Source organism: Tursiops truncatus, chromosome 11 (genome assembly GCF_011762595.2).
Source record: "Tursiops truncatus isolate mTurTru1 chromosome 11, mTurTru1.mat.Y, whole genome shotgun sequence".
Classification (NCBI taxonomy): Eukaryota; Metazoa; Chordata; class Mammalia; order Artiodactyla; family Delphinidae; genus Tursiops; species Tursiops truncatus.
This window is the reverse complement of record NC_047044.1, coordinates 94428559-94572737: the sequence shown is the minus strand read 5'-3', so window position 1 is coordinate 94572737 and position 144179 is coordinate 94428559. Positions and strand designations below refer to the sequence as shown.

Sequence of the window (144179 nt, the reverse complement as noted above, 5' to 3'; positions counted from 1 at the left end):
ATTCACCCTTATTCTTGCATTCAGTAACTTTTGCTTTGAATCCAGTCTCCTAATTCCGGTAAGACAAGTACAGACACAGGACAGAAATAAGGGAGATTAAAAACAAAACTTTAATTTTAATAAGAGGTCTAAATCCAACTTACCAGATCTCTGACGTGAAGATGAATGTTCTGAAGATGAATGTTTGATATCAGCATAGATTATATCTCCAGCCATTGCATATATTAAAAAGAGAGAAAAGTCACAAGTAGTAGTCTGCTGAAGGAGTTCCGTATTTTTGCAAACTTCCTGTAAGTGAGATAAATTGAGATGGATGATTTCCTTCCCCTCTCCAGAGTTTGGTGGGTTTCCCCTGTGAATAAAAGATAAGAGCAATGTGTTCAGCCTTATCAATCAAGGCAATAGATTTTTGAACACGTGCATGATATGGAAGAAAACTACTATCCATGCAGTATTTTCTTGCTCTTCAGTTAGTTTTCTGCCTACATTTGGAATAATTTTAACTTTTAGTAATACTACAGAAGATATTGCCTCACTTTCCTCTATAAACCACTTGCTCTTTTAGCTAAGAAATATTCTCTGGCAGAAGCTCTTTGACCTCCAGCATTTTCTCCAAAGTGGAATAGCAATTTAGAAGGGAGGACAAGAAAAAAAGAGGGTTTTTAATATGAATGTAATAGAAAGAATTGATAGACTCCTCATCTTGAAATGCACTGTAATTAATTAGGTAATACTTTAAAAATACCCTTAAAGCTATTCCTTCTCATCTATGCTTTATAATATTAACATCAAAGTAAGTTGAGGCATAGATTATGCAGTGGATTTCCAAACTGCAAAATAATCTATATGAGACAGAAATAACCCTATGTCAAAATAATTCAAGGTTCTGTCATAAAAGAAAATGAATCTCATTTTTAAATGAGGTTCACAGAAATTTAGCACTGAATGCAATGTATTAAGCATAGATTTTAATCTCCCATTTCTTCTAAAACTCCACTAAATTTATATTAAAGGAATAAAAATGTATAAGTTCAAAACAATTTAAAAAGTGAATGGGTTCTAACAGATGAAAAAATTCAGTGAATTCCTGGAAAATGGAGAGTAGATGGAGATGTGATATTTGATGGAACAAAGCAAAAGAAAGTGAAGCCTAGAATATTTAAAGGTAAATAACTGAGGAGATAGCCCAGCTACCCATGAAACCCTCATAACACTCAGAGCTCAGAAATGGCAGGTGTGAAAAATGACAGGAGACCTTAGCTGATAGCCAATAGGGTTGATTTCCTCAAGCTCCACCCAAATGCACTGCATACAATTATTTAAACTGTAGTCATCTCTCCCAGACCCCAGTCCAAGTAATTTAACCTACATTCATCAAATAGCTAGAGAACATATCTTGGCTTCTTGACATGTAGGGGTCTCTCAGTATAAAGACTAACCCCACAAGGCTTCTGACCTTGAAGGTCAGCCTTGAACACCAACCTCTGTCTCCTAACACCACTTTGACACTCCCTCTTTTCTGGGCTGTTATAACACTTTATATGTTGTTCTGCATTTTATGTATGAAAAACTGACTTTGAGAAGTTACATGCAGATGGTTTACGTAACCATTTTCAGAGTGAGGATTTGAACTCATCACAAACTGAATCCAAAGCCTAGGCCATAATACAATAATGCTTTCTAGATTTTGAGGGTAAGAATCATGTTTTATTATTCTTGCTATTTCCATCGTTCAATCTATGCCTGAAACATAACAGACACTTAGTAATTACATGTTGGATTATCAAATCAGTTAATGCTACACTGAATTTTATTACTGGACTATAACATTCCATAATGAGAGCAATTACCTTTCACTAAAAAGTAGACTTCTAATCCTATGAAAAGTAATATTGATGATCTAGCCATGTACAACTAAAACAAATACTAGTATGTGGAGAACCTATTATAAGTTATATAATAAATCCTTGGAATATACAAATTTAATATTAATGATCCCTGTCTCCTCTCTCTGCTCCCAAGTAACAAAGGGTATGCATTCTGTAGTAATCTATAAATTCGATGAGATATGGCTTTTAATTGAGTGTCATAATCCCTATAGGTAGGGCTCGCTTAGCCAGAAAGACCGTTTATATAAAGTCAACTTGTGGATGAATTACATAATGGTATGTTAAAAGTAGCAGTGCCTTGGAAAGCATGTTATTAAGTAATCCAAATAAAACACATCTGGAAACAAAATAAATCTGTTTAGTTAAATAGTCTAAACTCATCAAATGCTCATCAGCAAAGATGTGAAAGGGTAACAGATATTTAGTTAAGCTGCTGTATTTTAGGTATTATGTGTCCATAGTGATATTCTCAAATTTGGTGACACAACTTTCATGGGTATAACTTTTTTCAATGTCAAGTTTAAGCATTAGTGTGGTGTTATCATTATTGATAGATACTACTTCTAAATAATGGAGTAATATGTACTTGAAATAATCTTTATCACTGCCCTAACATTAATAATAATTTTGTCAATCACTTTTCTGTGCATGGATTCCAAATCGAATTCTCAATCCCAGCCTATTTCCTGGAGTACAAGTCCTCATTTCCAACTGCTTTTCGGTATGTCAAACTCGAAACAATCAAAAGTAACCCAGACTTTACTGCTCTTTCCACAGTGTCACCTCTTTCTTTTGTTGGCTCCCTTCCTTTGGAGAAACTCGGGCTTAATATCTTTCCTTTGATTCCCGCTTCTCTCACTTTCCGAAGTAATGTGTGGGTGAGTGATGTAGGGTGGCACGTAATAAGTCATTCATTTGAGTTGAAGGAGTCTTTTTCAACTTAGATGAACTTGTGACAAAGAACATGCTCAGAGAAGATACTGCCATCTGGAATCAGGAAGAACTTAGTGAACGATTGAAAGTTTACCAATCAGAAAAGTAATTCCTCCTGTGCTTGCTGGCAAGAGAGGAAGGCAGAAAGTGTTTTCTCTGAATACTTCTGAGGGGAGAGAAAATTTTATTTTTCAGATAAATATCTACTTTGGAATACGAAGACAGGAAAAGAATTATGTGTCCTATGCTATATTTGTATTCGTGTGTATGTATGTGTATACATTTTTAAGGTCAACAATATGATATATATTTTTTAAAAAGCATATGCTTGTATGCATGCATGAAACGATTTAATTTTATATAGAAATGACATACCTTTTGCCTTTTTCAGTAATCTACAACACTGTCAAATATTCTAGGCTAGTGGTTCTCAACCTTGACTGCACATTGAAATTTCCTGGACAGTTTTTTTTGTTTGTTTTTTTAAATACAGATATCTGGACTTCACATGAGACTTTAAAAACTTTTTTCATTTGTCTGCATCAGAATTTTAAAAATCTCTCCTATATGTGATTCTCTATATAGCCAGAGTTGAACACTGTTGAGCTACCACACATGAGTTTAGAGTGATGTACATGTTCAGCAATGAGGAGAAGAAAAACTCAGGCAGCTGTAACAGGAGCAGAAATAGCAGCAGCACTGATGAATAAGAGACCACGTTTCCTATATGCCAAACCAACAACAATGACAAGGTCCATCATTTTTCCCACACCAGGGGAACTCCTTAGTAGTAGAGACCAGATCTGAGGGAAAAACCTGACTCAAAAGTTGGCCTTGATTTCTTTTTCAAAACAGGATCCACAACTCAATGTGAACTAAAGGAAATGCATCCACGGATTGGTTTTGGTCCATGGGTGCCCAGGTGTCTCCATGATCTAGAGACTGTGTCTTGGAAATTCAATCTATAGAAATAAAACAACAGAGGCAGTGTGTATAGCAATAACACTTACCTTATACTGGAGGAAAAGTAGATAGATGTTTGAGAATTTTCATTGGTTATTACAGCACATTAATTAATTTGAGAAGTATGATGTTACATGTTACAGGTCCTAAATCTGCAGATCCTAAATTTAGTAGGAGTACAGGATAGTCAGTATTTTCTTATTTCAACCACCAATTTGTACTCTGCTGTGGCACAGCAATATTTTTGGAAGTAACTGACTATGTTAACTTAGATGGGCCTTAAGGATCTGTTTACTTAACGTTTACTTAGGGACTTTTAAAGAAAAGATCAAGATGTTTTAGTGTGTTGCTTACTTCTGGAGGAGTTCACTCTATCCCTAAAATAATGGAGGTGCTGAAATCTAAGTTAGCATCCTTGAAAGAAAAGAAGGTACAGAAGCCACCTAAGAGATGTGGCTACTAACCCCAGACAGGAAATACTTACCAATGGTGATTTAGAGCAGTGAACAAAGAAGTTCTTCCGAGAGGAAAAATAATAGTACAGCCAGTTGCATTATATTTAAGTAACATTTTCATACTGATGTAATTCTCATGGTGTGTGTATTCTGGACAATTCATATAAATGGAATCATATAATATGTAGCCTTTTGTGTCTGGCTGTTTCATTTAATGTTTTCAAGGTTCATCCAGATTGTAATATGTATCAGTACTTCATTCTTTTTTAGAGCAGAATACTATTCCATTGTATGGGTATACCACATTTTGTTTATACATTCATCAGTTAATAGACATGTGATTTATTTCCACTTTTGGCTTTCATTAATAATGCTGCTATGCGTTTTTGTGTGAACATGTCTTCAATTCTTTTAGGTATATACATAGAAGTGGAATTGTTGGGTCATTTGTTAACTCTATGTTTAAACTTTTGAAAAATTGCCAAATAGTTTTCTCCTGAGGCTGCACCATTATACATTGTCATCATCAATGTATGAGTATTTCATTTCCTTCACATCCTCATCAACGCTTGTTATTTTTTCACCTTTTCAATTATAGCTGTCCTACTGGGTGTGAAGTGGTTTTGATTTACATTCCCCTGATCCTTTGGAGCATCTTTTCAGGTACTTATTGGCCCTTTGCATATATATCTTCTTGAGAGAAATGTCTTTTCAAATTTTTGTCCACTTTTTTTTGTTTTGTTTTGCGGTACGCGGGCCTCTCACTGTTGTGGCCTCTCCCGTTGCGGAGCACAGGCTCCGGACGCGCAGGCTCAGCGGCCATGGCTCACGGGCCCAGCCGCTCCGCGGCATGTGGGATCTTCCCGGACCGGGGCACAAACCCGCGTCCCCTGCATCGGCAGGCGGACTTTCAACCACTGCGCCACCAGGGAAGCCCCCCCTAAACAAGTGTTTTTTAAAAGTGTATATTATATGGCTAAATTGTTTTGGTTTCAATTTTTCTATATTATTTGGTTACAAGTTTCCATCACAGTCCATTGCAAGCATGCTGGATTAGGAATTTTAAAAGCCTGGGCTTGAGTCTTGACTTCAAAATGTAGTAGCTAAACAACTTTGGACAAATTTATCTCTTTAATGCCAAAGTTCTAATCTACAACAGATATAATAATATGAAAGTACTATTGTATGATATAGAACATTATAACATGTAATAAACTATATAAATATTGCTATTTTTTTCTTATACACCACTGGCTTCCTTTGACATTTACCTTACTATTTCTCTAACTTCTTCCTTACCCTTTTATGGTGCTTTATTTTACTTTTCCCCTTCCATTAATCTCGTGCTCTAAAATAGGCATTTTTGTGTTTAGAAAAAGAGACTAAAAATAATAATGCTTAAGGAAGAATGGTTATTTAATAATAACTTGTATGCATTTTTAAGAATTTGGAAAAGTCCCTTTTTCTACCAGTTATTAAAGTACAATGAAGAAAAATAGGATACAACAGCACAGTAAAGATGAATGTCAATAATGGTAAATGTCAAAGACACAGAACAGATAATATAATGTGTTAAGTAATTAACCACATTTCGGGGAATATCTAAGAAAAGGAAGTTGTGCAAATCAGGAATGTCAGACAGTCACAAAAAGAAGAAATATGTTCTAAAATAAAGAGCAAAATTTTACCTTAAAAGAAACCATTAAATCATCAATTTGAAGTACACACAGAGAGACTGAGTTCTAAGCAGAAGTGGAGGGACAACCAATAGTCTCAACTAGTAACTAATGTCAAAAATACCTGAGACTGGGCTTCCCTGGTGGCGCAGTGGTTGAGAGTCCGCCTACCGATGCAGGGGACACGGGTTCGTGCCCCGGGCTGGGAAGATCCCACATGCCGCGGAGCCTGCGCGTCCGGAGCCTGTGCTCCGCAATGGGAGAGGCCACAACAGTGAGAGGCCCGCGTAAAAAAATACCTGAGACATTTATTTAGTTATCAGCGCAGAAAATCGATCAAAATAAGGTCAAGAGATTTTTGTCAACAAAGAAAACATATGAATCAGAGAGAGAGAAATTACAGTTCTCAGTAATTTGTCTGAATGTGTTTTTACACATATGAACTTGAAATATAGTTTGACTGAATATAATTAGATTGGTATCACATTTCCTCTGAATTTTAGTGGTACTTTCTGTCAGATGACATATTGTTATTAAAAAGTACAATATCTTTCCAATTTCTGATCCTATTCCTGGATTTATATGTATGTTGTAAGGTACATATCTATTTGCAGATAGATAGATAGATATCTCCAAATATTTTCTGCTCAGGGAAACATTGGGTGTATTTCTATTAGTAGATTAATTTTCATGAAATGTTATGTAAAGTTTTTAAAATTTTAACAAATTTATTGTAAAGATAGTTACATAAATAAAGTAGCCTCCATTTACATTAAATCTGTAAATATATTCTGGTAATTGTATTAGCTAAAAGCTAACATTTATTAAGATCAGTTTGTGTTTCAGACATTAGCTCATTTAAACCTCATAGCATTACAACAAATATAAAAGCTAGGTGATTTTATTATCCCTATTTATTGCCGAGAAAGCAAAGTAACTTACCTAACGTCACACAGAAGGATAGGAGCTGAGCAGAAATTTGAAACATTATTTGACACCAGTGCATGTAAACTCAATGACTAAACTCATGGGCTTCTCCTAGAACTGGAAGCTGAGATTCAAAACAGTGTCCTCGCCCCAGGGAGCTGAGTTTTTAGTGAATTAGACACACCATTTACTAACATTTAATATATGAAACAAAAAATTATCCAACAGAGCATGCACAAGGTTCTATTGCAGCCTGGAAGTGAGTCAGAGAGAAAGTGAAACTTGAAATGAGATGTAAACATTGAAGAAAAAAGAGCACTTAGTTTTGTTTTTTTTTTTTTTTTGCGGTACGCGGGCCTCTCACTGCTGTGGCCTCTCCCGCTGCGGAGCACAGGCTCTGGACGCTCAGGCTCAGCAGCCATGGCTCACGGGCCCAGCCGCTCTGCGGCATGTGGGATCTTCCCGGACCGGGGCACGAACCTGCGTCCCCTGCATCGGCAGGCGGACTCTCAACCACTGCGCCACCAGGGAAGCCCGAGCACTTAGTTTTATTAAGAAATAAACCTGATGAATAAGTGGACAAACCACATGGAAATGTGCAATAAAGAAGTGCTTTCAGGATATGCAACAATTTGTGTTAGGCTGGTTTCCCTTGTCATTCCAAGCTTTCAAAAAGTTTCAAAAAAATAGAATCGTACAGTTTGTAGTCTTTTATGTCTAGCTTCTCCCCTCATCAGATTTTCGATACTTATTTGTGCTGTCACAGCCCTGTGATGAGTTCAGAGCTTCATAATGCAGTTGCACCACGATTTATCTGTTTTACAGTGGATGGACATCTGCGTTGTTTCCAGTTCGGGGCTGTGATGAATAAAACTGCTGTGAATTTTTTGCACCTTTCTTTGGACGCGTATCACATTTATTTTTGTTAGCAAAGAAGTGGAATTTCTGGATGAGTCATCTGTATGTTCAATTTTAGTAGAGACTACCAAACCAAGGAAGTAGTCACCAATTTACACTCCTTCCAGAAGTTTTTTTTCCAACTGATGTAAATTCTCACCGGCATTTAGTATTCTCAGTTTTTGTTCATTTCTTTTTATTAAAAAAAATTTGATGTTGCAGTAGGTGTGCAATCACTCCTTTTAGCTTTGATTTCCATTCCTCTGATGACAGATTTGAGGGTTTTGAAAAGCTGATGTCCCGTTCTGATGTCCTTTTTTATGCAATTCCCTTTCAAGTTTATTGCCCCTTTAAAATTTTGTGTTGTCTGTCTTTTTCTTATTGATTTCTCAGTTTTTTAAGGTCTATATCTCACAGTCTTTGCTAAGGGAATCTGGGTGGCTATTGAAACACAGCTTCAGCACTCAGGCACACAGTTAAAACTTTTCCTTAGCCTTCACTTCCTATTGCTACAATCTCAAGGTCAGTCAGAGGTGAGACCTTTGGACCTTTTCAAATCATTCCTGGACACGCACACGTTACATGTGTATGACATTCCAGATTCCCAGGAATAGGTTCAAAGCCCGCTTTTCAAAATCCACATGCAACAACACAAATAAGTATCAAAAATCTACTGATGAGGAAAGTTTTTCCTTTTAAATTTTGGTCAGCTTTTTGTCTCCACTGTTACTATTGCTGCTTTAGAAAGTGAAGCAATAGTCACTGATGTTTTTGACAAACACTTATAGGAATTAGGGAAAGAGTAGTTGGTTTTCAAAGCATCTCATCTGAAGATGAACAGGCAAGCTTTAGCAACAGGGTGGAAGCTGAAGGAAAAAAATGTCATGTCGGTAGGGGGCGCTGTGTGATTGTGGTTGGCATAAACAGTAGCGGCAATGAAATCTGATATATTCGGTTTTAAATATTCTATATTTTTATGTGCCTATATAAGCCATATTTTCTCAGTGTCAAATTGTCTGGGTATGAGTCCTAGATCTGAAATGTAAAGGCTTTGGGCAAAATACTTAGTTTCCTTATGACTTGGTTTCCTTGCATATAAAATGAGATCTCAATTAACACCTAAATTCTAGGGTTGTTGTCAGGATTAAGTAAATGGATCATATGCAAAGTAGTCCCTGACATATAGAAGCACCAAATAATGTTGCTTAGAACCATAGCTATATTTTTATTATGTTTATTGGAACAATATCATCATTCAATGCAAACTTTTGTTACTTTTATATTTTTGGTGCTTTGTATAAGACAGGAAGCAAATGTCCTCAAACTTATCAAAGTAGTGTGAGCTGAAGACTGCACCACATGGAATCAGGTATAATTCAGCAAAATGTAACTAATGGAAAGCCTGGAACAACAGTTAAGGGTGAGAGATATTAAGCAACAAGATTTTAAGCACTCCCCAAGAACTTTGGGAATTATTCAGAAGAGATTTCTTAAAGGCAGCAGGAGACCTCACGTAGTCTTATTTGGCTATTCCTAAAAAGCATGGATAATCATTCACTAGGTGATACCAACCCTGTCCCCACTGAGAGCAACCTGTAAAGTAGGTAAAATATTTTAAACCATATTAAAGGTATCAGTGAGATAGAAAGTAGTGAAGAATAACATAATGCAAGTCCAAGAGAAAGTTGAAACCTGAAAAGAAGAGCTGCTTTTCCTATAGAAGATTTTCAAAGACAGAAAAAGAAGCTGAGTTCCCGAACAGGGCTTTGGTGTCTTAGAAGCGAGGGTAACTCTGGTCTTCAAGCAGGGGTAAGGGACTGAAAAATCAGTATATCTCACCGAGTTGGTTCACCAAAATCTATACCCAAGGACAAGATTTTCCAACCTTGGAACTATTGACAATTTGAGTCAGATTATTCTTTCCTGTTGGGGGGTGTCGTGTGTGTTGTATGATGTTTGGAAGCATCACTTCATCTCTTACTTCTACCTTCTAGATGCCAGTAGCAACTTCCCTCCACCTTTACTCCATACCATGTTGAAGAACCAAAAATATCTCTAGACGTTGCTAAATATCCTTTGAGGGACAAAATCCTCCCAGGTTGAAAAACACCACCCTAGGAGTAAGGTTGATTTGAGAGTAGACTGGTCTTTGAAGGAGGAAGAGCTGAACTTCAAATTCCTTCAGTCTCTAAAGAGTTAAAGGAAGTGATCCCAGATTGTTAGTGACTGTGATGATTTGCTGGAAGCAAATTTAACTTCTGCAAGATGTCAAAGAAAAATTATACTGAGTTGAACAGGAGAGGAAGACTTTATTCAAGACTATTGCAATAAGTGAAGAAATCGAGGTCAATTCTGCTGAAACAAACGGCAAGAAGATTTTCAAGTGCTGGGGTCAGAAGGTGCTGGAGGATGTTAGGGGAGCTGGTCAATGTGCTTAGACCATTTGTATTTACTAATTGGTGCTCATATGTTCATTGGTATTTTGCTCCTAGTTTAGGTCCCTACCCTCCTGCAGAGACTGGGAGGTAGGGGTGCTCTCTCCTTGGTGATCACATTTCCAAGGGATGGCTCACAGGTCCTTCAGAAAAACATTTCTGGGCTGTCAAACCGGCAAAAGGCTGGAAGAAGATTTACATCTCAAAGGGACAGGGAAAGAATTTTCAATTACAAGTTTTTTCAAGTAAGTGCTCTAAGAAAAGAGAGGTCAGGAGCCTGTAGTCAGGAAGAAACCTAAGATTTAGTTACAGTGAGAGGAATATTCAGTCCAACTTGGTCAAATAATATAACCTTATTTCAGTTCTCAGACAGTTAATACCATGCTTCACAGACAAAATCTAGCCCTCAACAACAATGACAAAAAAAATGGGTATTTAAGTAAATAAGGCAACATGAAAAATAACAAATAGAAATAATAGACATAATAGACAGCTGTTAAAGACCTTCAAGGGCTCCAGAAATTGCAAAGTGAGACACAGACTTTGACATAAGAATGTTCAAATATAATTTAAAGAAAATTAGATTTACATATATATAATTTCTAAAATATAGATATTTCATATTTTAAAAGTAAATATAAATATTTTGAAATAATAAGTTATTTAAAATGAGCTCAAGGAAACAAAATACATCTATTAGAATTTAGGCTGAAACTTGGAAATTATTAAAAAAAGATGAAAGTGGAAATTCTAGAACTAAAGACTATAACAATTAAAATTAAGATCTCAGAAGAAATAGAAGAGATTTTTCTTAATATGATAATATGTATCCCCACCACCACCAAAAGAAAAAAGAACAAAACAAGCAAAGAAAACTATAGTAAACATCATGTTAAAGGTTAAATGTTGAAAACTTTCCCTCTGAGATCGAGAACCAGACAAAATGTTCATGATCATCACGTCTATTTAACATCATTACTGGTGGCCTTAGCAAATACAAAGTTATAAAGATTTGAAAGGAAAAATCATAGCACACATCAGCCATAGACACAATTCTGCTTATAGAAGACCCAAGGGAATCTACTGATAAATTATTAGAATTAATAAGTGACTTGAGAAGATCCCTGGATGCAAAATCAATATAAAAAATCAATTGTACTTTTCTTCAGCAGAAACTAGCTGAAAATGAAAATTTAAAAATACTTTGTATTCGTTTTCTGTTGGTGCTTTAACAAATTACTACAAATCCGTCATCTTAAAACAACACGTATTTCTTTTCTGGCTGTTTCTGTAGCTCAGAAGTTCAGGCTCAGTGTGACTCGGTTAGTTCTTTGCTTAGGGTCTATGAGGGCAAAATCAAGGTTTCAGCAGGGCCTCCTTTCCCTGTGGAGGACCTCGGAAAGAATCACTTCTAAGTTTGTGCAGGTCGTTGGAAATGCCATTGTCTTTGGCTGAAGTGTTTGAGTCCTCACTTACTTGCTGACTGTCAGCCTCTCTCATCTTCTTAAGGCCAACAACCTTCTTTATGCTGCTGCCTGCTCCGTCTTCAAGTCAGCAAAAATGCTTCTAATTTCTTTGACCTCTTTTTCGGTAACTCCAGCTAGAGAAATCTCTCTGCTTTTAAAGGCTCATATATAGGCAAACCTCAGAGATATTGTAGGTTCTTATCCCGGTTGCCTCGGCCTGCAGCGGCTTGAAGCAGGGTTTCTGTTCCCAGCCAGAGATTGACGTCAGTCCTCGGCAGTGAGAGTGCTGAACCCTAGCCACAAGATCACCAGGGACCAGTGGCCAATGCCAAGGCCCTGTACTGTCTGCTGTGTAGAAATGAATTTCCACATAGAGATGCAAAGTAGTGAAACAAGTAAAGTGTTTATTAGGAGGATAGACACATGGGTGGCCTCAGAGATTCGCACCGTCGTGGTGGTTTGAATCACTTTTATGGGGCATTTCTTCTTGGGTTTCCTTTGGCCAATCGTCTTGCTTCACCTGGTTCTGGGCCCGTATTTGGTTTATCTCAGGGTCCTCCCATATGTGTGCACACATCTCTTAGCCAAGATGGATTCTAGTGAAGAGGCCTATGGGTAGCTGGCATCACTTATTAGGAGGTGGCGCCCCCTCCCTTTTTGATCTTCAAGGGGCCTTTCTGCGCATGTGTAGTCAGGAAGGTCTCCTTGACTTCGAGAATGAGGAATATGTGGTCTTTTATCTCTCATCTGGGAGGACTCAGCTTCTCCTCTCTCCTGCTATTTTGGAGTATCTGTCGACAGGGGACGGACTCCGGCTGTTCAGCCTGGGGTCCATCTACCTCCTGCCTCAGTTTGGTTCCAGACCACCACAATAAAGGGAATATCACAATAAAGTGAGTCACACAGATTTTTTTGTTTCCTAGTGCATATAAAAGGTACGTTTGGACTATACTGTAGTCTATTACGTGAGCAATAGCAATTATGTCTAAGAAATCAACAAACATACCTAAATTTAAAAATACTTTCTTGCTAAAAAATGCTAGCCATCATCTTGTTGCAGCAGGCAGATAGCTAGATGTGAGCAGAGAAATGGGGGCAGGGGGCAGGAAATCACGCGTCTTGTAAACAGCGGGGGTCCATGGGTAGACAAAGAAAAGCAACGACCTCCGGACTGAAAGGAAGCCAGACATTTTGGGTGGTAAGTATCCTGGAAGCAGACAAAGAAAGGTGACGAAAGTTGGAATCTCCTGCATCCGAATGTAACGTGTTGCTCATTTTATTCTCATTGCAGTAGAATTAGCCTTGCAGATGAGAAGTATCTATCATGCACTGACGCCATGACACTTCTGGTCTAAGCTAAATAAGGACAAAAATCCCTCCTTCCCTCAGGAAGAAGGAGCTGGGATGAAAATCAGGGAATACGACCCCCAAACTCCTCCCTCCCCACTGAATATTCCGCTCCTTCATGTGTAAGCCTCTCATAACTGGCTTGCCAAAGAAACCCAGGGTAGCAGTTCCTCACCTGTCTGCTCTCTCCCTCTGAGAACGTATTCTTGCATAAGTAAATAATCACTTTACTTTCTTAACCTCCCCGCTTTGTCTCCGAATTCTTTCACGACAAGGCAAGAATCTTAAATCCACCGGGAACCATCTGAGCCATCAATGAGTCATAATCTTTTTGCAGTAGTAGCACCAGAGATCACCGATCCCAGGTCACCATAATATAACGAAATATTTCGAGAATTACCAAAGGGTGATAACAAAGATGTGAAGCAAGAAAATGCTGTTGGAAAAATGGCACCGATAGGTTTGTTTGATGCAGGGTTGCCACAAACCCTCAATTTGTGAAAAATGCCATAGAGCAAAGCACAGTAAAACTCCGAGGTATGTTTGTAATTAGTTTGGGACTACCTGGCCAATTCAGGAGAATCTATCTGAAAGTCGGCAACATTAATTCCATCTGAATTTCTTTCCATGTAATGTTACATATTTACACTTTCCAAGTCGTGAATCTTTTGGGGCGACTATCTTGTCTACGTGGGGGAGGGAAAATAATTTTCCCTCTACCCTTCTAGGTTCTTGGTTGAGACACCTCCTGTAATAAAAGGCAGATTAATGGGAGAAAAGCAAGCAGACGTTTAATAACATGCATACCTCCTGCGTATGTGGGAGAGAACCAGGAAAACCAAGTAACTCCTGAAAACGATCCAAACCATAACCTTAAATAATATTTCCAGGTAAAGACAAAAGAAGATGTTGGGGAGGGAGAGGGCGGCCAGGTATGGAGGCCACCAGGAAAAGCACAGTAAACAAGGGTAAGGTTGTTACACAGATTTAAGTTGTTGCCTTCTCCACTAAGATTTTCTAGAGTCCCTTCTCTTCCTGTACAGAAAGGGAGACACCCTTACAAATGGAGATTTCTCTTATAAATGTAAATGTCGCTTACAAAAGGGTAACTTCTATTCAGTTTTCAGAGCTTCACCTGTGAATGCTGTTTTTTAATTTTTTTTAAAATAATCGGCGTAACATGATCCTTAAGCCAAAGAGACATATTTTGAGGTGACAAATCCTGCCCCCCTTCACCTACCAGATACCATTTGCAATGGTAATATACACACGTAATATATACATGTATATATACACATGTAATATACCTAGGAATAAATTTAAAGAGACATATAGGAGTTCTATACAAAAATCTATAACGTATAGAAAGAAATTAAAGATAGAAATTAAAGAAGACTAAAATTAAAGAATTTAATGGAGAATTAAATCATGGCATGGAGTAAAAGACTTAATAAAGATGTCAATTTTTGCCAACTTTTTTTTTTTTTTTTTGCGGTACGCGGGCCTCTCACTGTTGTGGCCTCTCCTGTTGTGGAGCACAGGCTCCAGACGCGCAGGCTCAGCGGCCATGGCTCAAGAGCCCAGCCACTCTGCGGCATGTGGGATCTTCCCAGACCGGGGCATGAACCTGTGTCCCCTGCATCAGTAGGCGGACTCCCAACCACTGCGCCACCAGGGAAACCCAGCTTTTAACCTTTAAAAAATACTTTTAAACTTATTGAATCCCTATAATCATCTGAGATAAGCAGGTAAACTATTACTCCCCTTTCCAGAGGAAGAAATTGAAATTATGTTGGAAAAACCAAATAAGACACAGAAAAGTGATAGTTAAAAGTTTGAATACAGGACCAAATAAAGTAGGATATCTGTTATATATTTCCACAGCATCCTACATATTCCCTGCTATAAGACTCCATCACCACCATAATATAACACTTTACTTACTGTTTGTTTTACAAATAGACCATAAATTCCCCAAGACTAGTTTTCATGCCAAATTTGCTTAGTGTTTTAACTTTACTGTCCACCACAGTGTTGCTTAATAATCATTCACTGAATAAATTTTTTTTAAAAAAAACCCTCAAAAAATGCTATGTAGAAATAGACACATCATGTAGAAATGCTGCTTTTTGCTAAACTTACTTTGAGGGCATGGTGTTCCCATTTATAATGATCACCACTAAAGTTTAATACATCTTTGGGGTTCACTGTGAGCCAGGTGCTCTTCTACGTCCATTTTCATGTATTAACTAGCTTAACTTCTAGCTAATTTTAACAAAATTTCTACCTAATTCTAACTAAAACAGCCGGTCAACTAGAGAGAGGCAGAAATGAAACTTGGACAGTATTTCTCTTTCACTCCAGCTCTCAACATCTACACTTTCCCTTACACATTTCATAGTGCGTGGATCCAAGACGTTGCTTTCTAACATGACCCAGGAGTAGATTGTTGTTATTAATGATAGGATATCAGAGTTTGGAGCCTGTAGGAACTGAAGGACACTGAGATTAAGAAACTCTATATTATTTATCGCTAAGCAGTGTCTGGAATCCAGATTTCTTTTCAATATGCCATAGTAGTGACAACAGTTTAAAGATACTACATATAGCATACATTTCCAACTTTCAGAGAAGGAGAATACTGTGAAATACATTCATGAAACAATTTTGAAGGTAGTAGTATTTTTCCTTATTGAAAAATCTCATGAAGATTATGGAGTGCCTTATTTCTATTGAATGAATTATTTTATGTAAATAACTACGAGTATAGCATTTCAGAAATGAATAAGATGCTTTCAGAACATCAGTGATGAGGACAAATTATGCTCTCTTTTGGAGAGAGGACGAGCTTACAAATAAATCCTTGCAAAGTGACGTTAGCCGCCTCCAAATTTCTCTGTGCCTCTTCAGGGTGATAAACAATAAAAGAAAGAAAGTGATAGAGTCAAAAATTCTTAAATGACATAAATTCCTCTAAAGTCAATTAGAATATTTACTGAACTTTTGCTGTTTACAGAAAAGTAGATACAGCCCTTTGAAAACACACAGGAAAACAACTTACAAAGTACAAACCATATTATAAATCTAAGGTTTTACAATAGAAATGTCTTTTTAGAAACCATTTTGTTTATTCTACTTTCATTTTAACATACACAAAAGCAGGTTATGATTGTACTGGATACAAAAGACAAACAAATAAACACACGTTATTGCACTTAGAAAATACTTCTCATGAAGTATTGCACATGATAGAATAGATCAGGAAAGGAGAATAGATCAGGAAAGGCACAAGGTTATAAACAGATAGGACTAGTATTATTCCAGATTTGAACAATACAGACTTTTTCCTGATAGAGATTTGCCACATCACATATTGCACATTTTCCAACACTTTTATCTGTTTTACAAATATTCCTCATATTCTTTGTTTTTGTCCTTATCTCTGTAAAACATTGTGTATAAGGCAATAAATTATGTACCATTGAAAAAGACAAGTCTACGCTGAAGAAGTGAAAAAAAAAGACTGGCGTAAATATATGATCACCCCATTCTTTGGGGGGCAAATGACAAAGTAACTTGACAAACTTCTTTAAAAAGAGAGAAACATTACAAAGCTTCATTTCATAAGCATTTGCCCATTGATAAATGTCCTCTGAGTTCAAGAAAAATGCATTTAGACTAAATACCTCTGTTGCCAGTTAAAATTTCCTCTGTTTACATTCAGCTTTTAATACTACTATTTAATTCCTTCATCCAGTGCAAATGCATGAAGGGCACACGTTGTTCACAGTCATTCAACAATAAATAATAACTCTAAACTTAGTTACCTTATTATTTCTGAATTAAAAAAATATAAAGTGCATTCAAAAGCTTTGAAGTCATTTTTCTCATTCTTGGACAAAATTAGTCAACCTGTAACATTTTCAGCTCATGGCAGAAGTATTCCACAGTGCAGATATTCCTGGAATTTTTCTCCCTTTTTTCCACAGTCTTGTTTGGAAGAAAATTTCCAAAATAGTAAAAAGTTTTTTTCACAAAGTCTTTATGGGAAACTTCTGACCATAGAGCGCCATTCATCAACACACATTTCCTTGAGTTCCATGATAGAATAGTATATAAGCAAATATGATTCCTCTTTATTTGGAGGGTTTGCTACATATCCAGTGTAAATTCTTTTCACATTCTGTGCTGCTGACCTCTGTGCTGTTCAGAAATGCACAGTTCTCAGATCCTGTAAGGTTGAACCTGTCAACAATAAAGAAACCAGAATTATTGTCAGTTTATCATTTCCGTTCAGTTACATGAGAATCAACTTTGTGGTGGTGGAGGTGGTGGTTTCTGCTTTTTTTTTTTTCTTAGTAGGAATGCATGAGGCCAGTGTGCCAATCAAATGATCACAGAGTAATCTGCAGAGACAGGAGACAAAGACCCAAAAGAATAGTATGTGGTGAGAAGATACAAAATTAAGAGTAGACGTCTCCATTTGTTTGCTTCTCCATTTGTTTGCTTGGTGTGTCACCACAGGAGTGACTCGTTCATTTTTTTTTTTTTTTTTCAGTCCCCCACTACCACAAATTATGCAGTCGAGTTTCCCACATTTGGGGAAATCGCAGGGGTCAGCACATCCGGAGTGCAATGGATAAGCCTCGCCCTGGGAAAACCACCTTCGTGATCATGGTATCTCCCCTGCCAGGTAAGTATAACTCGTTCATTTTTGAATTCACAAACCATTCCCAGAAAGTATAAACATTCAACAGTCATGTGTACTAGCGCATAGAGTTTTAGAGGGTAACAGTCCCTGGTGCCCATTTGTGGGTGTGAAACATACCAAGGATTCCTTTTCTAGAGATTTAAAGTAATTTTCTGTATCTGTAATTTTCATAAAACTATTTAGGGAGCTAGAAATTGTTTCAAGTCTGAGTTTTCAGATGACAAAGATTAACACTAAACTTATACGATGTCCTTCAAACTTTAAAATGTGCAGGTAATGGCCATAAAGTCAGCATCTTTAATTCTGGGGCAGGTTTTCTCTCAGATCCATAGAAGCTTCTAATTAGGTATTGAAAATACTGTTCTTTATCTCTGTGGAGAGGAGAACTGGCAAAGCAAAAAGGAATTACTAGCTTGTCAATAAAATATAAATATGAGATTGGAAATGTTGGATTTTTTTCCCATCATCATATTTATACCTGGAATATTTCTGAGTTTTATTCCACTCAAATTTGCTGAGATCAAGTTACTAAGAAGCATTTATTGTATGAATTCCAAGCAGATAAAAAGAAAAAAATGATAATATTAAAGCCCTTCTTTAAAGAAGTCCGTGGAGTATAACATACAAAAGAGATTGTTAAAGTTCTGCTTATAAAGAGCTCAATCTTCATGTAGAACAGTACTTCTAAAGGAAAAAAGGAAAGTGGTTCCCTTGAGCTGCCATCCTGGGGAGGATAAAGAGATATCTTGAAACTCACCAGTTATTAAATTTTTTGCCATTTGACCATTTCCACATCTGGTCAGCTTCATTTTTCAGCCCAATCCAGTGTTCAGTTCTACCCACATGCTGTTTTAAAAAGATCTTGAAGAAAGCACAAAGGAACTGTATGTTAAACCACCCCTCCTGGTAAGTATGTAATAAGTCTTGTTTCTTAAATCTGCAACTCGTAGGCATGATAGCTAAGCTGATTATTTACTAGTTCTACGTAGGTTCAGCTCATGTGGATTTTTGGCCTTTGAGGCTAAACAAATCACATTTAAAGACTAAATTGAACTCTCATTTTGACCTCAGACTGATCATGTGGCTTTCTGTGACTAAATTTTCCTGGGTGAGAGACAGATACAATGTCTTCCCTTAGAAGGAAACCACAGAGTAGCTATATAAAATAGAATAGCAATATCTTACAGAATTGTTTTTGAATACTATCTTACCATGTCCTCTTCAGAATCAATGACAGCAAGAGTGGCACCGTGTTTGGAGCAAAAGTTTTGGGCCAAGGTCCAGTTCCTTGTTTTCTTGGAAATAAGATAGCATTTCCCCTGGTATACTATCCAATCATCTGAGCAAGAAGAAACATGGGTGTTTGGTGACACCGAGGACATATATTGGCCTGGACAGTTGTACTGGCCCACTGTGAACAAGAAAAGTGTTTGTTTTAGTAACACAAGAAACCAAATACCCACAGTGTGCAGAACTAGTTCAGGGGATGCTGTGCTGTGCTGGGTGATAAACGAAGAGAGGAAAGAAGGTGAATTCTTTTTTTTTTTTAATGAATTCTTTTTTAAAAAAAATTTTGTTGAAGTATAGTTGACGAGAGATGTTATATTAGTTTCGGGTGTACAACATGGTGATTCAAAATTTTTATACGTTATATATACTCCATTTAAAATTATAAAAAAGGAAGGTGAATTTTGGAAAGAGTAATAAGAAGGCAGTTTCTCACTTTATCTGATCTCTCATTGTGCCTAATCATCATGGTACTAGGTATAAGAAATAAGAGGGAGTCACTTTGGTCAGAAAGTGGAGGGTAAATTTTAAAATCTTGAAAATAGTCTTTGGACTAGAAAGGCTAAAATACATTAAACTTCCAAGTAAGGTTTTGTATCTGAATGCAGATGGGGAAGAATTTGAAGACATAGTATATACAGACCTATACTGGAAGGTAGAGGAGAGAATACTTTGCAGAGGAGCAATTCAGAATACACAAAAATTTATGGTTGGGGATGTATCATAAAACTGTAAAATTTCATGTTTGTATAAGACACAAATGTATCTTGGTATAGCTGTATGTTTCGAATACCGTAACACAACTGACTCTCTGGGAGCTTCTAGATATATTCTATATCTATATCTATATTCTGTGGCTTTTGAGATAAGAGACTGACCAATTCCTGATTAATCTATGGCTTAGGTATTATTTTTTTCATCAACAATGAACGTGCAGCCCACATTTTTCCAGTTAAACGTCTATATATTTAGACTCTAAATCGGTCCCTTTTATTTCAGATTTAAACATCTGCTCACATGTAATTTTCTCCCACAGTATTGTATAAATCATAAGAACTTTTAATATTTCTAAAGCACTAGAAAACTAAACAAAAGTATTGCCTCAATTATTCAAGGAATGTGGAATCATATTTAGCATTTCCTAGGAAATTGACCATGTATGAAAAATGAGATTGTCCTAAATTAATCAGAACTTTTGATGAATTCATGAAGTGCAGACCCACCTGATAAAGCAACGAGAGCTATGATTAGAGTGGTGATGAAGACCACGTTCACTACAGCACATGGGATGGGAACTTGAATGGACCCTTCATGATATGCCGCAAAATGAAGCCTGGTGGCATTATCTGAAGAGAGAAAGTAGATGATGAATTCAAGCAGGCTATAGAAGTAAGAAAGAGACATTTGATTTTCTCTTGAGGCATTTAAAATAAAAAAATAGCTATGTGTCTCCCTATCTTCTTATATGAAATTTATAAGTTAATTTCCCTCAAGTGTTGAGTGAATTTGGATAGTTTATTTTTGGCTAGAAATAAAACAATCCAGTCACAATCATGATATCATAAAATATCTCCCCCAAATACGTACTCAGTAGCTATGAAAATTCTAAATATATCATAATTGTATTGTTTTAATCACAATAAGAACATTTAGTAAATATCTGATTACCCTAGAAGACATATAAAAAGAACATCCTATGTACAATCCCTTAAATTCTCTGTAGTTACTGTTTAAGGGAGATGGTATAAATGGGTATAAATGTGGGTGATATAATAAAAAATGTTGAATTGATATAAAAATATATACAACTGGAATGACTAAAAATTAAAAAAAAAGATGGATGGTACTTTTTTGTGAATTTGGTAGATGTGAAGCATTGAAATTTCCATATTTTACTGAATGGGAGAGTAGAATGGAAAAAAATACTTTGGAAAACTATTTCTTACATAATTAAATATACACTTATCCTATGATCCAGAAACTCTACTCCTATTATTTTCTCAAGAGAAATGAAAATACATCTTCAAAATGTTTTATATAAGAACGTTCAGAGCAACTTTATTCTTAACAGCCAAATCCTAGAAATAAACCAAGTATCCATCAACAGGAAAATGGATAAACAAATTATGGTATACCCATACAAGAAATTCTACTCAGAAATTAAAAAATTGGAACAACTGATGCATGCAACAAAATGGATGAATCGCAAAAAAAAATGTTGAGCAAAAAAAATCCAGCCACAATTATATACTGTATATATTCATTTATGTGACATTCAGGAATAGCTGAACTAAACTTGATGATAGAAATGAGAAAAGTGATTGCTTTTATGTGTTGGAAAATTAATTTGACTGGAAAGGAACACAGGGAAACTTTCTGGGGTGATGGAAAATGCCAAATGTTGGTTGGAGTTGTAGTTATAACTCATTAAACTGTATATGTATGATCTGTGCATACATTGTATGTCAATTTTACCTCATTTAAAAATAACAGGTGACTGAAAAATAAGATGTTTGAATTTTCCAAGAGAAGTTAAAATAATAGAGGAAATTTAACAGTACTATAGACTAAATATTGGGTGGAAATAGGTTTTTTCATTTATCCTTTTTATAATGTTAAAACCAAGTAAAAGTTTTATTTCATCAATGAGAAATATTTTTGTGGAAGGATTTAGAATATGAATATGATGTGAATGATGATTCTTAGTTACCAAAAAACACCCACCACCAACAACAACAAAGCTAGAAAGATATCTGTTCTAGATTAGAAATAAATAATTGAGAAAGGAGAGAGGGGAATTTTGTGACTCAGAGTTTGAATTTGATTTTTGCTAGGATGAGCTATCAGGATATTTAAAATTCGGCCTCACAGGAAATATATAGATCCCTATTATGCTCTCAAAAACTGAAATGTAAAATAACTACTTGAATGATATTAAAACTTACCGTGAAAGATAGTCTCAATATGCAAAAATATCCTATTTTTCAGTATGGGTGGCTTTCATAATTAAAAGGATGTCTATACAGACACAACTTGAAATTCGTGTATTTTTTTTCCTTAAAGTCTTTCTTTAAGGTTAAACTAGGCAAAGAGATGCTGCTTTCTTTCACAGTAATTTTGCTATGTAATGGATGTCAGCATCAACTGTTGCTTCTTCTGAGGATTGTTTCTCCCAGTATAGATCTGCATTCAGGTTTTGCAAGAGAAGGCTTTACTTCACTCCCATCTGGTTCTATTTCTCTCAGCTTCTTAAAGCAAACCTTCCTTTTTTCACCAGCATACAACTGTCACCGGAAGCAGCCTTTCGTAGCTAGGGTAGCAAGTTCAGAGCTCTCTGTCTAGTTTCACTTCTTACCACGTGAGACTCGATCATGGGGTTCAAACTCAATGCAGGAACAGCTCTGGCTCTTCAGCAAGTGCCAACACATCCAAGTAACTCATGGACGCCAGAGCCCATTGGCTTATCCACTGGACTCACTCTATTGGCTTATCCAGTGGGTAAGCTATGGAGATGATTCTCAGACTGTACTTTATATCCATTAGTGAGGGCTATTGTTACTCACAGTTTGACTTATCCCCTAGGTAAGAAAACACTCCCCTAAGAGCATACTTCTGCTCGGATTACAAGCCCTGTCCATTAATGGAGAAATTGAAAACAAATCCACTAGTACATATTGAATCACCAAGGGTGGTGCTCAATAATTGTTTATACTAATGAAGCAAGTACAAATAGCAGCGTAGACTAAACATTCATAAATTAAATATTCAACAGAAAATTGGAATGATCTCAGGAAAAGTTAAGAATTACTACAATAGCTCCTTCTTCTTTCAACTATGCTGTTTATTGAGTGGTTTTATTCTTAAATATATTTTTTCTTTTGGGGCAGCTCAGCTGAGCCATCAAGTTATGGCTATCTGGTTACCAAAAAATTTTTGTGGCTTGTACGTGTTATCCACACTTGATTTTGTGTTCTTAAGTGAAAGATGGGTTTATCAGAGGTAATGAATGCTTTTCTAAAGCAAACCACTCTAGTAGACCCATACTCAGAAAACAATCCCTTCCTCTAGATTTTTTTAGCTCTGCTGTTCATAACACATTCTTTATTACTGGTTAGGTTTGCTTACAAGTAAACTCTAGTTCCTACATGCTGGTGCTTGGGGCACCTCATTAATTAGAGAGGAAGAGAGAGAGAAATGAAACCAATCAAGAAAGCCTCACCGAAACAAATTATTGTAAAACAATGGGACAATCCTGGTAATCGAAAATGAAAGGTCTGAGGACAGAATAGACAAATAGAAAAGAAGAAAAAGCATATAGCAAAGATGATCATGTTTTGATGAAAAATAAAAGAAAGGAAGAAAAACATCTGATTCATGTAGAATTTGAAGCCCACGATTAGAAGGGTGAAATAGAAGAGCGAAATGGAGGAAAAGAGTTCCATAAAGAATATAGAAGATTTCATTTTCAAGAATTCTTTCATGACTTTCTCCTAATAAGTTACCATTGGGCACTGTAAATGTTCAGATGTTTATATGGATATTCTCTCAAAAATTAGAAACCTTTGTTCCCAGCAACTGGAGGATGCTGTCTTGAGAACACCAGAGAAGGCCCACCCAGAAAGCACAAAATGGTACAAGGTAAAGGCAATCAAGAATGTAATTGTTTATGTGGAAAACAGAGTTTTCCATAAAGAGAGTCAGTGCTTCCTATAGGATGGATATGGGAAAATGATGGCCAGTTCACTGGGCTAGGGCAGTGAGGTTTCTAATTAAATATGAAAAATTGAGATGATATAAACTAAAACAAAGAAACAAACCTTTAGAGAGCTTCTGAAATTCACCCTTGTGATTTCCTCTCAAGTTTCTATTTGTCTTCTCATAGAAAAAGAAATATTTACTTCTTCCCCATTTTCTCCTTTATTCCAACTGAAATAGAATGTAACCAAGTTCTTCAAAAGACAAGCTTCATTTTCCCCCTAACTACCGTTATATATCATAGATAGATAGATAGGTAGGTAGATAGATATAAATATAGATATATTGATAGATGCTACCAGTATATGAGGAGTAAGACCTGACTTACTTTGTTGTGTTCTTTTCAGATGCAAGGAGCTGGTCTCTGTTGCAGAACAATCTTCAGAATTCATCTTTATCCTCGTCACGATCCCTTGGTTAATCGCAGGTCAAGCCAGTCTGCAGTGAGTCTTTGCTGGAGCTCTTGTTCAGTCTCTGAGTCTCTGAGATATCTTAGCATTTATATTCAGTTACATTGTCTCCACCCACTTCCTCTCACCTCCGGATCTTTCAGCTACTCCTGTCCTCTTTAATTCATGCTCTAGTGGCCCAAACAGTTTACAATGCGGTGTTGTGGTGAGCTACGGGTTTTCCCTGCTGTCTGAAACGTGCTTTCTCACAATTGTAGGTGCAGCGTGAAGAGACAAGCGCGGTTTTCCCAGAATCCGAGATATCCTTTCTTAAATTTGTAGAAAACAAATAATTTAGGAAACAGAATATCTAAGCAAAGAATTAAAAGTTAGGGATTCCTATCTTTGAGATGGAAATAATGTGGGGAGGAATATATCCCTGGAATCCCATTCATTCATATAATCATATACTTAACAACTATTGTTTTATTGAACATCTACTATGAACTTGACACTGTCTGGGGTTAGAGGATTTATTGTTGAATAAGAAAGTTACCGCCTCTATTCTCATGGATCTTTCTCCAGTCTGGAAGGGTTTAACTTAGCAAGCTATAAACTGGCTTCCAGAAATGTGTCATTCGATTCTTCCCTGGGGACTAGTTTTTCAAAGTATCATTTAGTCAGTAGCTGGTTTAATGGAGGAAATAGACCTTGTGGCTGGTACTTCCTTTCTATGCTCTAAAATTGTTTATCTTAAATGATCTGTTTCATTTATCTCCTGTTAATTTTCATGTCATATTTTACTGTCATTTAGACTGCCCTATTTCCCCTCAGTAATATCTTATTCTATTTTTCTCCAATCTTTTAGATTATTATTTTCCTATATCTCTGACACTTTGGACATCTGAGAATGATTATTATAAAAATATACTGCCATAGTATTAATATCATCCAGATAAGTTATTAAGGTCAACACAAAATGAATGTAGAATATCTGTGTCTAGTGATTTAAGGAGGGGATAAAAATAGCACTCTGGTTAATAATCTTAGTGCCCTCAAATTTTATCATTAATATGACTAGAGTACAGATATTCTGTTTTCAGAATAAAGCCTTTGTGAAAATGTTATGGTTAAGTGGGTAGAAAATTACCATCTACTGTAGGCTAGTTAGACCGTCATATTTATTTGTTTACCTAAGACATGAAGAGGTACACGTTGGTCCTAAAACTCTCTTTGTTCTTCTTTATTTTTCACTCAGTTCCTAGTATGTTTTCCACATAGCAGCTAGACGGGTTGTTTTATAATTAAGTAGTATCATTTTAGTGAGAAGTTCACTTCTTCACTTCTCCCACTAGACTCGGCTTCGTATCAAAATTACCATACAATGCAAAGACCTTCTTGTATATTTGAGAAGACTTTGCCTTATCCATGATCTGGCCCCTGGCTACCTCTCCTACCATAGCCACTGCCCTCTCCAATAGTCACAGCTTTGCTGTTCCACAAAAATGTCAAGCATCCTCCCACTACAGGGTCATGCATTTTCTCTAAAAGGTTCTTCCTCCATCTAGTTGCATGTTTTGCCCTCCCTTTAATTCAGTTCACTCACTGTTCAACTATCATTTACCCAGAGAGGTCTTCACTTGCCTTCTCTATGTAAAATAGAACCTCCTACTCTATGACTCCACATGACTTTATCTCTCTCTGTGTCACTTGTCAAGATCTGACATTACATTATTATCACCTACTTTCTTTACCAGACTGTAAGCTGCTTGGGGATAAAGACTTTTTCTGACTTGTCCCTTCTGTGACTCTAACATGTGACATAGTAACAGGAACCTAGTATGTACTCAGTACATATTGTTGAATGAGTGAATTAATAAATATGAGTTAATGAAAGAGTATGTATAAAAAACATAAAAGTTCCAAAATATAAAGTGCTGCTCAGGGAGGTTAGTGGGATCGTAGGGCTGAGAAATGAATGCCTTTACACTGCCAGTGGGTAGCAAGGGCATACTTGAGTACTGCTGATGAATGACATAGGGGAAGTGAAGTTTGGTACTTAAGGGAATAGCTGATGTTTTTACTAATTTCTTTGGGTTAAAGAAACTTCGATCTTTTAAATGTTTATTTCATCTCCTAGAGTTGGGAATCTGGGTTAATGTCCGCACTTTGACACTAATTACACACAGCACGTTGTGAAGAATGCATGAGAAAAAAAATATATATATATATCTGCAATCTTCCAAGTCCATGGGATATAAAGAGAAGGAAAGAATACATACTTATACACACTGATAACCTTTGCTGTGTCTCTTCCAGTGCAAAGCAGGTTGTTTCAACAGCTTATTGGACTGACACAAAAGCCATGGTCCAGTTATACCATTTTCCAGTGTACGTTTTCCCCTCTGATGATTCCCATGTAAGTGTGAAACTCTAATTTTCTTAGCTGGACACAGACTACCTGCGAAGTTTGAATGTTGCAGAACAATTAGCAGGCTAACAGGCACGCAAAATAGAGTAGTGTTTACAGATAGTTGTCTCCCACAATGTTGCCTCTTACTCCTTATAGCCCAGCTGTGTTGACTTTCACTCTGTTCTTCGAAAAAGCTGAACTTATTTTCATTTTATAGGCTGTGCTCTTGCCCTTATTCCCTCTGATCTCAGATTTTTCATGGCTAAGTCTTTCTTCTCATCTATATTTACCTTACATGTTACCTACTCAATAAGACCTTCCATGACCACCCGCACAAATTACCTCCCATTGGTCATGACTTATTACCTCACTCTTTTATTTTATAGAACATAATATCATCTGAGACTTTGTAGTTCAGTTGTATATAAATATATATATATAGTTTTTAAGATAATAATTATTAATATTTACTTCCCTTACCGGAAAGTAAGGTCTTTAAGAGCAGGGACATGGCTGTCTTATACAACAATGAATAACTTGTACCTATAATAAGGCTTAGAACATAGAGGGGGTTCAACGACTATTTGTTGGATATATACATGAAATAATGTATGTGAATATCAACTCAAGCATTTGTTAGCTATGCAGATTTGGGAAAGTTATACAACTCCACTGGATTTTGGCTTTGTTATGTGTACAATGAAGGTATCAGCATCTAACTTACAAAGTTTTTGGGAAGAAAACATCATAAATGAGAAAATTAACTTTCTACCACAGTGTTTGTGTAGATTAGGTATTTAGCGATAAGTAAAGGATTAACAGTTTGATTCAGGTCATGAGAAAGAAAAGTTCCTCATTTCATGATAATAACTGAGCAGTCTCAGCCTAATTGCTGATATGATGTAATGTGATGCTTGTCTGTCTAGGTTACAGACAGACAGAGGAAGCTGCAGTCTCCTACAACCAACTGTAACAGCTTTTGTGACACTAAAACACTTTCTTATGTGTTCAAGTTTTCTTGCTTCCAGAGCCATATTCAGGTGAATGGATATTATATATATATATATATATTTACATATGTCTATATATACAAACACACACATATACATTTATATATTAATGTATAATATATGTAATAATAAATGTATAATATATGCAATATATGTTATATATGCCATTGTGTAATACATGTAATTGATGTTATATATAACATATATATGTATAATATATGTAATATTTGTTTTATATTTCCTTGGACACAGGAAAGTGATGTCTAGAGATCTTACTTTATGAAAATAAATATTTTTAAACATTATAACATTGATCAAAATCTATTATTTTTGTTCTGAAATCATTTTTCTCTACTTGTTTTTAGGAGAGCGGCCAAAGTATTTTGTTGAAATCAGCACTCATACAGGTGGCAGTAAGCAGACATTGAAAACATAAAAACCGGCCAAATTACCAAGAACATATGCTATCAGTGGGCTTTGTAGGTATCCACTGGCCCTCATGCTATTCAAGCCCTCCACAATAACTTTATTGCAAAATTAATTATTTTCTTATTACTCCTCCATCCCCTTTCACAATCAATTTTTTAAGTGTAAGAAATCTGCCTGAGAAAGCAGTCAACTTAAATCCATGCAGAGGCATGAACAGTGAATAGGGGTTGCCCAGCACAGTCCTGCTTGATACCTGTTGTCCTGATTATTAAAAGCATGTTATTTCACTTGCAAGAGTGTCTTCCTATGTATATATAATGAATTACAAGTTTACATTACTAATCAGTATTTGTTAAATCAAAGGAAGGTATCTCACCTGTGAAATTACACTAACTAGGACAAAGCAAAGTGTAGAGGGTCAGGATGCAGTGTGGTAGAGATTTTGGGGTCAGAAGGTTTTTCGGTTGCCTCCTTATTTATCTAAATGTGAAAGCCAACTTCCTGTGTGGTCAGCCCTGATGGCTTCAGTTCTCTAAAGCAAAGAAACACATCAAGAAACCTAAAGAAAGAAACCTTGTGCAAATAAACTCTTTAAAATCTCCTTACAAAACACACGTGGTCATAATACATAACTTGCAAATTTTTCAGAGATATTTTCTATGTTTTATTTCATAAAGAATACATCAAAACATTAAGGGATATCCACAGGGCAAAGATGATCATTAAGATCTCATAGTTCAGTTGAGAAAGCCGAGTTTTAGAGAGAAATTAGTGCCTGGACAAATTTGGAAGAAGTCACTCAGGACACCAGAACTCAATGCACGTCTCTTTCACGTTTGACCTTATATGAAGAATCCGGGGAAAGGTTCCAGAAAGGAAATGAAGTAATGTGAGCTGCATGCAAAGTGATACAAAGAAGACAGGATATACAGTCCTTATCAGGCAGCAGCTCGGCAGGATGCTCTGGTGGCCCACGTTCACAGAGACCGCAAACTTCAGACCTGATAGAATTTCCAGAGGCTACCTCTTCATCTTTTTTTTTAATCATCTTTTTTTCTTTCAGTGGGTGAATTGGGTTTCTGAATGGCTTTTAATCTCCTTGGGAATCAAAGCTGCCATTTCTAATGTCTTACCTATTGAATTATACAAATTATGTAAATTGGTAAAATTTATTTTTAAATCACAGATGTGTGTGTGCTCTCCCACTGGTTATTGTAAAGGGTCAGAAGAGGGAACCATGAGTAAGTAAGTGGGGAATTTCCACTTCTAACCACTTTCCAACCTTCTCTCCTCTCTGAATTCACCCTTTGAACTTTCTAATTTTCCTCTTTGGTAGAACATCTAAAACATAGAAATGAGTTCGTTTGGAAAGTATGAGCTGGTATGTTCCTTCTTCCTAACTTGACATAGTGATAGTAAAATACAATGTTCATGAATACATAAACTTGGACTCTGAAAAATCTGACTATTTTTCAAAGTAAAAGGCATAAAAGAACTATACCAAGGATGAGATATACCTTTATGTAACTTAATTCCAGGCTTCTTATATGTAGGAAATATCTTGGGGGCATATTCTCAAAGACAATAGTGTTGAAATGGCAAATATAACATGTAGAAATTTTAGGCAGGTAAGGGCCTGTGTCACTAGGTGATGAAAAATATATACCCATTTGTATCTGAATCTTGATAGATACACAATGAAGTTGAACAGAGCTGCTTCTCCCACCTCCTGTGGATACGTTTGTACCTACTTACATAGAGAAACATCTCCAGGTAGAAGACATTCAGGGATTATTACCACACTTTTGCCCAATAAATTTAAAGTTTGAATGTATGTATTAAAATATTTTTTGATGGATTGAATTAGCCTTTACTGAGGCAAGATGTTAGGAAAGGAAAATGAAACCCATGGAAGGGAATTTGCCAGAAAGTGGGAGAAGTCGAGGCAGACATGAAAAGTCATAATAGTGTATCATGTATAATTTTAAGCTAACATACTCGACAATTTAAGTAAAATGGACACATCCTAGATAAACACCTCTTACAAAACTGAAACAAGAAGAATTTTTAAAAATCTTAATTGTTTTATAAATTTTAAAATAAATTGAACCCATAATTAAATACATCCTCCTTGGGAAATAAATAAAACATGAAAACATAAGTAAAAAACTCCATGCCCGGATAGTTTTACGTTCCCACCTACCAAACATTTAAGGAAGAAATAAGAAATTTCAGATTCTTCTAGAGAATATAAAAAGATCAAGTCAGAAAAACACTGCATTCAGTTCAATGTCCTTTTAACTTTTCTTCAGATTTCCCATTTGATCCATGAATGATTTAGAAATGTGTTGTTTCATTTGCAAATATTTGTACAACCTAACACCACTGGGCATTGGTAAAAGTCCTCCTCTGACACCAGCTGCTGGGTAGAAGTCTAGCTTTTGCACAGAGTTGCCAGTGACTCCCTGGGGAGGGAGGGCATTCATTACTGCCCAGTGAGAATGAATGTCTGGGGCCCTTAGGGGGCTGTCTCTAACACCATCCCGTTAGGAGTGGGGGCAGTTGGAGTGTCTTGTTACAGACAGGCAAGTGTGGCAATTCAGGTTTGCACCTTGGACTTTGCTGCTGTGCATGACGGTGGGACCATGCTTTTTTTCTGTGGTGCTTGGCTGGAGTAGAGTAGTTGTTAGCTACAAGTTTTCTGTTTTGCTAGGCTGCCCTTTTCCTGGATTTTTGGTGGAGAGCAGGATTTTGTGGATGGTTTTCTGTTTTCACTGGTTGGCATTTCTGGGTTGCTGGCTTCTTCAGCTCCGTGTCGGGGATAAATGAGACAAAAAGAAAACCCATGGCACTCACCACCGCACCACTTTTCTAGTCCTGAATTCTCCCGTCAGCCTTATCCTCACCATCTTTCACTCTTCTTATGGTTATTTCATATGTCATATCCAGGGATTTTGTTGTACTTAGTGGGGAGAATAGGGAAAATACTTCATATCTTCTCAGAAGTAGATTCATAAATTTTAGTTTTCACAGTTGACATTATTGAGTACATAAGAAACCCCAATGAATCTATAAACTGTTAAGTAAACTATCAGAATATTTAAGACAGTTTACCTAATTTTCTTGATAGTAGAGGAATAAATGTATATATAATTGAATTTATATAAATGAATAAGAAATATAAGATAAATTTTTTAAAAGAGACATTCTCAACTGTATCAAAAAATCAAATATTAAAGAATAAGTCTAGGGGCTTCCCTGGTGGCGCAGTGGTTGAGAGTCCGCCTGCCGATGCAGGGGACACGGGTTCGTGCCCCGGTCCGGGAAGATCCCACATGCCGCGGAGCGGCTGGGCCCGTGAGCCATGGCCGCTGAGCCTGCGCGTCCGGAGTCTGTGCTCCGCAACGGGAGAGGCCGCAACAGTGAGAGGCCCGCGTACCGCAAAAAAAAAAAAAAAAAGAATAAGTCTAGCAAAAGACATTTAACAAAACTATGAAATATTGACACAAATAATAAACATATCCTGCTTAAGGATTAGAGAACTTAATATTGTAAGCTTGACCGTTCTTCTCAAATTGATTTTTAAATTCATTGTAATCCCACTCAAAAATCTTAACAAGTTTTAAACTGAAAGTTGACAAACTGGTACTAAGTTTAGTTAACTTTTCAAAAGTCTGTAAGTGGTCCAAGCACTCCTAACAAAGATTGCAAGACCTGCTTTACCAGTCATCAATAGTTATAAACCTACAGTAGTTTAGAGAGTGTGTGTCATGGTACAGATAGAGAAGTTGATATACAGAGCAGAGTAGAGATACCCATTCGTACGCAAAGACTATTTTATGATCCAAGTGATATGGCAAGGTATTGACTAGGTGATGCCCTTTCCAATAAATGTGCTGGGACATTGGATGTCCATGTGAGAAAAAACTAACTTGATCCCTATGACACACACACAAATTGATTCCTCATGGATTGTAGACCTAAATATGAAAAGCAAACTGACAAGGATTTAGTATTATTGTGATATTTATCCAGCCTAACTTTGTGTTTATGATAAAAGAAGGATGTTATAGTTCAATATGATATATTTACAGAAGCATAAGCTAAAAGTCCCTGCTGTGAGAATAATCAACCTCTCCCGTTTCTCCTACAATATTTTCCTATACAAAACACACAATGACACACATATAAAATCATGCTGAAAGTGAATATATCTGGCAACCATAATTCATGGATATAGCGTTTCTCCCTAGATTCAGTTTGAACTTTTTTTGACTGCTTTCTAAAAGCCACCTCAGAGCTAATTATCCTTTATTGCCAAGCCCATAAATTTTATTTCTTGTCTACTGACGTTACTGCTTAACTGCTGATTTTATTTTCTTCTATCTTCTATGGTTTTCTTCCCCACTCCTATGAATGGTTTAATCTTCCTAATTCTTTTGCATAATATCTTTTCTTCTAAACATCTTACAGTATCTATTGCTAGAGAAATATTTCAATTATATGACATAAATCTATATCTAAGAATAGTTTCTATAATAAAGAAGTAACTGTAAGGGGACAGAGAACAGTGAAAGGGAAAATATGAGAAATATTAAAAAAACACAAGCTACTTTTAAATAACCACATTTAATTCAATATTTCACAATTCATTCAGCCAGCTCTATTTATATTGTAAACACTGCACAGAAACAAACCCAACAGGTTTTTTTTTTTACCTCAAATAAATAAATAACTTGCTCATTAGAAGTACATTTTATTGGGCTTCCCTGGTGGCGCAGTGGTTGAGAGTCCGCCTGTCGATGCAGGGGAAGCGGGTTCGTGCCCCGGTCCAGGAAGATCCCACATGCCCCAGAGCGGCTGGGCTCGTGAGCCATGGCTGCTGAGCCTGCGCGTCCGGAGGCTGTGCTCTGCAACGGGAGAGGCCACAGTAGTGAGAGGCCCGTGTACCGCCAAAAAAAAAGAAGTACATTTTACTAAACAACCTGACTTTTGAACCCATGTTTTCAACTGTTGTTTCACATACTGCTTTTGTCTGTGTGGCTGTCATTGTTGCTGCATTTCCATACTGCAAGATTATTGCCCTCAAGTTAGGCAACTAGAAATTTATTATGTAATCAAATTATTTAAGGACTGGTACTCCAACATTAACAAACTGTAAGGTAAAAATCACATCATTTCAATAGATGCAGAGAAAGCATTTGATGGAGTTCAACATCCATTTATGACAAAAACTCTCAACAAAGCGGGCATGGAAATACATACCTTAACACGATAAAGGTCATATATGACAAACCCACAGCTAACATCGTACTCAATGGTGAATGCTGAAAGCTTTTCCTCTAAGGTCAGGAACAAGAAACCCTAACAACTCCACCCCAAGAAACTTGCTAGAAGTAGTAAATGAATTCGGCAAAGTCATAGGATTCGAAATCAATATACAGAAATCTGTGGCATTTCTACAGACTAATAACAAACTATCAGAGAATATAAGTCCCATTTTCAATGGCCCAAAAAGAATAAAATACCTAGGAATAAATTTAACAAAGTAGGCAAAAGATCTGCACTCTGAAAACTATAAGATACTGATGAAAGGAATTGAAGAAGACACAAATAAATGGAAAGATATCCTGTGCTCATGTATTGGGAACTAATATTGTTAAAATGTCTGTACTACAAACAGTCTACAGATTCAATGCAATGCTTATCAAAATACCCATGACATTTTTCACAAAACTAGAACAAATCATCCTAAAGTTTGTATGGAACTACAAGAGACCACAAACAGACAAAGCAACCTTGAGAAAGAAAAGCAGCACTGGAAGTATTACTCTCCCTGATGTTGAACCATACTACAAAGCTATAGGAAACAAACATATATACTATGGTACTAACACAAAAACAGACACAGAGGTCAGTGGAATAGAATTAAGAGCCCAGAAATAAACCTGCATTATTATGGACAATAGATTTATGACAAAGGAACCAAGAACATACAATGGAGAAAAGATAGACTCTTTAGTAAAATGATACTGTGAAAACTGGACAGCTATATGCAAAAGAATGAAACTAGACTACTATCTTATATCATACACACAAAAAAACTCAAAGTGGATTAAAGACTTAAATGTAAGACATGAAGCCACAAAATTCCCAGTGTAGGCAGTACACCCCTTGACATAAGTCTTCATGGTGTTTTTGTGGATCTGACTCCAAAAGCAAGGGAAACAAAAGCAAAAATAAACAAATGGGAGTATATTAAGTTAAAAACTTGTGCAAAGCAAAGGAAACCACTGTCAAAACAAAAAAGGTAACCTATTGAATAGTAGAAGATATTTGCAAATCACATATCCAACAAGAGGTTAATATCTAAAATATATTATCAACTCATACACCTCAAAAAAAAAAAAACCACCCAAACAACCCAACTTAAAAATGAGCAGAAGACCTGAATAGACATTTTTTCAAGGAAGACAGATAGATGGCCACAGGAACATGAAAAGATGTTCAGCATCACTAATTATTCATGATGCAAATCAAATGAAAAGCACCATGGGATATCACCACACACCCGTTAGAATAGGCTATCATCAAAAAGGCAAAAAATAACAAATGTTAGAGAGGATGTGGAGAAAAGGGAACCTTTGTACACTGTTGGTGGAACTGTAAATTGGGGCAGCTACTATGGAAAACAGTATGGAGAGTCCTCAAAAAATTATGAATACAACTACCGTATGAGCCAGCTCTTCCACTTCTGGGTATTTATTGGAAGACTAATTTGAAGAGATATATGCATCCCCATGTTCATTGTATCATTATTTACAATAACAAAGATATGGAAACGGCACAGTGTGCATCAGTGAATGAAAGGGTAAGGAAGCTGTGATATAGATACACAATGGAATACTATTCAGCCATAAAAAATAATGAAATCCTGCCATTTGCAACAATATGGATGCAACTTGAAGGTATTATGCTAAGGGAAATAAATCAGAGGAAGAAAGACAAATACCATATGATTTCACTTATATGCGGAATCAAAAAAACAAAACAAAATGAACAAAAATAATAAACAAAAACAAACTCACAGGTAGAGGTCAGATTATTGGTTACCAGAGGGGAAGGGGGTTGGTGGGCTGGGTGAAACGGTTGAAGAAGTTCAACTATAAAATGATGGTTGGTATTTAGTGATCACTTTGTAGTGTATACAGGCATTGAATTATAATGCTGTACACCTGAAACTTATATACTTATAATTAAACAAATTTTCTACTCCTTTCCACCCCGCCTCTCCTCTGAGGCTCCTATATACCTAGATTGATATGCTTGTTAGTGTTCCACAGCTCTCTGAGGCTCAGTTCATTTTTCTTCATTCTTTTTTTTTTCTTCTGTTCCCCAGACTTGATAATCTCAGTCAATTCACCTTCAAGTTCACTGATTCTTTCTTTAGCCAAAACTGCTGTTGAGCCCTTCTAGTCAATTTTTAATTTCACTTCTTGTAATTTTCAACTCCAGAAATTCTATTTGTTTCTTTTTTGTGATTTCTATATCTTTATTGAGATTTTCTACTTGCTGAGACGTTATTCTCATACATGGTTGAGAACATGGTTGCTTTAGTCCTTTGAACATATTTAAAATAGCTGATTGAAAAGCTCTGTCTTAACCTTTGCTTGCACAGAGCCTTAAGGTCAGTCAGAAGTGAGAATTTAGGGCCTTCTCAGGTCTTCCTTGAGCATGTTCACAGCCATACACATGCACGAAGCATTCCATATTTTTAGCAGTATGTTAAATTTTTCAAAGCCCTCTATGAGCATCTTATCCCCATGTTTCTCTCTTAAGTTTTTTTTTTAATCAGCCTTTTCTTTGCCCCAACACTTATTGCTACCTCAGGAAGCTATAATGTTCAGCAATTGGTACAGATCGTTTTTGACAAATGCCCCTGGGGAAAAGGCTGTTTGCACTGAGCAAGTTATGTTTGACTCTCTCAGGTCAAGAAAAATCATGCCCTACAGATGGGAATTTCCAGGGAATCCAGCTAGTTCAAATAATGACTACTCTGAGATTCATTTTTTGAGGACTTCCAAATTCTTTCTGTCCCCTCCAGTTCCTGTTCTGCTGCTGGTTTTCACAGCTACTGTAGTTGCAAGACTGTTGGTTTTCAAGGCTACTATGAAGCTGAGAAGAAGGGGATGGGAACAGAGCAAGTGAAAACTCCACAACAGTCACTGTTCTTGATGAGATGCAGCTGTTTTCTTGAATAACTTATAGTATATTTTTGAAAGTCTTTGGTGAATTTCCAGCATTCTGAGAAAGTTGATTTTGACATTTTTTGTCAATGTTCTTATTGACTTTATAAAGGGATAGCTTTTCGTAGATCATAATTCCATTCCCACTGATGTTTGGCTAGAAAATTTTATGTGTAATTATGATGAAGTATGTTTATTATTTTGATAATAAAAATAAAGAGAGCTATAGAAACATATTGGGGAATTTCTCAAGTATGAGAATAGTTTTATGTAAAAAGTAGTATTTAATATGAGGAGTAAATTTGAACATAGATTTTCCAGGTAAATAAGACAGAAGAAGAGCTTTTAAACAGGGACAAATAGTACAAATCTCAAATATGGGAGGAGGAACAGCCAACTAGAGGGACTGACAGAAATCCAACAAGCTGGAATGAAGTGAGATGAGAGAGTGAAGCAGAGGACAGAGTTAAATTACAAAGAACCAAAATAAATGTTGTTAAATGGTTTAGAATTATTCTAAGTACAGTGGTAAGTCTCTAAAGTATTCTAAATCGGGTACTAACTGGGATTGGATATTCATTTTTAGAGGAATCACTCAGGCTGAGTAATATAGGATGTACTGGAATAAACTGTTGCCATAAAAAGGTGATTGTATTCAAGACAAGTGTGTGGCAGTAGAGATGAAGGAAAGTTGTCGAATTAAAGACACGATTAGTAAAACAGTCTATGATTAACTGGATAAGGGAATTCAAGGAGAGGAGATGCAGAAATAGAAGGTCAGATATGGTCCTCGTGTTTTGATACAGAAAATGTGGGCAGTATTCCTTAAATAATATAGAGAATAGAGATTGGACTCAGGGGAGAATCAAAGTGATGAGGTCAGTTTCTGGACTCTGGGGGATTCACCTGGGTATTTTTAATAGACATTTAGATATATGGTTCTAGCCCTAAGCAAAGGATTCTAATCAAGAAAATTATATATATATGTGTGTGTGTGTGTGTGTGTGTATACACACACACACACACACATATATGTATATATGTTCCGACTTTTCTATCTTTTGATTTAGAAAGTAATTTTCTATCTGCAGCGGATGCAGTGTCATGGCCCCATTCTCGACTGAAGAATTCACTCCCTCAGTTGATAGGAGTTGGCACCTCAGAGTCTTCAGCTGAATCTCTATGGTATGGCTTTTTGCCAAAAGATACCACCTTCTCAAAGTCACGCTCCCCCCCTCAGGAACAACTGCATCAAATGACTATTTCATGTGAGACTATAAACACTTAGACCTCTCGCCTTATATCAGGACAAATTAAAAGAACCACTCAGTTTCAGAGCTCCCTATAGTGGCAACTGAAGCTTTTGTTGGAAATGAATCACAGTTCAAAGTTTCCCTCTACCCAAACAGAAGTTTCTCTTTCTCACACACAGGTGTTGATTTGGAGGTACCTCCCGAATTAACGTCCTGTATGCAAACCTCCATCTGAGAGTCTGTTTCCTGAGGAAACTGACCTGAAACACAGTCCGAAGAAATACTGGGGGCAAAGCTTAGCAAAAAAAAAATGGAGTTTCATCCTTGGTCTATTTATTTTTTGCATGATTCATGTAATCTTTTCTTCTTGGGAGCAATACTACAAAGGAATGAGAAAATGTAGAATTTTTCTGTAGCCTGTATCTTGACAATAGCTGCTTCTCCAACTCTCTTGCATTTGACATTTTGGAGGATACTTACAATGAATGTTTTGACTCTCCAATAAACACATGGAAATGCATATTTTTGCATGAAACACCCCACATTTGTAGAAAACATAAAAATGACTCATACAGAAGAAAAGCAAACAGTTCTATTTACTGAGGTCAGAATATATAGATCGATATTTTTTCTTATCAGCAGCTTCATCCATCCTTTTTTGTTGAGGTATAATTGACATAAAACACTGTATAAGTTTAAGGTATACAATACAATGATTTGACCTATATACATCATGAAATGATTCCAACAATGGGTTGACTGAACATTGATCATCTCATATAGATACAACATTAAAGAAATAGAAAAAGAATATTTTTTATTGCGATGAGACCTCTTAGGATTTACTTTCTTAACAACTTTCACATGTAATGTACAGCAGTGTTAATTATCTTTATCATGTAGTACACTACCTTCCTAGGGCTTATTTATCTTAGAACTGGAGGTTTGTAACTTTTGATCTTCTTCATACAATTTCCTTTCCCCCCACACCCCCCAACTCTGGTAGCCACTATTCTGATCTTTTTTTCTATGCGTTTGTTTGTTTTTGAAGTATGGTTGACTTACAACCCTACGGTAATTTCTGGTACACAACATGGTGATTCAATATTCCTATAAATTTCAAAATGACCATCATGATAAATCTAGTTTTCATCTGTCACCATACAAAGATATTACATAATTATTGACTATATTCTCCACACTGTGCACTTCGTAACTGTGACTCATTTATTTTGCAACTGAAAGTTTGTGTCTTTTTAAAATTAATTTTGTTTTATTGGAGTACAGTTTATTTACAATGTTGTGTTACTTTCTGCTGTACACCAAAGTGAGGCAAGTTTGTATCTTTTAATCTTCCTTACCAATTTCACTCCTCCACCCACTCCCCTCCCCTCTGGTAACCGTTTGTTCTCTGTATCTATTACTCTGTTTCTGTTTAGTTATGTTTGTTCATTATTCTTTTAGATTCCATGTATAAGTGAAATGATACAGTATTTGTCTTTGTGTGATTTATTTCACTTAGCATAATACCCTCCAGGTCCATCCATCTTGTTGCAAATGGCAAGATTTCATTCTTTTTGTGGCTAATATTCTATTCCATCTTCTTTATCCATCCATCTATCTATGGGCATTTAGGTTGCTTCCATATCTTGGCTATTGTAAATAATGCTGCTGTGAACATAGGGGTGCATACATCTTTTCAAATTAAGTTTTTCATTTGCTTCAGATAAAATGGAATTGCTGGATCATATGGTTCTATTTTTAATTTTTGGAGGACTCTCCATGCTGTTTTCCACCATGGCTGCACCAATTTACATTCCCACCTACAGCGCACCGGGGTTCTCTTTTTTCCATATCCTCACTACGTTTGTTATTTGTTGTCTTTTTGATAACTATTCTGACAGGTGTGAGGTGATATCTCATTGTGGTTTTGATTTACATTTCCCTGATGATTAGTGGTGTTGAGCATCTTTTCACGTACCCACTGGTCATCTGCCCTTGTTTAAGAAATCACTTTAACCAGGAGTATGGTATCGTCTGGCTGACAACCTCCCAAGGCCATATTATGTGTGCAGATGATCTTCCCAAAGAAATAGGAAGAAAAATGCTGGGAAAACAAAATTTATGTTTATAATCATCATAACTGAGGCTACATATCTATATAAATTTTTTTCATTGACCAAGTGACTAATTGGTTTGAATGATAGGTGGACTGAATTGAATATGATTGAATGGTAAAGTCAATAAGAACCTAATATCCAAAACTACAACAGAACATATCCAATATTAAATTGATGAATAAAATAGGAAATATCTTTATTTATCCCGATTTTCAACTGTAAAGCACTAGTGTCCCATACTTCTCAAAAAATATCAGAAAAATAAGAACCATGAGAAGTAGATGAATGCCGTGGTCCCTGCCCTGGACATCTATAGTCCAATTTAAGATATAAACCTTATAAATAAATCATTTTACCTGCAAAAGTATAATTCTAAAATGACATAATTACCCAAGTTGGTAAAAAGGAGAGGTTTAATAATAAGCCTTGCTAAGGGGCTGTATAATAAACCAGTTGTAGACAATATAGGTAACAATCTTGCTTTCAATGTTGGAACAACTTTTCAAGTTGCCAGGTTTTAGGAAAACTCACCTTTCATTTTTCATTAAAGTCTCAGAATTGATTTGCGCTCAAATAAGGATGTAACTTCTACACTTCCGTTTCCTTTACATGTTTCTCTTGAGTTCACCACAAAAGCTACGTAATTTATAGGAAGTTAATTGAACTTCTTTTCTTAGAAACAGGAAGTTACACATTTAAAGGGTATTTTTTTAGGGGTACTGGAAGTTTACAATTTCATTCAAATCTCAAGATAAAGAAGTAACTAAGGTCATAGTTTGTAACTCTAATTATAACTTATTATAATAAGTTACAGTTTGTAACACTGTTATAATAAAACCCTAATGCAAAACATAGGTCAAAATAGCAAATAATTGAATTAATTGAAAGGATAATAAAATGAGAATGATGATAAGGAGTATAAATATAGAACCCAATGCACCTTAAAATCCAGTGAAGCAAAAAAAAAACCCTTTTTTCTTAAATGTTTGTATCTGTATGAGCACAAACTGGGATTGTAAATTTCTTTTAGTAACAACAGAATCACCTTTGCATGTCTCTTGTCACAGCTAGGTGACTTAACCAATATAATTTGGTTATTCCTCTGTAATTTAATCCACTTTTGTGCCTACATTTTACCTGTGCCTGAATAGATCTATCTAGCTGGGGAATAACACAAAACCACATTGGAATGTCTCTTTTTAGAAGTATATACAACTCTAGATTTCTTTATCTCTCTCTCCATCCCTCCTTCTCTCTCCCTTGCTCTCTCTCACTCCCTCTCTCTATTTGACTTGCATGAAACTCTCTCTGCTTCTAAGTTACTGGGTACTTCTGTCTGCAGAATCCTTTCTTTCCTCTTTTGTTTTCTTTTAATACTCATCAGCTTCTTAGATGAGCCCATTCAGCCTAAATGCTGCCTACTTTCTCATTCCATACCTCTCCATCAACTGCTCCCCCAACCTCTCTACTTCAAAGTCAGATAGGCATCTTGTACTTAAAATGTTCAAAACTAATCTTCACATTTTGCCTTTCATACAGGGTCATTTTCCAATTATTGACGTCTCAGTTAATAGTATTTTCATCCCAGTAACTCAGGCCAAAAAATCCTGAAGCATCAATGTCTCCTCTCTTTGTCTTCAATACTACATCTAACCCATCTGTGAGTTCTTCCTTTATACACACAGTCTCCAGCTCCAGTGCTACCACTGTATTTCAACCAACTCTTGCCTGTCATTGTAACAGGTTTTTAATTGTGATCTTTCAACTTCTGCCCTTACAGAAATTGCAAACCGACTGCCCATTTTTATGCTGGGACCTTGCTTTATTTTCCTTCAAGGCATTTCCTCATCAATTATATAGTTTTTTGTTTGGTTGGTTGGTTTGTTGGTTTATTACTTATTTCCCTCCATATGCGTGTAGGCAGCAGGAGATCATCAGTTTTGTTGTAGTCAATGCTCCATCCCCGGTACCTAGAACATTGCTAGGGAATAGATGTTCACTAATTATTTTTTGAATTAATTAATAAATCGATGTGTGTGTATGATAGCAACAAAGTGGGTAGATTGAGGGTGGTCATATTAGAAACGCTGACTTCTCTGAATCATTCAGATTTCTTCTAGACTTCAGATTTGTGGCTACAGTAGGGCCCAGGAAAGAATCAGACACTGGAGAAACAATGTGCAATACCAAGTCCAAGAATAAGACACAGAAGCCTTTTAGCTTTGGGGTGCCATGTACTTTTTCACTTCTACCCTGCTTTGAAAGATGCCATGACTCTGTGTCTCCCAAACAACTTCATTACCAATGCGTCGTTATATACCCAGCTTGAGCCTGTGGAAAATCTCCTACTCTTTTTTTTTTTTTTTCTGGGCAGATGATACTGGTGGATTTGCAGGGGATCTAGTCTGAGTAATCAAAGTTTTTCATACCGTTTGTATTGCACTGATTTCTCTTCTTGTGTCAGTTAACCACCAAACATTTATTGTAATTTAAGTTTCTATCCTCAAGACTTTTCATACCTTTTTCATAGGAGAATGATAGAAATTCAAGGAGCAGTGGTATGTAGACTGCTGACATACTGTGTGATGAACAGGTTGGCCTTTGCATGAGTTTTTGGCAGATCTACTTGATTGACATCTAGTCTTCACAACCAGTCTGACTATTCAAAAATTAAAAATTGAGCTGAGACCTATACGGTGATCGTTGTTTAGTTTGGGAAGATATTAACATTATTGCTGTTGTTATCGGTGTTGTTATTATTATCATTTAATATCTGATAGCTGAAGATACTACAATGTTATTTCTTCAGGGGGAAAGTGATCTTGGCTTTTCTGCTGTCTTCTTCTGGATAAATCTTAAAATCATGTTTCCAATATTGTCATGGTCATTATTGACCTATTGCTATATTCTATATTCGGTACTCAATTTTCTTCTTAATGGACTTCTCAGAAGAATTTGATATAATGATCTTATCCTTTCCTTTATAAACTTTCTTTGTTTGCTAGAGAAGTAGGACTAATAATATCATTAATATCGAAATTCCCATCTTCACTACCTCTAGCACTCCCTCTGACTCCACCACTATCATTTTTCTCATGTGAAACATGCGTAAAGGTTATTCTTTGTCCCATATGAACTTTCTTGGAAGCTTTATTTATTATATTTAGATTAGTCATATTTGTAACTGTAATATGTAGCCTGCTATGTGATCTGAAATGACAGTGGAGGATTTATGTAGAATGTTATTTTCATGAGTCTGCATTGAAATTTCATACTCACTGGTGAGATTTTTGTTAATTTTCTCCCATAAGTATATATATATGTATGTGTGTCCATATATATATGTGTGTGTATGTGTGTGTGTGTATATATATATATATATATATATATTTCCATTGCCAGAATTATATCTCCATTTCTCCATTTACTGGGATAGTCCTAATTTTTATTTATTTTTAAATGAAAAATGAGATAAAAATGTCAAATTCTAAGATTCTGAATAAATTAGAACTAGATATAGATTTGTTTTCTTTTTTCACTGTTTTGATTTCAATTCAAAAGAATATTAAACATTCAGATACTATTTGGGCTGGAACATGTTCTACTTTGTTTTCTCAGTAGAACATGAAACAGGGAGTCAGCATCATTTAGGACAATGACTTCTCAGAAAAAAGAAAACATCACATATTTTCATTTGTCACAATTTTTGAAATGTAACTTTTTAGCAAAGGTTTACATAGCTCTTACTGTGACCTACTTTGACTCAATACCTAACACACAATTCATTAATTCCATTTTTTACTCCTTAAAGAGAGAGAGAAAATGTATTAATTTTACAATAATGTTAGAGTCTTCAGGCCTGTTCAAGGGTATTTGGCATAGAGTCTCCAAAACAGATTGGCATGGATAATATTTCAATTTAAGCTTTTGTAAGTTATTTTCTTTTAAGTTTTTTGGTGTTTATTTTTGTAAGTAGCGTTCTGAAGAGGAAACATGTTTATAAAGCAATACATTTATTTGTGGCATATATATTTTTCAAACAATAAAACTGAAAAAAAGAAATGATTTGATTTCAGGGAAGCTGGTTTTAGTACAATGAAATTGCTAAATCAATAGCATAGATATTGATCATTTTCAGCCATAAACTTGAAATGCATATTCAGTTAACTCATGTTGTATTAAATAATACAGAAAAATTCTAAATCTGTTACTTTAGTTCATTTTATTTTAATAATTTTAATTTTTTGGTAGGGATCGTAGTCCTAAAAACTAAATTTTAAAAGAATGATCCACTGTCCCTGCCTAATAGACTTGGAGAATGAAGGAAGATATTAATAGATAGTATGTGACAGTACTGAGCTCAATGACCAGATCAGTATAGATGATGATTCAATATTAAACAAACATAACTAGATTGTTTCTGCATGCCTCAAGAAAAGAATTAGATTAATTAATAGATGAGAGGGAGTCAGTGAGTTAAGGCACACTTCTTGATGATTTTGTGTTTCAAATCACTACCTAGGAGTAAATGAAATCAGCAGGCTGATTTTCTGACAATACTGCCTTCAGCCTTCTTTTTCTCTGTTCCAGCAAGGACTCTCCCTGGCTGACCTCAGTTCCACTTGTGAACTGGTGCACTCTAGTGGTAATGTGAGGGCTTAAAGAAAGAGCCTGCTACCATGTGATTGTGAGATAAACACATCTGGGTGGAGAATGAAGCAAAGATTCTCATGTTGCTCTCCCTGAAAACACCTCCCTTCGCCCAACAGAATACTTTTTGCCAAATCCTACCTTCCCATCCAGTCATTCTTCATTTGTGAGTTTTGGGAGATTGTATCTTTCAAGGACTTGGCCCATCTCACTTAGGTAATCAAATTTGTTAACATAGAATTGTTCATAATATTCTTGTATCATCCTTTTGATGTCCGTGGAATTTGTAGTGATATCCCTGCTCCATTTCTGATATTAGTAATTTGTGTCTTCTCTCTTTTTTTTCTTAGTTAGCTGGGCCAGAGGCTTATCAATTTTATTGATATTTCCAAAGAACCCACTCTTGGTTTCATTGTCTTTCTATATTCACATTTTGTTTTCAATTTCATTGATTTTTTTGCTCTAATTCTTATTATTTCTTTTCTTCTGCTTACCTTGAGTTTAATTTTCTCTTTTTTCCCCTAGTTTGCTAGGGTGGAAACTTAGATTATTTATTTTAAATTTCTCTTCTTTTCTAATATATGCACTCAATTCTATAAATTTCCCTCTAAGGACTGCTTTTAGAAGTGTGTTGTTTAGAGAAAAGGGAACCCTCCTACACTGTTGATGGGAATGTAAATGGGTACAGCCACTATGGAGAAGAGTACAGAGGTTCCTTAAAAAACTAAAAACAGAACTACCATATGATCCAACAATCCCACTCCAAGGAATATATCTGGAAAAAACCATAATCTGAAAGGATACATGCACCCCAATGTTCATTGCAGTATTATTTACTATAGCCAAGACATGAAAGCAATTGAAATGTCCACTAACAGGGGAATGTATAAAGAAGATGTAGTGTATATATATACACACACACACACACACACACACACACACACACACACACACACACACACAATGGAATATTACTCAGCCATGAAAAAAGAAGAAAACAATGCCATTTGCAGCAACATGGATGGACCTAGAGGTTATCATACTAAGTGAAGTAAGTCAGACAGAGAAAGACAAAGGTATCACTCATATGTGGAAGCTATTTTTTAAAAAAAAAATGAAACAAATGAACTTATTTACAAAACATAATCAGACTTACAGATATTGAAAACAAACTTATGGTTACCAAAGGGGAAACATAGTGCGGGGGGATAAATTAGGAGCTTGGGATGAACATACACATACCACTGTATATAAGATAGTTAACCAACAAGGACCTACTGTATAGCACAGGGAATTCTACTCAATATTCTGGGATAACCTATATGAGAAAAGAATCTAAAAAAGAATGAATATATGTATATGTATAAATGAACCACTTTGCTGTACCCTTGAAACTAACACAACATTTCAAATCAACTATACTCCAATAAAATTAAAAAAAAAGAAGTGTGTTGTTTAATCTCCATGTAGTTGGGATTTTCTAGTTATCTTTCTTAATGATATCTAGTTTAATTCCATCGCAACCTGAGAGCAGATATTGGGTGAGTTTTATTCTTTTAAATTAGATTTTTTCCTAAAAATTAAGTTCTTCTTTCAAAGCTCAGTATTATGTTAATCTAATATTTTTTAGTACAACAAAACTATTTACTTTCGTTTGTTGCACGACTACTATATTGAAAAATATCGGTTGTAGATATGGATTTGTGCAAAAGCAGGCATAAATACCCCACGAGAAAATCAAGCAGGATATATTTATTTAAAGTGTGCCAAAGGAGAATAAAGTAAAGATCAATTAGTAACATTTTTCCAGACCAGATCAAGGAATAGATTTTTTTTCCCTAAGTATCACTGAGCCCACAGTTGTGAATGATACCATCTGAATGAATGAGTATCAAGATAGACTTTCTACAACCATGCAGGTGCTTCCCTAAGAAAAATTCTGCTTTCAGGCCAGTCATGATATATTCCAGGGGCCTCTTTTTGGACTTCATTATTCTTGGAGTTATACCATATGACTCAGGTAGTATGCTCAGATATGAACACAATTTTAATGCTTAACCTGAGCTTTCCCAAGCTAACAACCTGGTCCAAGTATTTTCTCAAACTCAGGGTTCCTAAACCTGAAAGAAAGTCAAGTTTCCAGAAATTTCAGGGAGCTGTGTTAATGAGCAGTTAGAATAACTATGTGGCATATCTTTTATATATCATTTAATTAAACAGATTAAATTCCCCACAACAATGAATCTGAATCACAAACTTAATGACTATATGTTAAATTTTTCAACTATATTTTCATGAAAGTTTTACCTTAAAAACAGTTTGCTTGAAATAAATACCCAGGACAGTGTCAGGCATGTAATAATTCCTCAGTAAACATTAGGTAAATTTGAATGACTAGGATGCTAAAATATGATCATTCCTGTTTAATTTTAACTGAGAGTATATATGCCAAGAACAATTCTATGGACACTAGACTGCTTGTACCAGACACGCTAACAAACTCACAAAACTGATTTTCCCTTCACTCCTATCTCATCATTAAATATTACTTATTTTCTATCTCACGGCTCTAAATTAATCAATCTAAGGAAGTCAACTGAAGACATCTTTGGAATGGAGCATAAAATTATGGATGTGTGTAGAAAGGGTAGAGTTTTATCACTGGACATGACCTGATTGGCTACTTATGAAGATGCTAACCTGGGTTTTCTCCTCATGCCAGATTCACTCAACACCACCTATACAAAATTCAAATATAAAGGTGCATAAGTTCAAATATAACAGTGTATTTTCCAATATGAAAATCCAGTACTTACTTGTCTATTATTATTCTGGGAGCTTTGATGATCATGGATCTCTTTTCCATGATACCTTCTTGAACTTTTTTTCTAAGTTTAAATAAATTCCTAACAGAATAAATCACTAAGACTACAGTATTTTAGAGATAACTTTACTATTGTATTTAACATGTTGCTTTATAGATAAGTAATACAACAAATGTACAATTTATTTAGGGCTTACATGGGTCAGTTTGTGTATTGAGTTCTTTACAAACATCAATTCATTTAACCTCTATAACAATATCATGAGATAAATATTATTATCACTATTGTACAATGAGATATGAAAAGCCAAGAAACGTTAAGTGAGCAGTTCACGTGTCTCAATCTGTTTTTAATCTGATGGATGACATGGAACAATGGAAAGAATACTAGCATAGAATTACGGGCACAAATTTCTTCTTAGCTCTGTCATTTGCAAACAGACCCTCAGGGAACTGTCTGCCAATCACAGACAGTAATACTAAGTTACAGAGTTATTGGCATGTTTAATGAGTCAAGGTATTTGAAACTTCCTCGAATATTTGAATTACCTTTTAATAAAGGGTGGGTATTAACTGAAAACACAAATGGATGTCTTCAGCAACAACGATTAACTAAGTATTCATCTTCTCTTCTGCAGGTTCTTCATAAAAGGACCAACTAAAGAAAATAGCTGTGCTGCCATCAAGGAAAACAGAATTTACTCTGAAACTTGCAATAGTGTTTTCAAATGGATTCGCCAGTATTAAAATTTTAAAAGTGATAGCGGAATAATCAAGGATAAAAGTTCTTTTGCCTAACATTAATCTTCAGGAGTAAGAATTTAAAATTGCAGTTAAACACCAGCCTCGCTTTTCTATTTTCCCTCGATCATCTTCATGGGTCCTAGCCACAGAGTAACCCATGTTAGCAATCTAAAATATACCCCTCCGATGCTTTATGTGATAATGTAATCCAGAGTGAACCCATGCATTTATATTCATGATTTAATTCACCTTTTCTTTTACAACAAATGTGAACAAATTATGTCTGCTTTTCTGTTATTTTGCTTTTCTTTTATTCTTAACAATATCCTATGGAAATTTCATATAGTTCCGAGTTGCATTATAGTGTGGATTCATACATTTTTCACTCCTTTATTGATGAGCATTAACTTTTTTCAGATTTTTGCTACGTGAACTATGCTGCGATAAACATTCTGAATATCTTTCTAAATAGTAGCACTTTTATTTCTATGATGTAAACTTTAAAATTGGGCTTTCTGGGTAAAAAGTGTTAAAAATGTTGTTGGTTGGCTTTATACAACGTTTGTCTTAATTTAGAAACTATCACAAACTTATAAGAAGATTATAGGTACAGGAAAAAAAAATTACCTTTTCTCCAAACCTCTTGAGAATTAGTTGCCAATTTGATGAATTTCATTATAAAATTTCACGTATCATTGGATACTTTTGTGTATATTTCCTACCCAAAAAATCCCCTACTTAATCACAATACAATTATCGATCAACCGATTAACATTGACACAGTGCTACCATCTCTAACTCTCTACCAGGTTTGCCGGTTGTCAAATAATGTTCTTTGGAGTAAAACACCCAGATCAGAAGCATTTTCTGCATTTAGTTATTTTGCCTCTTTAGTCTCTCAGCATCTAGAAGAGTTCCTTAGCCTTCCTTGACATTCATGACCTGATACTTTTAAATACTACAAGCTGGATGTTCTGTAAAATGTTCTTCAGTTTACATTTGTCTGATTATCGAATAGCAGAGCAATCGTGCAGCGAAGCTTTGTTTTTCTCGCTGCAACTTTTCAGAAGATGCAGTTTTATTTGTTCCATTATTGATGATGCTCACTTTATTCACATGGTTAATGTGGTGCCTACCAGACTTCACTGGAAAGCTTCTCTTTTCCCTTTGTAATCAATTAATATTTTGTTGGAAAAGACCAAGATGGCCTTAACATTCCCCTGAGCTTGACTGAACTTTAGACAAGTTTCATTCTTCCTGATGATGCACTCTTGATTTCCCCCTTTTTAGAGCATTTTCTCTAGGAAACTTGCTACTGGAAATTCTTTCTCTACCCCGAAGAGATGTAAATCTTTTAAGAAGCCTCTTAAATATTTTACAGCCCAGAAATGTCTTTCGCCAGGACCTGGGAGCCATCCTTTTGAAATGCAATCATCAAGAAAGATTGCACCTTTGTTTCTCAGTTTCTTTGAGAGGGTAGGAGCCAAACTTCAGTGGGTGCCTAGCTCCAAGTTGTGAAACTACCTCCTATTATGAATATCTGAGAAAGTTTAATTTTCTTTTCAGTAAAGTCATATAGATGGTATGTGATCCCCCTTTTACCCCATCTCTTTAAAAGCTTATTGCTTTTTGTTTCAGCAGATTTTTAGTTCAGACTGAATTCTGGTCTATTTCCCCTACTGCAATAACCTTGAATAAAGTCTTCCTTTCCTGTGTAACATTGTTCTGTGCAATTTTCACTTTCACAGGTGGTATTTTTAAACACTGTGAATATCCCATTCATCATCAAAATTTCAATTTATTCATTTTTATATGTATACCTTTGTGGGCTTCCACTTTCATATTTTGTTCAATGGGTTATAGTCTCCTGTTTTGATGGTCTAATTGTTTCAGAACTACTCATGAGAGTCACCAGTCAAGATGACATCTGTATTCTTAATCTTCACAACCCTTTGCTGGTCTGCAGTTTTTTTTTTTGTTGTTGTTGTTGTTATTTTTTAATGATAATAACTTCAGCAGAATACCAATAACCATTTCTGCCAAAGTTTGAAATGGACTTTATGTTCTAGTCTGATTCATAAACATTAATAAAATAATTTAATCAGACAAATATAAAAATGTCTTTTCCAAATAATTTGCTTCTCTTTGTAGTTTAAATGTTACATTTTGTTTTCTGTCTCCTTGTCTAGTTCCATACAGGCAGGGTTTTTTTCCTGTTTGGAAACCTGTTGCATCCCTATCATTTAAATCAATGCCTGATACGTAATAGGTGCTCAATAAATATTGGTTGAATAAAATTTTATAGGTGCTGTAACGAAAAGTTCTGTGGATCAAGATGGCAGAGGAGTGGGACGCAGAGATCACCTTCTCCCCACAGATACATCAAAAATACATCTACATGTGGAATGACTCTCACAGAACATCTACTGAACGCTGGCAGAAGAACTCAGACTTCCAAAAGGGAAAGAAAATCTCCACATAACTGGTTAGGGAAAAAGAAAAGGAAGGGGGAGAAAGAGAGAGGACCTGCACCTCTGGGAGGGAGCTGTGAAGGAGGAACGGTTTCCACACACTGGGAACTCCCCTCACTGGCGGGGACAGAGGGGGCGATTTGGAGTCTCAGAGAAGACCCCAGCAATGGAAACATATGGGAACATATGTATATGTATAACTGATTCACTTTGTTATAAAGCAGAAACTAACACACCATTGTTAAGCAATTATACCCCAATAAAGATGTTAAAAATAAAAAAAATAAAAAAAAATTAGCTGACCATTAAAACAAAATGAGAACTCAGGGGTGTTTTTCTTTGTTCTGGTCTTTCACTTAATTTTGCAAAGACTGTGTTTTCATTTTCATTTCCCTAATTCTTTCATATGCCTTAAAGTTCCCTTAAAAAGTATTTAATTTCTTACTATCTTATAAGAAATAATGCTTCAGGGCTTCCCTGGTGGCACAGTGATTGAGAGTCTGCCTGCTGATGCAGGGGACACGGGTTCGTGCCCTGGTCCGGGAAGATCCCACATGCCGCAGAGCGGCTGGGCCCGTGAGCCATGGCTGCTGAGCCTGTGTGTCCGGAGCCTGTGCTCCGCAACGGGAGAGGCCACAACAGTGAGAGGCCCGTGTACCGCAAAAATAAATAAATAAATAAATAAAAAAGAAATAATGCTTCGGTAAAACCATGATGAGGAATCTCATCTGTTTCCTAATTATTTCTATAGCAAAGAAGATTGATCATACTTCCTACACACTTTCTACTATTATGATCCTAAAATGCTATATTATCTGTTATTAGTTGATTTTAGAAACTACTGTCTATACTTTCCCCCTTAAAAATATCCAGCTCCTCTGTAGCACATTATATCATATTATACTATCAAATAACACAATGCATTGCAAGCATCTACAAATTCCAGGGCATTTTTCATTTCTTTACCATTTTTTCAAACATCTTAAATCTCCTTGTTCACTTCTATTCCCGTCATGATTATCACTAATTTCAGTATTCTTGCAGGTGAAAATTCCAATACCCTGTGCTCTCAGGTCCTGGATTTACCTCCAGTCACCTTTGACCACACCACAAATCGACCACTCATTATGGTGATCATTCATTAAAGCTATGCTTTCCATTATTGTAGTTACTAGTCACATGTGACTATTTAAACTTCAGTGAATTAAAATGAAAAATTCATTTCCTCAGTCATACTTCAAGTGCTCAGTAGCCACAGGTGGGGCTCTTGGCTGTGGACCTGGACAGCACAATGTATAACATTTCCATTATCACAGAAAATTCTATTGGACAGTGCTGCACTAGATCCAGACAATTTCATTACCAATGTGAGCACCCCCTCTATTACTTCAGTTTTATATTTCTACTCTCTAACTACCAAGTCCTTTCTCTCCAGCTCATTCCCTAGAGTGAGTCTATGGCCTACCGCACTTTGATGCTCCCTGGGATATCAAATTCAGTGACCATGCCACCTTTTCATTGTCCTAAATCCTTCATGTCTCATTTCCTGTTTTACCTGGCTTAGACCGTTCGTCAGGGTCAATTATAATGATCACTTCCTTATGTACAGCTACAAGTTCAATGCTTGTCCCTTCCTTCACTGTACCTATCTGGAAAATGCATCCCAGTGAATCCAACTCTACCTACTCTGTACTTGCGTACGAGCAGCTAAATGTGACCGCATTCTCTGGTCTTATTTTACATTTTTGAATGATAATTTGCCAGCAGTCTTACTAATCAGTCTATTCTGTGAATCTGCTAGAAGATTACTCCCACTTTCTCTTTCTTTTTCAATTCTCAAATTTCTGTTCTCCTTTCTCAAACTCAATTAAAACCTGGTCTCTTATCTTGAGAAAATCAAAATATCAGAAGAGCATTTCCTCTGCCCCATGAGCAAATATACAAAAAATATTTTACATCTGTATATGTAAAGCAATATCATTTCAACCATTTTCTGTGGTTAAATTCTACACACTCTCATCTACAGTCAATCTACAAATTGAAATCCATTCCATCTGCTTAGTCAAATATTTTTAACTTGTAAATATCTCTCTCTCTCTCTGGAATCATCAGTTTTTTAATTTCTAGTGGTTTACTCACCTTAACTTGTAAACATGATATAATATCTCCATTAAAAATAAGCCAAAAAATGTTTGCTTACACCCCTGCCACACACACACACACACACTATCACCCCATTTCTCTAATTGTCTTAACAACAAAAGGGTTCAAAAGCTGTCCATGCCTGCTGGATCTTCCTGTTTTCCCGAACCCACTTTAATCAGGCTTTTCCCCTCACTATTTCTAGTAAGATGCTAGTAAGTCACTGTTAACCTGTATATCAACACATCAATGGCTACTTCTCAGGATTCATTTTACTCGACCTATAAACAGCATTTGACATAACTGATTATTCCCTTTAATTTAAAATTCTTCTCCAAAATACTTTGCTCTCCAGGACACCATTATCTTGTTTTTCTTTTACTTCATTACCTAATCTTCCATCCGATTTGCTGATTCCTCCTTAGCTGACTTCAAAATACTTTTGAGCCCCAGGGTTCAGTCCTTGACCCTCTATCTTCTGTGTATTCTCATCGCCGGATGAGCTCTTCCAGATTCAGGGCTTCAAGTAACAGCCATACATAGATGACCTCCAAATGGATATCTTCATGCCAGAGTTTGATCGCCAGGTTCAGGTATCTGAATGGAGACTTGGCATATTCACTTAATATGTGATAGAATTTCCAGACTTAACACGTTAAAAAAATGAACAACCCTTTTCCAATCATTTCACTCTACATTTCTCCATTTCAGTAAATGAGAACTTCACACTTACAGTTCCTCAGCCAAAAACTTAAAATCACCTTTGATTTCCCTCACTGCTCTCACATGAATTAAATCCATCAGAAAATACTGTTCATTGCAGAAAATAAGGGAACACAGGCTTTAAATAGAGAAGTATTGTTCACCTGGGATACATTAAAAGAAATAATGAGTTTACACAATGGGAAGTTGTATTCTCACTTTGTTCTTCAATAATCATTCCATTCCCACATATTATGCTTATGTCAGAGAACACTTTCAAAGAGGGACCTATATTGGATAGTACCCAATGAGCAGAATAGGAATGAATTCAAAATTATTTACAAAAAGGAATGGAGAAAATTGAAAATTAAACCTGGAGGTACCAGAAGACCTAAAGAAAAGATAAAAGCAGAAACAACAACAACAAATGACCACAAGGAGGAGCCAGAGGATGAATATAGGAAAGAATTTATTTTTGAAATGTATCAACAGACTCATCCAATCAGGGTAATAAAATATCCTGTTTAAAATAAAGGACTATGAAGACAGACTGATTGATTCAAATCCTGGATCAACATTTACTTGTCCAGTGACTTTTGGCAAGTCACTTCACCTCTGTGCTTTATTTTTCTTTTTAGTAAAACTGGCATAAGTATAACGCCTACCACAAAGGCAATTAATACAAGCATATAGAAGCAATAATAAATGGTATCATTGTTATTATATCAGAATTAAGCATAAATTATTTGGATGCTCTTAAAAGTGGAAGATTTTGCACAGCAAAGGAAACCATTGACAAAATGAAAAGACAGCCTACTGAATGGGAGAAAATATTTGCAAAATACTGATGATGATAAGGGTTAATGTCCAAACTATATAAAGAGCTCACACAACTCAATATGGAAAAAACAAACAATCTGATTAAAAAATTGGCAGAAGACCTGAATAAACATTTTCCCAAAGAAGATACACAGATGGCCAACAGGCACATGAAAAGATGCTCAACATCACTCAGCATCAGAGAAATGCAAATCAAAACCACAATGAGATATCACCTCACATCTGTCAGAATGGCTATCATCGAAGAGACCACAAATAACAAATATTGGCAAGGATGTGCAGAAAAGGGAATCCTCCTACACTGTTGGTAGGAATGTAAATTGGTGTGGTCACTACGGAAAACAGTACAGATGTTCCTCAAAAAACTAAAACTAGAACTACCATATGATCCAACAATTCCACTCTTGGGTATATATCTGAAGAAAACAAAAACACTGATTTGAAAAGATACAGAACCCCAATGTTCATAGCAGCACTATTTACAATACCCAAGATATAGAAGCAACCTAAGTGTCCATCAACAGACAAATGGATAAAGGAGATGTGGTACATATATTCAGTAGAATATTACTCAGCCATAAAAAAAGAATGAAATTCTGCCATTTGCAACAATATGGATGGACCTGGAGAGTATTATGTTTAGTGAAATAAATCAAAGACAAATATCACATGATATCACTTGTATGTGGAATCTAAAAGTTAAAATGAATGTGTATAACAAAACAGAAACACACTCACAGATATAGAGAAGAAATTAGTGGTTACCAGTGGGTGGGGGAGGGGCAAGATAGGGATATTGGATTAAGAGATACAAACTGCTATGTATAAAATTAGTAAGCAACAAGGATATGTTGTACAGCACAGGAAAATAGAGCCATTATTTTGTAGTAACTTTCAATGAAATGTAATCTATAAAAACATTGAATCACTATTTTGTACACTTGAAAAATAATATAATATTGTAAATCAACTATACTTCAATTTTTTTTTTTTTTTTTTGCGGTGTGTGGACCTCTCACCGTTGCGGCCTCTCCCGTTGCGGAGCACAGGCTCCTTATGCGCAGGCTCAGCGGCCATGGCTCACGGGCCCAGCCGCTCCGCGGCATGTGGGATCTTCCCGGAGCAGGGCACGAACCCGTGTCCCCTGCGTCGGCAGGCGGACTCTCAATCACTGCGCCACCAGGGAAGCCCAACTATACTTTAATTTTAAAAAATGGAAGAAAACTGCAATTCTCCACCCCCTTCTAGTAAAGGTTAAAGAAACCAGTTCAAATGAGCACAAACAGGGCTGCTCCAAGCCCCACCAATAAAGCTCTACTGTATGACTTTTTTCATAGCATTTATGATGATCTGAAATTGTCTTGCTCTTTTCTTTCTTTTCTTCTTTGCTATCTGTGTTCACTGCTCTCCACTAGACCATAAGCTCAATAAGAGCACAACTCTTGTGTGTTTCGTTCACCACCTGATCCCCAGAAAATAAGATAGTGCTTGGGACATACACAGTGATCAATAGATATATGTTCAAATAACTGATTGGTTAATTGTCCCTGAACTGTAAGTTTTACAGTGATTTTAATAGGACACCTTGTATCCCAATATACTGTGATGTGAATACTCAGGTCAAATATGCTTGATCAGTTCACGTTCCTTGATCACAGCATACTCATTCCAACTTCCCTAACTTTGTTTCAGATGCGTGCCCTCCCTGATAAATATTCCCCTTTCCTCTCTCTTCTTATGCAATCTTCGCCTTTCTGTCAAATCTTAAGTCTTATCTATTCCATTTGAATATTATTTGACTTTCTTACTTACAGCGATTTTGTATGCACATGCATGATAAACATCTCAGTGTTGTGAATGTGGTCTAACAATTTTCCCCTTCATTTTATCTACTCTTTTGTAACCAAAAGCTCTGCCACAGTTGTTGTCTGATAGTTATACATTTAGTTTATTCACTTTTAATAAAGCTCATTCCACTTTTCAGTCCACAGCTTTAAGCTTTCTGAAAATGAAAATATTAATTAGGCATTTTTTCCATGACAGAAAATTCTAGCCTTTCCCAAAGATAAACAGTATTTGATATGTGTGTAGAAGGCTAGAAAGTCAGAAGTGAACCAACAATTTGAATTCAGAGAACTGAGAGAGGGAACAGGATATCACTGATAAATGCACCTAAGGGTTAGCTTTAAGGTGATGTACAGTAAAAGGTCTATAAAAAGATATCGCTAACTGCAAAATGTTGACGTCCTTTATATTTTTTTCAGTTTAGAGACATTATTATAACACTCATACTAGTCAACATCGTTTTCTTTTTGTCTTTCTTTTTTACACGTCCTCTAGCCATCATTATATATTGATCAGTCTTATCCACCGTGCTATGCATTTCACTAATTTCCTTTGTTTTTGTATCTATACCTTGTCATTGTGATCCTAGTGTCTTTTACTGGTTCTTCGGCTATAAATATAGAAAACGGAGTCTGGATAATACCTAAATTTGAAAGACATCATAGTACAGTGGAAGGAACTTGGAAACTGGGTAGATGGTGAGGCTTCTTGCAAAAAGCATGATCATAGAAAATTCCCAAGATTCCCTAAATTGCTTTCTGCATGTGTAATATTCCAATAAGTGCCCATTTTACATATACTCATTCATTCATTCCTTCACCAAATTTCTACTGGGTGGTAACTGTATGTCAGTCACTGTTTTAGAGCGATGGAATACATTCCTGTGAGTATACATGACAAAAATGTTATATATATATATATGTACACACACACACACACACACACACACACACACACACACACCCTCACATATATGCAATGGAAAAGAGTGAAACAAGAAAGAGGGACAAAAATGTGGCCTGGGGTGGGGTGGAGTGGAAAGTTGTTCTAAATACTAAGAGGCAAAGGTTAAGTACCTAAAGTCTAAGACTCCGTGCTCCATAAGGACTAGTGCCATGACTTCTCCATGAATACTTGCTATTAATTTCAGTGTCTGACACATAATTAAATTAATGAGATATTTGCTTTAAAATAAAAGGGATAACTTATGTAACACTCAACCTCTACAATATTAAACAGAGGTTTTTATTCCAAATTCAAACTCATCAGGATATTTGGAATAAAGACTTCTTCAGCTATATTTCCCTGAGCCAAGAAAAGAGGGAGCGATAAAATACTCAAGTAGAAATAAAATGTCAATGATAGGCCTGATAGGGTGATTGAGAGATAGCTGGAAAAGCCTCTGGATTTCGGAAAAGAAAAAAGAAAACTTTGTTGTATCTATCGTTTTCTCCTGCAGTTCTCTGCTTAATTTTTGCTGAGTAACTCAGCTTGTATTTATGGGGTAGGTGGAGAGAGGAAGCAGAATTAAGACTCATGTTATCAGGACCTCCTTTGACCCTGACAGCCTCTGTACTTACCCAGCATATTTCTAACACCACAAAGTCACGCTTGATGGATACAAATAAAGGCAAATATACTTTTATGAAGCATAGATCCAGCCACAAGACACTCAGCTTATGGTTAAAGTTATCAAAGATCCAAAAGCCATTCCTGGAAATTTACTTTAAAGTGAAAACATGACTGAAAGGCAATACATCAAGACATTAACTTTGTATTATTTCACTTTATTAGATTGTTTTCCTTTGATGCCTAAACCTAAGCCATATAAATCCTGCCTCATGTGGAGTTCTCAACTTTTTTAAAACTTTGATTTGCAGGGACTAAAGAGTATAATATAATTTGAATATCCTTGACTCATTACTTAAAATATCAGCTTGTTCAGTTTTTCAACTTAATGCAATCAAATAAATGGATGGATGAATTACTCTAAAAAAAAAACCCTTTGATTTGCAAAACATGCAAGAATTTGGATGAATTTTAGGTCATAATTAGACCTTCTAACACAAGACCATGAAACATCTAATATAGCTCATCTTAGATCAAATTATATTAGACTCTTACACCACAATGAGATAGACTCTATATCTGTTGATGTGTTATCCGTGAGTTTTCATCAGAAATAAGTTCATTTAAACAACATGATTTAGACTCTGCCAAGGTTACGATGAAGCATGAACTTCTGTTCTTTGAAAGGATATACACGATGGAACCGTCAGAGTGGAAGTTAAGGAAACAGGAAACAAATGCCATATCTACTCGTTTACCACAAGTTATTATTTTTGTGTTTTGGTGCTCAAGGTCCATGTATATCTGAGCAGCTATTAAAGGGCTTCCTGGAAAGAAACAAAAAACAAAAAATCATGTGCCCCAACTCATACGTCTCCACCTTACCAGAGAGAGGAGGGTCACAGACGGGTAGACATTGAAATCATAAGGGTGGACACTACATTTTGCAAAGTCATTGAATGCTGAGTTCACTTTCATTCCAAGGGAAGCCATGCAGGATGAAGATGGATACGTCACCTTAAATATTAAAACTCAAAAACCAGCTCTCACTTCAGGTAAGAATGCCCAAGAGGCAGCAATTTGGAAATTAACTGTTGAAAGGGATCCACCCTAGTTTCCTTTTTTCTACTAGTGATAGCATACGTAGTGTTGTTTTATTTTCCTGAATGACCTTCTTTCCCTACATCATTTGAGTGGTATGTACATGGGCTACATATGTTATTTAGAATATAAACAACAAATGATACAAGCAGGGCACATTACATTAAGGCTTATAGGTTTAAATGCTGGAGGGAATAGAAATCTAAGGGATAAGAGGAGAAAATGTTTGAAAACTCCACTTTCTAAGATGTCAGCAAGTGGGTGTGATTCCACAGTTGTGGCTTATAAACACCATTATTTAGAGGAGTGAGCACAAAATAAAACAAAGACAAACACAAACACAGAAGACCTTAGCTGCTAGTTACATTTTGACTCAGAGAGAAGTCCGGTGGGAGTGGGGATGGAGTGGGTTGTGTTTACTGCTGGTGATTACCAAGGGAGCAAAGGCAAGATGGGCCTGAGAAGCTGTTTATATCACTTGGATAATCCTGAGAGGGCAGGGGATGGGGGTGAAGCTGTCCCCCAAAACGATGCCATACTGCCTGCCGCCTAACATCTTTATTGTATGTCCACAGGTGACCCTGCTTCCTCCTCTTTGTGGCGTGTGATGGCTTTGATTCTGCTGATCTTGAGCATGGGGATAGCTGCTGGGCTGGTGGCTCTGGGGATTATGTGTAAGTATTGACTTAGTGCCAATGACTTGATCTGAGGAAGGCAATACGTAAGTGTCCTGGTGTATGCCGTGAAGCTTAACCGTCACTATCTATTCGTCGCTACTGCAATTATCCTATACATAGCTGCCAGGATATTCTCAATAAAGGAGAACTCTGAACTCTACCTTTTGATTAAAATTCCTTTTAGGTTTTTAAAATTAATTAAAAATGATTGTTTAAGAATTTTAAGCTGGTCTTTAAGATCTTCCTCAGTATAGATCCACACTACTTTTTGAAACTTTCTTTTTTTCCTCCCTATTCTGTGCATCTTAAAATCCAGCCAACGTGGAGTTTTCTGTTTCACAAATAAATCCTATGTCCCCCTGCCTGAGATTTTGCTGATTCTGTCCCCGCTTCCTAAAATGTCCTCCTTCCCATTTTTTAAGATGAATGTATTTACTTCCACTGAGACAATTCATATCCCACCTAATTGATAAATATTTTTTCTTCCTATACATCTAAAAGCCCTCCAACGTCACATTATCATTTGTATAATTGTTGCTTGTTCAGATACTTGTTTATTTTTTCATAAGATATTTTAGAACTTCTCATCCACTACTTTGATTTACCTGAATATCACAGTACTTCGAGCACAACAAATCAATACTTTTTTGTTTTGTTTTGGTTTTTGCCACGCCACAGGGCATGTAGGATCTTAGTTCCCAAACCAGGGATCGAACCCGTGCCCCCTGAAGTGTGATCACGGAGTCTTAACCAGTGGACCACCAGGGAAGTCCTCAATATGTTTTTTTTTTTTTTTTTAAGTTTGCGGGACGCGGGGCTCTCACCGCTGTGGCCCCTCCCGCTGCGGAGCACAGGCTCCGGACGCGCAGGCTCAGCGGCCATGGCTCACGGGCCCAGCCGCTCCGCGGCATGTGGGAATCTTCCCGGACCGGGGCACGAACCCGTGTCCCCTGCATCGGCAGGCGGACTCTCAACCACGGCGCCACCAGGGAAGCCCTCAATATGTATTTTTTAAGTGAATGGATATTCTGGCATTACATAGAAGACATAATAGCAGAGGTCATTCACCTCTGTGAAATGTGCTTAGAAATCTGTGTTCAAGGAAAGGTCAGAACAGCCGCTTTGGGCATGCGATTCGATTACGGCATGTTCTTACTTGTGGTCATCTCCTTCAAATAGTTCACCTATTGTTTTGGAGAACTCTCGGCTGTCATTCTGCCTGGCACAATGTTTTCTTTATAACCCCTTTACCCTGATCCCCTTTCAGCACTCTTTTACTCATAATGTATCTAGTAAACACTTCACAGATTGACAACTCTGCTGAACATAAAGTTCATTGAGAGGACTTTTTTTTTTTTTGCATCACTCCTTATTATCCTAATTACAAATTATGATCTAATTTTTACATCTAGCTGTCACGCAGCAAAAGTACCTACAAGCTGAGAACGAACATCTCTCAGGAACTCTGAAACAATTAGCAAGGAAGTTCTGCCAAGATTTACTACAACAATCAAGACAAAAGGAAAGTAAGTATGATTTGCTAGTCTCTTCATCTCCCCTAACTCTGGAGTATTTTTGTGATGCTATCTGTCAGGAATCTTGAGATCTTCAGGAAACATTGAATATGAGGAAAAAGTAAGCCCATCCTTTCAGAATGAAAGGGATCCTATGCTTGGATTCTCCTTAAGGCCATAAATGCAGCCCATGTGACATAAACTGGAGATATTATGGAGACAGTTGCTATGGATTCTTCAGGCACAACTTGACATGGAAAGACAGTAAGAAGTATTGTGCTGATGTAAATGCTACTCTTCTGAAGATCACCAGGGAGGACACGCTGGTAAGAATATTTCTATGTCAAATATTTTGGAGTCATAAGGAGAGAAATCTCAAATGAAACACTTGCCTTTTTTTTTTTTACATTTTTATGTCTTGCAGTTTGTGCTAATCTCAGAACCTTATTAAGCTCAGTAAAAATTACATTTGAGAGTAGAAAGTGCTGAAATAGAACGAATGAAACTTTGAGTTCTGGTCTTACCTCTGCAACAAGAGTTAAGATAATTTCTTGGCTTCCTTAACTCTGTTTATTAATTCAAAACAGGATCTGAAAGGATAAAGAAACTCAATATGATTGGAAAATATAAATATCAGTGTTATCCCAACATTACATGCCTTCTCAGTTTTTGCTAAATTGTTGACACTTTGAACGAACCATGAGGCAAACTCTATCTTTCCATAGGCCCTCCCAGATGTAGTTTGGGGCACAATCTTATTTGCACAACACACAGGATTTCAGTTGAAAATTTTTTATTAAACATGTCTCCTCTTCTATATTTCCCTTTTTGACAGCTTCTAACAAAAGCTCTCTTTTCAAGCAATGTACATTCACATCCACTACTGCACTCTCTCTATATTATTGAATGTAGCTTTGCTTTTTCATAAATCCTGAGGCAAGCCAGGAACCAAGCTTTGGAGTCTCCCTTCTACCCAATAAGAGTTTGTCAAAACATATATTTTTTAAAAGGCAGAAATTATTTATTGTACTTATCCTACAATTTCTAATATAGTAATTATTCACATTTTTGCATATTAAAATAAATGCAAATATAAATTGGAATAGAAGATCAGGATTCAGGCTCTATGCAGACAGAAATTCAATAGAATTCAAATATTCAGGCAAGCCATTTTCTACAGAACTGCTATAGGTAATCAGCAAAATTGACTTGTACCTTACTGAGAGCTGAAGTAACCAGTAGTGGACCGGACATGAGGAAATCAGCCCAGCGATGTTCACGCTCATTTGGGTGTCCTGTTATTCTAACTCGCTGTACCATATACTTTTTTTGTGGCTCAGACTCATAGAGAAGATATTCAGATAAATTAACTTCTTTCAAATCAGGCAAAATAAGAGAGTACCTGCTTTGAAATCTCAATTCTATTACAAAGAGATTAATTGGAGACTAAACAAGTCTTGAATCTTATTACTCTAGGCTGATATCAGGTTGGAGATGAACAACTAAAAGAGGAAGTAATGTAATTTTTGAGAAATAAAAAACAGTTAAATTTCAGGTAGACTGTATCTGTCAGGTCCTATAGTGAAATATACAATATGGATGTACTTTAAAAAAAAACCCATAAATTAACAGAAAGGTGACAGGTAGATCAAGCTTTAAGAACATCTCTTATGGAATGCCATTTTGTGTCTCACATGTCTGCCAAGATGCTCAAGTCATTTTTTATTTGCCAAGAATGTGTCCTCACTTGTTTTTTCCGGGAGGTGTGCGAGTACGTGAACATTTGACCTCTTTTTAATTCTGTTACCCATAGATAGATTGATTGACTGATTTATTCATCCATGAATTCAACAGATATGTGCTGGAACTATTCCAGGACCTGAACCTATGCGTTAATAAAACCTACAAAAATTCCTAAATTCATGGAACTTTATTCCAGTTGGAGCAATAAGCAAAGAACAAAATAAACAAGTATAGTATATAGTATAGTAAATAGTGATAATTTCAAAGTAGGAAAAAGTAGATGCACGTCATTTGTAAATCCCTTTGAGAAAGACATTGTATAACTCTCTTTTACGCAGTCAACTAAAATAAATGAATATTCCTGTATGCAAGATTCTGTAGGCAAGCTAAGCAATGAAACCAAAGCGAGTAGAGCTTAATTCTAGGGAATATAAAGTTTCATCAACAATGTATTTCTTTTCATTTTCCTTCTCTAGCTGTTTACCACTTATTTCATTTAAGAGCCATATTTGATACTTTATTTGGGATTCTAACCTTCAATTGATGGAAGATAAACACATAGGGATATTAGAATATTATCTATCTTGCTTACAGTTTTCCCTGTATCCTGCAAGTATTTTTATGCAAAAACAAGTGAACTTGGAACAATTCTAAATATCAAATCTAATTAATTAGTATTAATATTGACATATAATCCACTTTTTATGTCCAGCGTCTTATCATGAAGCTTTGCCTTTATGCCGTTACAAGAACTGTAGAAACACTCTGACCATTACATTTACTTGTGTTTGCAATAGCAATACATCAGTAGCAGGACTGGATTAATTCGTTGGGTTGGATTGTCCCGCCAGAAACCCAGTGACGTCTGGATGTGGGAAGACGGCTCAGTTCCCTCCAAAAATTTGTAAGTTATTGGATGCTCAGAATACAAGGCACAACTAGGAATTTTGAGTCCTGAGGTCTTCTACCCTCTTGAGTACAGGTTACTTAAAAGTTGGGAGGTGGCTCTGTGTTTTACTGTGTGTTACATAAGCATTGGCTGAGTCACTTACACCATAATCCTAACAAGAGAGCACTTGTAATAAGATTCTACTTTCCTACTCTCCCATTCCTCTGCTTTTTATCTAAGTCGCAATCCACCTCTATTCCTGATACTTTTTTCCCATTCATTTCTACCCTTAACTTCACCACTGGAACATTTTATGTATGTAGTTTTGTTTTATTTTGTTTTGTTAGCTTGATCTGATTCTCTTCACATATTTTCAGAACAAAATTATCATCCTCATTATTTTATGGTTGAAAGTGATTACTCTGAGGCTTCTTTTGACTTTTCAGTATCATTTTACCTCGTCTTTTACCTTAGGGGTATCCAAGAATCAGGTACATTATCAGTCACAAGGTGATTCTAATGTTCATGTCAAAAGGGAGCCCCAGACCTCAGCTAGAAAGAACCAGACCAGAATCGGCCCCAGTTTGAGCTCGTGCCATTTGTCTGTAGCCTTCTACAGACAATCCAGGCAAAGGGACCAATTACATTGCGTTACTTAATATGGTTTTCCAATCTCTAATCACCTTTTGTTAATCTTGTGCAATGTCTCTCCAGTTAAAATTTAAACTTATAACTAAAAATTTATACAATCTGATCATTACTTAAAGTTCTAATTAATTTATTCAACAGGTATTTATTAAGAATTTACTATGGGTAGGAGTCAAGAATATTATGAGTACAAGCAAGCTTCTTCATAGGCCTGGGTTTTATTCTTATCATTTGTTGCCTCATTCACAATAGTGCAGGCACGCTGGTGATCCCTCTGTTCTTTCAATGAATCAAACATGATTTGAGGTCTTGGGTTTTTTGCACTTGCTCTTCCCTTCTAGAAAGCTCTGCCTCCAGAACTCTATGAAGGACTCCTCCTTGTCACTCACGTCTGTTTAATCATCACTTCCTCAATGAGACCAGCTTTAATTACCCAAACTAACCTAGCCTCCCTCCACCACATGCACTTGAGTCTATCATATCACACTGTCTGTTTCATCATGACTCTTACCACTCTATGAAATTTTCTACTTATTTGTTGGCTTCTTACCAACTTTCTCTCATTATAATGTAAGTTCCCCAGTAGAAAGGACCTTGTCTTTGTTTACCACTCTATCATCAGCACATAAAACAACTTTGGCTCATAGTAGATATCCCATAGATATTTGCAAATGAATGAATAAATATACATTCTTTGTCCTCTTGTCATAGCACTGTAGCAGGAAATATAACAAGCAATTACAATACAGTCTTGGATCCAGCTGCCCTATAACATAAATCCTCATTTCAAAAATTTTTAATCAACTTATTTTTCCTTGAGCTCATTTCCAACCTGTGCAGCTACTTGTCCTACAGGGCTCCTCTCTGTTTATCTAAATCCTACCCTTCCTTCAAGGCAGAACTAAAGTATGATCTTCCGTGAAAAGAGGAAAAGGTAAAGCCTTTCTCATTATTTCAGATACCCATCCATCTTTTCCTCTGGGCTCCTACTGTACCTACTGTTCACGTCTGCTTAATCTTATGCCATATTAAATTGCTCCTGAGCTATTCAAATGTACATACTTTATACTCCCAAGCAGATTGGAAGTTTCTCAATGATCTGAATGTTGCTTTTTAATTTTTTGCCTCGTACTTCTTATCTCCACTTCATGCAACAAAATACTATACACAGAGTTTGATTGTTGATTGTTTATTTAGCTTTCAAAGGAGTTCATTCTACCTTTTCCATTCACAGGTTCAAGCTTTCTGGAACTGCAACAGAAAATATGAATTGTGCTTATTTTCATAATGGGAAAATTCACCCTACCTTCTGTGAGAACAAACATTATTTAATGTGTGAAAGGAAGGCAGGCATGGCAAAGGTGGACCAACTACTTTAATGCAAAGACATGCACAGCACGTCACAGACAAGTGCTCGATGGTACAATAAGAGATCTGGATGAAGGAATCACTGGCCATAGAATTGCTTATTTTTCCCTTTATTCCCCTTAGAGTGACCTTTACATTATCTTTCCTACCAACACCACTTAGTTCCTTCTTTATATAACCCTTTACACTGAGGAATAACTTAGTGCCTTCTTTATACATCCAGAAACCAGTCTATGAGCTGATTATTTCCCAATGGTTCCATTAATTAATTTCCATTAATTTTCATTCTTCTTGTCTTCCATTCCTAATTATCTCAACATGCTATGATTCACTGCATCTCCAGACATAAACATATACATTTTACATTGAAACAAGAAAGGTTAGCGCTTAAATGACTTAAGCTGTGTAAAATATCTAAGTCTGAGACTATGCAAAATATCTAAGTTTGAAAGACAGCATAAAGTAGTGGAAAGTATACTAAACTTGGAGTCACTAGAATAATTTCGATGGCATGATCACTCAAGTACAACCATGGCTCAATCATGTTGCCTCTTAACTTCCATTTTCTAGTATTTAAAATAGGATAACACCTGTCTTATATACCTCACAGTTCCACAACCTAAAATAAAAACTTCAAAGTATTAAGTATATCAGAAACTCCATGAAAGTAAACCCCATGACTTTCTTATTTTCTATTCTATGCCAGCAAGCACAGCTCCTTGTTCATAGGAAACAGAAAAATATTTGCTTCTCTTTGTGTGAGACAGTTCATTAGGAAGCACAGCAATCAGTAAAACACTATACAGATATAATTTCTATTCCAAGCCCCCCTATGGTCAGACTCAAGAGCAGTAATTTTCTGTCCAAGAGAAGGAAAATAAAGTTTGCAAGAAAACTGACGGGGTTTGAAAATGAGTAAATGCTTTTTAACAAGTTGCACAGGCTAGTGGAACAGCAAGCAAAAATGCTTTATATAGTTCTTTTCCTGACAGCTCTGTGTTTGGCTTTTGCTGAGTAACTCATGCAGTATTTATAGATATGTGGAGAGGCACCCTTTAACAGGATAATAGGCAAAAATTTCATTTCTTTTCACAGCTTCCCCGAAGGTACTCTTTCTCCTTAAATTCGTGGCAATAAAATTTATGAACATGATTCTCAAACATCTCAACTGAGGTGCTTGTTAAAACATGCAGATGTTCAGGGGCTTCCCTGGTGGCGCAGTGGTTGAGAGTTCGCCTGCCGATGCAGGGGACACAGGTTCGTGCCCCGATCCGGGAAGATCCCACATGCCGCGGAGCGGCTGGGCCCGTGAGCCATGGCCGCCGAGCCTGCGCGTCCGGAGCCTGTGCTCTGCAACGGGAGAGGCCACAACAGTGAGAGGCCCGCGTACCGCAAAAAAAAAACCCACAAAAAAAACCCCCCAAAAAACATGCAGATGTTCAAATACTTATGGTACTCAGTGGGAAGGCTGAGAAGACAGAGTCCTATGTTTTTAATAAGCACCCTGACTTGCTTCTGATACAAGTATCCTTTAATACATTTCGAGAAATGCTACTTTGGAACTTACTCCTTATCTGGCTTTTGGTAAATTGGTTAGTCTCTTTAAAACTCAGTTTCTTCATCTATGAAATGGGTTTAATATTATTACCTTACTCATAAAGTAATTGTGAGGATTATTTAATATAATTATGTAAGGCATTGAGCAGAGTACCAAGCATATAATTAATACTCAATGAATATGTATAACTTTTATAGCTTTGTGCACTGACACCCAAAGACACTTGAATCTATTTTGTTTTAGACTATCCATAAACAAGCAGATTTGGCAGGGGAGGGGTGGCAAGAGGGGGCACTGAGGAAAAATAATAGAAATACTATACAGATTCTGCTTCCACTTCAAATGTGCTGAGATCTTGGCTTTGGGGGTATAATGCCATTATTTTCCTGTTTTTACTTGTTTATTTAGAGAAACCAAATTGGAACTAATAATTCAGAAAACTGTCCAAAATTCAGCCATACCTCTGAAATTTAGTGTTTTATCTCCCCCAAATGGAAAAGCATACATTTTATATCACTATTCATGACTGAATTTTAAAGAATAATATTGTAGTGGATGGCAAAAGTGCAATTAAAAAATGTAAACCAATCAAACTGTACCTACAAAGATTCTTTCTTTCTGATACTCATATCAAAAGCATCTTATACATAAAATCAGAATAGCATAGACTTTAGTAGCACAGGGAAGTGAACTTGGGAAAATAGTTTGACTTCTCCATGCCTCAATGTGCAATTTTGTTACAACATACTAATAATAGTAACTATGTCACAGAGCTATTTTGAGATTCAAAATAATTCATGTAAAAGGCCTTTGAAACGGTGCTATAATGAACAATAAATAAGATAGTATGATTAAAAACATTAAACATCATACAAGTAACATACTAATCTCTGGCTGGGAGAGCCCAATGTTTCCCCCAAAGAAATTTATCAGAGAGCATACTATATTGGGGAAACCTAGATCTTTCTGAGCGTTATATTTAGTGCTGATAAAATTTGAGAGCCCCTGGAAATTAATGGCAATCACTGAATTTCGGTTCCTGCATTCTTCCTGACGTTGCTCTTAATGCATACTTGTTGTGCTTGTTGTTTCTTCCTCTTCTTCACCTCGATAGAAATCATTTCAATGTAAAGGCTATAGGGAGTTAAGTCACATTATTTTCTCTGTCAGAATCTCAGGTCACTTAAAAATCATATGACATATTTGGAGAATTTGCTGGATATTCTCCATTTGCCTCTTGAGATCCTCTTGGCCCCATCCTATGTCTTGGGAGGCAGAACTCCAAGGTACAGCAATATCTGGGCAAACGTGGCCTCTGGCTTCCAGTTAATTCCTCTGTTGGGAGGTACTAGCAGTGATCAGGTGGGTGAAAGGGGAGAACGGTCCGGGTGTTTATGCCACTGGCTGTCACCTACCACACCCTGGTTTGGCAAAGACTTCATGTTCTGTATCTTAGGCCATGGCCCTTTCAGATAGGTCACAAAGTTCCAATAATTACCCTCCCCTTAACCCTTCAGGCCTAGGTGTGATAATCGTTCCCCGATGCATGTTTCACAACCCCTTTCTGGTTTCCTTAATCCTTCCCCAATCTTTATAAAACCGTCTTTGTTAAATGCCCTCAGATGCCCCCTTGAGTGCGCCGTTTGTTTTCTTCTGTTACAGGATCAATGGTTGATCCAGTGAGACACTGCGACCAAAAAGAATTTTGCAGATTGTTGGGATTTGCAGACTGTAAATTACTGAGACACTACTTCTGGCCGTAAGGACAAATGGCCAATATATGAATGAAGATTAAAGTATCAAATTTCTCAATACCAATGCTGTAGTCACAGGATGTGGCAGAAACAGCCCTCTATCCACTAGATAATTCATGCTTCCCTTCTAGAGTGAAATGATTATAGAAAGTTTGCTAGCCAGGCAAAAATTAGGCTTATCAGGACCAAACTGCAGATCCAAACAGGGCACTGTTAGTGGATGTGAATGTCATACATGATAATTCAAGGTTACGGCTTTTAAGAAGCAGATGTGGATATGCCATCTTCTCCTTTTCTTTCCATTGGCTAGAAGTATGACATTCCAACCACCCACAACATAGAAGGAGCGGGGTTGCATTTGGAGGAAAACTGCCCACTAACCAGTATTACTGGAGCTAAAATGTTACGTGAGCGAGAAATAAACTTTGTGTTAAATGACTGATATTTTGAGGTTTCCTTGTCACAGCAACTGCATCACCCCAAATAATACAGTGTGTAAATTAATTTGAGGGATGAAATTCCTTCCCAGTTTTCTTGTTTAAGGATGTACAGTGATCTACAACTCCTTCCACGCTGGTTGGCCCAATGTGAGCTATCCTCGTATCTTTGCCATCAAGGTCATTCCCACACTTCACATCCTAAACCAAATGTAAGCTCATTCTCTGCACTTCTGGCCTTTTCATTTTAACAGTAATCCAGTGCTATCACCTTCAACATCTGCTACATTGTAGAAACCAGAGCAATAACCTATTCTATTATTGGCCATTTTGAGTTCAGTTTCTTTCTCACTTCCTTCTTTACCAAGTTATGCTTTGGCTTAAACTTCTACTTTCTGGATGAAGATGCATCTATTCTATTCCTTAAACTCAAACATATTTCCCCACTGGTGTGAAAAGGTAGCTAATTTCAGTTCTTCCATTAATCTGCTCCTGACTACAAAAGGAGTTATTTGTCTCAGCTTCTCATGTGGACCCTTACCTATCAAAGCACCTCAGGCATGCAGGAGGAAGAAACATACACCTCTCTTCAGTGGGATAATCCAACACCAAACCCTTACCAGAAACATCTGTCTTCCACCAAAAATTCAGGTAACCAGTTCTACTTATTTAGACCAAGACCTTGTGGTTTATGGGTTTTCTTTTTTCCTGTTCTATGAGGAGCCCAAGGTGATTTTTCTAATCTGAGATAACCCACTTAAGAGTAGTATAATATGCGTAATATGATGCATAATATTGCATAATATGCAATAGTATTATAATATGCATAATATTAAAAATGAAATGAAATGGAGGAGAAGTAAAAAGGAAAAGAGAAATGGACTTGACAAATATGTATTACATTGGTTTTCTCTCTCTCTCTCTCTCCTCTCGCTGGAAAGACAAAGAATTCCTGGATTTGGAAAATAAGTGAAAGAAATCATATATTTTGTGTAATTTTAGTTCCCACGTAAAAACACCCTGCACATTATCTGATAAATACTAAGAAGTAAAAGAGAAAACGTAGGTTGAAAAAACTGGCAAACACTCATCAGCCTGGATCAGTTCTGTCTTTATAATTTAATATTCGTATTAGTCTCCTATTGTTTAGGTAATATATTACCACAGACTTAGGGGCTTAATACAACAGAAATTTATTTTCTTATAGTTCTAGAGATCAGAAGTCTAAAACGGGTTCCACTGGGCTGAAACCAAGGAGTCATGGGGCTACCTTCCCTAGAGAGGCTCTAGGGGGCAACCCATGCCCTGTCTTCTCCAGTTTCTAGAGCTGCAATTCTTGCTTTCCTTAGTTTGTGGCTCCTTTTCCATCTTCAAAAGACAGTAGCACATTTTCAAATGTCTCTCTGCTTCCTCCATCATATGGCAGTCTGTCCCTCTAATCTAAATCTCACTAATAAGTGCCCAGGTAAAACAGGATAATCTCCCCATCCCAAGATCCTTAACCTAATTATACCTTTAAAATCTCCTTTTCCATGTAAAGTAACACTTACTGGTTCCAGAGATTAGGACATAGGCATTTCGGGCAAAGCTGTTATTCAGCCTACGACATTATCCGACGATAAATTTTATACATTTTTCTGTAACTAGCATTAAGAATATAGCAAATCACACATTCATTTTCCTTTCCTGAATAGTTGCAAAATTACCTTAAAAAATTGTCCTCATCCAAAATCATACGTTTAAAGGGAAATACCTTTGAACCAATCATGCTCAAGTGACAATGACAGGAGATGAGATTGGAGACAGCCTCTTTGCTCTCAAAAACTAAAGCCTGCTGCCTGGCTTGCCATCATCTCTCAAAGATTGTTGGAAGAGAATACACCTAACTAGTTACTAAGTTTGTGGTATTATATAAGGATAAGAGAAGTATACTATTAAAACTGTTCAATTTGGCATTTTTCCAAATCCAGTGTATTCCAAGTTATGACTTGCATTTCCAAGAGTTTGAGTTCACCTTTTCTTGTTACACACAGTTACAAGGCCTCGGTGATTCTCTAGAAGGAATGTCTAATGTTAACTCCTTAGTCTACTCAGTGTAGTCCTATCCTGACCCACCTCTTTCCTCTACTTTCTCTAATTCAATTTCATTGTCTCTATTCCTTGTTTAGGAACATGGTGTCTTGTGACGGTGGTTTTATGTATCTTCTGCATAGGCTCATTAGCAACCTCCATTTTCTTGGGTGTCAAGTGTAAGTACAAAAGGATATCTTCAAAGTAATCTATAGATAGGTTACATACTTCATGTAGTGTTATATACAATTATATGTACGTATGTCGTGGAACTGGAACTTCGTAATTTATAAATGGATAGACAAATTAATTAGAAACATCTAAATGACATAAATGATATAAGATAATGGCTTCCTTATTTAAGTTATGGGACATTTATTTGATATAACTCTCAAGCACTCGGAGGCTAATGATAACTTTTAATGTTCAATTGCATGTTGTTTAACTCAAATCTAATACCATAGGTCTGTTGGGGAAAATGATGCAAATAATTGCTTATATCATGCCTCAATTTATGAATCATGTTAGTATGCCAAAGCTTGCAATTTGTAAGTTTTCAGTATAGGCTCTTCCTTTTCTAATATACATTTGTTCTAAATTTGACTTATATGATTATTTTAATATGTCTTTCACTTTATATTTGATGAGGTACCAGTTAGTATGTTTAAGGTAAATGTGAGAACTTTGTTCGAGCCAATATTTAACCACATTTCTTTATTCGTTTTAGTCCAAACTGGAGACATGTTTCTATATCTAGCAAATGAATTTTTTATAAAATGTAACAATTACAGAACTGCAGGTTCCAGAAACAGGACTAAGACCCTTTATTATCACTCATGCTAGCACTGAGAAATATGCTTAGCAAGACAGAGAGGAAGGCTATTGTCTGGATAATTCTTATTTCTTGTATATCTTGGCAAATCATTTTTCTGTCTAGGAGGAATTAGCTGGCAAAGGAGAATTAGGAGTTCTGAAATGAAGAAGAGAAGAGTACAAGGTTTGCTCCCACAAAGTACAGGAAACTTGACCTTGTTCATGTTAGCTATGATCTTATTTTCCTGGCGGTTCAGAGAGGAATGTTTTAATAATTTCTAAGCTCTCAAGAAATAATTGTTACCTTGTCTATCTCCTCAAATAAAATTTCACAGCCCAACATAAATGTCAGAACTTCCCTTATCTCACCTTATCTTCCCTCTGTACTTTATTAAAATAAACATAAATAGTATATATAATATACTATATATATATATATAAAATACTAGTCCATTTTTAAAAGAAATTGACAATTAAATATCTGTTTATCAAACATATATACTGGAAGCAGATTTGCAGAGTTGGAAGAGAACTACCATATAAGTCAATTAACATATAATAATCCAGTTTTTTCTGTAAAAACTGGGGACTCTTAATGAAATATTGCCAAGTTCCATTCTAACTGCAAGAATACATATTTAACTGACATTGCAAATATCAAAAGATATGGTCCAGGTATCCATTCTGTATAACAAGTTTCAGTGTTATTTTATAAATATTAACTACTTAGGGTAAAAAGATGAAAGAAACTTGAAGTACAGAGAACAGTTTCAATTTAAAGCAAAATAACTGAAGGTGTGACATCTTGAAACAATGTTGTCAAGTGAATGGAATGTAGAATTTGTTTTATACATAAAAATAAATCTATAGTCTCCAATCTCAGTTATTATATAGCCAAAAAGCACATAGTACATACTAAGGATGTTGATAAAATCATACTGTACACTTTTATGTCCTCAAAAATCTTGTTCTCTGATGGGGACATAATTTTGTTTTCTTCTCTGTTTAGTTTATGAAATCTGTTAAGATCAACCATGACAATCATGTTCTTAACAAACTCTGGGTTATCTTAAACTGAATGAATTAATTTTGATCTAGAAATCCCACTTCTGGAAAGTTTTCCTATTGATAAACCTGCACATGTAGCAACAGGAAGAAAAACAAAAAAGATTGAAAAAAATGCAATTGCCTATCAGTAAGGGACCACTTAATTAAAAAATGATACCTCCACACTATGGGATACCAAGAAGCCAGAAGAAGGAGAAGAAGGAGGAAGTGGAGATGAAGGTGGAGGAGGGGCAGGGGAAGGCATTAAAGGAAGGATGTGTGGCTTCCCTGGTTGCACAGTGGTTGAGAGTCCGCCTGCCGATGCAGGGGACACGGGTTCGTGCCCCGGTCCGGGAGGATCCCACGTGTCGCGGAGCAGCTAGGCCTGTGAGCCATGGCCGCTGAGCCTGCGTGTCCGGAGCCTGTGCTCTGCAACAGGAGAGGTCACAAGAGTGAGAGGCCCGCGTACCGCATAAAAAAAAAAAAGGAATGATGTTTATTACAAAAGTGTGTGGAAAGACCAGGTTCCAACAGGCAACTCTTCCTCTCCATGTAAGTGTCCTTTCACGACACAATTTCTCTCTTGGATCAGGAAGCAACGATGTGTACACAAGACACCTTGGTACTTGGGAGCCCAAAATGAAGTCTTGCTTGGGAATTTATGTCTTGCTGACCACCTGACATATTCCTGAGAGGTAACTAGCCTCAACAGCAGAGCCTTCTCAGGGTCTCTTTGTAACCAGGGACAAATCGTCAATCGTATGTCATCAATGAACAATGCTGACAAGATAGTATAATCTGGCCCCCCAAATCCTCATACCCATGATAACAAAGCTACACTATTAATCTGTAATGTTTCATGCCTTGTCCGGAGATCAGTGTCATGTAGGAATTTTAAAAACACTGCTCATGCTGATTCCAGGCCAGCCCAAATGAATTCTCACGGCACAATAAGGACCACATATATAAGACTAGAAACCCAATGAAAAAAATTACAAAGGATATAATTATACACTTCATTGAAAAGAAAACACAACTGACCGTTATTTATACATGTGTGAAAAGAGTTTCAACATCAAACATAAAAAGATACATGCAAATTCAAATGAAATTGAGAGAACATTTGTATGAGATAATAGAAGATATACATTAGTGTCTCTCCCCTCTACTCTGCTGTGACAAGAGCACTAGGAACATCTTTCGTTCTAATAATTGTCTTTGACCAGGTCCCTGACACAGGGCTCCTGAAACGCTTGTAAATTCCTAAGTGATAAGAACACTAGGAATATCTTTTGTTCCGATGAGGTGACTGTGGATGGACTCCTGTATGGGGGCTGGTCACCACACCATGATTAGAAGCTTGGAATTATCAGCTCCACCCCCCATCCTCCAGAGAGGGGAGAGGAGCTGGAAATGGCATTAACAAGTGATCGTGCATGGGACTTCCCTGGTGGTGCAGTGGTTAAGAATCTGCCTGCCAATGCAGGGCACACGGGTTCGAGCCCTGGTCTGGGAAGATCCCACATGCCGCGGAGCAACTAAGCCCGTGTGCCACAACTACTGAGCCTGTGCTCTAGAGCCCCGAGCCACAACTACTGAAGCCCATACGCCACAACTACTGAAGCCTGCGTGCCTAGAGCCTACGCTCCGCAACAAGAGAAGCCACCGCAATGAGAAGCCTGCGCACCGCAATGAAGAGAAGCCCCCGCTCGCCGCAACTAGAGAAAGCCCATGCGCAGCAACGAAGACCCAACGCAGCCAAAAATAAATAAATAAAATAAATTTATAAAAAAGAAAAACAATCGATCATGCTTATGTGGGGAAACCTCCATAACATCCCAATAGTGTGGAGTCAGAGAACTTCCAGGTTCGTAAACACATCCACACTGGGAGGGTGACACACCCAACTCCAACTCCATGGAGACAGAAGCTCTTGAGCTCAGGACCCTCCCAGCTCTCTCCCAATGTATCTCTTGACCTGGGTGTTCATCTGTACCCTTTATCATACCCTTTAAAAAACTGATAACTCATTTCCCTATCAGTGAGCTGCCTTAGCACATTAATTGAACCCAGGAGGGAGTCATGGGAACCTCCAATTTGTAGCCAAATCAAACAGAAGTTGTGGAAACCTGGGGACCTACTACTTGCATTGGCATCTGAAGGGGGGAGCAGTCTTTGGGACTGAGCCCTTGACCTGTGGGATTGTTACTTTCTCCAAGAAGATAGTGTCAGATTGAATTAAATTATAGGACACTGAGCTGGCGTTGTGGAGAAGGGCGAGGGGGGTGGTGGTGGAGAAACCATACATTTGGTGACAAGAAGTGTCAGAAAAGTCAAGATGATTCACAGGAGAAAGGCTTATAGAAGGAAAAACTGAGTTTTTCCTATACAGTTTGCATCGGCACACATGGAAGGTAATTTGGAAATAGCTAATACAATTTAAATGCACAAAACTTTGACCCATCAACGTATCTTACAAATATACTTACACATGTGTGAAATTATGTATAACTAAGGTCCTTTATTACAGTACTTCAGTAATATCAAAAGATTACAAATAGTCTAAAATAGAGATTTATTAAAATAAATCATGACCTATCCATACAGTAGAATGCTATATAACAAAAGAATGAAAAAGCTCTTTATGTACTAACACAGTATTATGTCCAAAATATATTTTAAGTGTTAAAATAAAAAGTGAAAAACCATGTAAAAAGATGGTTACCATTTGTGTAAAGGGGAAGGAGGAGATTTTATATCCATTTGCATGCAAAGTTCAAAATATCTCTGGAAGAATAAAAAAGAAATTGGCAAACCTGACTCCTTTGGGAGACTGGAATTGGGTGAATAAGGAAACAGGAATGGCAAAGAGCCTTGCTGCTGTGCATTCTTTGTAGGTTTTCATCACAAATATAATCAGTAATGTGTAGTTCTCTATGTCTCTAGTCTATGTTGAAGGTTTACTTTGTTATATGTCAGTATTTTATCAGGAATGGTTGTTATTGTTTGAAGTGTTCCAGGTGTCCACTACTGCAATGAAGCAGCAACAAAAACTCATCCAACAGGACAGAGCACTGCTCAATATCACACAGTGGAAGAGAAACCATGGCCTGCAGATGAAATATTGCCAAATGTTGATGCAGAAGTCTTTCAGTTCAGGTAATTGATACAAAATCAGTTTCCACTGTGTGGATACACATGTATACACCAGTTCCTCAAAACAACAACAATAACAACAAAAAACCAGTGACATACATTTTATTCTTTGTCAAATTATAGTCAGGATTTCATAATAGGAGAGACATACTTTTGATCTACACTTCAGTTCAATCTCATATATATACATATATATATATATCAATAGTATGTGGAAAATACTGAGGTTCCACGAAATACAGATAAGGAAAATATACAGTCAAACGTCAAAATGGAATATGTGAGATTAGTAGGTAAGATTAAACAACAAAAAAAGCAACATATTGTGTTTTATCCAATCATTCAAATTTACGTGTATCTTTAATTAGAGCTCCAAATGCCTCAATTTATTTAGTTTAGATCTTGCTTTAGATTCAAATGTAGATATCTCTTGAAGCAGAAGATTCATTTGAAAATCAGGGACTTACAAAAATTATAACAATGCAGGGTTCAGCTCATTTTTAAAAATTCTATTAAGTGACTTTGGTTTTATCTTTTTCATCCCTTACAGGCATTTTAAACCTGTCTATTTCTACTTGTTAATAGTGTGTCAAGTACTCTACGGTTACTTAACTAGTGTTTAATAATACTAATACCTAAAATTTAGAGAATTAACTTCCCTGTAGTGGATATCATCTTAGTAATTGTCAATAAAAGAGGTCAAAAACCTACCATAGCTCCTTCTAATTGAAATTTTGTCAAGTAAATGTTTAAAAACATCAATGTTTTTCAATATAGCAGACTACTGAAAGCATGAGTTAGGCCCACCTCTGAGCCATCAACCTTAAATCAGTGACGATATCCATTTTGGAGACTTGCAAATCCAGCATGTTGTCAACCTTTCAACTGTCACTTCAACACTACTTATGCTATGACTTCAATAATACTCAGGATACTGACTAGAGTGTATTTCGAACAAAGGATATTGAAGAGCCTTAAATAACTTGACATCTGTGCCATGGAAACTGATAATGAACCATTTTTGACCTTAAGTAGAAGGCTTTTCTCTAATGACTAGTGATCTGGCAGTGTCTTTCCCTCTATAAAACTGTGCCAGAAACACTTGGTCAAATTCCTGCTCTTTGGTTCCCCTTTTATACATTTGAGCATCCTTCTTTTGTGAATACGTTCTTTCTTAACACAGGTTCTGTAAAACTGGTTAAACACTGTGGCTTACTTCTTAGTTATAGCAAAGTCCTAAAATAAACATATTGGTCAGTTGTGTTTTTGTTCACTTTTCCTCACCCACAAATTTTAAAACCATTCCTCAAGGTGCATGGTTTGTTCTCTCCATTCTGTGCGAAAAATTTTCATGTTTAACTCTCAGAATGTAAACATCAACTTGAGGTTTATTATGTTACTCACCTAATTAATTGGGAATGTACTTATTATTATGCTTGGTACATTCCCAATTAAATTGGGTCAATAAGATTAAAAGACATGAAACAATAAGCAAACAAATGACGATTATAAATGATGTAAAGTTAAAAGGAGGAAAGATTTCTAAAAATAGAAGAATCAGATCAATTATTATAGAGGAGGAACAATTTGGGAATAGATATTCTCAAATTAATTTTATCTTAAACTAATTCTTAGAGACCTACTGCACTTGGAAATAATTGTATAAATCTTACGTATTCAGCCTCAAAGCAGCTGAAATTGGTAAGTACTGCATCATATGAACCATTGGGTTAGAGTCCAGCTTTACTGGGAGTGACACAAGGGTTCTTTTGAGAAGATATGCCACTAATATTTTTACAATAAGTTTAATAAAATGTTTATATTTGAAGCCCATAACTGCAGCCCTTGTCCAGACAACTGGATTCGCAATGGAGAAAGTTGTTACCGTGTCTTTGAAAGCTGGACAATTTGGCGCACCAGTAGAGAGGATTGTTTGAAGCAGGGATCTAAGCTTCTACAAATAGACAGCAAAGAAGAAATGGTAAACACTGTTGTATGGTTTCACATCATTCTGAAAATACCATATTACCCATTAAAAGAAAAGACTAGTTCTCATAAGACAGAATTCCTTGATACTCTATAACAATGGTAGATTTGTTGAAAAAAAGGTTTAACACACAAAGTAAGAATTAGCATGGCTTAGTTTCCTTTTAACTGGAGAAACAAAAAACGAGATGGTTATTCAAAAATCAAGGAGAATATGTTAGTTCTATGTCCTTTGTTAATCAAAAAGGGGAAAGGGTAAGAGAAATACCGTTTTGTAACATGGTAACCCACTCCAAGATATGCATACATTATAAGTGTATGTATGTTTTAAATGTCTTATTTTCAATGCTGTAGGGAAGTATAATAAGCTATAACAATTTTGTAATTATCAAGAAAAGTAGAAGTATAAAAAGTGAGGTGTTGTCATGAAATGGAGAGATTTATGAAAATAAGCATTTGCTAAATGAAAAGTTTAATTGACCTTAAATCTAGTTTACTAACATCTTAACGAGCAAACAGTAAGATGTTTCCCTGAAATCATTCTACCCATAAATTATGTGCGAAGTAGAAGACATAGTTACACATTTCTGAACTTATTAAAAATGTGTGCCTACTGTATTCAGTAACTAGTCAAAATTCCTTTTTGTAAGAGTAACAGTAGAACAATTTGTTAAGGTTATGTAATAAACCAAGGCAACTTGGACTAACTTATTACAGTTATGGGTTCACATTATTTTTTCTGTGCAAATTTATTGACAAAAGTTAGAAATATTTCTTCTCACAAAATACGCCTACAGTTAAGTTGCTTTTGGAATCTTCTAAACTGTTTCTCACATTGAAATATCCTGGGAAAGTCATATACTATATGCCAAATTCTGAATCTGTTAAAACTATTTTGATACCAGATGCCTACTTTTTCCATAGTCCTTAACACCACATTGATCATTTAGCAATAGGGAAAAAGGTATCCTTTCTTTTAAAAATCCTCTCTCTCTCTCTCTATTTCCAGCTCTCAAATTCTAATTATTTCTGTGGAAACAAAATACCACACTTTATATTTCATAGTCATTTATTGGGGTTTTTCTGGTAGTACCCCCCACCCCATCCTCAGTTCACTGTTCTTGTTTCTTATAGGACTTTATCACTGGCAGCCTGAGGAAGATCAAAAGAGACTATGATTACTGGGTGGGACTGTCTCAGGATGGGTCCAGCCAACCTTGGCTTTGGCAAGACGGCTCCTCTCCTTCCCCTGATCTGTAAGTCTCTGAGGGAAACATTCCACGAAGAATTAGACACAGGGGGGAAATCAAAAGTTCATTTTATTTTATACCTTACATTTCCTCCAGAAGACATAACCAGCATGATAATTTCACAGGCTTCTGATTGGAATCAAAGCCAAGATAATTTAAGAATGGCTACATGACTTCTAAATTTTCTCTGTCTCAGCCCCACTGCCATTACACCCTAGGACATTCACATCAAAATTCCAGTCTGAATGAACAATACTATGTGATTATCACGTACATTTCCTTTGTATCTTTTAAAGGCTAGAGTGCTAAGGGCAAGAGACTATAGTAATTATTAGGCAATTTCCATAGTAAGCTTTCAGAAAGAGCTAGGGAGGCTGGTCAGCAGTGCCTTCCTATTTTGAGAATTAAGAATCAGAAAAGAGATTCCAAATTAGAGCCTATCCTTTTGTATTCAAGCTTTTTTTTTTTTAAAGTGCTGCTTGTTGAAGTAATATTTACATACTTTATTGAGAGAAAATAGTTCTGTTATTGAAGAAGAAGGGCAAAACTACCGCGAGGGTGACAGATTAAAACAAAAGGAAAAGCTGTACATCTCTCATTTTATTGCCCAGAGGACATTCCCGTAAGCCCAACACCTAACCTCAGATACACTGACTTGCGTCTCCAGGTCACCAATACAGGGACCCCAATCAACTAACCAGGTCTGTGGATACCTCAGAAAAAACAGCCTTTCTTCCGCTGACTGCAGCACTTGGAAATATTTCATCTGTGAGAAATACGCGTTAAGATCTTCTACCTGAAAGAAAGTTTGCTTGAAGTGATTGCTCCATTATGGTAATACCTGCAACAGATCATTGGAAAACCTGTAACAATGAGTTTAAGAGTCAGCGCAGAAGTAAACCAGTGCAAGAGTTGTGAAACCAGCTACCCGAGACACAAAACCTATCTTGCATTTACACTTGGTAATATTCCTCAACATTTTCCAGATGTTCCTTTGACATTGTTCAAATTAATTACCGAGAATAAAATTGGTTTAGAGCAACAGAGGACAAAACCCTAAAGAGTGGAAAACAAGCTGAAGAAAAATCATTTCTATTTGTCATTTTTTTTCTTCCTCTCTCTCTCTCTCTCTTTTTAACTTAGAGTGACCGTGAACTCGACAGAAAAATCTATAAGTCACTGGGGAGATGATGCAGTTTTAGCTGACTGATACTGTTTTTAATAAATGAATAAATGTGATCTTTTAAACTCACCGTTTGCCAGATCTTTCTGTGCATTTGCTGGGTTTCCAGGCATTATGTTATTGGACCAGTAGGATGGGAGGACAGAGATATGGATTTTCAAATTGGAAGGAAGACAGGCTGCTATCTGCTGCCTGTAAGACAATACCATTTTTCGGACTGCAGAATTCTGCTGGAGAGATGAACAACCAGAGCTACACGTAAGTGGAAGGAATAGCCAGGCTGCCGATATCAGCGTGTCTCCAGTAAAGAAGAGCGGCGAGCTTCCTTCCTGCCTCTCACTGAACATCCCCACCACTCGCAAATCAAAAGACTCATGATCTGCATCCTCAAGGTTAATACTCCAGCACTTTTAACTACATCTCTCTGTGCCTCAATGTCCTCCTTGAAAAACAATAATAGAACTTGCTTCAAAATATTGTTTGAGGGCTTCGCTGGTGGCGCAGTGGCTGAGAGTCCGCCTGCCGATGCAAGGGACACGGGTTCGTGCCCTGGTCCGGGAAGATCCCACATGCCGCGGAGCGGCTGGGCTCGTGAGCCATGGCCGCTGAGCCTGAGCGTCCGGAGCCCGTGCTCCGCAACGGGAGAGGCCACAACAGTGAGAGTCCCGTGTACCGCAAAAAAAAAAAAAAAAAAAAAAAGACACCACTTAAATAAATAAGGTGAAATAAAACCTAATTAATTGAGGCAGTAAGAAATCATTTAAGTGAACCTGGAAGTCTATTGTAAAAGATGACCTCTGAAGGAGACATTCCTTTAGGAATGGGAAGAGCATGTTTTTGTGTTTATTTCTTTATTTACCCTTGACTTGGAGCTTAAATGGTGGGAATGTCAATAAAAGGGATTATTCTCTAGTTTTCTGCTGAACCTAGAAAAGGAAAATAGCAAAGAAAACACAGTATAAGTTGTCCGCTCTGGTTTTTCCAGCTGGCAGCTCAATCTAATAACCTGGAATAAAGGGGAAATAATAGCAAATTTTAGTAGCAAAGACTGTTTGTCTTCAAGATTCTTCAAAGTATTGTCATGGAGCTGTATTTAGAGAAAGGATAGGAAGCATTTAATAACTCTTTTCAGAAGAAGTACAATGAAGCCAGAGGCAAACATCCTACAGCTGACGTCATCCGCCAGCATGTGATGCAGTATTTACAAGTCCGAGTTTTATCTACAGAGCAGCTGGCATAAGCCTCTACAGATTTCCTCAGTGGTAATATTGCTTTCCACACAGATGGTACGGATGGGAGATTTTTCCTTGCCGTTTGCTTTTGGCCCAGAAAAGCACGGCCTTTTTCAACACAGTGGTAAAAGACTGGACCTTAACACCGGGATAATCAGTTTCATATCCTAGTCCCCCCAATAATGAACTGGGTATCTGATCTATCTCACTGAGTCCCGGATTCGTTTTTAAAAAGGGAAAGGATCGGAAAAATAAAACCCTGTCCTATCAATGTAAAAGGCTTTTTTAACATGCTCTATCCAAAGGACATTACATGTATGAAAAGAAAAACTTTGGTAATATTGATAGAATAATAATAAGTATCATTAGATTCTAAAAATCTATTCATACAATGAATAAAAGAAGGTATGTACACTTGAAATCAGATTATGCAGCTTTTTGTATTCTTCGAAAACTGCAAGAATTCCATTAGAAAGTATTCGACTCCCAAATATTGAGGGCAACCCTGAGGCAACCTTCTAGACCTTTCTGTGTATTTCACAATCTGCTACTACCTCCAAAGTAAAAGCTCCCAGCACACTTCTCACATTTCCTGCTGTTACAAGACCCCTGACCTGCTTCCTGTTGATAAATTTTAAGAGCTGGTTAATATCCTCAGGAAAAGAAATAGCTCATTGTGTACCCTGGGGAACTCGGGTCTACCAGGAAAGGCCACGTTCCTCATTTAACATTTCCCCCCAGTTTCTTCAGAATTACCTAAACACACAAGAGCCTAGAAGAACAAAAGTTTTCTCATGTTGGAAAACCCATTCACGGTGTGCTACCCTGTCTGATTCTCGACGGAAAATTGTTCTCAGAAAGTCATATTAGGATTATTGCCTACTCTTAAAATTAAAAAAAAAAAAAGTTTGTGGACTGAATGCTGTGCCGTACTCCTTTCTGTTCTTCGGAAATACTTGCTCATGTCGTGATCAGTGCTGTGGATTTTATTAGGTAGATGAGGAGGTTGAGGGCAAAGATGGAGAGGAATCAGCTCAAGAATAACAAACGTCAGGGCTTCCCTGGTGGCGCAGTGGTTGAGAGTCTGCCTGCCGATGCAGGGGACGCGGGTTCGTGCCCGGGTCCGGGAAGATCCCACATGCCGCGGAGCGACTGGGCCGGTGAGCCGTGGCCGCTGAGCCTGCGCGTCCGGAGCTTGTGCTCCGCAAGGGGAGAGGCCACAACAGGGAGAGACCCACATACCGCAAAAAAAAAGAATAACAAACGTCAGATAACATGCTGTTATTTTTCCTTTCTCGCCATCCAAAGTGACACTTTCCCTTAGGCTGCAGATCTGGAGAGAAAACACTAATCATCACCCACTAACCAGGCAGCTAGACTTGTTAAAGCAATGACACCCGTCATCCAGCCCTGAACTAGTCCGCAGTCACGTAAGATGCCAGGGGTCAAAACTGAATGTGTGCCACCTCACTTTTATTTAGTTCACAAAATCATTTGACTTTCTCAGATTAACCATATTTTCTTGCTGCAGTAACAAGGCTTAAATAACACTTAATTGCTTAACTAAAGGTCTAATCCATGTCTCTCATTATGCGCTTATTATATCAACCACGTTCATTAAATACCTGCACCCGTCATAGAAAATATTTAGTAACATCCACAGGCCCCCAGTGTAGGGACCTCTCTATAATTTGTTCACGAATGTAGGTCTCTGAAGAAGGTGGTTTATGCTTGCTTTCGCTTCCCTACTTTTAAAAACTAAATCCCTCCTCTGCTTTTCTACATATTTTTAATATCCTTTACATTTTACACTGCAATGTAGATTATGAAACTAATTCCACATGTACCTCATTTCAGCCAACAAGAACACCCTGAGGAAACTAAATATGTCTACTTTATACTTGATGAAATAAGTTCTGTGAAGTGAAGGGATTTGCCAGATAATAAATTACAATACGGGATCTAAAACTTCATTTTATGGCCACAAATGCAGTTCTTTTTGCAGTACACAATAAATCGATGCAAAATTTGTTCAATGCTGAAGAAATTTCCTAACTAATTAACAGAAAATTGAAGGGAAAATTCTTAAGGAAGAAGTCTACAAGCAACGATTGGTAAGTGACACAGTCTTACAGGAATAAATACCAACATCTCCCCTTTATCATGTATTTGCTAATTCAATGTCATTTCACCATGAGATAGATGTTTACTGAAAATAAAACTGAAGCATCCTAGTTTCCACTGTTGAAAAACAAGGAATGATCATAGATTAGCCTTTCTAGTGTTAAACCCCTAAAATTGATTTATCTCTAAGTCGATGAAGTCAGTGGCTGTGATGGTGTTATTTGCAATGATTTCTGTTACGTGCGTGCATATTGTCCTGAGCTAGTGGCACCTGCACAGAAGCCAGCTGTGTATGCAGATGTCAGAGTGTCTCTTTCACTCGCCATGACCTGATTGGATAACTCACCCTATCACAATTCGGTTGACTCATCTTTAGCCGCACATTGATGTTATAAACGTGCCTCAAAAGATTTAAAATTTAAAATGTTAAAACCATCCTCTTGAAGACAGCATGCCTCTCCAAGACTTCTTATTTTTCTCAAATAATGAAATAATCAGCACTCTTGTAGAGTCCCCACAAACTCTCAATAAGGCACACACAACCACAACACTGATTGCTCTCACATTTTGAAGAGCATCTGTACGTTGGAATTTTTCCCCAAAGCACAAGTCCTTTCTAAAACCACCAACACTTTCCATTATTTACATTTATTATTATCAAATCTTCAGTACCTGGAAGGTATAAACAGGGATTAAATGGAAGGAAAAGGAACGGAAACCACACTAGGCCAGGCGCACATAAAGAACTTGACTTTTGTTCTGCAGAGCAGAAATCTTCCACTTCTCTGAAGGGAGCCTGCAGTTGCAGTTGTAGCTGGAGAACCATTGGCCTCCATGTCCGGCTCAGAGAGGCTCACGGAGCCTCTGCAGCTTCACCGTGGCCGCAGCTCTTTCACATGCGCATCGCCTCAACTCCCTGCAGTCCTTGGAGAAAGCCTTTCCATTGAGGATGGTCACACAGTCCCTACTTCTTAGGCTGGTGAAATCTATTATAATCTCAAACCTCAAAAAAGAAAAAAAAAGTTCGTCTTATCATAGTTTACTTCTAAAATACAAAAGTACACAGGGAGTGTCCTAAGCTTGATAAAATTATAGAATAGACACCCATAATGAGTCTACTGGAAAGATGGGGTCACCAGACTCTTTCCTCTCAGCCCCTCAGTTTCCATACGCATTCTTAGAAGCATCAGCTCACCCAAAACAACAAAAACTATTTCTAACTAAAATGAAAATACACGTTATAATCCAATTTATCATTCGATTTTACTGCCATCTGAAAAATTATCTACCTTCTCTGTGACTCAGTTTATTTAACTGTAAAAAATAATCACATTGAATATGTACTATCTCCTGGAAAAATAAATCCTATATAGGTATATAGAAAGGTGTCTGCTCAAACAAGGCTTTAAACTGTAATATATTTTGATATAGATATTACGTTTACCGATCTCAAACAATATACCATACACATGCCTATCTAAATGCTCATATAAGTAAAACTAATTTTTGATAATATTACTGTTTATATTGTGAGTAAATCTATTCTCAGAGACTGTATTTTGAAAGATGTGCTCCCCATTTCACTGCACAGAGAGCCAAGAAATCTGAGGTCTTATACTGCCTCTGGGTATTGACAAGTTGTAGAGTTGTGCGACCTTAGGCAGGTCACCCATTACCACCTGGGCTTCAGTTTATTCACCCATAACAGATCCCTCTCTCTCTCTCCCTCTCTCTCAGAGAATCCTGGTCTGTCTCTCTCACTGGTTTATGAGCCATTCTGAGAGTAAGTACTATGTTTTATACACCTTTGGAAGTCCTCCTACAAACACAGTGATAGTTTCATTTATAGTTGTCACTCAGGCAAAAGCTCTCTATTAAATGCCTTTCCCATGAAATGTGCTGAAGGCTTACAGTTCATGGGAGTAAGGGGCTCCGTCCATCCACAGCCAGGCCTTGCCGTTGCCGTTGCGGGATAGCCCTGTCCAATAAGAGTAGAAAAACTCAGAGTAGCTCTGAGGCATGGCAAACTCCTGTGAAAGGCACACAAGAAAACATTTAGCTTTAGAATTGTTATATACATACAGAGACACGTAGGGCTGGCCCTCACTTTTAATATGAGAACATAGATGATAGTACATTCAAGAAAAATAGTGTCCATGCTGAGGTCAGTTAATTTGTCCAAGTTAAAGAATTATTTTTTCTTCATAAGCATAGACTATATGCTGATGTTCCGAAACCAAGAATCACATGAATCAAGATTTATAAATGACCCATTATTTTCAAGTCACAGGATTAAACAAGATTGATATAAAAAATATGGGATGTAGAGATGTGGAGTGATTCTGGAAACTGGAAGAATCTGGAAGGAAAAGTGCAGGAATGGGAAGTAATCTTCATGAATACATGTGAAAAGGACTGACCAGGAATGAGAAAAGAATAATGAATATACTTTAATGCAAAGCAGGGTAAAAGAAAAATTTATAAGGCTGATTTATGTCTCAGACTAAGAAGGGAAAACAGAGAAATGTTTCATATATATGCATTTACATTTTTGTGTATTTACATAGACGTAATTCCTTTTCTACTATCCATATTGAAAAATGTTTAAAGTTATTTATTTCCTTCTATATCATCTCACTCTTTAACACAGAAATTATCTAAATCTTTTATCATTATCCATTTTTATACCTTCCTTTTCCACGATACTATGAGTTCCTTAAGGACGTATACTTTGTTTTATTCATTTTCACATCCTCAATCCCTTGGATAATTAATGGCACATGTTGGTTCAATAAAAGATTACTGGAAATATAAATGAAACTATCACTAAGTGATAGTTACAGTATAGGCATATCAAAGAAACTGTAGTTGAAAATAGTGTTTCCAACAGAATGGTGGCCCCTTCACATTAAAAGTTCTATAAATAAATCATATGAAAGTGACTTAAATATATGCAAATATATGAAGTGCATAAGATAAAATTACTATGTAACTTTCATAATAATACTTCTAACCACTGCATCTAGTATACTTCAGTGGTATATCTGAATCCTGTTTGTGCTGGAGGTGGAGGAAACAGAGAATAAAAAAATTAGGAGGCTTTATGCTGGGATACATGGGCTTAGTCAAATAAATCGCCTCTTTTTCTGCCTAAATTGAGCCATCAAGAGCCACCTAGAGGGGTGGGATAGGGAGGGAGGGAGGGAGACGCAAGAGGGAGGAGATATGGGGATATATGTATATGTATAGCTGACTCACTTTGTTATACAGCAGAAACTAACACACCATTGTAGAGCAATTATACTCCAATAACTATGTTAAAAAAAAAAAAGAAAGGATGAAAAAGATTATCTTAGAGGTTTGAGAGAGATTGCAGAGTTTCATTCATCACAGATTTCAGGAAGTGGATAGGAATTAAGATGTAACTAGAAAGATGTTAAGAGTTTGCACAGTTAGCAGGGTATTAACTTCAATTAAATAACTCTTGATAAACTACTCTGTGCCAAGACCTCTGCTAAAACAATGATAAATAAATAATGGTCATACCGTTTGAGGAATCAAATCCAAAGGCTATAGATGCAGCCACTATGGAGAACAGTATGGAGGTTCCTTAAAAAACTAAAAATAGAACTACCATACGATCCAACAATCCCGCTACTGGGCATATACCCTAAGAAAACCATAATTCAAAAAGAGTCATGTACCACAGTGTTCATTGCAGCACTATTTACAATAGGCAGGACATGGAAGCTACCTAAGTGTCCATCGACAGATGAATGGATAAAGAAGATGTGGCACATATATACAATGGAATATTACTCAGCCATAAAAAGAAATGAAATTGAACTATTTGTAGTGAGGTGGATGGACCTAGAGTCTGTCCTACAGAGTGAAGTAAGTCAGAAAGAGAAAAACAAATACCATATGCTAACACATATATATGAAATCTAAAAAAAAAAAAAAAGGTTCTGAAGAACCTAGGGGCAGGACAGGAATAAAGACGCAGATGTAGAGAATGGACTTGAGGACACAGGGAGGGGGAAAGGTAAACTGGGACGAAGTGAGAGAGTGGCATGGACTTATATATACTACCAAGTGGAAAGTGGATAGCTAGTGGGAAGCAGCCGCATAGCACAGGGAGCTCAGCTCTGTGCTTTGTGACCACCTAGAGGGGTGGGAAAGGGAGGGTGGGAGGGAGACCCAAGAGGGAGGAGGTATGGGGATATATGTATATGTATAGCTGATTCACTTTGTTATAAAGCAGAAACTAACACACCATTGTAAAGCAATTATACTCCAATAAAGATGTTTAAAAGAAAAATCCAAAGACAATAATAAATGTAAAAGGGAACAATCATGCCATTTCAATAGTGAACTTTAATTGCATGTACTTACTCAATATATGCCAATTTCATTTTCATATTTGCCTTGTCCAGTCTATGTTAGGGTGTAAACTTCTGGAAGGCTAGATATTTATTTGCAGATTATGGCAATGATTTAATTAAATGTTTTTCAATCAAAAGTTTTGTCACTTTCACATGGAAAGACAGGAAGTGCTATTTTCATGTCTCTGACGTGGTATCAATATTGTTCCCTTCCTACCCAAACCAAAGAGGTTAAGAAATTAAGACCTTCTTCATTTGATTCCTGACTGATGGGGAACTTGAAGGTCTTGTTGCTAAGGGGTGGATAGTTGTGGAGATCATTCCACAAATGATGACCTCAAGAGATCATTCAAAGCAATAGGAATAAGACTTAGGCCTTGATTGCAATAAATAGGAGAGTCTGTGGGCTTCGACTCCTTAGAATCTTTTAAAGATTTCTTTCTGAGTGTACTTCAAACACTGACCAAGCCTCAGGACCTTACCAGTACTTCCTGTGTATTAATCTTCAGCATGGTCGAGTTCTCAGCAATGCAGAAATATTCACAACCCTGCCAACTCTTGCTTTCTTCATAGAACTTGTAGCATTTGTCCCCATGCCACTTCCATTTTTCTGGGCAAGGGCTACATCTGTGCTCTTGAAAAGAAACCGAATTTAATGTTATCTTCTACCTAAGTCTGTTGTTTTTGTTCTCTTGAAATTACATAATACTTGATGACACAAGAAAGAATTGATTCCCTAGCTCTTAGATATTTAATTGCCCAATGATAATTACAAATATTTACTGAACACCCACTATATGCCAGGAATTATAATTGGGTATACAATGGGAATCAAAATAGACACTACCTGCTTTTATGGACAATGGAATCTAGTAGTGAATGATTGGAAATTCAGTGTTCCTTGCCCCGTGTAATTCAGCATACAGAGAGGATATTCAATTTCATAAAGAACTTTTCATCTGTTCAAAAACTCAATATGCATTGGATTTGGGAAACCATTGAAGTTTCTATAATTTTCTTCCTCAAAATCTACTTATATGGTAGTAAAAGGATTTTTTAATGAAATATATATCAATAAGATCTGGATTATTTTTTCGTTGTTTTTGTTTTGTTTTGTTTTGTTTTGTTTTTGCGGTACGCGGGCCTCTCACTGCTGTGGCCACTCCCGTTGCGGAGCACAGGCTCCGGACGCACAGGTTCAGCGGCCATGGCTCACGGGCCCAGCCGCTCCACGGCACGCGGGATCCTCCCGGACCGGGGCACGAACCCGCGTCCCCTGCGTCGGCAGGCGGACTCTCAACCACTGCGCCACCAGGGAAGCCCTGGATTATTTTTTCATTCAAAGCATAAGTGAATAAAATTTTAGAAAAACATCACATAAATACAATACTAAGCCAAGCCTGAGTTCAGATGGTAAATCTCCACGTGTCAGAAACTGAAACGGTCATCAAAGTCAGAGGAATAAGTGCACAGTCAAGGGTGAGATGGACTGAGTGGGTCATGATCGTAAATATGGTCTTATCACCTGTGTGGATACATGGCCTTGGTCTTATCACCTGTGTGGATACATGGCCTTGGGCCTTTGAGAGTTGGGCACCTGTATCCACATCCCTTGTCGGTGTACGGTGAGATGGGAACTCAATGATTCCACAAAAATGTCTTTATTTTAAAAGCAATCCAGTGTCAAAATGTTAACATGTGAAAATCTGAGTGGTCAATACACAGATGGATGTTACATTATTGTTCGTATTTTTCTGACTGTTTAAAATATTTCATAAGGTAAAATGAGGTTTTAAATAAATCAATTATTTGGGAGATTTGCTTTGAAAGTTGGCTTATATCTCTGGCCCAGACCTTTTTCCTTATATATCAAACTGCCTACTCATATCACCACACATATCTAAGGGATATTTCAAAGTCAACATGCTCAAAACAGCATCCCTGGTTCCTAACCTCCCCCCTCATGACCACAGAATTCTTCCCCATTTCTGCTTTGCCCCAGAACTCTGGAGTTATCTTTGACTCCTTTATCTCCCTCATACCCCTCACACCCCACTTTATTACATCATGCATTCATTTCCATCAATAATATCCTAGCTTGAGGAACCATTCCCTCTTTCCTGGATTATTGCGATAGTCATCTCTTATGTGATTTCTCTGTTTCTATCCTTCCTACCCTCTCCCAGTCTATTTTCAACATATTTGTAGAATGAGCCTTTAAAAACTCATGTCAGACATGTACTTCTCCTGCTCGGGGTCCTGAAATGAATCTTTCTTTTGCTCAAAATAAAAGCCAAGGGCTTCCGTGATGGCGCAGTGGTTGGGAGTCAGCCTGCCGATGCAGGGGACGCGGGCTCGTGCCCCGGTCTCGGAAGATCCCACATGCCGCGGAGCGGCTGGGCCGGTGAGCCATGGCCGCTGAGCCTGCGCGTCCGGAGCCTGTGCTCCGCAGCGGGAGAGGCCACAGCAGTGAGAGGCCCGCGTACCGCAAAAAAAAAAAAAAAAAAAAAAGAAGCCAAACCCCTTACAATGTCCCTTAATGCCATGAGTAATCTGGTAGGTGTGTTAATTATCTTGATCTTGATAATCACTGCATAATATATGTGTATATCAACTCATCATGTAGTATACTTTAAATATATATAATTATATTTGTCAATTATTCCTCAATAAAGTTAAAGAAGAATAAAGAAAATAAATAAAATTATGACCAGTGAGGTCATTAGTCGTGTAGGAAGGAATCACTTAGAGAAGTGGAAGTGTGCGTGTTGATGTTATTTACTGGGTAACCATGAAATCAGGCTGTCTGGTTAGTGTGGAAACCAGTCTGTGTGGGGGCGACTGGGAGACTTCATCTGACTGTAGAGTCCCCGCAAGACAAATCGGGGACTTGGAAATGTATCTGGCTTCCTATGCACGCATAATAGGGAGAACAGAAAAGAAGACAGACTTGAATAGAGCTGGGTGTTATGAAACCCAGAAGGATAGAAGAAAAAGAAGACAAAGAACTAAGGTGATGCTTCTAGGCTTGTCCAGTAGTATTTACCAAAGCACAGTTCATCCAACATTGGCATTGTCGGGCTTCCCTGGTGGCGCAGTGGTTGAGAGTCCGCCTGTCGATGCAGGGGATGTGGGTTCGTGCCCCGGTCCGGGAAGATCCCACATACCTCGGCTGGGCCCGTGAGCCATGGCCGCTGAGCCTGCGCATCCGGAGCCTGTGCTCCGCAATGGGAAAGGCCACAGCAGTGAGAGGCCCGCGTACCGCAAAAACAAACAAACAAAATTGGCATTGTCATCATAGGTGGTCCTTAATAAAATGCAGATTTTTGGTACCCAGACAAGTCATACTACATTAAAATAACTAGAGCCTGATTCCATTTATCTGTCTTTTTAACTCGATTCCTATATGATTCTTAAAATCCAAAAACTATAGTTATGAGTTCATTAACTTCTTCATGAGGAAGGATTTGTGAATACATTAGGAAATGTATCCTACTCTTAGGTATTTAGGTGCCAAGGTCAGTTGAGAAAAAAACCTGTATTTTATTTACTTGTAGTGTTATTCTGATTAATTGAAGTTAACTGTATTTATTATTCTAAATGTCTGAATTTGCTGAATCCCTTCACGTTCTGTAACACAAACACAGCTGAACTACGTGATCCCAATAACCGGGGATGATCTGGATGTCCGAACTCTTTATTAAGTTTGCCAGACAACTAGTTGAATAATACATGGTTCCCAGGTACATTGATGGGAGAATCAGCGCTATACGGACTGATTCTCCATATAGCGCTGTATAGCGCTCCGTATAGCTCCCAAAGGGGAGCTCAACGATCAGGACTCACCTCCTGTTTTGTTATAGAGCTCACGGCAGAGTTTTTCAGCCACGTGATGCAGAGTCTCTGCAAGCTTCCTTTTCTGAGTCTGGAGAGATTGAAGCTGTCGGGAGAGATTCCCCAGCCTTTCTTCCTTTTGAGAAATGTTTTCTTGCTGAGTGTTGGAGAGCTGGTAGAACTGAAAAACTAACCCAATTTACCAAGTCAGACTGGACACCTTATATTCTTCACTTCTATTTCTATTTTCTACATCTGGGGAAGACGGCAACAGTATGTTATTTAAGATCCCAGGCTCTGAGCGCATTGCCTACACTCAGGTTTGGACTATAGTACATAATAAATTGTATTGCCTTGGGCAAATTGATTTCTGTTTCCCTATCTGAAAATATGGAGTCATAATGACAATTCCTGACTTCAGGGATAAATTCCTTAACCATATTTACTGCTCAATAAATCTTTCTGTGTACACTGTCAAACCGTTACTCAACCTAAAATCATAAATCCATTTATCTATTGATCGGTATATTGACAATGTACCATATATTGTTACCCCATTCAGTCACTGAAAGAGTCATGTTATTGTTTCTATATTTTTAAAGCTTTGCAATTGGGCTCAGTGAGAATAGGTAACTTTCTCAACATCACTTGGCTAGAAAATTTCAACACTTAGCTTTAAACTCCAGGTTTCTAAATCTAAGTAAAAAAAATTCTTCATGAATCATGAGAGTTGCTTTCTACCACTAAAAAGAATGGTTTATGCAAACGAACAGTTATATCAAAATGAAGTAAAAATTTGGGAGCCAGGGTAGAAACACTAAGATACATTTTTTTTTAATTTTAAAATTTAAGATTACAAACAAGTTCTAAAATGTCCTATAAAAAAATCCAATTTTGACATTTGAACCTGCTTTTCTATGTGCTCTTTTACCTTGAACCACCTTCTTCAACTGTTCAGGACACATTGCTGTAGGGTCCCATCTGATGAAACCCATTTACTCACTTCCTTTTTAAGTTTTTTACTCTGTCCTTACTAGTTTGAAATTTAAAGACTTTATACGTGAATTCTTCCTTATTTGATTTTCATGAGTCTTTGCAAAATGATTCTATAACTTCCTGGACTTTTTGAAAAATATTACAGTGATTAAGACCTGGTCTATTCTCCGTATATTGAGGGGGTGGGAAATCTTTTCCTCTGATTAGCCCACTGAGCCGTGAATGCTAAAAGCAAAAACCACAGCCGCTGTCGTCTTTTGTGGCATGGAAGAGGGCTGAAGTATGCATTCATTAAAAACTGCTGATGCTAAATATTGATATATAAACAAACAACAATATTGATATATAAACAAAGAACAAAAACCTTCTTATCTCAGAATGTAAAAGTCTAGCTGGTAAGTGACTGTTGTATTTTAATGTTTCTTCCACTATGCTCATGATTTACAGAGTTGCATTAGAATAAGGTACATCATTTACAGAGTTGCATTTCAATAAGGACTTATTCACAGGCTCCAGAATCAAAGTAAAAAAAGAAAAAAAAAAGAATATCATAACAAGTATTTCTCATCCTAGACAAACCTTGGAACCAGGATCTTCCCCCAAGTCAGAGTGCAGACTTACACACAAGCCCCAGAGCTGCCAGGCTAATCAGCAGCACCAAACACAGAGTCAGCAGGATCAGGGCCACTGGACGCCAAGCGGAAGAGGGACGCCGGGGCTCTGCAGGGGACAAAAGAAAAGACACTCTTCTTCCTCTTGGATCTATGTCAGCAGCAAGCTAGTGAGAGGAGTTGGTTCCAGAAAGGAGCAAAATGTACAGGACAACAGTATTCAGGGGCCAGATAACATTCCCTCTGTCCTAGGAAACACTGTCACAAGCAAGGCTCCACGCCAAGCCTCACTTACCACGGCTAGCTTCTTTCACAAGCCCCACCCACTCCTACCCTCCCCATCCACCCAGTCCTACTTTGCACTGAATCAAGTTATGCATTACCATCATCTCCATACGGCTATTCGTATAACCTTTCTGTCAAAATTAGAGTTGTAAGAGACTCTCACGAAAATGCCTTAACAAAGAACACTTTTTCACATCGTCAGAGAAGAGGCGGAATTAATTTGTTGTTACGTTTTGCAAAACGCCCCCCTCCCATATGGTTCTTCTGAAAAAGCAAATTGCCTATCAGTAATGAGAAATGATTGCTTTACTGTTTCTTTTGGGGGATTTCTTTTTCAAAAGTCTCTCTCTTGTAAGGATTTTGTTTGCTCATTCATTTGATTTTATAGCTCCAAAAATAGATTATAAAAGCAACACGATCATCAGTTTCTCAAGGATGGATCTAAGTGATCTCAACTTTGTACCTGTTAAGTAAAAAAAGAAAAAAAAAAACTGTAGCCAGCATCCTTCCTTTGCCCACGCCCCACGGGTTTGCGTTGTGGTGACTGCAGAGGCTCTGCTGGGTCGAGAGTAAGCCCATCACCTAGTGAGGTCAACTATCAATCTGAATAGCCCGCAATATCTGATCAGGAAGACCCTCAAACAGCTGCAGGTATCCTGTAGCATTGTGATTAAAATAAAGGGACAGTAAAACTCTCAAACAAACCCTGGTCTCTTCGTGACCTGTGAGTTTCACTTCATTGGGAATTCAAGTCTGGTTCGAAAACAGAAAGATTAAAGACACAGAAATTCATTTCCTCTTTAGCAAAGTCCTCTGTGTGATAAATTTCAGGTACAGAAATTTGTGCCAAACATCATTTCCAAATGGGGAATGATAACTAGCAAAGATAGTATAGAAATAGAAAATATGATCACTATCCTCTGAGACTTACAATCTAACAGGGAAAATAAGTAAAAATCAGGATACAGACATTGATATATTTTAAAATGTGAATCTTTTTTTTTTTTTTGCGGTACGCGGGCCTCTTACTGTTGTGGCCTCTCCCGTTGTGGAGCACAGGCTCCGGACGCGCAGGCTCCGGACGCGCAGGCTCAGCAACCATGGCTCACGGGCCCAGCTGGTCCGCGGCACGTGGGATCTTCCCGGACCGGGGCACGAACCCGTGTCCCCTGCATCGGCAGGCGGGCTCTCAACCACTGCGCCACCAGGGAAGCCCCTAAAATGTGAATCTTATTTTCACTTTATAACCATATCCTTCATAAAGACTTTCAATAGTGTGTATTATTTTTAGAATAAAATCTACATCACTTTTCCTAAGACCCAGATGGCTCTTTTTTTAAAGTGGACATTTTATTATGGTACGTTGTGATTTAAAAACTGCCTGTAGTTTTACTGTACTTAGAATAAAATTCTACAAGAATCTTTTTCACCTGGGCCCTACTTAGGTTTGTCATCCATTTGTGAACTATTCTTCTCTCACTCAAATGCTGTAGTCACAGTGGGCTTCCGTTTATCCTTGATCTAAACAAGTGTGTCCATGTCTTGGTACCTTTGCATTAGCTCTTCCTATACCCTTGCATTAATCAGTCCTCAGATGGGTTATTGCTAGCCTACTTCCTGTTACCCAGCTTTCCACTTAAATGGCGCATCGTTGGAAGATGTCCTTGGAAGTCCATTTCTAGCACATCACCGCATTATGTATGCTTTTTAAAAATAAGATTATTAAGTGATATTTCCATGGTTTTTCTTTGTTTCTGTCTATCACCTCCCCTTGAATGTACATTCCATTGAAACAATGATCTTGTCTATCTTGTTCACAGTGTATTTCCAGTACTGAAAATAGTGTCTGGCATATAAGGGCTGAATACATATTTGAACGAGTGAATGAATGAAGAATGAAATTATGAAAAATTAATATTACCTAACTATGTAATTTTTACAGAGGCACAGAGCTTTGTGGTGATTGCAGAAGCTCTGCTGGGTCAAGAGTAAGCCCATCACCTAGTGAGGTCATCTAAAATAACCTAGTGAGGTTATCTAAAATTAAACTTTACAGGTTGATTTTTTAAAAAAATCTATTGACTTTTCAGCAGTATTTCTGTCAGCACAGGGCCGACTCAGCTAAATTCCTGGCCAAACTGGTTTCTATACACTGACTTATGTGAGATTCTGAATCATAAACAGATATAATAGAGATCTGCTTTCTCCCCTATCCTACAATTAGCTGGCTTATCTGATTTGGCCTAAATTTTTCTGGAAATTGCTAGCTTCTCACAGCATTGTCCTTAAGAATATCTCAAATCAGCAGAACATAAAAGAATAAGATCACAGAGCAGAATATAGCTTAAGCTAGACATCCTCTCCAAAACCCTACGTCTCTTTAAAGTTCTATATAGCCCAAGAAAATTAACCAGGTGGATGTTTCTAGACTCCAGAGGAAAGTACATATATAGACCCACCACCATGGTAGCTTTATTTTCTCCATCATCTGTTATTACCATCAAATATACTCTATATCTTACTTATTTGAGTAAGTCTCCTGTCTTACTCCAGGAGAAAATAAGCTCCTTCTTGGAAAAGACTATTGTCTGTTTAGTCACTAGAACATCAGTTCCAGCACCTAGAACATCAGTTGAAATAAGTTCAGTTAAAATGGAATGAATGAATGGGTTTAGTATGTATAAATATCTGTTATATACTTGGCTCTTCCTGCTGAAACCTATTCATATTAATACACATCTCAAAGGCATAAAATTTTAAAAGATCCTGTCCCTTTTTTATGATTAACAATTCCCCAGCCAAAATTAGAAATAAGAAGAAAGTAAAGGAGAAGAAGAACTATGTAAATCAACCAACTCATTTATACCTCCAGAAACCCACTTTTCCTTGTATAATATTTGGGGCAAGGGAGATGTTGATTTTCTGCCCAAAGGATCAACAAGAGTGGACTTAAATCCTTACTGTGAAATGAGGGGATGGAATTTAGGGATTAGAACATTATTTAATAATAATTATATCCATGCAAAGAATAAATACATGATCCTTCCTAAGGCTGCCTCTAGGACATAATAAGAAAGAAGTGTAGTGTATCTCTGCTAAAGGACACAAAGTTTTAAAAGTTCCCTTCTAAAGAATTATCTTTCCCTGATCATTTGGAAATGTCTTTACCTGGACTCTCCTCTCTCTACCTCTTCCTTGCTCCCTGTCTCCTTCCCTCCCTGCTTCAATATTCACAAGCCCTCCTGCTTTAACTAAAGACCCAGAGAAACACAACCCTAGGGAGTTTCTACAGCAGGTGTGACCGTTTCCTAGGAAACCAGGCTTCCAAGATGGAAAGGCTATATAGTGTTGAAAGTTTTATTTTTTCCTTTTCTTTGAAGCTGTATTTCCCTCTAGGTATTTTCTTTTCTGACTGTGGGTTTACCGTTCCTGAGTTTTATTCCAAGTGCCCTGATCATAATGAGGTCTCTCTCTAGGGACCACTCCCACCCTAAAATAAGAAAAAATAAGCTGCCTGGGAGGTGCTTCAGTTTGGCTTGGCTTTCTTGCGGTTTTAGTTTTTGGAAGAGAACCCCTATGCTGTCCCGAGGCATGTTTAGAAAAAGGTGTGGACGGGCCAAGGAATGATACAAAGATCCCTAGGAATAATAAGATATACATAGAAAAAAACACCCCTTTCCTGTATCCTCTTACTATAACTATACTATAAAACGCTACAGTGCTAAGGTCAAGTTTTGAATATAAATCCCTTTGTAGTTATGCGAAACTTTGTGGACGAAGAGAGTTGTCATACTTGACCAGCTGCCCTTCATCAGGCATCAGAAGGAACACTTTGTACACCTCCACTCCCAGGCCTTCTAAGAAATGAAACAAACTACCAAAGGTAGGCTATTAATATGCCTCTGAAATAGAAAGGATCGTAAAAGCTTGAAAAGACACAAAGAATTGAAATAATTTGCACAAAGCCACATTGCAAACTAGTGGCAGAGCCAGGATTAAATTGTCACGCTTAGCACCTCAGTTTGTACCTTTCCCTGTGAACCACAGCACATCAGTTTGTACCCTTCCTGTGAACCAGCCTCACAGAGACATGGGGCTAAACAGGTGACAAGGTATATAATATTTCAGAAGTGACTTGCCTCATCCTTTAGATGACTGACAACAGTTTTCAATCATGAGACATTGCTGATTATATATCTGACTTTTGGATATATTTTTAAATGTTAAATATTGTCTTTTTAGCAACTTTGTTTCCTTAATCCTAGCATGTGGTGCACAGTAAACCTCATGGGAAAAGGTTGGAGGTTCTGTGGTTTGAGCATAGTTTTCAGTGTTCATGAAAATGCATGTTTCCTTTCTCTTATGAATTGATTTCAAATATTTGCTATTTTCATTCTCAAAGTAAATGAGCGTTACTCCTCCTATAATTTCAACAGACTATACTTCTAAAAACATATAAACTATTTCTAGAATATCGAGTTTCTAATTCACAGTAATTAGAAAGTCAATTGTATTTTTCCTTCTCCTTTTGAGCAAAATTTACATAAGTCCATTGTTTATCCAGTCAAGGGGTTTTGTTTCTGAAACATAATTCAAAAATAACATTACTATTAATGATAATTGCTAACATTCCTTGAGTTACTGAGATACATGCTGTATATGAATTATCTCATCGATCTTTACAAATACCTTATGAGGTAGATGCTATTATAATCCCAATGTTATAGGTAGGCAACTGAGACCTAGAGAGCTTAGTTGCCTTACCCAAGGACACACAGCAACTGATAACAGTACTTACTGAGTGTGTTATATATGTTGTAGTATTTCATTTGAATCTCCCAATAATTATTCAAGAGGGCTCTATTTTTTTTTTTTTTTGAAATTTTGGAAGCCATTTTAATAAATGAAAAGTCCAGCAAAGGTACATTTACCGAGAATGAAGCTGCCCAGGATAATGAAAGTACCAGGTAGTTTGAGGTGTTTTTGTTGCTGGTAACTGATGTTACTTTTGCTCCGCTTTTGTTTGGAATTGCAGCGGACACTGTGGTGACTGCTCCCCCCTCTTGCAGAGCCAAGGTTTAGAGCAGCTGTTGTACCAGGAAGCCCTTGAACTAGTTTAACTCGCTGGGTTGAGACTCATGGGCATTCCCCAGCTGACAATTCTTCCATAATGCCCTCAAGGGCTATCCATGTTGTCACAAGTGGCAAGCTTCCATTCTGTTTTATTCCATTGGAAGTACTGGTGATGATTTTCTAGATGCAACACCAATGGCGTGATCCATGAAAGAAATAGTCGATAAGCTGAACTTCATTAAACTTTAAAATTTCTGCTCTGTGAAAGACACTGTGGAACAGCAATTTCCTTGGTTCTTGTCCTCTCCAGGGAAAGAATTCAGATGAGAGGCATGGAGCAGTTTTAAGTAGTAAACTGCTACTTTAATTAAGTTTAAATTAAGCAAAGGGAAAGTACACTCCCAAGAAAGGATGAGAGTGGGCTGCCTGGAAACCAGAAGCAGCCAAGAAGGCACTTTTTTTTTTTTTTTTTTTTTTTTTTTTTTTTTGCGGTACGCGGGCCTCTCACTGCTGTGGCCTCTCCCGCTGCGGAGCACAGGCTCCGGACGCGCAGGCTCAGCGGCCATGGCTCACGGGCCCAGCTGCTCCACGGCATGTGGGATCTTCCCGGACCGGGGCACGAACCCGTGTCCCCTGCATCGGCAGGCGGACTCCCAACCACTGCGCCATCAGGGAAGCCCAAGAAAGCACTATTTTTAACCTTTATTTGGATAAGAAAACTGCAGTGCCCAGGAGCTGCTTAATTTGCTTTGGGTTGCACAGCTAGTAAATGATGGAGCCAGACATTCTATCCGAGCACTCTCATTCCAGAGCTGATTGGTTTTTTTTTTTAAATTAATTAATTAATTAATTAATTTTATTTTTGGCTGCATTGTGTCTTCACTGCTGCCCACGGTCTTTCTCTAGTTGCAGCGAGCGGGGACTACTCCTCGTGTGGTGCACGGTCTTCTCATTGCGGTGGCTTCTCTTTCTTGCAGAGCGCGGGCTTCACTAGTTGTGGCTTGCGGGCTATAGAGCACAGGCTCAGTAGTTGTGGCGCACGGGCTTAGCTGCTCCATGGCATGCGGGATCTTCCCGGACCAGGGCTCGAACCTGTGTCCCCTGCTTTGGCAGGCAGATTCTTAAACACTGCACCACCAGGGAAGTCCCCGGAGCGCTTGTTTAAAATCATTTTCCAACCCTCCCAACAAACCCCACATTAATATTTGCCTGGATATGGCAGTTCCGCATGGAATTACAGAAACACTAGCATTTTACCACTTGCAACTTTTCACTTCTATATTGTGAATATGTTCGTAACAGTCATTTTAAATCTTACATTCTCCACTCTACCACCAAGGCGAGCTTACTACATTTACTCTCTCCCTTAAGGAGAAGGGAGCATGAGCACCCCTCAGCATGCTGTAAAACCCTCCATGGTAGACTCTCATCCTACTTTTTAGCCACAGCTGCCCCAAATCCCCTCATCCACCCCTTCTTTGAGGACTACCCATTCCTCAGACCGACAGTCTACCTTGCCATCCTGTCTGATTCTGCTGGTGTTTCCCAAAATGATCTTATCCTGATCTAAATTCCAATCCAGAAGCAATACCTCATCTCTTCCCTCTGTACTCTCGTCTTCCTTCTTTTACCCAGGAGTACACGGCAGCAAGCTAGTACTTACCTCTGTGCTCTTATCTTTGCACGTGTGTTCCTCACTCTGGAAAGGTCACCCAGTGCCTGAGTTGCTCTACCTGGAAAACCTGGACTCAGGCTTACAGACTAGGTCAAATGTCACCTCGTCCAAAAATACCCACATGACTAAACATGGTCAGTAACTGATTCATTCTTCTTTGCTTCTGTGGCCTCCTACGTATGTTCAATAGCCGTGCATGACGTTCTTCTAATTAGTGATTCAGATTATTCCTTCCACTTCTCCAAGCACCTAAAAATAGTCTCCCCGGTGCTACCGTGATGCTTAATATTTAGTAGGCATGAATTAAAGATTTGTTGAATCAAGTAGATGAGATTTATGCCATGACTTTTTTTTAAAATTATTTTTGGAGTCCAGTCGATTTACAATGTTGTGTTAGTTTCAGGTATACGGCAAAGTGAATCAGTTTTATATATACATATATCCACTCTTTTTTTAGATTCTTTTTCCCATATAGGCCATTGCAGAGTATTGAGTAGAGTTCCTTGGGCTATATAATAATCTATTTTCCTTCTTGTTTCTAAAACAGTAAGCTGTTTTTTGCCTTCCTCATACTTGTACTCTCTGCCGTATTGACTGTTTACTATTTTTATTATTATTTTTTTATTTGCGGTACGCGGGCCTCTCACTGTTGTGGCCTCTCCTGTTGCGGAGCACAGGCTCCGGACACACAGGCCCAGCGGCCATGGCTCACGGGCCCAGCCGCTCCGTGGCACTGCGCCACCAGGGAAGCCCGACTGTTTATTATTTTTAAAATTCACTGTTCATTACCATTGACTTGTCCATTTCTCTTGAAGTTATTGCATCTTAGCTTCCTCTCTCCTGTTCTACATCATCACTCTTTACCACTCATCCTTAGCAGCTCCTACTGGAGTCTCTTTCTTAGCCTCCCCCTCAATTGTATTCCCTAAGATTCTCTCTTTGGCACTCTTCTCCGGTGTTTTGTCTTGTTTTGTTTCATTTTCATTTTCAGTTTACATTCCTCAGTGATCTCACTCAGAAAGTTTAATTCCTACCTAAATGCCTACAATTCTCACCTGTATAGGCAGTTCAGAATCCTTACCTCCGACCCACATGCTGTATATATAAGTGCCTTAGGGCAACTCCAATTGCATGTGCCTTCTCTTACAAGCATCTCAAACTTAAACTGAATCCATCATCTTTCCTATTCCTCTTGTAGTTTCTAGCTCACTTCATGGTAGCACCATCTACATGTCGTCAGATGGAACCTACTCCACCTATGCTCTCCCTCTCCTTGCCTTCCCCCTTGTAACCGGTCACCAATTCTTTAAACTCTCCCAGCTCAGTATCTTTCATATCTGATTCTTCCTCCCCACTTCCACACCACTTCAGTTCAAGTTTTTCTCCTCTCATCCTTAGACTAGTGCAAAATCTGGGTATTACCTCATCCAGTTTCATACTCCTCATGCAGCCTAGATGTTCTTCTAAAAACACAAAATTGATCATGTTATTCCCTGTTTAAATCTCACTCATTTCACCTACTGAATAGAATCAAACTACCTCCGTATGACATAATGTCTTCCGTAACTTTCCAGACTTACCTCCTGTCAACATTCCCCCTCCAACTCTGCCCCTCACCATAACATATTTGTTAACATCCTCTGAAAAACAGTTACATAAGATTGCCATGGCTCTCCTTTCATGTGTCTGCCTGCCTGTAGTGCCTGCAGCCACTTAAACCTCCCACTTCTTCTCCCATATCATGGGGAACATCTTAAAGTCAAGTCCACTCAACGGTCACTCCCTCTCTCAAACCTTTCCTGATCTCTACCCCTACCAGACAGAAGTGACCAAGCTCTCCCTTATACCGAGCTCATGCCCCATCACGGCACTGTATCACACTTGCTGCTCAGTTGACAGTTGTATTAGACTTTAAGTTTCCTCATATGCAGGGATCATGTCATATTTGACATTGTATCCTCAGTACTTCGCAACATGCCTGGCATAACATGACCCCAAGCATAAATTTAGGGAAAGGAGGTCTGAGGGTGTTGTCTTTCGTTTTTACTTTCTATCCTCTGAATTATTTGGTATTTTTTAACACAAACATAAATTTTATATCAAAAAATTGAAAACTAGAAAATAAGTGAATGTGTATCATTTATTTTTATTAATTCTAAAGAAAACATTAAAATTTTCTAGTCATAGCTGTGCCCCAATATTAAGTTGAATCTGAATCTTCTGCATTGCCAAAAAATTCCCAGAGTAGTTGTTGCTGTTATTTTTAACAGCAAAATGATATCAGATCTGTTTTTCTAACAGATAATTAGACTTCTAGAGCGACATTCCTCTAAATACTTGCATTATCACCAGATGGAAACAAAATATTAGACACATAGGGTAAGATAACTATTTTCAGGTGTTTGCCTCTAAGATCCTTCTTTGTAACCCCTATTCCTGCTGTTTGCATTTCCATTCTTACAAAAAGGTTGCCAGATGTTTCAGCTGGTGCTTTATCCTGCCCCACCCCCCTCTCCACCCTCAACCTCAGCAGAACTTATTTGTACACCCTGTTCCTGATCATGCGGATCGCTAAGCCTTGTGAGAGCTCCCAGCTCTAGTCAAAGGTGAAAATGAAGTTGTACACAAGCCACTTGAAACCACAGCTGACTCTTCACAGGATTTGTTGGAGGAAAACATACCATGTCCTATTACACATATCTGGTGGCTACAGAAACTGACATCCCAAAGTTATCACTTTGCTTCCCATCAAGGAGGCTGGAAATCCCCAGGACCGCCTCACAACTTAATAGATAGTTTAGTAAAAATTAATAAGTAAATAAAAATGTAAAAAGCAGCCCCATTAGTGGGTCTCAGGTCGAGGGTCATTCAACGAATAGAAAGTGAATGGAAAAGTTTAGTAAGAAAAGGGAAGAAAACCTGAAATTTTTTGATAAAGGAGGAAAGGAAGAGAACAGTGAAAAAGTGAGTGTCCAGATTTTAAAAGGTGAAGAATATCTGGATATGGTCAAAAAGTTAGGACATATGAAAATACAGGCACTACGTGAATCTCTTTCTGATGCAGACCCACACAAAAATTTTAAACAGATCGCTTTAAGAACTCTCAAGGAATGAAATATTGAAAAGGAACTCAACATTTTTGATGTGTCTGCAACGTACCAAGGACTTTTTTTACCTAGTTATCAACCTTAGTACTTATAGCCACCTGATAAGAAGGTTCTGTTACTTCTATTTAACATTAGTTCAAGTTAATATGAGTTAATATGTATAAGTGCTTAGAATAATATCAGACACATAGTAAGCACTGTATACATGGTTACCATCATTAACATTTTATAAATGAAGAAGCTGAAGCCACAGGATACTTAAGTAACTTGTCCAATATCACACAGTTAGTAAGTGACACCCCTGGTATTAGAACCTAGTCCTGTCTCTACTACAGTTTGATGTCTTTTTACTAGAACTTAACTCACCTTTCTGCCTTAGATTGGCTGAGTTTCCTAGGAAATAAAATCCTTCTTTATGTGTGTGAATGGTCTCTTCTATGGACATAGCCATAATATATATTATTACATAGTAATAATATATATTATGGCTATGTCAAAGGGTGAATTATTTGAAATAGAAGCATAAGATGTAACTAAAATTAAATACTTTCATAATTTAATCCAATCATCTCAATAATATTCTAGGAGTCAACAGAACAAAAGGGAATGGGATGGGATGTAATTGCATCTGGGGCCACTATTTACATCAACAAGTCAGGATTTCAAAGGTGAATGACCTTGAAAGGCATTTGATTTAATCCCCTGTCACTTCATAGATGATAAAGCAAACACTTAATGTTGGCATGACTCTCACAAGACCTCACAACTTCAAGATGCAGAACTATTATAACAAAATATCAGGGTTGGTGTGTCTGCTTGGAAAACCCCCTCTAAAGCCATGAGTTCAAAACTTGCAAAAAGGTAGCCTTTACAAATCTAAATTTCCGGATCAGATCACAGCTGGTAAATAAAACAGCATTGGATCTGGCCTTCATGGGAACGCAGGAAGGGGAAGGGACATTGCTCTCATTGTAGATACAGTCTCACGTCTCTGTGCTGAAACTGCTTGGTGAAAGCAACACACCCTCAACTGCAAACCACTCTGCCAGAGACAGAATCTTAGAAAAACATCTACGCATATACGTTTCATTTTTCACACGTTCATATATGTGGCAGGCAAGTTGTAGAAAGTGCTCCGTTACACGTTATTGTAAATCATGAAAACATTTTCTCTCTTTCCTCCACTGTGTGCATTCCTAGGAGAGGTGGCTCATCTTGTGCATTTCTCAAGGGTCTGGCCAATTTGGACTACGGGAGACAGGGTACCTGTGTGGCCAGGCTCTGGCCGCTGGGTTGCAGTAGAGGCTCGAGAGTGCAGGCTCATCATGGTGTCCCCATCAGCGTCCAGCATGTCCCTCGTGCTGCTGTACTTGGCCTGCATCCGGATTTCTGCAGCGGTGACCGTGAGCTGTGATGGTTGGATTTCCCCAAGTGAGACAGCTCAGAAACCGAGGCACTGAATGGCATTCCTAAGGTTCTTCTGTCTGAGCAAGTAGCAGAGGAAGCCTCCAACCCCAGTTCCTGTCTGGAGAGGCCCGGCCCCTCTCCTGTGAACTTGGACTCTGATTGCCAAATTGGTCAGGGGGAGGGGAAGTAGCATGTGTTTTCTATTTGGGCGGTCTCTGAACAATTACGGAAGGGGTTGCCCTTGTCAGCTCTCTTTTGCTTACTTGTTAGTACTTCCTGTGTAACTGCAGTGTAAAAGATGGCAAGAGTTTACAATTGCCGAAGATTCCTTCAGACTCTGCAGAGCAATAATCCCAGTCAGAGGGACCTCACCCGGTTCTCACCCATCACACACTCACTGTGTCACTCAGAGTAAGTTTAACCTCTCTGTGCGTTTGTGAAAAGAGAAAAGGCTATAGGACAAGCCTTTTCCTTTCCCCAAGGGCATAGTGTAAAGCATCATATACACGGAATGGCAGCCTAAGAGAGTCCTTTGGGGTATATCTAATTGATACTACTCTTTCATTTTACAAAAAGGGAGATTGAAGTCCAGCTAGATGAAGTGACTGCTCTGAAGGCACATAGCTGGTGAGGGACAGAATTCGCTTTAAAAATGCTCTCTTGTAGTCAATTCAATGATCTTTCTTCGTACAGCATGTGGACTCAATTTAACATTTTGTATACAACACATCTGGTACACAATGATCATGAACAATCACATATATTACTGGAAGTAGGACTTTTAGGATTTTTACTACCTATGACTGGAAAACCAGGTAACAATTTTTTGCCTAAATTTCCTAAGCAGAGAGGGAAATCAGAAGATTGCTTTAGATAATATCCAAAAATTTTTCCCAAATAAATACAGTAGAATTACATTATTCTACCAATGCTTTTCTGTATTTGGGGAGATAGCTTGGTTAAATCAAACATACTAAACACAAACGAATGTGGAAGATGCTTGGGCTGGAGCAACCAGGCCCTAGGAGGGATGGCTCAGGAAGCATATATTGTGAATTCACTGTGTCTCAACCTGTGCATTGTTCATCAGATCATTTTAAATTAAACAAATCTAAAGAGACCTTCCTCCTGCATAATGCCCTATAAAAAGTAGGATATCAAAAGTTATTTGGTTATTTGCATTGGATTGATGTATTAGAAAATGTTACAGGAGAGAAGGCAGTAAAAAATTGCAAGGGATGGGGCTTCCCTGGTGGCGCAGTGGTTGAGAGTCCGCCTGCCGATGCAGGGGACACGGGTTCGTGCCCCGGTCCGGGAAGATCCCACATGCTGCGGAGCGGCTGGGCCCGTGAGCCATGGCCGCTGAGCCTGCGCGTCCGGAGCCTGTGCTCCGCAACGGGAGAGGCCACAGCAGTGAGAGGCCCATATACTGCAAAAAAAAAAAAAAAAAAAAAAAAAAAAAATTGCAAGGGAGAGAAGTAAGTGAAGCACATATGAACATGAAGTAAGGAAATAGGATATTAGAAATGGTCACAGCTGAGGTGTTATAATTTAGGAGGTGCTGATATTATGATTCTAATGAAATAGCGCTTAGAATCATTTCTCAAACTTTATTCAAGTAGATTCTTGATAATTTTTACCAACCCACATTAACATTTTTATACTTGTCCTTAAATATTTTTTTCAACCATGACAAAAATATTTTTTGGATACCTACTGTATTGCAGGTACTATTCTCAGATTCTGAGATCCATCAGTGGAAAACAAAACTCTCTGTACTTTTAGTGCCTACATTGTATGGAAGAAGGCAGATGATATACAAGAAAGATAATAAGTAACTAAATAGTAGAACAGATGATACTGTGATAAGAGTTATGGACATATACAGAGGGTGAGGGAGGTTAAGAATGTACAGAAAGGTGGGCCGGTAATTTTAAATAAGGTAGTCAGAGTCAGCCTCATTAACACGTGATACTTGGGCAAAGATTTGAAAGGTAAAAGAGTAGGTCCTGCAGGTATCTAGGGTAAGAATAGTTCAGGTAAAGGGACGGGGAAGCTCAAAGGCCCTGAGATGCAAGCATGCCAGCTGTGGCTGAGAAACAACACAGAAACCATCATCCTGAATGGAATGAGTCATGAGGAGAAGAGCAGCTCAGCTCGAAGGAGTAAATGACCAGCAATTAATTGTCCTGGTGAGTAGTTGTCCTGGTGAGTTGTAAAGGTCTTTTGGTTTTTGTTTTGATTTATTTATTTTTTTTTACTCAGATATGTGGGAAGTCAAGGAGAGTTTTAGTAGAGAGCTGGCATGGTTTGTTTTCAATTTAATGCAATCAGTCTGCTACATTTGAAAATGGACTATAGAAAGACAAGTGTAGATGCTGGGAGACTTCTTTGAAAAGTATTGCAATAACTCAGGCAAGAGGAGATGGTGGCCCTTGAATAGGTGTTTCCTCTGGCATGATCATTACTCATCTTGAATTTGCCCTTTAGACAAAATGTCAGCTAGTAGCTATTTTCCCTTTTCTGTCTCTTGGAAAAGTGTGGATGTTTTCTCTTCATTCCCATGCACGTTCCCACTTTGGCTGCGGTATACACGTGTATTGACAAGTGAGGTATGGTATGCCTCGGACAGCCTAGAGCATTCTGACTTTACACCACCACTTTTGTTAAAGTCGTGCTTTTATCTTTACGTTATAGGTTATTGTTGCCTCACCTGTCTGGTCTAGATAAGTGCAGCTGGACATTCAGCATACAGAATTATTTCCTTGATTATCAAGATTTCTTCAAATCATCCACTCCATTCGGAGGATACAGGAGACCCAATTAAACCAAAAACAAAATTAAAATGCATGGCATCGCTTCAAAATCCTGCTTTATACCTTAATTTAACTCTCAACCTGAATTATCTTTGCCCTTCCACATTTCTTTTCAGATAGTGACAACACAAGTTAGTGTCTTAAAAGACAATAGTCAACCTCACCAAACATTTCTATCTTCTTTTTTTAGATTTTTAAATATTTAAGATCCAACATTTATTCTTCAATACAAAACTACCTATTATACTACCTCCTCCCCAGGGCCAGATTCATCATCATTTCTGGAGAGAGGGCAAATAGAGATCATGTTAATTATACATGGCACATAATTTAAAGGCCAAAGCTTCTTTAATTAGCATTTTTTATTAAAATGAAATTTGCATAACATTAACCATTTTAAAGTGAAAAATGCAGTGAACGTGATGCAATTTCTGTTCACATATTAATGAATACAAGAAGGCTGTAAATACCTCTCCAGTAATATGGAAATCCCCATTGGAAATATAAACAGCACCAATGGGAAAATTTAAAAGAAAATAAGAAAGAGACAAATCCTCATAGGAGGGAACTTAGTTATGTTCCAATAATATCTTTTAACAGTAATTAATTCCTGAGGAATTGCTGAAAACTGCAAAACAGTAATCATAAAAAGTAATAAAACATATTTTGCATTACAACATGTTAATACCTCTGTCAATAGGACAGGTTACTTTTTTATATTCATTGTCAGATCTTTTTTTGATTGATAGTATTTAAAAAGGAGAAAGCTTTCTTATAACAGCAGATTCCCTACAATTTCGCATTTTACAAGATTCTCTTAGTCAGAGATATGGCAGACATATTCTCTCGGCTATTTGAGAAAAAAAGAGACGGAACTGGATGATTTTTTTATGATGCTTTTGGTCATAAACATGTTGTTTTCTACCTTCCTTACTATCTTACATATTTCTCTCTGCTCCTCCACAGCGACACCCCCACCGTTATGTTGACAGCTTCTTCTCACAAATACTGTATGAAGGCACACTACAAAGTTGGTCGTAAATGACTGACACATGAATCCATACACAACTGTGAGATGAGTCTTGTTTGGTAACTGTTCTTCTGATTTGAAACCTGTTAAAATAAAATACAATAAGGTAATTGTATAGAACAAACATAAGGAATGTTGTCCACTGTCTCCACAATGCTGAAATAAATTGGTAAGGATACTGGTGAAAAGAGTTTCTGAAGTGTACGTATCATTGAAAAAGGAAACTTGAATTTAGATTCTATTTGTTTCCAGTGGTAACAAAATAACCTTCATTACTAAGGCATAAAAATGACTCAAAAAATTTTAAGAAATACTACTAGTTGCATAAAATTAAATAAAACTGACGAAAAAGAAAAACTATTTAACATTCTATAGACAGTTCTTTACTTCTCTTTTAACCTTTTACCTAGAAGTATATTTATCAAATGAAGCAACAGTTTAGCGAAAATATTATTAGGTATGTTTAGTGAGTAGACCAAGTTGAAGCGTTCTTGCTAAAAGTTATTTAGAACTAAGTGAAGAATCATTGATATCAAAGCCATTTAAAGGCAGTTCAAACAACCCTATATTTTTAATGCATCCTGAAGTTTGCTTTGTATTGCAATATAATGAGAGACGATTATGAGAATTACCATGGGTTAATAGAAGCACGCTCTGTTCTGTTTGCTCTTTAGTCTCCTAAAAGAGCAGTGTTAATTATTCAGTCAAGCTCAAAGGGCATCACTGAGCCTCAGTATAAAAGCTATGGTCTGGTACTTTTCATCCTATACATCTATCTCTTCTTTGCCCTGGAGTTGGAGGATTGAGAGAATTCTTCTATTGAAATAACTAGACTAAGGACATGAAACAACTTTGATCCAGCCTCAGGGAGAATTCTGACCAGTGATCTTCTCCAAAAAATTTTCTTGACCTCTAAGAGATTTTGGAGTATGTACAGAGCCAGATTAAATTACTGTCACCAATGAGTAATTACATATCAAAATGTTAATTTGGACCTACTCTTATGACTTTAGAGAGTCCACTATTCATTTTTTAAAACAGAAAAGAAAACACAAGACAAAGGGCTATAGAAAAGTAGGAGATATATTTTGTCAAGATTCTTTGTTAATAAATTCACTGTGCTTTGGCTAGTGGAAGTGAAATAGTTAAGTGGTATTAAAATCAAAATGTGATAATACTCAGTTTGTACTATTCATACCCGATGGTGCTTGTCAGAAGCAAATGAAAAGCTTCTCTGTAAACTTCAAATTAATTCTATAAACATTTAAGAGATAATGTTAAGTGCATTATCAAAAAAAATCAGATATATCGATATGAATAAAAATTAGAAGAAAAATAGTAGAAACAGATACAAATGAGTATATGACACTGGTATTATCAAGCACAAATGTTAAAACAACTATACAGTGTATTCTAGGAGTTAAAACACAATACTGAGAATGTTAGAAGAAAGCTAGGAATTATAAATAGCAACTGGGTAGATTTGAGAACTTGTAAAACTGAAAAATTCATCAAACAAAATTAAAAGCTTAACTGAGGCTTTCAATGGCAATTTAGCTACAGATGAGGAAAAATAAGTGCTGCAAGATAGGTGAGAAATAAATACATAGGTTACAGGAAAAAAAAGGATAAAAATATAGGAAAAAGCAAATGAGACATATAGGATATTGTGAATGGGTCTGTAATACATTTAACTGGAATTCCAGAAGAAGGCAATAAAGTCAGGAAGGAAACAACATCTGAAGCATGTGGCTGAAAACTTCTCAAAGCTGAAAAAAGACATCAGATTTAAAACATATATTACCTTCAAATAGCTGACTTTTCAAAAACAACAATAAAAATAGAATACATTATAGTAATATCTCTGAATGCTTGAAAGAAAAGAGAGTATAAATTTCTAATTTTATGCTCAATATTTTTTAGAAAAGTTGAAATAAAGACAGTTTTAGACAAGCACAGAAAATCTGACCTTAAAATTTCAACTCTAAAGGAAATATTAAAGAGTATTCTTCATATTTAAGGAAATGATTCAAAATGGAAGGTAGGAGAGGCAGAGAGGATTAAGAAGCAATGAAAACCATAAATATGTGGGAAAATCTAATAAACTGACTGCATAAATCTATATTGTTTTCTAGGGCTATACTTTTATTGAATCCAAGATGCCATCAACCATTGATGTACCATTTATTTAATTCTGTGAAATAAATGCATTCGAGATGGGCATTTAACAGAAAACCCTGCAGAAGCTGGAAAACAAAGGACTATTTTGGTGCAGGAGTAAATGAAAAATAAAACTGCCAAACAAAAAAGAGTAACAATGAAAAGTGCATTTCTCAATCTTGCCACCAGGGGGAAGGCGGGAGGAAAAAATTATACCCCCACAAGCTGCTACTCATACAATTTTTCCGTCTGAACCTATAACAGTACACACACACACACACACACACACACACACACACACACACACACACGACCCCTAGTGGAGTGTTTAATTTAAGTAGCCTCAGGTCTGTGGTGTTCCTCTTTGACTGGCAGAAACAAATGCTATGCTTTGACAGAGCTCAATTTTAGTGCAGGATGACAATGATTATAAAAGACCAGCAGTGGTAAGACATATGCCAATTTTAGAGATACTAAAATGTGGGAAAATATGGGCCAGAGTTAAAATACACAAAAATAATAGCATGTGAATTGGGGAGGGAGTATACAGAGTAAAGAAATACTCTAATATTTTATATTGCCCAGGAAAAGCATGAAAAGGCCAATTAATATTAGACTTTGATGAGTGAAGACTGTATGTTGAAATCTCTAGCGTAACTGCTAAAATTAGTTAAAAAGTAAATTCTAAATTAACATAAGAAAAGGTGGAACAATAAAAAAATAAGTTCAAAAAAGAGGAAAGAAAGAAAAGAAAAAGTACATTGAAGGATCCTGAGCCTGCAAGATATAACCATTCTAAACTATATGTGCCTAATAATTTGGCTTCAACACATCAACAAAAATGTTTACAGAGTTGTGAGTAGAATTACAGTGGAAGATTTTATTATAATTCTCTCAGTATGGGAAGACGAAGCAAATAAAAACCAGAGAACTGAGAAATCCCTGGCGGTCCAGTGGTTAGGACTCAGGATTTCCACTGCTGAGGGCCTGGGTTCAATCCCTGGTCAGGGAGCTAAGATCCTGCGAGCTGTGCTGCATGGTGTGGCCAAAGAAACAAACAAACAAAACCAAAAACCAGAGAACTGCAATCACACTGAGTATGTTCTCTGACCACAATGGAACTAAACTAAAACCTAAAACAGAAGGATAACTGTAAACACACAGATAGTTCTAAATTAAGAAATACATTTCGAAGTAACTCATTGGCCAAAGAACAACTCACAATGAAAATCAGAAAGTATTTTGAACTGAATGAAAATGAAAATACACTAAAATTATAGCCTTAAATGTACATACTTGAGGAAAAAAAAGGATGAACTTCATGAGTCCACACAAGAAGTTAGAGAAAAAGTAGCAAATTTGGGGCTTCCCTGGTGGCGCAGTGGTTGGGAGTCCGCCTGCTGATGCGGGGGACACGGGTTCGTGCCCCGGTCCGGGAGGATCCCATATGCTGTGGAGCTGCTGAGCCTGCGCTTCCGGAGCCTGTGCTCCGCAACGGGAGAGGCCGCAGGGGTGGGAGGCCCGCGTACCGCAAAAAAAAAAAAAAAAAAAAAATGTAGCAAATTCAACACAAAGAAATTGAATGGAAGGAAATGATAAAGGTGAAAACCAAAATTAATGGGAAAAAAAGAGAGAGAAAAAGACACAGAGGGAGAAAGAATCAACACAGCCACAAGTTCTTTCTTTGAAAACTACACCCAATGAGACTGATTAAAAAACTAAAAAAGAAAAGAAAGAAGAAAGCACACACACACACCAATAATAGAAATGGAAAAGGGGAAGATAATTTCATATTCTGCAGATATTAAAGAGAAAATGAACGACAACTGCAGTGAGGAAGACTTCAACACTTTGTGAGAGTTAATTTCATGTGTCAACTTTACTAGCCACAGCCAGATCAAACATTATTTTCAAGTGTGTCATTTGAATCAGTGAACTAGATTCACTCCCCAACGTGGGCGGGCATCACCCAATCCACTGAAGGCCTAAATAGAACAAAAAGGCAGAAGCAGAAATTTGTTCCTTTCTTCCTGCCTGACTGTGTGAGTGGCGACATCTCATCTCATCTCACCCTCTCCTGCTCTGGCACTGGGTTTTACACCATTGGCTCCCCTGGTTTTAAGCCCTTCGTACTTGGACTGAAGCTCATACACTACATGATTTCCTGGGTATCCAACTTGCAGACGGCAGATTGTCGGATTTCTCAGTCTTTATAATCATGTGTGAGCTTATTCCTCATAATAAGTCTCCGTATGTAAATTCTTCTTCATTGTGTGTATCTTAGTGCGTACACATACAATGAGGAAAAATTTATAATCGTGCAAATGTTCATATGTCTAAAAGAGCTTTATAAAATGTGAAATGTGGGCTTCCCTGGTGGTGCAGTGGTTGAGAGTCCGCCTGCCGATGCAGGGGACACGGGTTTGTGCCCGGGAAGATCCCACATGCCACGGAGCGGCTGGGCCCGTGAGCCATGGCCGCTGAGCCTGCGCGTCCGGAGCCTGTGCTCCGCAACGGAAGAGGCCACAACAGTGAGAGGCCCGCGTACCGCAAAAAAAAAAAAAAAAAAAAAAAAAGTGAAATGTGGTTGCTTTTAAAATTAATAATAATAGCATGTATCACACATTTACTATGTGCAAGATGCTGTGCTAAGTGATTTTACTTTTATCTCAAAATCCTAAGAGGTACGTACTATTTTATTCTCATTTACAGGTGCAGAAAGAGGGGTGCTGTTAGATTAAGGAACTCATCCAGTTTCACACAATGAGTGGGCCAATCATTGACTCAAGCTGAGAACTGACTTCAAAGCATTGCTCTTAAGCACAGTTTTACACTGAGTCACAGTGATTGCACCTTCCTGGGCAGCCTCACATGCCCTCCTAGTAAGAAAGCTGAGGGAGCACTTGTGTTAACAGCTCGAGATGGCCATTCAGCTCTTTGCAACTCTTCAGTCTTCCTCTACCCTCTTGTTTTCTTTTTTCCTCCTGGCTCACTCTTTCTCTCTCCCCATCACTATGTATCTTTTTCTCTCTCTTTCTTATTATGGCCAACAGATCAGATTCTTAACTGCCTGACATGCTCTCACCTCTCTGAGGAAGAGTATGAAGCTTTGTCTCTCCAGATACTTACAAGTTAGACAACAACATTGAACCATCGTCCCAGAGCCATGGTTCTTCAGTCTGACGGCGAGAAAGCCCTATCCAAAATGAATGGTCAAGTTGGGAAGACACTTGCCTAGATATAAATTCCTGTAAGGAAACATAAATACAAATACAAGTCAAGGAGAGAGAGAGTGTGATAGACAGATGATAGAGATAAAAAGAAGATACAGAAACAGACTCTTGGAGATTTTGAGAAACAGAGATTGAGTCACCTTGGTGGAGGATGTACACATATACTGGCGTCAACTCAGACAGAAGTGCCAATTCTTGAATGCCATTGAGTGTCTCAAAAGTCGTATCTCATTTCTTCAGAGTCGTATTGTTTAATTTTCCAATAAAGAATGCATCCTTAATGTCAACATTGCACTGCTTGCATTCAACCTACCTGACAAAATCCAAGGGCGACAGAATATCCTAGGCAATGTCCATGGATGACAGGCCACTATCTTCTCCACAATTTTAACAGAAAATATAAATTTACATGACCTTTGTCAAGAAATGCTTCTCAGAGTGAGATGACAATTTTAAAGTCGTTTAGTCCCACTGCATGAGTTATGCATAAGTAATCTGGGGGTTAAAGATCATATGTGAATCGTTGACAAATATAGCACAACATAGCGGCAATTACGGGAAGGTCTAAAAGTCAGACAGACTTCCAGTCCTATGCTCTTTTTTTAATCATACATCTACTTCCATTCCTTTTTATGTGAACTATAACTGTTGGGTAAGACAGAATAGAAAAAAAATTGAGAGTAGTGAAAGTAAGTATAGAAGTTATAGATTGTTTAGATTTGTAGTATAGAATGTTTCCTGACTATTAACCCCTTCTCATGGCTCATCTGAGTTCTATCCTACATTCAAGATGCATCGTAAGTTGCACAGTTTCTGTAAAGTGTTTACGTCAGTGGGGATCTCCCTGAATTTCTATGGCACTTGTGGCCGGTACGAGATATTTTACTTTAAATACCTGAGTTGTTTCTATTTTCTTACAAATTATTTGAGCACTGCTAAAACAAGCCTACTTTTTAAACCTCTTTGCCTTTCCTAGTATATTGCAAGGAGTAAATGATTTATAAATATATATTATCATAGCTGCTGTTTCTCTTGATAATTATGATAACAAGGGGAAGATTTTTCTATTTCACTCCACCACACTTACAACCTGAAATCCAAGCCCACAGAAATGAGTAGTGGCCTGACTATTATAGTCAACGTGCAGTTGTGCTTAAAGGGTTTATTTCAAAGTAAACTGTGTTCATATTTTAATTAATTAATTACAGAGAGAAGCATATATTATGCACTTTACTCACTTAATATATGCTATTATTATAATCATGGAGGATATATAAAATGACTTTCTTTTAGGGAAAAATCATCATTACCTGGAACCTACCTCTATTTTTCTGTTCAATATAGACCACAGATAATTATAACTGAAATCTACACTTACCAACTCGTTTAAGCTGTCTATCTTCAGGAGATTAGAGCCCAGTTGCAAGCACCGTCTTTTACTTGTATCCCAGGAATCTAATGATGTGCTAAATAGATAACAGCTATTCTGATGTGTGATCCAGTTAGGGGGACAAGAGCTAGAAAGAACTCCTGGAAATAAAAGATAAATACAATGAGATTCATACTATACCAATTCCCTCTTTCAGTGCAAGTACCATTCATCCTAAGGACACTTGATAAATAATCAATGAATTACCATTAATAGATTTCATTTTCAATTCAAACTATATGGATACAACCTTACAGAAGAGGCTACATTAAAACCCCTTATTCATTTACAATTAAAAAATGAGTTGAGTGGCTATAAACAGTGTTTTAGACAGTGAACCCTCCTTTCCTTCTTGACTTGTCTTCTATTCCTTCAAAGTCAGACCAGAACTCCTTTTCTCCATGATAACTAATAAATGAATTCAAAATCAATCACTGAGATATACAGTAATTTCATGTTAACTTATTTTACAAGTGTGAGATCCATTTCAGAATGCAATTTTCCAAATAAGAAAAGTATAAGAGCAATCGTTCACATTATAGAGTAATGTGATACAAATAGTGAGGAGGTATGTGTCCAGAGATGGAAAATTGAAGACAAAATGTTGTCATAGTCAATAATTATGCAATTAGAAATTGAAGTTTTGTGTATATAAAATTGTAATTAAATAAATGAACTTGCAGGATTAAAGAAAAACAAATTTAACCAGAGTTTTCAGAAACATATCTATTAGGTTTATTTCTTTTGTAAACGTTTAATTCTTAGCAACACTTTCCCTTCTTTCCTTTTTCTGTCCGTTTTTCTTTTCTGATGTCCTATTTCCTATTTTAACTATATCATTTTAAAATGTCAATTCCCTAAGGGATGAGAACACTTTTTGTTCCTTCACATCAAATTATACAATCTCCTATAAGCCTAAATACATATCCTGTGATAAATTAGTTACTGATTTAAAAAAAACCCAACTAAGTTGGAGATTCAGCTAAGTTCATAAGGTATTTATGATATCACTTTATATATGACAGGGGACGTATTTTACTGAGACAATACTGCTGTGGGCTTTCCTTGGATGCACAATCACCGCACATAAAAGTACTTTCTTCACCCGTTGCTCCAAACCTTAGCACCAATAATTAACCCTTCTGAATTAAGGACTTTATTAATCTTTTAATTCTGCCTTGCCTGTGGTCGTGAGAGCCTTGGTAGGAGCCACATTGTCTTCTAAAGATGGTTGACTGTGGTTCTCTTTATTTCTTGATTGAAAGCTGTTATCCTTCAACAGGTTGTTCCCTGAACTGGGTCTCCAGATAGCTTCATATACCAACAACAATAGTAATTACAGAAGAAAAAGTCATTTTGCTATGTTTGGGAATTAAAATCCCCAAAACCATATTTTTGTTGAAATGTAAAGGGATACATACTTGATTAGTGATAGATAATACATTGCTGATGGAGAGGTAAAGTTAGATGATAGATAGATAGATAGATAGATAGAATAGATGATAGATGAAATATACAGAAAAAAGAAATAACTTCCATGAAGAGGGTTTAATACAAAAGAGAAAAATGAAGCAAATGGAATACAGTCGTATTCAAATACGACTGTATTTGAATGATTTGAAAAAGTAATAAATCTTTTTTTATTGAATGATTAAATTTTCAAATCATGAATGATTTGAAAAAGTAATAAATCTTCTATCTTTCTTCTATTATTTAAAAATGAGAGTTCCTTGAGAACCTGCCTGGTGCCTATAACATAGAATGTACTCAATAAACACTTGTCTATTTAAGAAATCTTTCATATAGCCTCTTTGAAGGTACAATAATACTTTATTCAATTTTGAATGCATGAGCAATAAAATCTATGGAAATTTATTCATCTGTCACAAAATAACTAGTTAGTATTTGATAAGTGCCTCAGGTATTTCCTGATATTATCCAAAGGAGTTTAGAGTAAAGATCAGGTATAAAATAATTTCCTTAAATCATGAGACATAAAAATTAGCTTATAGTCTCTTTAGAGGATTTATTTCGTTAGGAAGATAAACACCAATTGTACTTCCTTTTTACCTCCTCTGGTTTGCTTTCATTAATTTATCCTAGGAATTCCATAGCTTTGAAACCAGCTATTCAAGGAGAGCATGCAGTTAAGAGTATGAGTTTTTAGGACAGATCACCCAAATTTCTAATCATGATCCTACCAATAACTAGTTTATGACCCTAGAAATAAAATGAGAACTAATAGCGCCAATTCAATAGGGTCAATATACAGATTCAATTAGATTATGTTACGCTCTTAAAAGAGTGCCTGGAACAGTATAAATGCTTATTAAATGTCTGTTGTTAATCTCTCCCACCAATACTCACCCATGGTACACAGGACCACAGTTATCACCAGCATTACCAAGCATAAAATTCCCAAAGTCACAGCAATGGGACGCCAACGAGGGGATGCAGCACAAAATCCTGAGGCGCCATAGGGAACAGAAATTGAATAAAGAAATTGGATGATGGATCGCAGAGCACTTTATTTCTACAGTTCATCAAAATCTGATATCCAGATAAGCTAGTCATCTAGGATTAGTCTGAATTTTTCTCCACCTTTAGCATACCTCTTCAGGTTCTGAAACTTGATATCTATGCACTCCTAATTTCAGCTCCACATTGATATCTATAGTTCTTTTTTTTTTTTTTTTTTTTTTTTTTGATGTCTATAGTTCTTGACACTACCAGGATTCAAGAAATCCTACCTATTCTTAGAAGAGATAGCTTAATGTAGCAGAAATAATGCTGGTTACTAAGGGTAATCTTCCCCTTTCACTTACTTCTTGCACGTCCTTGGGCAAATTACTTCCTCTGTTTTTCCATTTCTCTTTGTGAAAAATTAGGTTAATAATACCTCAAAGGATTATTGTGGGCATTAAGTTAACATATGTAAAAGTACCTAGTTTAGGGACTACTAACACATTATAGGTAACACAATTTGTCCACGCACATCTATAAACACACACATGTCTCCCTACCTCTTGCATCATCTAGTTTTTCCACTCTTCCCCATCAGGTTGCCCAAGAAAAGAATTGCATAAGTGACAAGAGGAAAATGATTGTGCAATGGGAATGAACAGAAAGCAGAAGAGAGTAAATTCTGCCGTCAAAACCTGTGAATAATCTCTTGATAACGGGAAACTCGCTTTATATTAATATCACCACTTAAAAACTGAGAATAAGCAATAAAAGCATTTCAGAGAATTGTCAGATAGGGGAACCATAGAGGAGATTAAATTGCTCATTCAGTGAAGAGAGAAATCTTTTAATGCCCTTCCCCAGATTTCACCTCTTTTACGTTATGTCTAAGACTCGTGTCCTGATAATGGGATCTTTTTGGCTAATACATATATATTTCTTCACGGGCATAAAAAGAACTCCCTTTTATTTAAAAAAAAAAATTCCAAATCAATCTCATTACCACACACACACACACACACACACATACACACACACAAACAGGCTCAGGATTCTAAACCCTATGACTTCTGACTTCCCTTTGGCCTTTTCCATAAAATCACAAGTTGTTTTTTCCATCTTTTCATTCTTATCTCCAATATCCTGATGTTGTTCATTTACACTTCTGTGTTTCTTTGACCTCCATTCTGCAATTTACTCTTTTCTGTCAAATAAACAAGTCACTCCTATTGAAATTCTTTCAGCTTTGCATTTCATCACACTTATTACCAACTTATTTTTGAAGTGTCTGTCCCTATAGAACAGAGAAATTGTGAGTATTTTCTATCATCATAATAATTAACTTAAACATAGTTGACCCTTGAACGACACAGGGATTAGGGGCACCGCCTCTCCCCAAAGTCAAAAATCTCCATATAACTTAGAGTTGGCCCTCTGTATCTCAGTTCTTCCATATCCACAGTTTGGAATCCATGGATTCAACCAACAGCAGATCGTGTAGTACTGTAGTGTTTACTTTTGAAAAACAACCATGTATAAGTGGACCTGTGCCGTTCAAACCCCCGTGTTGTTCAAGGGTCAGCTGTACTGATGATTAGTCCCTGAATGGTTACCAAAAGTCTTAGTGCCCGTTCAAATTATCTTCAGTGACTTCTGAAAACCTTTTACAATATATTAATAAAAGCCCGACAAATCGCAAGTCTCTCCAATTTTTTCCACTTCCAGTTTTAGTTGATGAGAATGTAAATGTTGAAGTCAGAAAGAAAAATATATACCTTTCTCTGAGACCACAGGTTTCCTGATGATATTGCAAGAGCTGAAGTCTAATTGAGTATATCCGTCTTCATCCAAATTTTCTATGGAATGGTGTTCCATTGTTCTATTGAGTTCCTGAGTTGCCTCAGCATACGAGAGCTCTTTCTTCTCTTCTCCGAAGACAACTGCCTGTGGGCAAAAGAGGACCTATGAGTCAAGTCAAGTGGGGGAGGCATTTACTAGGCTTTAACAAGTTGAGCTTAAGCAGTCCAACCAGATACCCAAAAGCAGGAAATGAAATATGTGCAGTGGTAATTTCCCATTGGTACCTTTAGATCCTGTTTCTGAGACTGATGAATCTTAAGAAAATTATAAGGTAGCACAATAGATAGATCTTTGTTTCAGATCAAACATAAGAAAAATGAAACCATTAATGTCTTATGCCGCTTTCATTATTCTCACAACCGAACTGGACATCGTTAATTGACTTGGCCTATGTAAACTTAAAACAATTTTGGTCCCTTGAGTTCACCAATACTTTGTTACAACTGTTCATTCATTCATGTACTGCTCTTTCAGTAAACATGTATCAAATGCCCATCTTTTCGATTGACAGGAGGTGGGGATAAAAGGATAAATGATACCTGTGAAGAAGCTTATGGAGTAAAGGAGGAAACCCACAGATAGGTTCATGAAGGACACCATAAGGAGGTACATTGTTGTAACAACAGAGAGAGGAAACAAATCTCTTTGGGGCTTGTCAGAGATTTATAATACAAAGTAGAAAATTATTTATTCAACGATGACTATGAGCTAAGTACTACCTATGGCATGTGTTTTCTTATACAATCTCAGTTTTCCAAGAAGTCTATGAGATAGGCGCTATTAGTCCTATTTTCTTTCTTAAGTATAGTTGATTTACAATGTTGTGTTAGTTTCTGGTGTACAGCGAAGTGATTCAGATATATATTTTTCATATTCTTTTCTTTATGGTTTATTACAAGATATTGAATACAGTTCCCTGTGCTAGACTGTAGGACCCTGTTGTTTAGTCCTATTTTCAAATGACAAAACTGAGACAGAAATTTTACTCCCTTGCTCAGTTTTAAGAAACAAATAAAAATAATGAAGCAAGGAATCAAACCGAAGTCCACTCTTACTGCAAAACTCATGATCTTTTCTGTTATGCTACCCTGCCCCCTTCACCATTCTGTATACTTATATTGCAAGTAACAGCTTATGGAGAATTCTGGAACTGAAATACTATGTTAAATGCTTAATGTTTCCTCTTTGCCAATTTCCACAGTAATACCCAAGTTAATGAGATATGGAAAAACATTTATCGTTGCTAGAAACTAGAGAGGTACCCATCTGTTCACAAGACTTCAAAGCAAGCAGAATGGAAGAGACTACTGGCTGTTGTCAAAGATAAAACCAGACACTCATTAAATGTAAATTGATACAGTCTCTATGGAGAACAGTATGGAGGTTCCTTAAAAAACTGAAAAGAGAACTACCATATCACCCAGCAATGCCACTACTGGGCATATACCCTGAGAAAAACATGATTCAAAAAGAGTCATGTACCACAATGTTCACTGCAGCACTATTTACAATGGCCAGGACATGGAAGCAACCTAAATGTCCATTGACAGATGAATGGATAAAGAAGATGTGGCACATATACAATGGAATATTACCCAGCCATAAAAAGAAATGAAATTGAGTTATTTGTAGTGAGGTGGATGGACCTAGAGTCTGTCCTACAGAGTGAAATAAGTCAGAAAGAGAAAAAAAAATACTGTATGCTAACACATATATATGGAATCTAAGAAAAAAAAATGGTCATGAAGAACCTAGGGGCAGGACAGGAATAAAGACGCAGATGTAGAGAATGGACTTGAGGACATGGGGAGGGGGAAGGGTAAGCTGGGACGAAGTGAGAGAGTGGCATGGACATATATACACTACCAAAGGTAAAATAGCTAGCTAGTGGGAAGCAGCTGCATAGCACAGGGAGATCAGCTCGGTGCGTTGTGACCACCTAAAGGGGTGGGATAGGGAGGGTGGGAGGGAGATTCAAGAGGGAGGGGATATGGGGATATATGTATATGTATAGCTGATTCACTTTGTTATACAGTAGCAACTAACACAGCATTGTAAAGCAACTATACTCCAATAAAGATGTTAAAAAAAAAAAGTTGGTGAGGACAGATTTCCTTCAGTAATACGATTATAACAGAGAGGAGGGCCCAGTGTAAACTGAACTCAACTTCCCCAAAACAAAAGACTAGCGACTTTTTAAAGGCTGGGCTGTGCTAAGGGAAAGGCACTGAGTGGTCTTAGGAGGGTTAATCCATGTGACTAGACCATGCGGATTTGTTCATTGGTGCTTCTCCGGAAGAAAAACAGCTTCTTCATCCTTTGGACAGGAGACAGTGTTGCGTATTGCAGCAAGGTTGTGCCCCACTGAAGCTAGGGCCCTACCCTCCCATGGGGACTGGGAGAGGGCAGGTTATCTCCCTAACTAATTCCCTGTTTGCTTTCAGAGATGGCTCTCAGGACCCTGAGGAAAGTTTTAGGTGGTAGCTTTACACCTCAAAGGGCAGAGAGAGGATTTTATTTTTTTTAATTTAATTTTACTTTTTTGTGTATGTGTGTGTTTTTTTTAACATCTTTATTGGAGTATAATTGCTTTACAATGTTGTGTTACTTTCTGCTTTATAACAAAGTGAATTAGCTATACATATACATATATCCCCATATCCCCTCCCTCTTGTGTCTCCCTCCTTCCCACCCTCCCTATCCCACCCCTCTGGGTGGTCCCAAAGCACTGAGCTGATCTCCCCGTACGATGCAGCTGCTTCCCACTAGCTATCGGTTTTACATTTGGTAGTGTATATATGTCCATGCCACTCTCTCACGAACAAACAGTAAATTCTCCTGGCAGCAATGAACTTTCTCAGGCAGGCATTTTAAAGGGATCTGGGATCATTCCAGGACACAGCCTTAAACTACTAGAAGCCATGTTAGAGTTTGTCAAATGTCTTAGTGCAAAGGTTTGGATGGAGTTGTTCTGTTCCAAGAGTTCTACAGTTCTCATTGATACATATCGACATGGAAGAGAGGTCAATGAAAAAAAATAAAATTCACTGTCTTACCTAGCCTGCCACAAAAGTTTTACTAACTTTTCACAGACACAAAATAGTGGTGTGGATCTAATCTCAACCTCCATCAGACATTCAGTTCGCTAATGCAGCCCTTGGGAAAGCAGGAGAGCTGGAAAGAAAGGGATTTTTTTCTCAGAGTGAATAAATTGGCTTAAGGAAGAAAGGTCAGTCAACTAAGTAGAACTAGAGAACAGGAATGAGGGCAGCACCTTCTAGGCAGTAATAAAAAGCTTTTTACTATTGATTCAGACCCCCCACGCACAATGGGAGAATCTTTATGTAATAACTTTTATTTTCTTTGACTGCAGTCCTCTGTTTAATCACAATCCTACAAAAACAACTGACTCTCTAAGTTGTCAAAGAAAATTTTCAGTGAATGTAAACTTTAGCCTTCTCTTTTGTCCAGGACTAAAACAATTAAACAGTGATTACACAAATCAATGACAAACTAGGAAAAATAATCCCTCAGCATTTTAAAAGGCAGGAGGGGGAATTCCCTGGTGGTCCAGTGGTTAGGACTCAACAACACTTTCACTGCAGGAGCTGGGTTCGATCCCTGGTCAGAGAACTAAGATCCAGCTAGCAAGACTTGAGGTGCAGCAAAGTAAAAAAAAAAAAAAAAAAAAAAAAAAGATGGCAGGAGGGAGTGGGGAAAGACAGTTTGCATATTCTGAGAAAAATACCCCTGGTTAAACTGTAATGTAAGAAACAGGTGAAAAACAAACCAATCTAACCAACCAAACAACAAACAAAACCCAGCAAATAACAAGTAACTAATTCACATTCTCAGCGAGATTTAATGAAAATTGCATTTATACAGCAAGTTTTTTCTTCAAAGAAAAATGAGAAATCTGAGAAAAGTTCTTAGAAGTGAAAACATGTTTTATAAACTAAAAATACAATAAATTGAATCAAGAGTTAGATTGAATATTGCACCAATAAAACTACTTAAAGAACTGCATTCAGTACCGCTGAATTAGCCTGGTCATGCTCTCATTTCTACATATGTTAAACTGTTGTTAACGGTAGTAATCTAGTTACTCTATCCCTCCCCACTACCCTTCCCTGTTAGTAACCATAAGTTCATTCTCTGTTTCTGTTTTGTAAATAAGTTCATTTACACCATTTTTTTTAGATTCCACATATAAGCGATGTCATATGATATTTGTCTTTTTCTGTCTGACTTATTTCACTTAGTATGATAATTTCCAGGTCCATCCATGTTGCTGCAAATGGCATTATTTCATTTTTTTAGTGGCTGAATAATATTCCATTATATATATATATATACATATATATATATACCACATCTTCTTTATCCATTCATCTGTTGATGGACATTTATGTTGTTTCCATGTCTTGGCTATTGTAAAGAGTGCTGCAATGAACATTGGGGTACATGTATCCTTTCGAAACATGTTTTTCTCTGAATAAATGCCCAGGAGTGGGATTTCTGGATCATATAATAGCTCTATTTTTAGTTTTTTTAAGGAACCTCCATCCAGTTCTCTATAGTGTCTGTACCAATTTACATTCCCACCAACAGTGCAAGAGGGTTCCCTTTTCTCCACACCCTCTGCAGCATTTATTGTTTGTAGATCTTTTGATGATGGTCATTCTGACTGCTGTGAGGCGATATCTCGTATTTTGATTTGCATTTCTCTAATAATTAGTGATGTTGAGCATTTTTCATGTGCCTCTTGGCCTTCTGTATGTCTTCTTTGGAGAAATATTTAGGTCTTCTGCCCCTTTTTTTGATTGGGTTGTTTGTTTTTTGTGTATTGAGCTGCAAGAGCTGTTTGTAATAATTTTGGGAATTAATCCCTTGTTGGCTGCATCATTTGCAAATATTTCCTGTGGGGTGTCTTCTCATTTTGTTTGTGGTTTCCTTTGCAGTGCAGAAGCTTTTCAGTTTAATCAGGTCCCATTTGTTTATTTTTGTTATTTCCATTACTCTGGGAGATGGATAGAAAAAGATATTGCTGCGCTTTATGTCAGTGTGTTCTGCCTATGTTTTCCTCTAAGTTTTATATAGCAAAATGATTTGGATACATAGATATATGTATATACACGTGTGTGTGTCTATATTCGTTTTCTTTTTATTCTTTTCCATTATAGTTTATTACAAGATATTGAATATAGTTCCTGTGCTATATAGTAAATCCTTGCTGTTTATCTATTGTTTATCCATTTTATATATGGTAGTGTGCATCTGTTAATCTCATACTACCAATTTGTCCCTCCCAACCCCTGCCCCTTTGGTAACCATAAGTTTTTCTACTCACAGACATTTTCTATGTCTGTGAGTCTATTTCTGTTTTGTAAATAAGTTAATTTGTACTATTTTTTAGATTCCACATATGAGTTATATCATATAATATCCTTTTTGATCACACAAACACACCAAGTTGTTCCTGTCTCAGGAATTTTGCACATATGCTTTGGCTAATACGCTTTGCCTTGAGAACTTTGCGTGGTGGGGTTTTTCTTGATAATTAGTTCTTAGTTCAAATATCACTCTTTCTGGTAGGCCTTCCCTGATCATTCAGTCTGACGTAGAATATGACCACAGCACCTCTCCATCACACTGAATCACATCAGACAGCTTTTCTTTTTTTCTTTGAAGTACTTCACGCTATTGGAATACATCTCATCTGTTTGTAGTTAGACTCGCCATGTCTCCATGTTTGTAAGCCCCAGGAGTTAGGAACCTTGCTTGTTCATTCCTTGCTCATTCACACATATATCCCAAGAACCTAGACTAGTTTCTGATTCATTGCAGGTTATCAGTAAATATAGGTATAAAAGATTAGGAGAAGTAAGCAAAAGTACTTTAAAAATAATAATACACGTACAAAATATATATAAGTGCCTACCTATATTAGAGCCAAAATTACCTAATGCTATTGTCTGGTTCAGCTTATAAACTCCAAAAGGACAAGCATTCTGTCTCTATAGGTATTCTATGCCCAATGTCTAGACCAGTGTCTTAACGGTCCTGTCTATTGGGGGAAATAGGCAAGAGCACTAACAATTATACTTCTTATGAACTAAGAGCTAAACTGTTGGTAATTCCAATTTCTAGTCCCAAATCACACCCAAGTTGTCTTTAAATTGACTGTGGAGAGCAGGGGAAAACAAAGAACGGTGGGTGTTATTTTCAAGTGGGAGGTGTTTCTCATATGTATGTTTCTTTGTTTTAGGTTACCTGTGGCATTGTCCCTGTATTGGCCAGTCATGTTTTGGTCAAATACATTGACTATATTTTCTTCTTTTCCTGTACCTTTAAACTCTGTATCATCTTTAATAGGAAGAAAAATATAGCAAAATGTGGTGCAGTACAAGCCAAACAGGAAAGTGTCTAGACTGTCCCAGTATCAATACAACCAGAGCATCCCTGATTTTACTTGTTTTATATCTGGGAATTTAGTACATAATTTTATTGAACCCATAAAATATTTGGAAGCTATTCACCTGGTATATTCTATTCATTTATTTTTAAAAGTGGAAACAACCTGAGATAAGGCAATTGAATTGCAGAGGGGGAAAAAATCTCCAAGTTATTGGCAGAATTTCTAAATTCAAAGTCCACATTCTAGCTAATGAATGAACCATGTCCCTCCTGATTCTGTCACTGGATTAACTGAGTGACTTTAGATGTATTGTTTCATTTTCTCTGCTTGTTTCCTCACCAGCAAAACGATGACGGGTCTTTAAGCCCAGCTAGTATCCTTGGATGGTAAATAAGAAAGATATAGGGTAACTAAAAAAAGAAAACAGAGTTCCTGTGGGGTGTGATCTGAGCTGAGTCAATACGAATTCATTAAAAAGATTTAGCAAAATCAGGCAGAAGTGAATGAGGTGATGGCGCCATCTGCTGCTTTATATTATGAATTTCAAGGCAAATTAGAGGAAGTTATTCTGTTTTATCCACTTGTGAGTAAAACGGAAGCATTTCTGCAGGGTGGACCTGACTCATAATAAAAACGTGACTTTCACTCTGCTTAAAGGAATCTGTATTACTTTATTCCTAAGAAATTGTAGTTGTTGGGAGTTATTCTATTGTGAGCAGCCGTTGGATTCCTTCAATAATAACCACATATGTTTACTATACTTTTAATTTTCAGTGTGTCATAACTTCCTGGAGAGAAGGAAACTTGTCTTGCTCACTACAAATTCCCAGCATCTAGAGTAGCGCTTCACATATTAAATGAATGAATAAAATTGTACATATGTAGCTATTTTTAATTTGCTTGTTTTCTTCCTACACACGAGACTGTAAGGACCCTAAAGATAGGCTCTCTGTATGTTAATTACTGCCTACTCTGTTAGGACTAAAGAAAGAAAGCATCTGAGTGAGAGTTGTTAAATAAGTGAATGTGTAACCCCAAAAAAGTGAGAAAAATTTCTAATCCACATCTCTGTCACAGCAAATTAGAATAACTCGGAGAAAGTAAAATAGCCTGATACTGTTATTTTGATGTTTAGGTTACTGAGGTATATAAGCAGGTGTTTGAAAATTCTATATTAGGCATCCTACTTCATTTCCAATATACAACCCACATGCTTAATAAGATGGGCATAATATTGAGAAAAAGTTGTCTATTTATATTTTTTTTTTAATGTTTGGGGTCTGTTGTAAATAAGTAAAAGACTTAGTGCTGTAGAAGCATATCCCTGAAAAGAGCTTAGCAAACACATATATGTTTATGAATATATTCAGGTTCCTGCTATCTGTCCTATAGGATGCTTTACTAAGCTTAAATTATGTATATTCTCTAAGAGTAGAATTATAAATCATCTGTCAGCTGTGCTCTTAATGGGGTAAAGAACTAGGGAAGAGCTGAGGCACGTGGCTCCTCACTGGAGTATAATGTGGACCAGTAAGTTTAATGGGTTCTACAAACGGCCAATTTAATAATTTTCAAAGCCACTGAGATTTCCTTATGGTTCAGGTACAAGTCAAATACCTAATCCTCCTACTTAAAATTCTATGTTTTCGCAACTGCGCAAATGCTCAGGACCATGTACTTCTCTCTCATTTTTAAAATTTGCTCCCAGGAAACGAGTAGTTCATTAACTTTCTGGTTCATGGCATCCTTCGTGGGTTAATACCTTGCACATCCCTGGGATGAGGATGACTGATCATGGAGGGGACTTTGGAAGTAAATATAGGTGCAAAGAAGGTACATTTGGAGACATTAAGGTATAAAGATCAGATATTTTAAATTTGCTCATTTTACTTGCTAAGATTTAAAAACTTGAACGATAGAGGCAGGAAAGCATACCTATTCTGCTCATCTTTCCAAACCAGAACAGCCTAACTCTGTGAAATACTCTAAGATAATTCAGTATTTGAAATAATATTCACTTATATACCATCTATTCTATAATAGAATACCATCTATGCTCATTGACCCAAATGCCCTGCAAGCCCTAATAAACTCAGAAAATCTCCACAAAGAAGAAACTGAAGAAATGCTGGACAATACTCTTTATGGTTCACGAAACAAGAGGCAAGTCAGGAGGTATTCCACAGGACATTATTTCCACAACAACAACAGCAAAAAAGAATCCTAAACAATGTTTATAAACACCATTAAACTAAGTTAAGGAGTTATTTGGTCAATTTGCTGTATGAGATTAAGAACCTACTACCAAAACCAGAAACACTCGTAGGACACTATAAATACAAGGAAAAAATGAACTAATAGAATAGTTAACATTTCTTGAATTCTAACCGAATCCTAGGCACTACATGAATTATTATATAAACATTATCCCATTAAATCCTCATATATCTATGACCTACTAGAAATAAAATGAAGATCTATGAGCTACTAGTGTTATTCCTATCTTTCAGTTAAGGTAATCAAGTTAATAAAGATGTTGAGTAACTTTCCTTAGATAACAGAGATGTAAAAAACTGGGATTTGAACTCAGTCCAAATTCAGAGTTCATTCCCTTAATGGGAAATAAACATGGCCTAAACAGTAAGGTATTTACATCAGCAAACTCTTCCAGCAAGGGATGAGAGAATAAATATTTCAGACTCTGTGGGTCACTTATAGTCTCTTCTGCATATTTGTTTTAATAACGCTTTAAAAATGTAGAAACCAGTCTTAGCTTTCAGGGCATACATAAATAGACTGCAGGCCAAGGCTGCAGTTGTAGCCCAAGGCTGTAGTTGTAGCCCTCGTTTAAATAGTAACAAGCAAGGATAAGAATATTTATGTCTTTGGGATCAAGCAGCAGTCTATAAACTGAGAGATATATCCCCAAGATAGATCAGATTAAGGCAGTTTCCTCCAAACCTAAGGTTTAGGAAGACATGTTGCCAACGTCCGGAAGAACTGGAGACAGAAATAGTAGAAGTGACTGAACGATGACTCATTGGCACTGTCAGCTTGGCTAAAGAAGATAGCTCTGGGGCTTCCCTGGTGGAGCAGTGCTTGAGAGTCCGCCTGCCGATGCAGGGGACACGGGTTCGTGCCCTGCTCCGGGAATATCCCACATGCCGCGGAGCGGCTGGGCCCGTGAGCCATGGCCGCTGAGCCTGCGCGTCCGGAGCCTGTGCTCCGCAACGGGAGAGGCCACAGCAGTGAGAGGCCAGCGTACCGCAAAATAAATAAATAAATAAATAAAAATAAGATAGCTCTGTTATCAACTTTGAAATTTCTATACCAGACACAGAGGCAAGAAATTCATCTTCCAATCTGGACTAGATTTCTTTTTTCAGCCTAAGATGTTTTTGTTTAGAGATATCAGTAGTTCCAACAGAAAGAGAAACTAAAGTCCCTAATTACAAAATCCTTCTCTTGGACGTTTGCTCAAAGCCAAATGGGGTAATAAGGACCGTACCACCTACAAATTGACACTTGCCATCTACCTCTACAAGGTTTAAATCATGAGCCACAGCAGCTGCTGACCTTCAACACCCCTGAAAGGAGTTCAGGATGGAGATCAGGAATGAGGCCCTCTGTGCTCTGGCAAAAATGGGCAGAACAGGTTTTTAGATAGTTAGATATTTTCAGGAGGAAATTTTATGAGCCCAATTCTTGCATCTCCTCGTACCTAGAAAAGCACTAAAATCATCGATGGTGTTGTCTGCTCCTCGTGACAAGCAGCCACCCTCTGCCAAAATGTGTGCTTGCCTGCACGTCCCCCCTTCACTAAAATTGTATATAACACTGACTTTCCCCCCTACTTTTTAGGGGCACTTTCTCAGAGCTATCTGAAATGTCGTCCCCTGGGACGACATATTCATTTTGCCCCAAATAAAACTTAACTCACAACACTCACATTGTGCAATTTTTTTTTCAGTCAACAGCTGGATTTACCTTCCAACCTGACAGTTACAAACAAACAAAAACAGACAAAATGCATGAATCAGCAGTTTTCAAAACACTGGATATCAAGCAACAAAGCAAGACAATGATCTATGAGAGATGGAAACAAACAAGGTGAGTGTCGGGATTGCCCCAGTTTACCACACTTGTGGAGTTTGCAGGCCACACACAGGGAAGGGGAACTGAGGAGATTACTGGGAAACCCCAGAATTGAGACAGACAAAGGCAGGAAGTGTTCCGGCGAGAGTACGAGAGGGGAGAGCTGCACAGAGAGAGAACCCCAGAGAGCTGCAGAGAATCTCCTACAGCTCAGAGCATGAGTGTGAGGGAGTAACCAGAGGGTTTGGAGAAAGAACCGTCAAAAATAAACAAAGGGGTTTTGTTTCCAGTAAAGTTGCTATTTTTACTTATTAATTCTAATAATTTGTAGATCTGGGGGGATTTTCCAAGCACTTAATGATATCATCTGCAAGTGATGACAGTCTTATTTCTTCATTTCCAATCTTAATATCTTTTAATTCTTTGTCTTATCTTATTTCATGGCCTATAGCAACTTTACTGGATACAAAACTCCATATTCAAATATATGTTGTATTCATATATACCAGCAAAAATAGACAATTTTTTGTCATTTACAATAGCAAGAAAACTATTAATATCCTAATAATAAATACAATAATAAATGTAATAAAAATGTGCAAGAGTGTTATATTAAAAGCTCCAAATTACTGTGCAGAGAATTTTTAATAATATCTAAATAAATGGAAAGATATATCATTAAAAAAATAAAATAAAATAAACGAAGGAAATAATGCCCAAGTTCACGTGGGGCAGGAAACAGTGCCCTTTCCCAACAGCAAGACTGGACCAGATCATAGCCCATTGAGTATTGGGTGCGATACTCAGAAAATATACCCTTCATAATGGAGAATCGTTAACCCCAGACTGAGAACTTCTTTGGTACTGCCTGATCATCATAAAAGCAATACTCAGGAGCATCTCACTGTTTCTATGTAACTTAAATTGTTCTCACAATAAAACTCAGGAATATTTAGAGGAACGAAAAATATCTAGCATTGACCTAATATAATATTGTAAGTCAATTATACAGTAGATCATTGAACGAGGTGGGTTTGAAATGCATGGATCCACGAATATGTGGATTTTTATCACTAAATCCATACTACAGCACTACCCAACCCACATTTGGAAAGGAGGTACAGAGGGCTGACTACAAAGTTATACATAGATTTTCCGCCTCATGAAGGGGCTGGTGCCCCTAGCCCCCGCATCATTCAAGGGTTAACTGTACTCCAGTTAAAAAATAAAATCACAAAAAAACAACTTAGAGGTCAGAATTAGAAGGCACAGACATTAAAATAGTTAATATGTTCTTCGTATGTTCGTAGATTTAAAAAGCTACATAGAGACATGGAGGATTTGTTTTTAAAGCACACTTCTAGAGATGAGAACTACAAAGTGTGGGATGAAAAATACGCTGTGTGATATTAATGATAGACACTCAGTAGAAAAGATTCATGGACTTGATTTTATAACAATAGAAACTAACAAAAATGAAACACTGAGAGATAATAATTTTAAAGGGAAAGGAAAGAACAAGGACAAGGAGGGAGGGAGGGAAGAGAGCAAGAAAGAAAGAAGCATTAGGGCACTGTGGCAGCCCAGTATTCACATAACTGGAGTCCCTCAACAGTGTGTGTGTGCATAGGGGCGGGGGGCGGGGAGGGAAAAGAGGTGGAGTGAGGGGGTACCGGGAGGTGGGGCAGAAAAAAACATTTGAAGAGGTAATAGCCTAGCAGCTTAAATTTTTTCAAACTTGATGGAAAAGAAGAAAGATTTCCTCACAAGCAGACCTTCACTATAGGGAATGATAAAGAAAGTCCTTTAAGAAAACTTAAAATATCACGTGATGTAATGTGGATCTAAAACAGAGATGAAGAGCACCCAAAATGGTCACTACTTGGGCAAATTTAACAGTAAATAATTAAAAATCTTGTGAAACACAGAAAACTCCATGCCCAGATGACTTCAATGGCAAATTGCTTCAAATATTGAATGAACAAATCATACCAATTCTACACAAAATCTTCCAGAAAATTGGCATAAAGGAGTACTACTCTGAAACCTAAACCAGACAAAGCTGTTACATGAAAAGAAAATTACATAGAAATGTCGTTCATAAACGTAGTTGCAAAAATTCTAAGCCAAATTTTAGCAGATCTAATCCAGTGATATATTAAAATGATAATACAGCTCGAGAATCGAAAGCTGGCTTAAACTTCTATAACTACTTAAGTTAATTCATCATGTTAAACTAAAAAGAGAAAAGAAAAACGATATGATCATCTCAACAGATATAGGAAAAGTATTAGACGAATCAATACCCATTTCTGATAAAACCTCTCAGTATTCTAAGAACAAAAGGAAAATTTCTCAAACTGATAATATTCATCTATGAAAAATATACACTTAACACCTTAGTTAATGGTATAACATTGACTTATTCCCAAGATCAAGAACAAAATAAGGATTTGCACTCTCACCATTTTTATTCAATATTCTACTGGAGGTTCTAGTCTATGAAATCAGGCAAGGAAAAGAAATAAAAATCATCCAGAAAGGAAAAAATAAAAATATTTTTATTTGCAGATGACATGATTATGTATGAGGAAAATCCAATGAAATACATACACACACCACACACGCAAACACACACACACACTTACTAAAAGAAATAAGTGAGCTTATCAAGGTTTCAGGATATAAGGTTAATATAAAAAACTATTATAATTCTATACAATAGCAAAGGACATTGGAAATAAAAACTACAATGATAACAGTACCGTCTACAGTAGTATAAAAAATGTGAAATACATGATGATAATCTAATAAAATATGTGAAACATCTAAACATCTAATAAAATATGTGAAACATCTATACATCTATACAAACATCTATAATTTTCTCTATACAGAGAAAATTACAAAACATCGCATAAAGAAAATCCATGAGTTGAACAAATCAGTATTTTAAAGAATTCAATTTCCCCCAATTATCTATAGATTCAGTGAAATCACATTCAAAATTTCAAAAAGTTTTTTTAGAAATTGACAAGCCAATTCAAAAATTAAGACGGAAATGCAAAGACATAGATTAACCAAAACAACATTGAAGAACTACCTCCATGTGATTTCAAGATATATTATAAAACTACCGAATCCAAAATATCGTAATGGTGTTATGCCCAAAGAATACACAAATAGATCGATGGAACAGAATAGAGTCCAGAAATAGACCCAGACATGTATGCATAATTGTTGACAAAAGTGCAAAGGCAATGTAGTGAAGAAAGAATAGTCTTTTCAGCAAATGTTGCAGAAGCAATTGAATATCCACATGCAAAAAGGAAAAGAAAAAGAACTTCCATACATCCATACGTGACTTACAAATTATCCCCCCAGAAGTTAAAGATTCCCACGTAAAATCTGAAACTATAAAATGTCTAGAAGAAAACATAGCAGAAAAATTTTTGTGACCTTGAGTTAGGCAACAAGTTCTTAGAAACAGGAAAATGGACTTCACTGAAGACTGGCAGGGGGGCTTGGAACAAGCTAGGTGAAAAAAGATATACATAGAGAATTAAAACTTTTGCTATCAAGGTGTCAAGCAGCTGGGCCCCAGTCTCTGCTAAGGAGTTCTGCACTTTAGCTAGTAACAGGAAGTCCTCAGGGCTTTTATGGTTCGCACCTAAGTGACGAAGTGTAGCTTAATTTTCAGAAGAAAATTCAAAGGTCTTCTCCTCCTTTTCTTCCAGAGCCTTCACATTCACTGTACTCTCAATAGGTTCGCCTTCTTCTGACATATACTGAATGCAGTTAAAATGCAGTTTTCAGCAAAAACAGCTCCCCTTTGTATATATGCACAGGTGCCTGAAGAATACATCTGGAAAGCAGCTCCCTGGAGTCTAAACCTGCAGGCAGGGAGAAAAACAAATTTAGATTTACTGCCACCTTGTGTCAGGAACTTAGCCTTGTCTTAAAGCTTCAAGTCCGCAATAAACGTGAGAAGGAAAATGTAAGAGAAGATCTGAATGGGTAAACGGGCAAGTCCCTGTGTGAGAGAGCTGGGGAGAGAGATTCAGAAATTCCCCAAGCTTCTTTCCAGCAAGAAGAGGACATTGCGTGGAATGTGGCAGTAACTTCACTAGTAGGTTCAGCAAAGAATAGGAAACTTACAAGTGGGGCATCAAAGGAGAACCATCCTCCCAGAGCCATGAGTAGTTGGGTTTCTTCAGAGACAACCCCATCCAGAATGGGAAACTGGAATGGGCGATTGCTTGCTGGATGAATTCCTGTGGGAAGTCATGTTTCTGAGTTGATGAAAGAGTTGATGTGGACTTTTTAAATTAGATTCACAAAACGAAAGAACCCAAAGAGCTCTTAGACATCCTCCTGATGGCTTTACAGAAATGTCTACTGGAGCCTAGAGATATTTCATAACCTGTCCATCCAAGGTCATGCACGTAACCAGTGGCCAGCCTAGGCTAGAAAACAGGTACATATTCTGATTCTCAAGGAGGGCCTTAACCTGACCTATTTCCCTGTAAACCAATATTCCAGGCCAACACACATCCATTAAAAACTCACCAGATCATCTGAGCTATTAATCTTCAGCATGTGGGCGTCCAAAGACAAGCAATTCTCCCGGCTTTTTTCCCAATTAAATGGGCCAGAGGAAAATTGGTAACAGTTTTCTTCATGCCAGAGCCAGTCTTGGGGACAAGGACCTAGGAAATGTAATACACTTAATTAGTGAGTTAGGCCTGAGTAAAAATATTTCTACAATTCTTAAATCAATTCACCTCTCAGGACTCTCACATGCTACCACCTCTTCTTAATTAGAATTACACCCAGACTCTGCAAATACCTAAATAGCCTAGAGTCTTTATTGCTCCCTTTTCTGGAGAAAAAAGAAATGAAGCATTCTGATTTTAGAAAACTCAATTAAAAAGCAAGACTGTTAAAAAGCAAGGCTTGAGCTGGGATGTAATTTTAGAATCTGATCTATTTTTTAAAAATTATGTTTGGAATCATGGAAGTGAGAGTTGGGGGGATGAATATGTAATAGGTATTCTGCTACTAAAAAAGATATGCTTATATATTTTAAAACTTCAGGTCTTTGAATGATGGATTTGGGTTTAGATACTGTGCCTCCTGATTCTGGACATGTAGCCCTATGTGACTCTTGAGTACTTGAGTTACGGCTGGTCTGCATTGAGATGATGTTCTGTAAGTGTAAAATATTCCCCTGATTTTGAAAACGTACTATGAAAAAAAGAATATAAAATATCCCATTAATAATATTTATACTGATTAGTGTCAAAATAATATTTCAAGTATATTGGGTTAAATATGTCATTAAAATTAATTTCATCTGTTTATTTTTCATGTTTACTGTGATTACTAGGAAATTTAATGTTGCATATGTGGCACACACTGTATTTCTTTTGGACAGAACTGTTCTAGGGAGAACAGTATATTGGTGCAAAGAGACCATCTCAATTTAAATAAGATTTCAGAAAGTAGGGGAAAGTTTTCAGCAGAAAGTTCCCAGAGAGTCCAAAAAACTCAACTCAGGACTTAGACAATAGGCAAGATATGTGTTTTACAGATATTTTAAACGATCCCCAAATCCTCTTTCTCCTCCCCCTTCTTCTCCCCTTCATCATCATCATCCCTTCCGTGTGTTACTAACACTTGGAATCTCTTTACTGGGGAACAAAGCCCTTTGTTCTATGCTGTGACCAAAAAAAAAAAAAAAAAAACAAACCTCAAATCCTTGAGCAAGGCAACATTTTAATTTCAATTTTCATGGTGGCATAAAACCATCAGATAATTTTGTAAGAATAGGCTTTATCAGAGAGGACAAAGTAGAGGGACTGAACTATGAAAGGAGAAAGTGAATGAGGAAGGCTATATATAAGCCCGGATTGAAAGCAAAGAGTGCAAGCTTCCTAACTTATTAATTTGCCTAGTCCTGTCTTACTATGTCAAAGTAAAGAGTATATTGGTTTTCCTGAACTAAAAGAAAGGTCTAGGTAGGTTTTCCAAGCCACGAAAAAGTGAAAAAGATGAATGTTAAAATGTGGCATTCAAACCACCTGTATGTCCTTTAATTATTATTATTTTTTTATTTAACAAACACAATAACCACTGTGTTAACCAACGTGCCAAAAATGGTTGGCAGTCATTTTTATGTATTGGCTCATTTAATCCTCATAACCACAGTATGTGAGAGTTAGGTTAATTTTCTTCATTTGAAAGATAGAGAAAATGGGACTTTGAACACGAGCAGTCTAACGCTAGCATCTGTGTGTTTCATCACTATATTACACTACCTCTCAAACTCCTGAGTTTGAATTAACTGAGGAAATATTTCTTGATGCCCCCTCAAGATATTTTGATACAGGGTTTTGGGGTAAATCTGGAACTTGCCACTTTTAACAAGCTACTTAGGTGATAATTTTGTACACGAAGGGTTGAGAACCACCACTAATTCAGGTGCTAAAATGTAGTCTGTTACTTTGAAGACTCTGTATCTTTCTAGCTGGCTGACCTCAAGCAAGTCACGTATGCCAATTTCTCAGCGTCTTGCCCTCTTCATACATATACCGAGGACCACAGACTGGTTAGTAAGAAAGATAAAACTTGTCTCAAACTTGAGAAAACTGGCATAATTTTTTTTGCGTAGTATTTTATTATTAATGTTTTTCAGAATCTTCTCAAAGCTGCTTGATGGACAGCCGTGCTTTATTTGACATCTCTACTAATTGGCTTTTGTCTGACACTGCCAAGGAATGAAAACACGTTACTTGGTGTATCTGCTACAAGAGACATATCACCTTTTATTTTTGATTAGTTGTCCACACTTGGCATCTCTGGGATACGATTCTGAACAATCCTGACATAATTTTACTCCCATACAACTGATAAAAACAAGCCTAATTTCACAGCCCCACCTTGAAATAAACCATTTTTGGTATGTAGCTATGTCTGCTTATATAAACATTCCTGTCCTTGATATATTAGCCTCCTTCCTTTAAGGCTTCTTTGAGATGGTTTTATGTCCTAAACAGCTCTTTCCTTAAAGAGATTCAATATATGTTTGACACTTGCTAAAAAATCAGCTTGTCTATAAATGTCTGCTAATTTTGGAAATTTAAATAACCCTGTACATACTGAAGGGATTTATAAACTGCAAAACTTTATACAAAACTACTTATCGTTATTATCATTTAACTTCCCTGGGTTTCCTCTATAAAATAAATGGATGGGTACCTATAAACTGTTCCTTTATCATCTTTATTCAACAAAACTACGTGGTTGAGATTAAGGTGAGCTGTACAAGCAAGAAGCTGCAGAAATCTCTGTTTATTAGTGACAGCTAGTTACTAATGCCAAGAAAGCAATGTACCACTGAAAGGGACTCTATTTCCCACTTTCAAATTCTCCCCATGATTAAAAGCACATACCTGATTTAATTATACGTTGTAGAAAAACTATACTAACTGTACAGGTCACTTCTGTAATATTGAGTTCACATTATTATCTCCATGTTATAAATGTTTCTATCTGCCTCCTAGATTCTGAGTGTACCTAATCAGCTGAGATCAACTCAGTTCTTCTCATATACATTGACTTCCTGGGTCTCATAACTTTGTCTAATTTGAAGTATCTACTTAACACAAGCCAGCTCACCTCTATTGATTCAGTTTACATGGATGCAGTACACTTTATGAGAAACAGTCCCATAGAATAATGCTAATGAAGAGGAAGGGGTCCCCAGGACCAAGGAGACCCTTAGGAAAAGAAATCAATGATTAAGATACCTTGGAATGGAAAGAGAGAAGAATCTGTGCAAAGGGTAAAGATGAGGGATTTCTTCCAGAAAAATCTCAAAACCAGAAAGTTATAAAGAAAGAGAAGCTCTTGTGAGGCAGGAAAACTTAAATCCACCAAAAAGTATGGTTGATTGAATCAGATTAACTCAAGAATTTGGCACGGGATAGGGTGAGGATGACAAAAAGAGAGGACTTCTGGTGTAGAACATGATGAACAAAAAAGGATACATATATCAATATGCCAATTTTGTGCCTAGAGATATTTCCAAAAAATGTTAAGATTTACAGAGAAGTCTCTCTTCACCCCTCCCTCCCTCATACCTGAATAGTTTGCTGTTTTTTTCAGAGCTTCTTGGAGATTCAGGTTCTGGTGATGAAGTTCCATTAGTTTCTTGGATTTTTCATCCAGCTTGTGGGCAAGGGTTTCTATCATTTCTTTGAGTTCCCCTTGTGACTCCTGGGAAGATTTTTCTGTCTGGGGCTGGGCTGAAATCTGTCCCTCCAGGATATCTTCCTGGTGAGTAAGGTTTGCTTGCTGTTGCTTTAGATCAGACACCTGGGATACTAAATCAGAACTGAATTAAGACTCCATTTCCAACCCCAGTAAAAATTCCTCCACAAGATTTTGAGGAAATCAAAGAACTAAATCAAACCATTTTTTTTTGGACAACAAACTGCTTCAAAATGACCCAAATTTATTCAGGAATTACAGATTTGGAAATTACTTGATATTCATGCAATATTTTTTAAATGTGAGGGACTGTCACAGATACTTGTGATTTAAAAAAATAAGACAGGATTTTACTCGTTGTTGAGAGTTACACACAAGTTAAAAGGAATCACAGGATAAGTCTTATACGAGTGGCATAAATAAAATATAGACGATCTAAGATAGTCAGACACAAACCGGACTCAGTGACTATTAGTAGCACTTGTCATAAATGACTTACTCTAGTTGTGTCTTAATTCCTCTGCCCTTTCTCTACCCTTCCCCATTTCCTGATTTTAGTTAAAAACTGTGACACTCACCCCGTTTTTGAGAAACCCTCCCACGGAATTTTTTTAAGCTGCTAACACAAGAGTCTGAAAACATATTTTTCAGTTTTAGTTTGTTATTTTTTTTGTTTGGTTTTGGTTTTTTTGTTTTGCTTTTTTAGGAAGGGTAGAGATGAAAGGAAAGTTGTGAAATCAAGCAGGCAGCAAATGTTAAGGGTCCAATATCTCAGTTCTAGAAGGTTGACGGTTCAGTACAAAGTAGACCTCTTGGGTTGAAAGCCAGATTTGACCCTGTTGCAGAGTGGTCCAAGCCTTAGAGGAAGACTCTTCCAATGACTATCTCTGAGTCAAGGGCTCTTCTCCCAGATCAGTAGGAAAAGTTTTATAGATTGAAAGTGTTCATAGATTGAAAACATAAGTTGTGTGAGACCTTAAACAACCGAGAAACAAATTAGCACTTCAAAGGCCTTAGTAACCTGGATTCTAGGGCTCTAGAGAGCCTAGGATTCTAGAGATAAATAACTCAGATCTGTGACCTAAATACACAGGTGTATTAGATGGACGATCAACACCATTTTCCTTCTTTCTTAGCCATTTTCATGGTTCCTTTCATTTCTTTTCCTCTCAACATCCCCTCTTTCCTAAATGGCCATATTATAAATTTGAAGAATGTTTTGTTTTGAATGTTTTTTTTATGAAGACTGTATTTCTGGGTTCTTAACTTTAAATTGGTATTTAATCATCTCTATTAAAACTCAGCATGAACTAAATGAAGTTGCTTTTACTTTTGGGTCCCTCGGGTGACCTTGTGGATTAGTAACTTCAAATTATTTTCTTCCTCATTATTCTGAGGTTTAAATAGGCTTTATCCATGAAGTTATGAAAACAGAACCAAACAAAAACCTACCATTCATAATCTTCATCCCATGCCTCAATCTATTTGAGGGAAGAGCACCATATACCCATTCATCTTCCCACTCACTCTTAAAACAATTTGCCTAAAATGTATCTAAATGAAGGCTGTTTATAGCTGTTATGAAACCAACAAATAAACCATGTTTATAAGTTCTCATTTTTTGTTCTCCATCTTTTCCCGGCTTCAGCACTTACATTGGATTATCAGCAATATAACGGTCACCAGTAATCCCAGACAAAGGATCCCTAGAGCCATAGCAGCAGGGTACCACCTCCGAGAGGAAAGAAAACGAAGACCTAAAGTGACAGAAGATAGATTCAGAAAGACAGAAGTGATGGAGGCAAGGGATCAAACAATTCTTTGAGTACTGTCTGTACCTGGTGCTTTGCATTACTGACCTCTAGTATTCCCAATGGCTTTGCAAATAATTCATTATTCACATGTACAGATGCGAACTATGTCCAGTTAAAGAATTTAAGTAATTTACCTATGGTCATGCAGCTAGCAACTCTAGGAGCCAGGATTCCGTACCAGATATTTGACTCCAAATCTAGAATCTAAAGTTTATGCTTTGTCTGCTGTCCCCACAGTGAGTCTTCAAGAAACTCTCAGCCCAGCTTGGTTAGATTAACTTCCTCCACAGGGTAGAGAGCCTGATGTTTTTAATAGGGACCATGTGTCTGTACGTGCACGTGTGCACGCACACACGCACGCTCGCATGCACGTGTGCACACACACGCGTGCAAACACATGCACATACGCACACACGCATGTGCACACGCACACGCAGTTATAAGTAACATACCATAAACGAATGTCAGATACCAAGCAAATAAGCCTTTAGTCAGTTAACCAACTCAGAAAACCTCAAAGAACTAATACATAATTTTGTGCCATTCAATTTTTATTTGGAACTGGGGTTATTGACCAAAGAAAAATAGGAATGAAATCTCAATATTCCCTTGATTCATATTAACATCATGTCCTATACTCACACCAGCTGTGACCTTCTTGTTACAAGAGAAAAATTCACCATTATTATAAAAATAAATCAATCATGTAGCTCACAGGTGTACGAATATCTTATTATGAGGTCCACCACTTAAAAAGCACAGATATTACTGGTTCAGTGGGAAAACATTTCATGTAATGGATTTGGACTCCTCACCTTGTTAGATAAACAAATAAGACACTGATAATGTTATCCTCTATATGCAAACAAGGAAACTGACCATTCAGTGACTTGCCTAAGATCACACAAATGTTAAGATCCAAATATAGGTCTTTAATCCAATTGTCAGTAGCTATGTGACTTAGAACGTCACATCACAAAACTTCCAGCATGAAGGTATGATGATTCCAATCAATCAGTGGTCAAATATATTCACAGAGTTCTCACGTGTCAGAAGCACTCCTAATAGACTCTACAGATGACCCAAACAAAATAGAAATTTTGACAGGAAGCAATGTGGTTTATTCTCTGATTCAAAAGTTATTAAGCTCCCAGAAATGTGTATAGCAACTTGGCAGAAAAGAAGTTGAAGACAGTTACGTGTCTTGCAAATAATTGCCCAATCCTAGCCTTGGAGGCAAATATCTGAGTAAATCTTTCAATCAACGTTTCTCTCTGGTCAATATTCATTCCGTCTTATAGATCAATCCTAGCTCTACCACTTACTAGCCACATAAAACTGGGTAATTTAGTTAATCCTCCCAGTCCCTAGTTAGTCCTCTGTAAAAGGGAGATAAGATTAGTCCTAATCTCAAGGTGTGAAGATTTAGAGAAATAATGCATGTAAAGTGAATATCATAGAAAATAGCCTATAGCAAATGTTCAATAAAAGTTAGTTATTACCCTCTACTACAGCATCATTCATACCAAGTTAGTTTATTCGTCAACATCATCTTCGTTATCACCATTACATCTGACTTGTTTTTCCTTTAAGTAAGTGCTATTAACTCTTTAATATTTTCCCACATTCGGATGTTGTAGTCTTCTAATCCTCTATTCAGTTAGTTTACATTTCTAACCTAATTCTGTCCCTGTACATATTTATCCACCCCTAGTACCTTTGTCTCTCTCTCCATTTGGCTTCTGATCCAGTTGACCCTTCATACTCTGGCTCTTCAGGTCAGCAAAAGTCATTTCCAAATTTATTCCAAGAATGAGAGAGTGAAGCAGCCAAGGACTTCTACAAAGTAAAAATGTGTGAGCTCCTGCTGGAGTGTTTAAATAGCTGCTGATATCTAGTAGAATGACTCAGTCATTGGTAGGAGGAAGGAGAGGCTTTGCTTCATACTGGGAACTTGGCTGACGCAAATTCTTGGGTTATGTCTATTGCAGGAGGGGAAAGTGGTGATTCTGATAGTGTTTCAGGATAGTTCACTAAGTAATTTATGAAAGGGAAAACTGTATTTTCCATGAGCATTAGAGGAGAGGAATTTGCACCCACGCTGCAGATATGGAAACTGAAATTTAAAAGGGTAATTCACAGTAAATTTGTGGAAGAGTGTGCATTAGACCAGGTTACTTGATGCCAATATCCACATTTGTTTATTTCACTGTAGCAGACTATCTCTATACTGAGTCTTTCATACGTCTCGCATTTTCCTTTTTAATTCTGACTTTTTTTCATCAGCTATAGACTTAGGAATTTGGGGATTAATCACTTAGGACTCTTATCTCTCTAGCCATGATAACCTAGGTAATTTTAGAACTTAGTTAGGAGTGCTATTCCGTACAGTGGCGTATAACATAGCAGCAGAGAGAACTTTGGGGCCAGATGGAGATTGTTTCATATCCTTCCTTTGCTATTCCCTTGGTCTCTAATCTTGGGGAATGTCTTTGGCTATACATTAGGACATTATAATGTCCACTTGATACTGTTGATAATGCTGCCATAGGTGTTCAAATGAGATATTGGGTGAAAATGCTAAGCTTTGTACTTCAAACATAATAAGAAATCGATAAATGGTAGTTATTAATATTAGCAGTAGTAATACTCAACACAGTGGAATTGCTCGTCAAAGAATACATTTTATATGTCTGCCTTGAGTCACAAAGACTTCTATGGGAACCCAGTAAAGATACTATATGTATTCACTGATAGCATTCTCACCTATTTTTCCCTCACAACCTCATAACCAGAAAAAAATATCTTGTTGCAGTTATACATGCTTTTAAAAAAAAATCCTTACCTATTAGAGATATCTTCTGAAGTATTTATGGGCAAAAATGATATGATAGCTAGTATTTGCTTTAAACTATACCAGGAGAAAAATAAAAAGAAGGGAATACATAAAAGATTGGAGAAATATATGTAAATAAAAAAAATCTAGGAAACTATTAGGAAAATGAATCGTTTTCATCAGTAATAATTTTTCACCAAAATGAAAGCCTAATTAGGATTCCGTTTCTCTCCTCCTCCCTAAATTTTTTTTATTCCCCTTTTCTGTGCAGGGTATCTGAGGCCAAACTGAAAATAGTTGATCATTTAAAGTGCTACTCTATGAGACAGATCACAAAGGAGGCTCAGCAACTCGCAAATATATCCTAGTCCAATCAGCTTGTAACAAATCAATGTTACTTACCTTTATCCCTCAAGCCCCACACCACCTCCCTTGATTGT

The 144179-nt window shown here is 37.1% G+C and overlaps 7 protein-coding genes and 1 pseudogene across 19 annotated transcripts in view; 2 read left to right on the top strand and 6 right to left on the bottom strand.

The window, feature by feature from the left end:
• Window positions 1-268, bottom strand: part of LOC101329002 (killer cell lectin-like receptor subfamily F member 1) — a 15411-nt gene extending 15143 nt beyond the window's left edge. The window contains exon 1 of the mRNA XM_004311445.4: window positions 144-268. Coding sequence (XP_004311493.3) covers window positions 144-216 — 73 coding nt within the window. The 5' untranslated portion in view covers window positions 217-268. The remainder of the gene's footprint in view (window positions 1-143) is intronic.
• Window positions 269-15778: 15510 nt separating this feature from the next.
• Window positions 15779-24391, bottom strand: CD69 (CD69 molecule). The gene is made up of 5 exons (XM_004311446.4): window positions 24070-24391; window positions 20210-20332; window positions 18911-19110; window positions 18457-18560; window positions 15779-17233 (listed from the first exon to the last, which is right to left on the bottom strand). The coding sequence occupies exons 1-5, from the start codon at window positions 24131-24133 to the stop codon at window positions 17125-17127; spliced, it is 600 nt and encodes a 199-aa protein (XP_004311494.2). The 5' UTR covers window positions 24134-24391; the 3' UTR covers window positions 15779-17124.
• On the bottom strand, window positions 17510-17689 carry LOC117314401 (U1 spliceosomal RNA; annotated as a pseudogene).
• A 33798-nt stretch (window positions 24392-58189) lies between the features above and the next one.
• On the top strand, window positions 58190-66480 carry CLEC1B (C-type lectin domain family 1 member B). Its single transcript, XM_004311447.4, has 6 exons — window positions 58190-58443; window positions 59065-59163; window positions 60579-60692; window positions 60855-61006; window positions 63221-63327; window positions 65195-66480. The coding sequence occupies exons 1-6, from the start codon at window positions 58380-58382 to the stop codon at window positions 65337-65339; spliced, it is 681 nt and encodes a 226-aa protein (XP_004311495.1). The 5' UTR covers window positions 58190-58379; the 3' UTR covers window positions 65340-66480.
• Window positions 66481-66620: 140 nt separating this feature from the next.
• Window positions 66621-80651, top strand: CLEC9A (C-type lectin domain containing 9A). Its single transcript, XM_019926048.3, has 6 exons — window positions 66621-69728; window positions 71246-71326; window positions 76020-76166; window positions 77993-78144; window positions 79284-79405; window positions 80067-80651. Exons 1-6 carry the CDS (start codon window positions 69605-69607, stop codon window positions 80197-80199), a joined length of 759 nt encoding a protein of 252 aa, XP_019781607.3. The 5' UTR covers window positions 66621-69604; the 3' UTR covers window positions 80200-80651.
• CLEC1A (C-type lectin domain family 1 member A) lies at window positions 76250-105475 on the bottom strand. 7 transcript variants are annotated; one of them, XR_012324526.1, is made up of 8 exons: window positions 105171-105475; window positions 93775-93873; window positions 92170-92346; window positions 88806-88957; window positions 85850-85968; window positions 80653-80774; window positions 80098-80240; window positions 76250-78117 (listed from the first exon to the last, which is right to left on the bottom strand). XR_012324526.1 is itself a non-coding variant. In XM_073789050.1 (7 exons), the coding sequence occupies exons 1-7, from the start codon at window positions 105283-105285 to the stop codon at window positions 80182-80184; spliced, it is 843 nt and encodes a 280-aa protein (XP_073645151.1). In that variant the 5' UTR covers window positions 105286-105475; the 3' UTR covers window positions 76250-80181. The 7 variants fall into 7 exon arrangements, 3 of the variants coding, with proteins under 3 accessions (XP_073645151.1, XP_073645152.1, XP_019781608.2); XR_012324527.1 differs by having other exon boundaries at window positions 80113-80240; XR_012324529.1 differs by having other exon boundaries at window positions 80098-80195.
• Window positions 105476-108471: 2996 nt separating this feature from the next.
• On the bottom strand, window positions 108472-120407 carry CLEC7A (C-type lectin domain containing 7A). Of its 5 annotated transcripts, XM_004330853.4 has the most exons (6): window positions 120218-120396; window positions 118347-118445; window positions 117162-117290; window positions 115929-116080; window positions 114447-114565; window positions 108472-109240 (listed from the first exon to the last, which is right to left on the bottom strand). In XM_004330853.4, the coding sequence occupies exons 1-6, from the start codon at window positions 120315-120317 to the stop codon at window positions 109108-109110; spliced, it is 732 nt and encodes a 243-aa protein (XP_004330901.1). In that variant the 5' UTR covers window positions 120318-120396; the 3' UTR covers window positions 108472-109107. The 5 variants fall into 5 exon arrangements, with proteins under 5 accessions (XP_004330901.1, XP_019781612.1, XP_004330902.1 ...); XM_019926053.3 differs by lacking the exon at window positions 114447-114565 and having other exon boundaries at window positions 120218-120407; XM_004330854.4 differs by lacking the exon at window positions 117162-117290 and having other exon boundaries at window positions 120218-120394.
• Window positions 120408-133358: 12951 nt separating this feature from the next.
• On the bottom strand, window positions 133359-142762 carry LOC101335178 (oxidized low-density lipoprotein receptor 1). Of its 3 annotated transcripts, XM_004330893.4 has the most exons (6): window positions 142621-142758; window positions 140745-140846; window positions 138960-139202; window positions 135385-135524; window positions 134974-135089; window positions 133359-134708 (listed from the first exon to the last, which is right to left on the bottom strand). In XM_004330893.4, exons 1-6 carry the CDS (start codon window positions 142694-142696, stop codon window positions 134564-134566), a joined length of 822 nt encoding a protein of 273 aa, XP_004330941.3. In that variant the 5' UTR covers window positions 142697-142758; the 3' UTR covers window positions 133359-134563. The 3 variants fall into 3 exon arrangements, with proteins under 3 accessions (XP_004330941.3, XP_019781672.2, XP_073645149.1); XM_019926113.3 differs by lacking the exon at window positions 140745-140846; XM_073789048.1 differs by lacking the exon at window positions 134974-135089 and having other exon boundaries at window positions 134592-134708; window positions 142621-142762.
• Between the last annotated feature and the right edge of the window lie 1417 nt (window positions 142763-144179).

Coding starts and splice junctions, on each gene's coding strand:
- LOC101335178 (XM_004330893.4), bottom strand. CDS start 142,696: ATGACTTTTGCTGACCTGAAGAGCCAGAGTATGAAGGGTCAACTGGAT. Junction 139,203..140,744: donor TATATTGCTGATAATCCAAT/GTAAGTGCTGAA, acceptor GTTCTGATTTAG/TATCCCAGGTGTCTGATCTA. Junction 135,525..138,959: donor AAAAACAGCAAACTATTCAG/GTATGAGGGAGG, acceptor TACATTTCCTAG/GTCCTTGTCCCCAAGACTGG.
- CLEC1B (XM_004311447.4), top strand. CDS start 58,380: ATGCAGGATGAAGATGGATACGTCACCTTAAATATTAAAACTCAAAAA. Junction 60,693..60,854: donor ACAATCAAGACAAAAGGAAA/GTAAGTATGATT, acceptor ATTCTCCTTAAG/GCCATAAATGCAGCCCATGT. Junction 63,328..65,194: donor TCAGTTCCCTCCAAAAATTT/GTAAGTTATTGG, acceptor TTCCATTCACAG/GTTCAAGCTTTCTGGAACTG.
- CLEC7A (XM_004330853.4), bottom strand. CDS start 120,317: ATGGAACACCATTCCATAGAAAATTTGGATGAAGACGGATATACTCAA. Junction 117,291..118,346: donor TGTGGTCCTGTGTACCATGG/GTGAGTATTGGT, acceptor TGGTATATGAAG/CTATCTGGAGACCCAGTTCA. Junction 109,241..114,446: donor TCAATGTTGTTGTCTAACTT/GTAAGTATCTGG, acceptor TTATTTTAACAG/GTTTCAAATCAGAAGAACAG.
- CD69 (XM_004311446.4), bottom strand. CDS start 24,133: ATGAATTCTGAAGATTGTTCTGCAACAGAGACCAGCTCCTTGCATCTG. Junction 20,333..24,069: donor TCTGAAAAGAACACAACAAA/GTAAGTCAGGTC, acceptor TTCTCTCTTCAG/ATAATGCCACCAGGCTTCAT. Junction 19,111..20,209: donor AGCTCTCGTTGCTTTATCAG/GTGGGTCTGCAC, acceptor TCTTGTTCACAG/TGGGCCAGTACAACTGTCCA.
- CLEC9A (XM_019926048.3), top strand. CDS start 69,605: ATGTGGACCCTTACCTATCAAAGCACCTCAGGCATGCAGGAGGAAGAA. Junction 76,167..77,992: donor GCAGAAGTCTTTCAGTTCAG/GTAATTGATACA, acceptor TTATATTTGAAG/CCCATAACTGCAGCCCTTGT. Junction 78,145..79,283: donor TAGACAGCAAAGAAGAAATG/GTAAACACTGTT, acceptor TGTTTCTTATAG/GACTTTATCACTGGCAGCCT.
- CLEC1A (XM_073789050.1), bottom strand. CDS start 105,285: ATGCAGGCCAAGTACAGCAGCACGAGGGACATGCTGGACGCTGATGGG. Junction 93,874..105,170: donor GCCAGAGCCTGGCCACACAG/GTACCCTGTCTC, acceptor TGTCCCCTGCAG/AGCCCCGGCGTCCCTCTTCC. Junction 80,241..80,652: donor ACAGAAAGATCTGGCAAACG/GTGAGTTTAAAA, acceptor GATCTGTTGCAG/GTATTACCATAATGGAGCAA.